Source organism: Doryrhamphus excisus, chromosome 17, assembly GCF_030265055.1.
Source record: "Doryrhamphus excisus isolate RoL2022-K1 chromosome 17, RoL_Dexc_1.0, whole genome shotgun sequence".
In the NCBI taxonomy this organism is placed as follows: domain Eukaryota; kingdom Metazoa; phylum Chordata; class Actinopteri; order Syngnathiformes; family Syngnathidae; genus Doryrhamphus; species Doryrhamphus excisus.
In genome coordinates, this window is record NC_080482.1 from 14,420,919 (window position 1) to 14,542,814 (window position 121,896).

General features: G+C 41.4%; 2 protein-coding genes and 1 long non-coding RNA gene across 3 annotated transcripts; 2 read left to right on the forward strand and 1 right to left on the reverse strand.

The window, feature by feature from the left end:
- Positions 1–32,514: 32,514 nt before the first annotated feature.
- On the forward strand, positions 32,515–78,361 carry LOC131105253 (low-density lipoprotein receptor class A domain-containing protein 4-like). Its single transcript, XM_058053183.1, has 4 exons — positions 32,515–32,886; positions 69,027–69,175; positions 69,676–69,726; positions 70,924–78,361. Exons 1-4 carry the CDS (start codon positions 32,793–32,795, stop codon positions 71,470–71,472), a joined length of 843 nt encoding a protein of 280 aa, XP_057909166.1. The 5' UTR covers positions 32,515–32,792; the 3' UTR covers positions 71,473–78,361.
- An 893-nt stretch (positions 78,362–79,254) lies between these two features.
- Positions 79,255–91,505, reverse strand: LOC131105618 (uncharacterized protein C18orf19 homolog B-like). Its single transcript, XM_058053954.1, has 4 exons — positions 91,384–91,505; positions 85,812–86,256; positions 85,615–85,726; positions 79,255–83,165 (listed from the first exon to the last, which is right to left on the reverse strand). Exons 2-4 carry the CDS (start codon positions 86,228–86,230, stop codon positions 82,854–82,856), a joined length of 843 nt encoding a protein of 280 aa, XP_057909937.1. The 5' UTR covers positions 86,231–86,256; positions 91,384–91,505; the 3' UTR covers positions 79,255–82,853.
- A 4,606-nt stretch (positions 91,506–96,111) lies between these two features.
- Positions 96,112–101,838, forward strand: LOC131105311 (uncharacterized). Its single transcript, XR_009119915.1, has 3 exons — positions 96,112–97,026; positions 98,805–98,870; positions 99,040–101,838. It is a non-coding gene; the product is annotated as an uncharacterized LOC131105311 (long non-coding RNA).
- Positions 101,839–121,896: the final 20,058 nt, after the last annotated feature.

The window sequence follows — 121,896 nt, forward strand, 5'->3', positions numbered from 1 at the left end:
TTCCACTTTTTAATCTCATAGTTACGTTTTTTAGCTCATATTTTGGAATTTTTTATTTAATTTCAACTTTTTAGCTAATAGTTATGATTTACCATTGGGATTTTTTTTTCTTTCAGTGGCTTCCACATAACACTTTGAAAGACATCAAATTGTGTCCTGTCAGTCATCTTTTCGTTAAAGTGAAAAGGGTGCACACAGTTACAAATAGTAATTAATCATGATTAATTAATTTGAAAACTGATTACTTTGCAATTTTTGATAATTTGACAGGACCCAGTTTTTTGTTAAAAAAACAAAAAAGACTTGGAAAGTTAATATAAATAAGCAAAACCCAACTAGGAAGAAAGAATAATGGTTACATAACTGGTTCTTGTCCTTGTAGAGCTACTTGGTTGTGTTCCTGCCCTTTTCAAAGTTATTCTGAGTGCCCCATTAGTATTCCGCTTAACACCGGCTCTTGTTTCAGGAAGAAATTGCCAAGCCTGAAGCGTAGATCTTGCAATAAGACGCAGCTTTACAGCCCAGACAAAATGCTGTGATTCTCTTGCTTGCCTTCTTTCTTTCTTTTCCACCCCCAGCACTTCCTTTTCTGTGGTTGCCGTTGGGAGCTGATTAAGTGGCGGTTTTTGCTGAGCTGAAATTTGGTTTTGGCCTACGCTTATTTGGTCATCAAGTTACAATGACATATTTCCCCCAATTCCTACTGTTCAGCCTTTGGAGGGTCACAGGGAGCTTGAGCCTACCCCGGAGGTGGGGTACACCCTGGAGAAGTTGACATTAGCCAACGGTACCATGTTTGGCTTCACTTTACACACGAAGTGCGCTACGTTGGACTTGTGTACAATATCACAGAGTCAGATCCATTTCTGCTGTTTTGGCAATTTTTCAGCAATTTCAACTTTGAAGCATATTTAAACAATTGTAAATAGATTGTCCATTCTATAACTACGGGAATATTCCATTTATAAATAAGGAATTCTACTTAGTGGAAATTCACTCGTCACAGTGGTTTCTGGAACCAGTTGTATTTTTCTTAATGGACATTTGAGTGTTTGGCAAATTTTCTGTGTTTTCTTTGGTGCAAACACGTAGAGGAGGTGGATGCACACCTGACTCAGTAGTAGTAGTAGGAGTAGTAGTAGTAGTAGAGACAGACCGGGCCAAAGACTCTTTATTCACGTACATCCTCACTGGCTTGTTTTGGAATTGTGGCCCACCGGTCAAAGAGTTTGCAGGCTGAATATACTCTGAATGGGATTGGAAGACGCTGAGTTTAAAACGCAGACAAGCACGGAAAGGCGGAAGATAAAGCTTTGAGAGGTTTATAGAGGCAGCCGGCCGAAGATGCTAAGATAAGTATTTCACAGAGGAAGCAGGACTGTCAAGATAAAGACCAACTCAGACAGAGCGAGAAAGAGCTTAGAGGACGGAAGCGGTAAGGAGACCGAACGGAGGACAGAAAGACTCGTAAAGAGCGAGATGCCAAACAGGAAGGAGGAAGCGCCAATGGCCATAACCACAGCAGCAGCACCGGTCGCTATGAGAACCAGTCCGGCCAAAAATAAAGAGCCTGGTCTACAAACCAACTTACTCTGCAATAATTGGAAAAAAGTGAACAGATTTGTAACATTTTGACAGAACACATTTTTTTCCTACCTGCATGCCATTTTGGACAAAAAGACCTTGGTAGAAAAAAAGAAAAGCCGTGAAGGACATCCTGTACAATACAACCTTATCAAAATCTTAAGACCAGTTGAAAAACAGCTAGAATTGACCATTTGCATATTTGGCTCTTAATGAGGTTTTACGTAGACCACAAGAAGGTGGTGTGTGACAAAAAGCACTTTGAAAAAGTCATTTGTTAAAAAACAACAATTAACATGAAATATGCCGTTTATCAGCTGATCTAAAGTTTGCGACTATTGCTCCAAAAATTACAGAAAAAACCAGAAGAAAAAAAAAACGTCCCAGTAGGACTCAGTAATGAGTAGCTCCACCGTTCTTGTTGATCATGTTAATCCATTAATCAAGTGGCATCAACTGTCTGCAACTGATGGCCATTTTTATAAACTTCCCCAAATGTTCTCTATGGGATTTAAATCAGGGGAACGTGCGGGATGGTCCAAAAGACGGATGTTATTCTCCCTGAAGTAGTACTCGGCCAAGCCACCATTGTGAACTGCAGCGTAATCCTGTTGAAGAACCCAGCTGTTACCATTTGACGACCATGCACCACCTGAAGCGCCGGTGTTCCACTGAATGAAAAAGCACCCTGGATCACGATGGACCCCCCTCCACTATGCCAGGATCTCCTTGTCATGCCAGTAACGTTGGAACGTTGGAAGCCATCTGGACTGCCAAGGTAAAAAAATGTTCTCATCAGAGAATGAAACTTTTTTCCACCTTTCAATGTCCCGTGTTCGATGCTCCCTGGCAAAGTCAAAACGGCAGTTTTGTGGTGTTGAAGGAGACCAGGTCTTTGAATTCCTTTTTCAGTTTTTGAAGCCCTTTCCCAACAGATTCCCGTCTGATGGTTATTGCGCTGCAGTCGGCACCAGTAAGGGCCTTCATTTGGTTCAAGGATCACCCTGTGTCTTGACGGACAGCTCATTGGATCCTCCAGCAGGTGTCATTTTTGGGGGTCTACCACTTGACTTTTTTGTTCCATAGTGCTCAGGATCTTTCCAAAAATGTAGAATGACTTATGACTAATGTCTGACTAATGTCTTCCTGCGTCCAACCTCAGGCCTTCTTATGCAGCTCCACCATCCGACCACGTTCAAGAAGAGGAAGCTTATTAGCTTTAGCCATCAGGAGGGCATGACCGTGTCAATGCCTGACAGAAAATGAGAATTTTGAGCAGATTTTAGCTTTGATAGCTTGTGGTCTTGAACTTTTGATCAGGTCAACAACAACCTAATTCACTTTATTATTACTATTTTTTTTCCATACTTCATGGAATCATGTAAATCTCATTCATCCCTTCCAGAAAGTAAAAAATATTCCGTCTCCATGGTATCCCCCTCAGTGTGGTTTCTGCAACAGGTCTGTAATTCTTCTCTGTCACCTGGAGGGCATTCTGTAAGGATCTGGTGGCTACAAAATCTTCAGATTACCATCCCCAGTCTAACGAAACGGATCAATGAGGACCTGGAGTCCTTGACCTTGACCCATTTGCCACTCCTTTCAAGGTGGAGTGGAGGGTGACGTGTCCTCCCTCCCTGAAGTCCCATCTGGTGTTTCATGTATCCCGTGTTAAGCCAGTACATTCCTTCAATCCTAGTTCTACGCCATCTTAGACACTAGGAGCCTGCGTAGGTGTGTATAGTATCTCATCGACTTCCTCCTGAAGCAAGCCTGAAATGCTTCTCTTTGACTGCTTGCCTGTTTTTGACATTGAAACACTTGTGGGTTGAATTGTCTTCTGTTTTTCAAAGATTTTGTATAGTTGAGCTTTCAGCTGATGGATACAAGGATGTGCATATAAATACAACAACGCTGCCACCTGTACCAGATTGAGGTGGTTGATCAGTTTGGTGATGGTAATGGTTTTATTTCATTTGAACATGCATCAGATTACAATTGAATGCATCCCATAATCAGTTCACAGTTCCACATATCCAAAAGGAGTAGGAAGAAGCAAAGCTTATTAAATCCTATCCCTCCATCTGGTACTTTTACAATCACTAACTGTTACATTTGTTCACTTCCTGCTTTCCATAATACAGTTTAAGTTTTTTTTTTAAATATATATTTTTTAATAATGTACCTCGTACCGAAGTACAAGGTGATATGAGCATCCAATGCCATAATGTGTACCATAGTGCGTGTCAATATAGTGATATATATAGCACATCATGACTGGTTCAAGACTCTTCATCCTTGTATTTAGCAAACATCAACTGCTTGTATTGTTTCTTGAATTGGCTCATCGTTGTGCATTGTTTGAGGTCCTTACTAAATTTTGATAATCATTGTTGAAGTGAGGTGTGATTTACAAACACACTTTCAGTTGGCAGTGTGACAGGTTGCATAACTTAATGTATGCATGTGTGTGTTGGGGCATGTAAGTAGATGGAGGTAACGAACAATGACAAGATAAGTACCAGAGCTTGAATGCTGTGACTTGTCCTACCCAAATCCAGGAAGCTGTCAGGGACTGTGTAGCCTTCCAGCAGTGCAGCATGACACAGCTACTAACTCAACTAACACACACCCACACACACACACACACAAAGCTCACTTCTTGCTCACTGCCTTCTAGCTGGAAGTACGACCAATGACAAAGCGTGCTAAATGACACAAAACGTAGAGAACACAAAGGCCTGACAGGATTGACAATGTTAGAAGAAAAGAGGGAGTGAAACAAAGAATCGATGACAAACATCCATCCATCCATTTTATATCCCACTTAGCCTCACTAGGGTCACAGGTATGCTGGTATCCTGGTGGCCAGCCAATCACAGGGCACATATAGACAAACAACCATTCACACTCACATTCATACCTATGGACAATTTGGAGTGGCCAATTAACCTAGCATGTTTTTGGAATGTGGGAGGAAACCGGAGTACCCGGAGAAAACCCACGCATGCACGGGGAGAACATGCAAACTCCACACAGAGATGACCAAGCAAAGAATCGAACTCAGGTCTTCCTGATCTCCTGACTGTGTGGCCAACATACTCGGGTTGCTAAGTGTTTTATGGAAACTATCGTAGGTCATTGTTCTTCTTGCTCAGTCTGTCCGACACATACCTTTCTTCTATGTTGTTTTTTTTTTGGAAGCACCTCACTCTTCTCACTCTTGTTTTGTTGGTTGGGGCGAAACCAAGACTAAAAGGCGACTGTTGAAAGCACTGTTACAGTACAGTGGCGGTCCCCAGGACAGAGGGCAACGTTGTTCCATTTTGTATCAATATAAACACGCTATACATACACGTAGCCGCAACAATGCCAGCTAAAGCTCAACCAAACCATTTTAGAAAACAGAAAATTCTAACTACTAGCACTTCAATGGACAAATGTAAAAAAACAAAAACAAACAGGAAACAGCATATTGTGGATAATGGGCGAGGGGAGGAGAGGAGAGGAGCGGAGCAGAGAGGAGGTGATTGGCTGGAGAGGAGATTAGAGGAGAGGAGGTGAATGGCTGGAGAGGAGTTTAGAGGAGAGGAGATTAGAGGAGAGGAGAGGAGGTGAATGGTTGGAAAGGAGAGGAGAGGAGAGGAGAGGGGAGGGGAGGGGAGGGGAGTGTTTCGTCTTATGCAGAGCTTTATTTGTCAACGGCTCAAAAACAACAGCATCACAAAGATGGAACATCTCTTGTATAGCGCTAACATTTATGCTTCAAAAAACCAGGAACAAAAACCACGCCGCCAACCCGCCTGCCGACTGGGTGAGAGACCTGCCCCCAGTGGACTCTTAGGGGTGTGGTTGTGAAGTAAAGCTCTCAGGTAAAAACTCGCCCTGGATGCGAAGCAGCTGTCCGAGTACCAATTCAGCAGGCCGACCCTCCAGGTCCTCCTTGGGAGCTGACTGCAACCCCAGCATGACCCAAGGCAAACGGTCCACCCAGTTTCCTCTGAGAGCGCGGCACGCAACGCAGCCTTGAGAGACCAGTGAAAGCGTTCCCACAAACCGTTAGCCTGAGGGTGGTAAGCTGCAGTGCACTTGCACTCCGATACGAATTGGGGCCCCCTATCTGAGGTGATATCGGACGGTGTGCCAAAACATGCAACCAGGCTGACAGAAATGAGCAAGCCACATCAGCAGAGGCAGTGGCAAACAACGGGACCGCCTTGGGCCATCTGGTGGTCCGATCCACCATAGTGAGCAGGTGCGTATACCCTTGCAAGTTTAGTAGAGGGTCCACATGCACGTGGTTAAACCGCCTGTCTGGGATTGGGAATGGCTCTAGGGTGGCCTTCGTAAGCCGGTGGACATTGACACGCTGACACGCCACGTCTTGAATTCCAAAATGCGCAAGTGGCGCTGCTGGCGGGCCGACCATGGCTCAGTCACTTTGGACATAGCAAAGGTAAGCGGCTTATGGTCAACATAAGCTGTGAAATGGCGGCCTTCTAACAAAAAAACGGAAATGGCGACAGGCTAGTTAAAGCGAAAATAACTCCTGGTCCAAAACACCATATTTCCGCTCGTTGTCACGCAGCTTGCAGCTGAAAAAAGCAAGTGGTTGCCAAACGCCTGCCACCCACTGCTCGACTACCGCACCAATGGCAATGTCAGACGTGTCTGTTGTCAAAGCCACCGGCGCCACAGCAATGGGGTGATCGAGAAGCACAGCACCAGTGAGGGCGGACTTCAGAGCGTCCAGAGGTCCAGTCAAGAGGGTTGTTAGCCTTCTTCTGCCGCAAGGCAGCAGTGTTTGCAGGAGGTGGGCAGCGCGAGGAAGGAAACGGTTGTCAAAAATTAACACTACCCAGAAATTTGCGCTTAAACTGAAGCTGGGCGGGGAAATTCAGCCACTGCCTGTTCCTTGGAAAGCAAAGGAATTGCACCCAGTGATGAAATGCGGTGGCCTAAAAAAATCTATCACTGGCAGCCCAAACTGGCATTGGGCCAATGAGGCCATGCTCATCGAGGTGGCGAAAAACCTGCGACAGGAGTTCCTCAGCCAAAGGACTGGCCACCAATATGTCGTCTCGATAGACGAACACAAAAATGAGGTCACGCATCACCAAATCCATCAACGTCTGAAAGGTCTGCGCCGCCCCCTTGAGGCTAAAAGGCATGTGCAAAAATTCAAAAAGCCTGAACGGTGTAATTACTGCAGTCTTGGGCACGTCCTCGGCGTGCACGTTTGACCTTGGAGTGGAATGGGGTAGCGATCGTGCATGGTGGCGGCGGAAATCACCACACGTCCGTCTTAGGCACCATGTGCAGGGGTGAGGCCCATGGGCTATTAGACCGCCTCACAATGCTCAAGCGCTCCATCATAGCGAACTCCTCCTTAGCCGTGGCCAATTTAGTTGTGTCAAGGCACGGAGCGCGCGCAAAAAACGGTAGTCCCATCGTGGGAATGAAATGTACAACACCATGTACATTATCCGTGGTAGAAAAAGATGGTGTGATCAAAGCCGGAAATTCCACCAGGAGACGCAGAAAAACGTCACCCAACGTCAAAAAGTTAGCTTGTGTTAAGGGCCCAAGTCCCCCTTGTCTCATACGGAAATGGCAAATGAATCAAGTGGTCCATCAGCACACAAAAAGTCAGCGCCGATAATAAGAGCAGTTATTGAGCCAAAATCCCACTCGAAATCACGGCCGTGGAAAACAAACACTTACCAACCTTGTGCCAAAAGTGTTGATGGATGAGCCATTTGCGGCCCACTGCCCTTGGCCGCCTCCGCAAACTGACTTGCGGAGTCCACCAAGAAACGCCTTTCCGACAGTGAGTCGGTAATGAAGAGCAGATCACTCCGTTTAGCGGCGCCCACAGCTGCAACTGGACGTCTGCTACTGAAAGTGCAGGGGGGAGTACAACGCCGAGCCTTCGCACCGAACCGCTGGTGAAAGAAGCACAGGTCCTTCACGCACTTCACCAGCCACTACCGCCGGATCTGCATCCTCTGTCGCCATCTGCTGAGCATCCACCTTCTCACCGTGCACCGCAAACCGCTTCTTAGCAAGGAGGACCCTATCAGCGTCCTCAGCCAACCCCCGGTAATCGCCAGCGGCCAAACAGGGGGAGTTAGCCAACACCGCTCGTGCCGTAGGCGGAAGTTGGCTCAGGAAAATGTCTGGGAAAAGGAACCCGCCGTCATCCGAGCCTAACAACGACAGCATATTGTCCATATGCCATGTGCCATCGCCCAAGCCAGGCAACGAAAGCAGTCTATCAGCCCTCTCCACGGGCGACAGACAGTACCGCCTGAGCAGAAGTTGCTTGAGCACGTCGAATTTTCCAATATGCGGAGGTGCGAGCAACAGCTGCATGACACGGTGAGTGGTCGTCTGATCGAGAGCAGCAACAACCAGGTAGTACTTAGAGTCATCTGTCGTGATTCCCCTTAAGTGGAACAGCGCCTCGATATGCTGGAACCACGAAGCCGGACCGCTCTGCCAGAACTTCGAGAGCTTCGCAGCAGCTCCGACAACTGGAGCTGGGAGTTGGGGCGACATGGCCAAATCGGAATCCCACTCTTCCGCTTCTTGAAGCATGTTCAACGGAGTCACCAATGTGGCTGTTGCAGGAAAGACTCAGTGTTTCGTCTTATGCAGAGCTTTATTTGTCAACGGCTCAAAAACCACAGCACCACAAAGATGGAACATCTCTTGTATAGCGCTAACATTTACGCACCAAAAAAACGGGGATCAAACCACGCCCTCAACCTGTTTGTCGAGTCTTCTCAGAACTCTGCCTGCATACTGTTGCCTGCAACTTTGACTGCAAAAAGAAGGATTTCGTTCCAAGCAGGCAGCAGTAGGCCGGTGGTGTACCCCTTCCTTGTGGGGACACTCTGGGTCACAATTATCCAGCTTGGGTTCCACTCCAGCTCCAGAGCTGGCCAAAATTCACTGACCTCCGGTTCCCACTCCACAACAGCCAAGGACCCCAATTCTGACCCAATGGCAACCAGATGCTGATTCCAGCTGGATGACCAGTGTGGAAGGGACCTCAGAACCCCTTCCAAACCACACTGATGCTGTTGGCCAAGCTGAGCCTGCCGGTCCTGGGTTCCACCTCAATTCCTTCCTCTCTGGTGTGCGTGGTGGACGTCTTTCCAGCTCTGGAATGAGCAGATTGTTGGAATGGTTTGAATTAGTTTTCAATAGTATTGTTGTTGCGGGAAATGTGGATTTATGGAAAATGTGGGATTTTTCTGGTGTCAATATATATAGTCATGGTCTCAAGTGAGCTGATTGACAAATTATTTGAGAAATGTGAAAGCAGTTGAGCGTCAAAAATGGGTGGCATTAAGATAATAGAAGAATTTCTGTTGACAAAATGTTGCAAAAGAGAAAATGGAGAAGAACTGCACCATAGATGCCATACACAAGCCCACTATACAAGCGCTCGCTAATCTGTCAAGCCAACAAAGGAGGCAAGTCAGGGCTGCATTTGCATGACAAGCTGGCCCCGTTAGCTTGATTGAAGACAAAACTATTTTAGAAGACAGGCTGGCTGTGTGGTATGGTGCCGACCACCTCTGGATGGGCCTCAGGACCCACAGTATGATTGTTGTGCATGCATGTGTGTGTGTCTGGTTGTTTTGAATGTGACTGTATATACTTGAGATTTAGATCGTGGGGAGAAGCAGCCGAAATGAGTTTTCTCTGGGCTCTCCATTTCAGATGACAAGCACTCTCATCCAGGAGAAACTTGGAGTAGAACCGCTGCTTCTCTGCATTGAGAGGAGCCAGATGAGGTGGCTCAGGCATCGGGTCAGGATACCTCCCGGATGCCTCCCTTGGAAGGTGTGTGGTAGGAAGCCTTGGGGAAGACTCAGGACACGTTGGAGAGTTCTGTTTTTCACCTAGCCTAAGAATGCCTCGGGATCTGCCGGGAGGAGCTGGTCAAAGACTGCTGCCCCCACAACCCAACCTCGAAAAAGGAGAAGAAGATGGATGGATGTATGTATGGATGGATGTTTTTGGAGTTGGTGTATCATAATACCCTGCGAAAACATGTAAAAAGCATTCCATCCATCTGCATCCCACAGCCCAATTTTAGAACCTTGTGTGTCGCACCCGACAGTTTGCCCAGCCATGACCTGTATGGATAATAAAATACATACTAATACATACAAATGTATGCAATGAAATCCAAGTACTTTCTTCGGAGAAGACCCACTGGCAGTGTTCTTTAGTAAAAGTACACATACAAGAGATGGACCGAACCATTTCATATGCTGGTAGTGGTGGAATTCTACTAGGTTTGTGTGTCTCACTCATTACCACAAGGTTAAGGGGGGTTAGTCATGACATGTTTTTTATATCTCAAGGCCCACTGTGGATTCACTGCAGACACGGCAGGGTGGGAAACCCCTACTGTCATTTAATGAATGTGCCTCTTAATGCCATGTTACCTCCGTGAAGAACGTGTATGTGTGCAACCTGCATGCTTGTCACTATGTGTATGTGTATGTTGTGTGTGTGTGTGTGTGTGGAGACAAGGAGCCGTGACTGGGGTGAGCCCCCCTATGGATTGATTAATGAGCACTGAAGACAGTGATTGAAGCTGAAAGCTGACATTCTTTCCAAAGGATTCCTTTCATAATTAATAGTAAACATGTTTACCTCATCCAGAAATAAATGATATTTAAGGCGTGAAAGATGGTTTAGTAGTTGGTGTAGAAAGTCTTGTTGGCAAACACAGAGGTCAGACGTTTTGTCGTTGCTCACCAGGGCTGCACCCATCTTGGGAGGGATTTTGGTGAAAGAAAGATGCCCAAAGCAGAATGTTTGACAGTAGGGATGCTGTGGTTGGACTCATATTCGCCATTTCTCTGCTGAATCCACTTGATGCAAGCAAAGAGCTCAATTTTGCTGTGATATGAGCACATCACATTCTTCCAAGCCTTGTGTGAGTCATTCAGGTGTTTTTATGTCAAAGGTTCAGGCGGGTCTGTACATGCGTCTTCCTGAGCAGAGGGACCTTATGGTCCCAAGCATCTTACTAATGCTTTTTTTGTTGACTGTGCTCCCAACTCCCTTGATATCATCAATCTTGAGGTCAGCTCTTTGGTCAAGTACAAGTTTGAAGTCCTACAGGATTCTCAGAACATAGAAGATCACTGGAGCATGTTCACAAAAGCTGTACTATGCGGAAAAAGAGGTTCATGAAGAGAGAGATGGATAAGAACTGAGACTTGGATATTTGTCGACAGCCAAAAGGAACTAAAACTTTACTAAAAAAGGATGGGCCAAGCAGATACTGTGGAATCCTACCCCACTGCACAATATCCATCCACAGATGTAGGAAGCAAATGAAGCAAAAGATCGGAAATTCTACTTTCGGAATGCCGGTGAAGAACAAAACCAGAAAAATGCCAAAACAGATAAGGATAAAAATGTCTGCTAAATTGCTAAATAGAATTTCCCAGAAATGTTAAACCAGCCTGAACCTACACAAACATTCTCTTTTAATATTAGGCCAGAACAGGAGCTTCTGAAGACCCGATCTCGGAAGATAAGTCCGTGCAGCTTTCTGGCACATTTGGCTTATTTGAGAATACAGTGATACCTCGAGATACAAAATTTATTTGTTTCTGTGTTTCGGTAATTTGTCTTGAAATTTTCATATTATGAGACAAGATTTACCCTATAAAGTCGTTGCAGCCCAACAGTCATCCACGCATCCATCCATCCATTTTCTATGCCACTTATCCTCACTAGGGTCACAGGTAGGGTTGGGCATCATTTTGAATTTGAACCGATTCCTCATTTTGATTCAGGTTTCTAACGATTGTCGATTCCGATTCATGTCAGAGGGAGGGTCATAAAAAGTTTGCATGGTTGAAATGAGGGTGCTAACCAAAGTTCTTGGATGAAATGTCTGTCTCCATGTTTGTTGTTTAAATAATATGAATGACTTTTTCTCCCATGGCTCTTAATAACCAGTATATAAGTATCAAACCATTGAACATGAACATAAATATTGAGAAGACTCTTTGCGGTATATAGGAGGAGTACACGCTGACAAATAACTAGTATTTTTAAAAAGCGTGTAAAAAGACAATGGCACATATCCTATTGTTTATGTGTTGGGGAATGTCTTATGATTCAGAATAGACAAAGTGTTAGTTCCTACTAAACTTCCTGGAGGAAGTCAATGGTTTCATTTAGAATATATCGCTTTTTTAAAACCAATTGTCTTCAATGTGGGCTGCACGGCGGTCAAGCGGTTAGCGTGCAGGCCTTACAGCTAGGAGACCCTAGTTCAATTCCACCCTTGGCCATCTCTGTGTGGAGTTTGCATGTTTGTGTGGGTTTTCTGCGGGGACTCCAAATTGTCCACAGGTATGAATGTGAGTGTGAATGGTTGTTTCTCTATATGTGCCCTGTGATTGGCTGGCCACCAGTCCAGGGTGTACCCTGCCTCTCGCCCGAAGACAGCTGGGATAGGCTCCAGCAACCCCATGACGCTCGTGAGGATAAGCGGTAGAAAATGAATGAATGAATGTCTTCTTGTCTAGAGTGAATAGAGTAACGTGTAATCAGGCTAGCATTAACTTCAGGTAAAGTACTCAGCATTAGTTAGCTGGATATTTGAATTAGCCACCGTATTCACAGTATAAAGTATCATTTGTTGGCTGCTTCAATGCTGGCATAAGATCCATATTATTTATTATTTTGCTTACCTGATTGGTTGAAAAAAGCCCGGCGTAGCCCATCAAAAACGGGGTGGAAAGTCTGGTGTAGCGCATCATAAACGGAGCAGTAAACCACGAATACGGGGGTGTTTAATCCTGTGAGTGGTGCATCCTTCTAATTTATTGCACAATTTCAGCCCAACTAGCAAGTGCTGTTGCACACTGTCCATGGCCGCCTCTTTCCGTTTGATGTTATGCCGTTGGCCAATCACCGAACGTTGGCACCGCAAGTAAAAAATAAACGGTTCTGGGAGAATTGGAGTGTTATAACTAGTTCCAATCGATGCTCAATGCCCAACAGTGGGCAACCGACTAACTGTAGTCATGGGTAGGCTGGAGCCTATCCCAGCTGTTTCCCAGAGGCGGGGGTACACCCAGGACTGATCGCCAGCCAATTGTAAGGCACATTTTGACAACCAACCAGTCACACTCACATTCAAATTCATACCTATGGACAATTTGGAGTCACCAATTAACCTAACATGCATGTTTTTCCAATGTGGGAGGAAACTGGAGGACCCAGACAAAACCCAGGTCTTCCTGATCTGATTGTGTGACCAATTTGCAGTCATACAAAGTGTAAATACTGTTACCACAGTATATACTGAAATATTTATGTATTTAATGACGTAATCATAATCATTTATTATGATGCTGAAAGTGCATGTCTCTGAAATGCCTGATACAAACTATGAATGTCACACAACAAAAGGTACTACTTCAATGTCATTGTAAAGACTATTTGAATGTCATTGTTAAGATCATAGGTAGGTAACAAATAGTAATGTTCTAGGTTACAACAGTGTTTATTCTCGACAACTCAATGAACCACAGCTAATAAACCATAGCTCCCCCAGTGCTAGCAGCACCTGTGCAGCCCAAGACTGTAATAAAGACACCATTATCTTGCTAAAAGACAAGAAAAAGTCGCTACTTTTATTATCCTTGAGCATTTATTTTTGGAACAAAATGTGCTTGATGTGCAGGAAGACCGTGCATGATATGCTGCATATGGTTTAGCGGCACCACAATGTTGCAGTCCCTTTTGGAATGCATTTTTCCCCTCAATGAACCACAGCTCTACCAGTGTCGGCGACACTCATGCATACCAACACCAAATTTCTTGGCGATAAAAGGGACAATTCCCTTTCGACTCACTTTTATGGGAAATTATGCTGCCATTTAATAAACCACAGCTCCCCCAGTGCTAGCAGCACCCGTGCAGCCCAAGACTGTAATAAAGACACCATTATCTTGCTAAAAGACGAGAAAAAGTTGCTACTTTTATTATCCTTGAGCATTTATTTTTGGAACAAAATGTGCTTGATATGCAGGAAGACAATGCATGATATTCTGCATATGATTTTGCAGCATAACAAGGAGGGGGTCATGCTGCGCTTCACAATGTGTGGCAATGGAACCTTCCCGTCAATGAACCGCAGCTCTACCAGTGTCGGCGACACTCATGCATACTAACACCAAATTCCCTTTCAACTCACTTTTGTGGGAAATCATGTTTCCACCATGTCTAATGTCTAATTTTTTATATCTGACTGCTGTGCCCCGCCCCGCTTTTACTGATGTTTTAACTGTGTATTAACGAATGAATGCTGTATTTTAATGTATCTTTTACTCTGTTTACTTGCTTTATTCAACTCCATTATTCTGTGTCTTTGAGTATTTTGAAAAGCGCTATACAAATAAAATGTATTATTATTATTATTATTATTAAGTAGTTGGATGCTATTCCTCTCGATTCAAAGTTGATCAATCTTACCTGACAAGCTCCTTTAAAAAGTGTGAAATAATACTCAAGAAAACCGACTGGAGTGAAGTTGATAAAGTGTCCTCAACGATCTTCTCAGACGTTTCAAGTGCAGGCTGGCTTTAGCTGAAAGAATTTGACAATGATTCCAGTAGAACTCTTGAAGCAAGGTGGGTGCCCCTTGGAGAAGGAGATGAAAAAGTTATGCAATCTATGCTAGAAAGCAAAGAAAGTGCCAACCGACTGGACCAATGGTGTAATTTCCACACGAGCAAAAAGGAAAACCTAAGCGAGTGTAGCAATTGGAAGAGGTGCTTTTCATCCCGTATGGAGCTAATCCAGCATTATTGTTGTATTTCTTTTAGTAAGTGATATGGTCTCATGTCATTATGTGGTGGTTTGATGGTCTTGCGTGAAACTGTAGAGGACACTCCACATGCAGCAGAGACCTTCTCTGGCATGACATGCTGTCTGGTCTCTGCTTGTCCTGTGGAGCTGTACGATGCAGAGATGAGCCGGAATGGAACCATGCTGTGTGTAAACTCTATGCTGAGCGAGCCACTCAGCGAGCTAACAATAGCATGTACATCTTTGGGATGCACCCTTCCCAGGATGCACCCTTCCCAGTCAGGAGTCCAAAGGAAGCAGCTGTGCTGGTGCTAACCTGAATGTTCTGTCTCTGGCAGGGTGGTAGCAGATCTGGTCTACTGTTCCCGCTAACATCCATCTGTCAATCTGAGCTCCAAGCCCATCATCTCTCACCTAATGTTTTCATCATATTCCTCAATATGGCCGCTATAGCATTTTGTGCAGCATGGCTTAAGCTGGGCGAAAGGAGGAGAGCTTCGGGTGCGACCTGTTCATTAGAGCATCCATCTGCTGCAAACCTGCAGCCCTCTCAGTATGGAACTTGACTGCACGGCGCACGCTTTAAATGTGCTAAAATATGTCGTGGAACATACAGTGGGTTACAAAAGTATTCATACCCAGAAGCAACACTGGATTTCTTGGCACAGAACAAAGGAAAGGTTTGGTTTCTCCTTTTTACATGAAAGGAAATAGCACAAATATGACAATGGATCACTGATTTCATTGCTGCAAAAGTATTCACACCGAGGCATCAGTCATAGTCAGCACTTGGTTGCAGCTCCTCTGCCAGCAATACCAGCTTCCAATCGCTTTGGATAGCCAGCAATGAGTTTTTGCGCCCTGTTGTTTGACAATTTTGCCCACTCCTCTTTGCAGTACCGCTCCAGCTGAGTCAGGTTCCTTGGTGATCTTCGGTGGACGGCAATCTTCACATCCTGACACAGGTTTTCTATTTGTTTGAGATCCAGGCTCATACTCGGCCAGTCTAGAAGCTTCACTTTCTTCTTCCTGAGCCATTCCTGTGTCCCTCCAGCTGTATGTTTTGGATCATTATCCTGCTGAAAGATAAACCTCCTTTCAAGGTTCAGGCTTCTTCTCCGGGATGTCAATGTATTTGGCACTATTAATCGTCCTTTGTACATGGACAAGCTCACCAGGATCAGGGGAAGAGAAACAGCCTAAAAAGTAATTCAGAGTATCTGTTGACACCACTTGATTTAATACCTACGTAAATGCAATGTAAAAAATGTAATTAATTGATTTAGATAAACTTTCTAAGTTGCTAACTTTATTTTTTTAAGTTATGTTCAAATAATAATGTTGGCGATTACATGAACTTAATTTAGCATGTCATATACACTCCAATTTTATTGTTGGTAAGCTTAAAACAAAATTCAAGTTGCCATCACTTAATAAAATTAAAACACACACACACATATATATATATATATATATTAAGTTACTGCTACTTAAAAAGCTGTGTGCATTGTTATTATAATTAAGTAGACAACAAATTAAACTACTTTGAATAAAATGATTAAGTCAGTTGACTTAACATATTTCTTTGAGTCACAAACTTAAAAACTTGTCCCTATGACAACAATTATTCAGTAAGCATTACTTAAAATAAGCTTTGAGTGAAGAGAAAAAGCTCATTTGTGCAATGCAATATTGCATGTTGGTTCAAAGCAATTTCAAATTAAGTTTCATAACTAAGAAAGACTAATGGAAACTGTTGCGTTGATTTTTTTTGTTGAGGCTAAACGTTTATTTTTTGAGTGGACTGTTATGTTCTCACCTCCATGTTAGGGATGGTATGAGCCGTATCATCAGCTGTGTTGGCTTTGCACTGAACATACTTCCTGAAAATCACGTTGTACTTTTTCATGAGACCCACACAGAGCAACTCTACAGTGGAAAGTGTGGCCACACTTGCTTCTGTAATTGAATAAGAAGGTGTGTTTAAACTTTTGGGCAGGTTCTGTCCTTGTGAGTGAAAGTTGTGTTGCTAATGAATAAAAGAGGGTTTAACCGGGTTTCACATTCCCATTTTGACTTGTCGCAGCAGGAAAAAACACCAGTCCAATCCGTTGAAGGCTTGTTGCTATGTGGGAATTATGGCTGTCTGTGGTTTCAATGACTCAGAAGGGTAGGTATGTTTTTTGTCATTTATTTGAAGGGCCTGCGGTAGCACGGCGGCCCAGTGGTTAGCGTGCAGACCTCACAGCTAGGAGACCAGGGTTCAATTCCACCCTGGACCATCTCTGTGTGGAGTTTGCATGTTCTCAATGTGCATGCGTGGGTTTTCTCCGGGTACTCCGGTTTCCTCCCACATTCCAAAAACATGCTAGGTTAATTGGTGACTCCAAATTGTCCATAGGTATGAATGTGAGTGTGAATGGTTGTTTGTCTATATGTGCCCTGTGATTGGTTCCAGCACCCCTATATATACTCTCTGCCCTCCCCCAAGCACTGCTCCGCTGTGTACTTGCTAGCAAAGCCTGCCAGGGGAAAGCATCAATTGTTTACAATTCCTAAAGACGCCACCATCAGGCACAAGTGGTTGGAGTTCCTGATTCCCTACCAGCAAAAGAAAATATTTTAATCTGTCAACTGCGTTTCACACTAGACTGTTTTGTGAACATTAGCCGGTATGCAGCTGGACTAGCCCACAAACTTGCTGAAGCCCCACGCTTTTCCAACGTTACTTGGTCGTGTGGAAGAGTCAGAAGGTCAACCAGGAAATAATAATTTATCAGTGTCCTAACTGTGTTTATTTTGTGTAAGTCATGAAAAAAGGTGCTTGTCTGTGTAGCATTATAGCATAGAAGAAGCGGGGTTGCTAATACTACTCAAGTTTTTTACACACTGGCAGTCCTGCAAAAACACATTACACGTTAACGCTAAAATGCTAAAGCTACTTACCACTGAGACACACCTTGGAATAACCTCTTTTCTTGAGAAACTTCAGACACTTCCGGATCGGATTCGGGATCCAACACATATGACTGTATGTGAAAAGCGGACATTTTGAAAAGATACATCGCCGTTCATCAACTACTATAAAGTTTGTGACACAACCTGGAAGACTTTATATGCACTGTCAGTGGGCAAAACATTGTTTATTATCAGCTCTCATACTTTTTATTAACTCTTAAATAGTTAGCGACACAAACCGAAAGTGTTTCTATGCCCCCTGCCTTGTGCCCAACCACAGCAGAGTGGGCGTTCCTGGAGGCGGGCTGTGGGTGGAATACATTAAAACAGACTGTTTTTGTGGGAACCATGAAATCCAAAGAAATACAGCTGAATATCTGCAGCCGCTTTGTGTGCTGGTTATTGTGTGTAGCTGCTCTATAGGAGTCCACAACTCAATACAAAGGGCAGAAAAATGAGCACAAATCTGAAATTGACATGGATTGATCAGAAGTTGCTATATGTACTGCCCCACTTTGAGCTTTGTGTGGTGAACAAAAGAGCAAGATTGCGGATTCATGTGGCTGAAATTCCTTTGTAGGGTGGTTAGACTCACAATGAGAGCTTAGGGTAAGGAGGAGCTCAGAGTAGACCCATTGCTCCATCGAGAGGAGCCAGTTGTGGTGGCTTGGGCATCTATAGTCCGATGCCTCCCGGGTGACCTCCCTGTTAAGGTGTTGTGGGCATGCCCGGCCGGGAGGAGGCCTTGCGGTAAACCTAACTAACACTGGAGGATTCATGTCTCACAGCTGGCCTGGAAAGGCTGGAAGAGGTGGCTGGAGAGGACCACAAAGTCTGGCCTTTCCTGATGAGAATGCCACCAAGGATGGATGGTTGATTAGGAATCCATTGATTGAGTGATTGGTCACTAAGCGACCATATGATTGGAGGGTTTTTTTCAACTGAATTTTACCTTTATTCTGTATTTTCTGGAGACGCATTTCAAAGCAATAAAGCCCCAACAAATACTTTACCTTGACAGACTCTTAAAAGCAGGATACTGTTTCCTTGTTACCTGCACTATCCAAACATTGTGATCACTACTGTTTATGGCTGCATAAAACAACACACACACACACACACACACACACACTTGTGCCCTCTCTTTTTCCCTCAGTGTCAAACCCACTTACACATTTATAGCTGCCTGCCTTAGAGGCTGTGTCAGCATTGCCATCTGGTCGGCTCTCTTATCTACTGCTGATACTGAGCATGTTGGTATGGATCCGATACCAAGTGTATCCAGGACCAGCAATGCTGATACCAATACATTTTACTTGAAAGTTTACAGGATGATTAAATGAATGTGATTTTGCATCTCCCTCGCCATTGTGGTCACTAGACTCTTGACAGATAACGGATTCATTGTAGGGGACCAGTAAACACACTTTTCAAAGCGGAATGCCACATAGTACGGCACAGCCTAGATCTGTTGGCAAATTATCGTCAGCCATCTGTCCTGCATCCATGGTTTGGGTTTAGGTTCATTTGGTCTGTCGGGTGGGGGTCTGTCTGTGACCTTAAATGACCAATTCTAATCAAAAGCTCACTTTGACTGTTTGGTCATCCCTTCACGACATACAGTATGTACATCATGTCAATCTGTGAAGCTGATGGGAGGTTAGGGGGCATAAAGTGAATATGGTTCCCATGTTGGAGACCACCAAAATATGGTAATGTTCATTTGAACATGCATCAGATTACAATTGAGTGCATCCCATAATCAGTTCCCAGTTCCACATGTCCAAAAGGAGTAGGAAGAAGCAAAGCTTATTAAATCCTACCCCTCCATCTGGTACTTTTACAATCACTAACCGTTACATTTGTTCACTTCCTGCTTTCCATAATACAGTTTAAGGGTTTTTTTTTGTTTGTTTTTTTTTTAAATAATGTACCTCGTACCGAAGTACAAGGTGATATGAGCATCCAATGCCATAATGTGTACCATAGTGCGTGTCAATATAGTGATATATATAGCACATCATGACTGGTTCAAGACTCTTCATCCTTGTATTTAGCAAACATCAACTGCTTGTATTGTTTCTTGAATTGGCTCATCGTTGTGCATTGTTTGAGGTCCTTACTCAATCCATTCCATAGTTTGATTCCACATACTGAAATGCTATGGCTAGCATAACGTAGTCCTAGCATAGAAGTGTTTCAAATGTACTTCTTCCCTGAGATCATATTTCTCCTCTCTTGTAGAGAAGTATTGGATGACATTTTTAGCTAATTGGTTGTTTTTAGCCTTATGCATTATTTTAGCTGTTTGAAGATGAACTATATCAGCAAATATCAACATTCATTCCAGTTCTGATGCACATGCAAAATTTACAAAGTTTTCGTACCACAGCGAACAATATTTAACAAGAGATACAAAAAACGCTCTGTCCACAGGAGAAAGATTTTAAGCAATGAGAGAACAAGTGAACAATGTATAAATACAACAATATATAACAATGTTCATTCCATGCAATTGTTTGAGCATGATAAAGTCACAATTGTAAAACAATGGATATAATAAGACCTTTATGGTGCTCAGGCCCTAATAAGTAAAAAAAAAGTTCAAAACCACTATAAATGTGTAAGACACACGGCTGTTTAAGCTGCACTCACGACATATATAGAGAAAAACAGATTTGAACACATATAAGCCGCACCGGACTATAAAATGGCATACTGTGGGGTTATTACTCAATGTAACACTCTTGACTCACTGTGTCAGCTTAACGCAAAACTCATCACACTGCAACTCAACACTCAAAAGGTAGTTAAGAAATACACCAAAACGAGCTTAAAATCAAAAATATATATTATAACTTCTTGCAATTACAAATTTCACTCCAGCAAAGCATTTCAAAGCTGATACATTTAGCTGTTTCTGTCCACCAGAGGGAGCCAGAGGAGGCTCCGGCCAATAGCACTTAGCGCTTGTAATTGAAAAATTGTATGTATTTTCAGGCTAGATGAAGCATTTTCAAGCATAACAATGGATAAATGGAGGGAAATACAAATGCAAAAAGACGCACACAGACATGTGATGATATGTAGGATTCTACACTGGTCACTAGGGGTCAGTATTGTTACATTGATGAGACAACAGCCACTGCAGAAAAAGTACTATGCAGAAAAAGGAAGTAAAAAAAGGAAACACAAGGAAGTCACCCAATGCTAACATGTGTGAGTCTATATTATGTTTTATATGTCTCATATTTTTTTTATTAAGACTGCTATAGGTGACATAAATATAAAATTTGTACGGACACAGTGATAAAAAAGTGAAAGTGAAAAATCCTCTTTCCTGATTTTATTTTTTTTGCATGTTTGTCACAAACAAATCTAAATATTAGTCAATGACAACACAACTGAACACAAAATGCAGTTTTTCAATGAAACTTGTGATCAGAGCAGATAACTAAAGCTAAAGGCTGCACGGCGGTCGTGTGGTTAGCGTGCAGACCTCACAGCTAGGAGACCCGGGTCAATTCCACCCTAGGCCATCTCTGTGTGGAGTTTGCATTTTCTCCCCGTGCATGCGTGGGCAGTCCATAGGTATGAAGGTGAGTGTGAATGGTTGTTTGTCTATATGTGCCCTGTGATTGGCTGGCGACCAGTCCAGGGTGTAACCCGCCTCTCGCCCGAAGACAGCTAGGATAGGCTCCAGCACCCCGGCGACCCTTGTGACGATAAGCAGTAGAAAATGAATGAATGAATGAACTAAAGCTAAACTGAAGTTAATAAGTGGTTAGGCCACCCTTAGCAGCAACAACTGCAATCAAGCGTTTGTGATAACTTGCAATGAGTCTCTTACAGTGCTGTGTAGGAATGTTGGCCCACTCATCTTTGCAGAATTGTTGTCGGCCACATTGGAGGCTTTTCCAGCATGAAGCCTTTTTAAGGTCCTGCCACAGCATCTCAATAAGATTCAGGTCAGGACTTGGACTAGGCCACTCCAAAGCCATTCAGAGGTGGACTTGCTGGTGTGTTTTGGATCATTGTCCTGCTGCAGTTGCTTTCAGCTTGAGGTCACCAACAGATGGCCGGACATTCTCCTTCAGGAGAATTCATGCTTCCATTTATGACAGCAAGTCTTCCAGGTCCTGAAGCAGCAAAACAGCCTCATACCAGCCCCAGACCATCATACTACCACCATCTTTTTTTGAAATGCAACTTTTGTCTGGTAAGAGTATTTTCCTAAAGGTTTTGGGGATCATGAAGGTGTTTTCTTTGAAATTGAGTAAGCCTTGATGTCCTTTTTGTTCACCAGTGGTGTTGGTCTTGGAACTCTGCCATGCAAGTTGTTTTTGCCTGTGTGTCTTTCTTATGGTGGAGTCATGATCACTGGCCTAAACTGAGACAAGTGAGGCCTACAGTTCTTAGGATGTTGTTGTGGGTAACTTGTTGCTATACTCTTGGGGTCATTTTGCTTGGCCCGCCACTCCTGCAAAGGTTCACCACTGTATGAAAATGGCTATGACTGTGGTTGGCTGGAGTCCCAAAGCTTTGGAAATGTCATTCTAACCTTTTCCACACTGATAGTTTGCTTGTTTTAACCCTTAGATGCATAAGTGGGTCAAAAATGACCCGGTCAGGTTGTTTTCTTGAAATATCTTAGTAATGAAAATTTTTATCATTTCATATTCCAGGTATTCCTCAAAAAACATATTTTTGATATCATGCCATTCACATTTTTAACTTATCTTTTATACATTTTAAGAATTTTTTGTTTTTGTGTTACTACCCCAACCTTCCATAAGTGGGTCAAAAATGACCCGGTCAGGTTGTTTTCTTGAAATATCTTTGTAATGAAAATTTTTTTTATCATTTCATATTCCAGGTATTCCTCAAAAAACATGTTTTTGATATCATGCCATTTACATTTTTAACTTACCTTTATGTAACACACAATGGATCCTCACATTTTCTATTGTTGTATGGCGTCATTTTCTTTTTCAAAGATGTAAAAAAGTGAAAAATGAAGATGTTTCTAACATGAAATCATTCTTGTGTTGTCCTAAATATAATACTAAATATCATACAAGTGATTATTCCGAACCAAAATGGCAAAATAGGCATAAAATGCATTGATTCTACTATGGGTCATTTTTGACCCACTTATGGAAGAGTGTAGGGTCCAGTCACACCAGGGTTAATGGGGGGCAATTACTTTTTCACACAGGAGCATGTAGATTTGGATTTTTTTTCTCCCTCAATAATAAAGTTTCATTTAAAAACTGCATTTTGACTAATATTTACACTTGTTTGATGATCTGAAACATTTAAGTGTGGAAAACATGCAGAAAAATCAGGAAGGGGGCAACACTTTTTCACACCGCTTTATTCATACACCGTTTTGTACAGCTTTCATCATGATTTGACTCTTGCGGTCGTGTCCTGGTCTTGATATGAGGGCGGTAGTTGAAGTGCTGCCAATTTAGGACTTTGGCATTGAAGCCAGACATGATCTCATCAGTCCAGCTGGGCACTCAGCCCATTCTAATGCTCAGCTACCAGGACACATACATGTTGATGATCTACTTTCTATTTGTCTCTTCCTCTTAAAGTGTACTTTCACACATGCTGCATTCTTGCCATAAATAAGCCTTTCCTTCCTTCTCCCACACTTTTCTTTCAGTGGGAACTGTGGTGTCTGCCTGTGGCAATAAATGATGGCGGGAGGGGTGTCACGCCCTGTGTAGGCTCCTGCGTGGCAGTTTGCTTAAGTTACCTTCTTGGGCTTTAGTTTCTGTTTTTGACACCCTTATTTTTTGTATGGTACTTCCTGCTTTGCCTTGTTTTCCTTCATTGCCCCAATCATCCACACCCGTCCCTAACTTCTGTTTGTATCTAGTTCAGTTGTGTGCTTCTCCCTGCGTGGGATCATTATTGTTTGTCCGCCTGCTTCTTGAGTTGCTTTGCTGCAATTTTCGCAAAAAATAAATATTTTTAAACTGCATTTGGTCCTGTTCTCTGCATCCTGGGGTCGAACCTTAAAGCAATCAAGCCCGACCGTGACAAGGGGGAGTTTTTTTCCCTTTCTTTTTTTATGAAGAGGGTGGATACAAGGTGTGTCTGTGTGTGTATTTAATTCCTGGTTTTCTGCAGAGCAAAATCTGTAATACACATTGGAATGTGCTTCCCTTTCGGGAGAAACAAAGTTCACAGGACTGAAAAAAACATTACATTGTGGGTGCAGCTTACTGAGTGTGTGTAAAACACACACACACACACACACACACACACACCTGTAGAGACAGGATATGACAGCCCCTGAGCCAGACAGGGCGAGACACAGCAAATGATGATCTGTCTGGAGAGGCGTTCCACAAAGAAGTGGAGAAAACCGTTAATGCTTAAGCAAACATTTGTCATACAGTAGCTTTTCCAGCTTTGTCAGCAAGGAGCTGCCTGGTGGTTCACTCAAGAATATCACAGGGAGCATTGAGCATCTTCTACTAAACACTTTGTTCTCAATCAGAAATCACTCCACACTCTTTATTGCTCTCTGGTTCTACCATATCTTACTTATTGTGTGGAAATATGGGCTAATAACTATAAAAGCAATCTTCACTCGCTAAATGTACTGCAAAAAAGGTCAGTAAGGATAATTCATAATGCCGCCTACAGAGAACATACTAACTCCTTATTTCTAAAATCACAAATACTTCAACTTGCTGATATAGTTCATCTTCAAACAGCTAAAATAATGCATAAGGCTAAAAACAACCAATTAGCTAAAAATGTCATCCAATACTTCTCTACAAGAGAGGAGAAATATGATCTCAGGGAAGAAGTACATTTGAAACACTTCTATGCTAGGACTACGTTATGCTAGCCATAGCATTTCAGTATGTGGAATCGTATATACGAATATACCTCGTACTTCGGTACGAGGTATATTAATTAAAAAAACAACAACAAAAAAACCTTAAACTGTATTATGGAAAGCAGGAAGTGAACAAATGTAACAGTTAGTGATTGTAAAAGTACCAGATGGAGGGGTAGGATTTAATAAGCTTTGCTTCTTCCTACTCCTTTTGGACATGTGGAACTGTGAACTGATTATGGGATGCACTCAATTGTAATCTGATGCATGTTCAAATGAAATAAAACCATTACCATTACCATTACCATTACCATTCCTACAATCACTTTACATTTCAGCATATTTCCACAGCATTTCAGTTGAGCTTCAGCTCATAAGCTTCCAAAATACTCCTGCATTCATTCTGCTTTTCAGCATTCATAATCTTTAACAGCCTTTCAGTTTTGCTTCATCTCTTTAGCAATCACACACAGTGTTTACTGATGTTAATACAATTCTGAGTTATATATAATAACTAAAGATAAAGCTTTCTTTTATTAGTTATTGACACCAACATTTCAGCTTTTTGTCTTTGCTCTGTTTTTCCTTTTGTTCTATTTTTCTCAATTTTGCTGTTTTTTAGTTTAATTTTATCTCTACAATAAAACCATCACCATTACCATTACTTGCTACTACAGGGAAGATTCCCGCGGTCCTGGGCCCCCTTCTAACCTAAAGCATTTCCCCTCTATTGTCACAAATGGAAGAGGTTGACTGCGGTATGGCATGAATGTGTACACCAGCACATTACCAGGACATTACTATAACCTGGCATAAAATAGTACAAAAGTCAAGAGTCAAGAGGTTGGGTAGCAGCCTAGGTAGTGAAGCCCAGACTTCACTCTCCTCCACTACTTTACCCAGCTGGGTCTTCCCCGAGGCCTCCGCTGGTCCAACCTGCCCTGAACACCTCCAAAGGGAGGCATCCTGACTGGATTCCTGACCCTCCTCTCCATGCTGAGGAGAAGCATCTCTCCTCTGTGTTTCTCCTGGATGACGGTGCTTGGCACCTTCTTTCTAAGGGACAGCCCAGGCAACCGGACAAAGAAAACTAATTTTGGCCGATCTTGTCCTTTCGGTCACTAGCCAAGAAACACTACTGGTAAATTGAGACCTTTGCCTTTTGGCTCAACTCTCTCTTCACCACAACGGACTGATGCAGAGTCTGCATCACTGCTGATCCTGCACCAATCTGCCTGTCGATCTCGCGTTCCATCCTTCCCTCACTTGTGAACAAGACCCAGGGTACTCCACCACGTGGTTAGCATATTGGCCACACAGTCGGGAAAATGGAGAGATGTGGGTTCGAGTCTCTGTTTGGGCATCTCTGTGTGGAGTTTGCATGTCCTGCATGCCCACTCCGGCTTCCTCCCACATTCCAAAAACATGCATGTTAGGTTAATTGTAGACTCTAAATAATATGTCAAACATACGGCCCGCGGGCCAGATCAATCCCACAGATGGGTTTAATCTGGCCCACATTTTACAAAGTATAAAAATAAGATGCATTTTCACTAAAATTAACTGCTGTTTGAATTACAGCCACTGAATGCTGCTCTAGTAATTGTGTTAAACAATATATCATATATAAACTTGTATATGTATATAACTCATCAATATATCAGTGTAGAGCAAGTGCAGCCAGCTAACTTATGTTTTACCTGCGTCATCTATTACGGTGGCTAGCATGCAGGCCACACAGCTAGGAGACCCAGGTTCCATTCCCTGCTCGAACATCTCAGTTTGCATGTTCTCCCCATGCCTGGTACTCCAGGTATTGCGGTTTCCTCCCACATTCCAAAAACATGTTAGGTGACTCCAAATTGTCCATAGGTATGAATGTGAGTGTGAATGGTTGTTTGTCTATATGTGCCCTGTGATTGGCTGGCCACCAGTCCAGGGTGTACCCCGCCTTTCGCCCTAAGACCGCTGGGATTGGCTCCAGCATGCCGGTGACCCTCGTGAGGATACAGAAGATGGATGGATCTATTACGGTGGTGTGTTCACAGCATGTTGCAGTGTTGTCGCATGTCGCCATCATCTGAGTTGACAAATATGACAACTTTCATTGACAGCAGAGAAGAGAGAAGGTGGATGAACTGTTGGCAAATCTGAAGAAATGGCCACAACTGAACAACTGAGAGATCAGAGCCTGAGGTGGAAGCTAGCACGGTTAGCTGGTGTGGTTGTGTGTGCGCTCGATTAGTATATTTTACCACTGTGTATTTTGGGATAGGCTCCAGCATACCCCTTTATGAGACTTACATCAAGTGCCCAAGACGACATCTCGCGATACTTGTCTTGCAGGTACACATCATCACACACCTTACTCGCCAGCGCACTTTTTTTTCTCGCTTTCTATATTAAATGTGCATGTTTACAGGTTATAGATGTTGATATTTGAATGTCTGGAACAGATCAATTGCATTAACATTATTTTCTATAAGAAAATGTGCTTTGGTTAGAGTCCATTTTGGTTTAAGTCGGACCCCCTTGAGCAAATAATGACATTAAGCAAGACACAACTGTATTTGAGAAGTTTGAGTCCTCAATTTAGGTCACCACATGTCAATGTGGGGTGATGATGGACACCACAGCCAAACCTGTTGAGAACCACTGCATTAAAGCAGTGCAGTGTATATTGTACATGTACAATATACATTCATTCATTCATTCATTTTCTACCGCTTATCCTCACGAGGGTCGCCGGGGTGCTGGAGCCTATCCCAGCTGTCTTCAGGCGAAAGGTGGGGTACACCCCGGACTGGTCACGGTCCTTATGAGAGACACACATAATATATAACATACGATTTAACAACAGCTATCAAGACGTAGTTAAGAATGCATGTTTTTTTATTGTGTCTATAAGACCATATTACAAAAACTCCAAATTCCGTTACATTTTCTAGCGCTTTTTCCTGACGAGGGTCACAGGGGGTGCTGGAGCCTATCCCAGCTGTCTTTTTGCGAGAGGCGTGACTGGTCGCCAGCCAACCACAGGGCACATATAGACAAACAACCATTCACACTCACATTCATACCTATGGACAATTTGGAGTGGCCAATTAACCTAGCATGTTTTTGGAATGTGGGAGGAAACCGGAGTACCCGGAGAAAACCCACGCATGCACGGGGAGAACATGCAAACTCCACACAGAGATGGCCGAGGGTGGGATTGAACTCGGGTCTCCGAGCTGTGAGGTCTGTGCGCTAACCACTCGCCCGCCGTACAGCTTGTACAATATACAATATGTTTTTATTTTCAGAAAGTACATATAATGCTATTTTTTCATATAACGCCATTTTGCTTTGTTTCTTTATGGTAATTTTATTTCATTTGAACATGCATCAGATTGAGTGCATCCCATAATCAGTTCACAGTTCCACATGTCCAAAAGGAGTAGGGAGAAGCAAAGCTTATTAAATCCTACCCCTCCATCTGGTACTTTTACAATCACTAACTGTTACATTTGTTCACTTCCTGCTTTCTATAATACAGTTTAAGGTTGTTTTTTTTAATAATGTACCTCGTACCAAAGTACGAGGTGATATGAGCATCCAATGCCATAATGTGTACCATAGTGCGTGTCAATATAGTGATATATATAGCACATCATGACTGGTTCAAGACTCTTCATCCTTGTATTTAGCAAACATCAACTGCTTGTATTGTTTCTTGAATTGGCTCATCGTTGTGCATTGTTTGAGGTCCTTACTCAATCCATTCCATAGTTTGATTCCACATACTCGTTTCATTTTCAGTTGCTGCTATGAATTGGACTGGTGAGCATCGTGCTTTTATTGTGGAAAAATAAATAAATCTGTAACTGCAACACAACGAGCATTCTGTTTTGCACTTCTATCTTGGTAGACATGATCCTGTACCAGCTCGAAACACGATCTTATGGTGGGTTACCAACTTTAACTTTATTTGCCTTTTATTTAACCTACAAATGTGTCGGATCATTTTGCCTGACCGTGTATATGCCATGTAAATTTATGTAACATCGTATTCATGCTTGATTTAAATTAAGAAGAAAGAAAGAACAAGATGATGTGGGTGATACTGCAAATGTTGGCATGGATCCCATACCGAGTAAATAGGAGCCAGAATATCCATGGAGGGTTGTCCATTTTCCCAGATGGATTACCCTTCTCAGGAAGGACCACAGTTCACTTAGTAGCATCCTCTTCACTGCCTCAGTCTGCCTGTGTCTGGGCTCTATCAAAGATCACATGTCCTCGGAAGGTCAGCCTCGACTATGACAGGTTGCACTTGTCAACGTTTAGCGTCGTATGCACCTTCTGGACCTTCCCAAGCATGGCATGCAGGTGAGCATCTTGTTCCTTTTGCAGGCACCTTCACACCAGCACATTGTCCATGCACCACATCACACTGTCCAGCCCATCTGTGACCTCCGTCATCATTCTGTCCTGAAAGTGTTTGGACGTGTTGTGTTGTATGCCAAAGGGTAGCTGTCTAAAGTAATAGCACCCCAAGGACATGAAGGAAGTTAAAACCCCATATGTGCATCCAGCTTGCTGAGTCTTCTGGTTCCATCCAGCACCTCGAGTGTTTCTTCCACTAGACCGTATGAAGGTCTCCAAACACAGAGACTTGTCCAGTTTGGTGTACATTCTCACACAACAACTGTCTTCCTCTACTCTTCGTAAGACACCCATCCACACTTGCTTGGATTTGTCCATCAGTGACAATGGGATTCTCCTTTGCATTTACAGTGAGCATGAACCCCTATTTCAGCTTCATGGCACCTCCAGCATCACTGTCCAAACGAGCAATGAGCCCTAACCGACCATTGGCCGTCCCGGGAGTTTCCCCCGTAGTCAGCCCGAGGCTCTGTCACCAATTACAGAATAAAATGGCAGAATTCACCCATTCTCCTCTCACTCCATGTTAGTGTAATGGTACACACTTCTCCCTCCCAGCACCGCTGGCAATTGAGGAAGGGGGGGGGGGGGGGGTCTGAGCCACCCCTACAGACCTCACAGAGTCAGGTTGGGTGAGTAGGGAGGTTGGAACTGTTGGATACTCGGGTCAGTACTTCCCTTGCACTGAAAGATGCTAAATCTGTTTGTTGATGCGTTAGCTGACCGCAGTGGACGATGCGTCTCACATGGACGTATATCATCAACATGAACAGTCCTGGAACTTTTCTGACACACGTAGTACACCTTTAATCTTGTCCTTTTTAGAGCTGCGGACATGATGCTGGCAGGCCAAGCAGCTGCTATAATGAATGGAACCAGCATTTTCTGCAACCCGTCTGAATTTACAGATATTGAGAGATACAACACTAAAGGGAATAACCAACACTGATTATTTCATTGTCAATAACACACACACACACACACACACACACACACACGACTGGCTTACAAGTGTGCAACCAAAGTGGATACATAAGTGTGTGTGTGTGTGTGCACAGACTGCAGCCATGGAGGAGGGTAGGGGAGGTAGACTGGAGTTCATTTGGTATTCAGCCTGCCTGGTATTTAGCTGTCTGCTGTCTGGTCTGGCCTGTTAGTGGTGTCGCACTGCTCGCTCCCTGGGGACTAAATTGACGCTCCAGACAGACTGCGTCTGTCTGAGTGTGTTGTTTGGTGGTGTTGGGGTGTTTGTCATCATGGAGGTGACAATGGCTCACCATGTTTCCGTGCTCAAAGTATCTCGGTTAAGGTTTGCACTTCACATTGACAAGCTTAGCAATCAGAATATTCACAAGATGCTCGTCTTTATGTCACATTTTATTGCAGCATAAGCAACAATTGTTTGTAAAAAAAAAAAGCGTCTTTTGTTGAAGTATTTGACTGTATAACTGACACTGTTGTTCTCGACTTTCTACCGCTATGGGTTGTTAGCGGCTAGGCAGCTCCTATACCTTCGTAGCCAATACTCACCATTTTGAGCGTGTTGAGTACAACATATTGGTACTGACTTCTGTGAAAGTTTTTAGGCAAGATTCAGAGGGTACAAGTAGAGGTCAAGGGGGCATGGTAAGAAGGGCATTGAGGGCCGGCAGGCCTCAATCTCAAGACTGGTGCAGGGGTCAAATCAAGGTTAGCCTCCTCCATTGGCGGAGTGAAACTTGAAGCGTCCCCCCCCCCTCCCGCCCCAGGAAAGCCCTCTTGTGTCTCCTCCCCTGGGGTCTTCTGTCCCACCGCCATTGTCAACCACAACCTGGACATCTGCTACCACGCACACATTACTCACTTATTCCTGGCTGGCAGATGCTTGATTTGTTTGGAAAAAAATACCAGAACTTTGAAAAATAAAGTACAAGTACGCATCAAAGGCGTACATTTTTCAGCTTGATTTACAAGCAATGCCTTCATGAAGGGGTGTCATTTTTGTATGCTCTTTGCATATTGTAAAACTAAAATGGATCAATAATAGATATTACACTAATGTGCTACAATGTTTTTTTTTTCAGAGTGCTGAATACATATTGACCTACATTGTAGTATATTTAATGTACAAGATACATATTTTCATTCTTATGTATTATTTGGACACCCTCGTTTTAATGTTTTTATCATTGAATTGGTGTTTGGGGAAGTGTTAAAGGTTTTGATGTTTGCATTTCTTGTAATAAAATTTGACCTTTTTCATGATGAAACTGTTGATTTATTCCTATTGCTACAAACTATTCCTAGTATTTCCATATATGAGTACATTTCCGTTGTCTTATTGTTACATCTGTCAATATTTATTAAAATGTATTTTCATATTTCACATTTTATATATTAAAATATACAGTTACATATAGATCTTACCACAATACAAATACAAATCCTATATTTTTATTCATGTCAAAATGATATATGTTTATATATTTCACAAATAAAATATCATGATATACATATATATATATATATATATATATATATATATATATATATATAAAATAAAAATTAACTAAAATGTTTAAAAAAGAGCAAAAATGTGTAATGTAAGGAAACAAAATAGAAATGCTGATGTCGAAAATGTGAAAAATTTTATCACTGAATTGGTCTTTGTGGTTAAATGTTGATTATCTTTGCTATCAAATCATTTATCATGTTGTTTTAGAAATAAGTTATGCTAATATTTCCACCTGTGTGTGCAGTAATTTTCTTTCATCTGTGTATTTTTATACTGCACATATTACACACATATTAATCCATTCCAGAAGGTCTGACTCAAACAAAAACAAACTCTAATTAAAGCAAATGTTCCCATACAAAATAATGTGAACCCAACCAATCTGTTCCCCACTCCCAAAAATATGGCACGTAAAAGTGGAAAATACGGCACACCATGCTACAGTAAGTTGGAATGTTTGTGTTTTATTGTTGGAACCACAAATGAGTGTTCTGGATGAGAAATGGGACGCAGTTGTCTTCAAATGGCGCCTGCGATCCACAATGCATTGCGTGGATGACCATTGCGTGGATCACATGCAAGTATCACAAGATTTCGTCAGTGCATGATCCAAGATGGTGGCGTAAACAAGCCAGACACGCTAAAGAAGTGGGCGAACGCAAGCCGAGGCAAAATTTTACAAAAAAATCTAGTTGTTAACCAAAAAACACACTAACCGGGAGGACATTAACCGAGGCACCATTGTATACTAAAATATACTATTAAATACTATTACAATAAAAAAAAGTAATATATGTGTTTTATACATAAAAATAATACATATTAATAATAATATTACATATTTTTACACATTTTATAATAAAATATATTAAAATATATACAATGAAAAAATAAACTAAAAAGATAAAAAACTGTGAAAGACATGATATAAGGAAAAAAAATAAAAAAGTAGAAAATGACATTCTCCAATCAACCAAAGATGCATGTTTTTGGAATTTGAGAGGGAACCACTGGTCCACCTGGAGAAGACCACTCACCACCATGGTGAAACACAAAAATCAATTGAGTTAGTAAAGTAAAATTGTATAAATAAAAACATCTGTTCTCACATTTTGTAAGCTTTTAGATTTGTATTTCATATTGTGGATAATATTGATTTTTAGTGATATATCATAAAGTAAGTGACTTTGGACACCGTGCTTGTAAAAAAAAAGACTTGACATCATGCATACTGAGGCTCCGCCTTTCGAGTCCTCTGGTTGGTTGCCATGTCTGTCAGTGACGCGGTGGGCGGGGTTTGAGCCCACCCACTCTGTGTTGGAGGACAGCTGCACTCGCAAGAGCAAAAAGGAAAAACTGCACAATGCAAGAACCGCACAAAACCTCCCAACCTCGAAGCAGCAAATAATTCACTTTCCGAACCGAACCCGAGCCGGACCATGGCCTGAAGACCACCGTGGAAAATACGTGCCAAAGTGTCGGACTCTGCTGCCGCTGCCTGGAAGTTTTTTGCTTGTTTTCCCGTTGGGGGGGCCGACGGTGGCGGCGGCGGAGGCTCCTCTCCCCCCGGAGCGGTGTCCCGGTCTACCGAGCCCCATGCAAAATCTAACGGCCCTTGCTGGTTCCGACAAGTCCAATGTCACCTGCTCCTGCAACTGTACCTCTTCCCAGCCTCAGGGAATGGACATATGTAAGTACACACTTTTATTTCATGGACACTTTATGGTTCAATGCTACCACGGCACGTAGTCTTCATGCCACAGCAACCTACTGTATGTGCTATTACAATAATCCCAATAATAATAATAATAGTAATGATATACTTCTTCAGTATTACATGTGTCTTACAGTAGCAACTTACTAGAGGTTCCATTGTGCGTGCTGGTATGTATACTGTAATGTCATGTATGTGTACAGAGTGTATTGGTATTTTTAGGTCAGACGCATGTATTTACACTGACTAGTCACAATAGCCCATGAGGAAATGTGCTACAACTGGACTTAGGTTAGACTTTTAAGTCGATGTAATTCCTGCATTTTTTTTCTCATTCTATAATAGTCATATACCTAAAGTCAATGCAAGCATTTGGAATAGAGGCATGGTTTTGGGTACATTTTGTGTCTCAGTGCAACTGACAGTGACCTGAGTGTGTGTGAATACACTGAAAATAATATTGGGTGGAGTGAGGTTTCAGTCAAAAGTTCAAAGTTAGTTTTGGTAGCATGGTGTGGCTAGCGCGTCCATGGTAACGGAATTGATGATCAATAATAACATTGTTGTCTGCTGTTGGAATACGGTGACTGGTCTGACAGTTATGCTTGTATGCTGGAATATCAGATGCCGAATCAGTCCAATCTAAACAAGCTGAGTATAAGTATAAATGCTTCATTGGGGGCCAAGGTGGGACTATTACTCACATCGGGATAGCAATAAGTTGATACCTGAATTGTCAACATGGCAAGTGGGGTGGCCGTAGAGTGTCGTCTGGTGGCCACCCCGTAGCTCTGCCATTGCTTTTGGACCGTCTATTAGAGCAATTAGTAGCTGAGCAGTGTGCCAAGGACATTGGTTCAGTGCATAGTTTCTGGATTCTGCTGACCATCATAGCGACCAAACCCCCACAGTGGATGCCGATAGGCCCTCCTGTTTTAACTCTAGACTCCATGGTTGATATGCCCACTCATGCTTCTACAGAGCTTCCAATATTGACAGATTTATGTGCTGAATCACGTTTCAGAATTTAAGGCAAAGTCAACAAAGTGCAAAAACTTGACTGGAATTGACCATAGTAATCATGGAAAACTTACCTACCGCTTGCTGTGCATGCAAGATAAGGTTTTATTGACAGCTGCTCCACAAAGTAGGCAGCTCTCTTCTGCTCTCCCATGGAAAGTTGTGTGCTGCAGTGAAATACATCCAAGTGGAAATGGTGGTAAGGCTGAACTAATATTCTGCGTTCCAGAGCCGCGGTTCTCAAAACTATCCCTCAGCCGTGGGAGTAGCTATTGGGGCCACCCCTGGCCACCCTCGGCACTGTGTATAACACCTCGATACGCACATATGGAGGCGACGTAAATGACTGAAAATAATTGACACTGCTCTAAGCTTGTTGTTCTAGATGGTTTTACTTCTTCATTATCACCTCTATCTGATGGTGTGCCCCAAGGGAGTGTACTTGGTCCATTGCTCTTCCTACTTTTTATTGATGACCTAGCTTCACACTAAGAGAACGACCTCCACCTGTTTGCAGACCATTCAACTCTTCATGTCGCTATTAAAAATCCAAAGCTCAGTGACATATCAGCAGAAAGCCTGCAGCAAGACTTGGATGCCGTTGATAAATGGGCTTCTGACTGGTGCAATACTTCCAATGCCAGCAAAACTGAGTAGATAATCATCAGCAGGAAACGAGAGCCTAATCACCCTCCTCTCTTCTTCATGAAAATGAAGCTGATGCCAACGAAAAGCATTACTCTCCTTGGGGTCATCATTACCAACATGTGCTCCTGGTATCAAAACTGCTCGGAGATTATACAGCCTGGGACGTACAAGGGCATGAATCAAATACAAATCGTCTTTTTGTGTTGTGGCTATTTACAAAATTTACAGCAGTCCTAAAATATAATTTGTAAATAACATTTTAGGACTTTTCATTTATTTGATGGCACCACCAGGCAACAAATCAGGGAAGTCAAACAATAAATGATGTCTGTCTCTTGTCAACGTAAGCTAGAGGGCTTCAGGATGCTAGCTGATGTGGAAGTTACACACCTTGCGTTATGTAAATACGCAAGGTTTTATTAAAATATAAACGATCTTAGAGAAAACCAGCCTCTGAAATAAAATAGCATATTGTCTTTTTTTAAATAACCACAGAAAAAGTTGACTATAATGTTGAATCTTCAGTGTAATCATGCTGCAGTCATGGTAGTCTCTCTGCTGCCTTCTCACGTTCCCATGACGACAGATAGTAAACATAGTCGACACTGTCTTTATCTAACAACCTTATATCGTCTTTTTGGCTGTTCACTCCCGCTATGCAGCCTCTCCTCCTCTTTATCGCTGCAGGGATCCTATATCCAGTGGCTCGGAGTAGCTAAGGGGTGTCCAAAGCTAACAGTTGCTCCCGAGTGAAAACAATGGTAAACTCCAAACGTAATAAATAGCTGCACACTTGCTTAAGGACCACAACATGAGCTCTTCTGTTGTGGAGTTGCATCATTACCTATTTTTGCCTCTAGCACAACAAAAACGTAATATACATCTCTGGGAGTAATCGGTCAGGTTGAAAAGAAAAACGTATAAATACGTCTTTGGTAGCGGATGAGTTAAAAAATTCATGGAGAAATTCAGACATTTCATCCAAAAAGAAGCCCGGGGTAGTGCCCCCATTTAAACCATGCACACTTTTATGACTTTGCCTTTTAGAAGAATCAGAATCAAAAATAGTTAGGAATCAGAATAGGAACCAGAATCGTTCATTCATTCATTCATTTTCTACCACTTATCCTCACAAGGGTCGCGGGGAGTGCAGGAGCCTATCCCAGCTGTCTTCGGGCGAGAGGCGGGGTACACCCTGGACTGGTCGCCAGGCAATCACAGGGCATAACCAGAAACGTTCAAATTCAATTGATGCCCAAACACTACATCACAGAGCACATGTACAAAAATTTGCAAGTGCGCAGCTAGTTAAAGTCAAACTGGTGTTGTCATCTGCGAGTCAGTGAAACTTGAGTCTTTGTCAAGCACCTGTGAGTCAGTGACATTCGAGTCTTTGTGGAGCATCTGCAAGTCGGGGAAATTCAAGGCTTTGTGAAGCGCCTATGAGTCAGTGAAACTTGAATCTTTGTCGAACAATTTTGAGTCAGTGAATCTTGAGTCTTTGTCGAGCATTCGTGAGTCAGTGAAACTTGAGTTGTTTTCGATTACATCCAAATACAGTTGGAATTAAAGTTACAAAGTTATGTAGGACATGTTGCCAGCTTGCAGAGATTGAGGCAAGCACCCATCAGTCCTGAAAAGTGGCGAGTTTTCGATATGATAGTGTATGACAGGGGTCTCAAACTCAATTTACCTGGGGGCCACTGGAGCTAGGGTCTGGGTGAGGCTGGGCCGCATCAGGTTTTCCAAAAAAACCCCCAACAAAAACCGCATTTATTAAAAACAGAAAAATTGGTTCCGATTTTCTACTAGAAAAGCTCTGATAAAACATTCCACTGTTCTCAAATATCTTAATTTTTATTTTTCCACACAAAATAAGATGAAAAATAAATAAACAAATCAAGAATAAAGAAAATCAATCAATCAGTAATAAATAAATATAATAATAATAATAATAAAACGGCAAATAATAAAAACTTAAGAAACCACATATAGTTGGTGGGTAGACAAATTATTTTTTTCAGATTAAAATGAATAAAGCATTATTAGAGCCCTGTAGACATGACAAAACACGACTATAGTCACATTTATACTTTTTTTATTTACAACATATTGCGCAACTGCAGGGTCTTGAGACACATGCTAACTCGCAAACTAGAGAGCTAGCGACCTAAACGGTAGCCTTCAAGTTATTTCCTTTAAACTTAAATAGCCAAAAACTTACCACTTCCACACGGATAGGGAGGATAACTATTAACAGTTCTTTAACCTTTAACATGAACATGAATCAAACGTAATAATTTTTCTGGGTACATGATACCATACAGCATCCATATCAAACTTGCGCGGGCCGCACTAACATTAAACTTTCATATCAAGGCGGGGGCCTCAAACTAGTGTCCTGCGGGCCACGTGTTTGAGACCCCTGGTGTATGATATGCTGTCTGAGCAGCACACAGAGAAGGTGTCATGAAGAGGTCTCAGCTGTAATGCTGCCTGCCGGATGCACTGCAGATGTTTCTCTTTATTGACTTTGGAAATCGCAACCATGAGAGCTGCGTATTGAAAACTGTAGGTCTCCCTTTACCGTAAGGTACACAAAAATACAGCAGTTGCTGATGAACTAATGAAAAACTAATGAGGAACTCGTGGATAAGACACATCAATTTAGAGTAGTTACTGAGGAACTAATGAAGAACTAATGAGGAACTAACTGCTATTGTGACTCGACACTTTGTTTTCCAAATCACACAATGCCACACAAGCCCCAAATGGTCAGCGTGGCAAACAAACACACACTCCTTGGTTCCAAATCCAATCACATTGGTTGGGCCTGGCCTCTGCCCCGATGGACATGACACATGACCGGAACTCAGACATGTCTGAACCCTTGCTCTCTATGTCTGCATGTTTATCCTGGGCGTGCACGTACACATGTATGTTTGTTTCTTTTGGGGAATTTACTGTCTGTGTGTGTGTGTGTGTGTGTGTGCGCGCGCGCGCCTTTGTCCTGTTTGTTTGTCTTTGTCTGCACTCTCCAAGGAACCTCTGTGTTTGTGCTTGTCTGCTCTGCCTCCGTCATAAAGACGAACATCTGCAGTGCATCCGGCAGGCAGCGTTGCAGCTGAGAGCTCCTCCTGACACTTTATCTGTTTGCTGCTCAGACAGCATATAATACACTATCATACCAATCCAGTGCTTTTTCACGACTGATGGGTACTTGTCTCCATCTCTGCAAGCTAAATTAATACAGGAAAGCAGGTAACGTGGATAGATTGTGCAACTTTAACTGTGTTTGTAAGAAAAAAATGTAGTATGACTCAACTGGCAGCTTGACAAAGATTAGACTATGGCCGATTCAAGGGTGCTCGACAAAGACTTGAGTTTCATGGACTCGCGGGTGCTTGAAGAAGATTTGAGTTTCACTGACTTGCAGGTGCTCGACAAAGACTTGAGTTTCATGGACTCGCGGGTGCTCGAAGAAGATTTGAGTTTCACTGACTTGCAGGTGCTCGACAAAGACTCGAGTTTCACTCACCAACTGATGTTGACAAGGACTTGACTTTCACTGATTTGTGCTTGAACAAAATTCAAATTTCACTGACTTGTGAGTGCTTGACAAATGCTCGCGATTCTTTGACTCACAGGTGCTCGACAAAGACTCAAGTTTCATTAACTCTTGCGTGCTCGACAAAAACTCAAGTTTAACTGATGTGCGGGTGTTTGACGACAAGAAGACAAAATATTTGAGTTTCATTGACTCGCCGATGACCAGTCCAGGGTGTACCCCGCCTCTCGCCCGAAGACAGCTGGGATAGGCTCCAGCACCCCCCGCGACCCTCGTGAGGAAAAAGCGGTAGAAAATGAATGAATGAATGAATGACTCGCCGATGCTTGTGGAAGAATCGAGTATCACCAACATACGGGTGCTTGACGAACACTTGAGTTTCACTGACTGGTGGGTGCTCGAGGAGGATTTGAGTTTCATTGACTTGCGGAGTTTTGACTAAGACAAAAGATTCGAATTTCATTGACACACTGGTGCTCGACCAAGACTTGAGTTTCACTGAGGTGCAGGTCTTTGACAAAGATATTTTGACAAAGATAAAGTTTTATTTCGAGGTTCGAGGAACCCAAGTTTCACTGACTCATGGGTGCTCAACAAAGCAAATTTGGTCAGTTAGGTAACGTTTGTCAGACTGTGGAGTGTCTGAATGTGTACATGTGTTTGATGTACTCTGTGTGTACAATTGATGTTGGTGTGTAGGACATCATTCACACGCATGTCACCACTTGGAAATGCACAATGAAGCACACACAGACCTGCACTGGGGCTCCATCCTGGTAAATAAATGCTCACATTTTGCAACTAAAATATGAGACATTGCGACTGAATTCTTCTTCTACTTGCGCATGTGCAACAAGATAAAAGGACATTTTCCATCTTGAGTTCACTGGGGACCTCCCTTATTGCAGTGAGGATGAAAAATAATCAGTCAAATGTGTAGTCAGTGACAACACCTATGCTTATGGGTGCCATCGTGTGTTATTATGCTAACTTTTTGGCCCTTTGTATTGGGTCGTGGACTCCTATAGAGCAGCAACACGCGATAACCAGCACAGAAAGCTTGATACTGTAGTTCTTCCAGAATCTGCACCTATTCAGCTGTATTTCTTTGGATTTCGTGGTTCCCGCAAAAAAGGTTTTACCACGCCTTTTGAAACATTTTGAGCCATCCCAAACTTCTTTTAGGAGTCACTTCCAAATGGGCAAACCTCATTATCTGAAACTTTGGCATCATTTAACACAAGAATACAACATTCTAACTACAGCTTCAAACAGCCAAAATAATGCATAAGGCTAAAAATAACCAATTAGCTAAAAATGTCATCCAATACTTCTCTACAAGAGAGGAGAAATATGATCTCAGGGAAGAAGTACATTTGAAACACTTCTATGCTAGGACTACGTTATGCTAGCCATAGCATTTCAGTATGTGGAATCAAACTATGGAATGGATTGAGTAAGGACCTCAAACAATGCACAACGATGAGCCAATTCAAGAAACAATACAAGCAGTTGATGTTTGCTAAATACAAGGATGAAGAGTCTTGAACCAGTCATGATGTGCTATATATATCACTACATTGACTATAATGTTACTATGGTACCCATTATGTCATTGTATGGTCATATCACCTCGTACTTCAGTATGTGACAAAAAAACAAACGAAAAACAAAAAAAACACAACAAACAAACAAAAAATACTTAAACTATGTTAGGAAAGCAGGAAGTGAACAAATGTAACAGGTAGTGATTGTAAAAGTGCTTCTTCCTACTCCTTTTGGACATGTGGAACTGTGAACTGATTATGGGATGCACTCAATTGTAATCTGATGCATGTTCAAATGAAATAAAACCATTACCATTACCATTACCATTACCATTACATTTGTTGGTCAGAAAAGTGGAAAAAGCACAATAGGTCCCCTTTAAGTGCATTGCAGTTGAACTAGTATAACATGTTTGTTTACACGTTTGGCTCCACTGTCTCTCTGGCAGGACCTAACTAGCTAGCTATAGATATCCACCTAGTCCGCAGACTCCAAATGTGATTTATTTGGGGGGGTGGATATTTTGTATTGAAAACAAACTAGCAGTGCTCTTCGTTCAGAGCTCGTTTTTGTTGCACAGGGAAGCTACGATGGTTCATTGGGTACATGCTAACTTTTTTTTTTTTAAGTGTCACCGAGCCACCTTGGTCTCTTGTCACCATTATCATAAAATACTAGATGTGTGTCTTAGATGTCCAACATCAACAGTGGCGCTGTCAAAGGATCTTAAGAGGTATAAGATATTTACATTGTTACATTATGTTTTTACAAAAACATTTTATTAAACAATGAACTTCCCATGTATTATTATTACTCTGAAACTGATTAAATCACAGGCGGCATGGCGGTCGAGTGGTTAGCGCGCAGACCTCACGGCTAGGAGACTAGGGTTCAATTCCACCCTCGGCCATCTCTGTGTGGAGTTTGCATGTTCTCCCTGTGCATGCGTGGGTTTTCTCCGGGTACTCCGGCTTCCTCCCACATTCCAAAAACATGCTAGGTTAATTGGCCACTCCAAATTGTCCATAGGTATGAATGTGAGTGTGAATGGTTGTTTGTCTATATGTGCCCTGTGATTGGCTGGTGACCAGTCCGGGTGCATCCCGCCTCTCGCCCAAAGACAGCTGGGATAGGCTCCAGCACCCCCGCGACCCTTGTGAGGAAAAGCGGCAGAAAATGAATGAATGATTAAATCACACTATTAAAGGCAATAAGCAACAAATAATTTTTCAGGAAGTTAATTATTTGATTATTATGGAGTATTTGATTATTACTTTATTTGATTATTATGGAGCTCTACTCTTCAGGCCAGTAGTTGACAACAACACACAAATGTGGTTGTTTGCCAAGCCAGATGAACTCCTAAAGAGGAAGGAAGGAGACAAACACCAAAGAAGGAGAGAGGGTGACATTGGAGTTATACCACCAATCAGTGGTATCAATGATCAGTTATCAGTGAAATTGAGCGAAAACATGAATATTTTTATAATATTCCTTGTGAAATAAAGTGAGTCTGGAATCCTGTGCAGTCACATTTACATCTCCGTAGACGTACGCTGACACCCACTTAATATTTACCCAAGCTGGACAAGCTGGCACTCAGTCCAGGTTTGCACTGGTCGGTCTCTTTGAGCTTTTTTGCTTCTTTTTTGTAGCCTTGTAGTTGTTCATTAATACTTGGTTCGTCTTTCAAGCAAGCTTTTCCTGTAAATCAGATTTCATTCAGAGTCTGATGCCCTTTTATACCTTTATTTATACCTGAACACATCAACAGCAGTGCAATTCCAACTAAGCTTTATTTCCCTATTGGGTTCATCCAAGTAATCGATTAGGCCCTACATGAAGCAAATCAATATGAAGCAAACACAGTTAGTGGTCACAGTTTCCCACGTCAAAGCTGTGTGTCAATGTCGTGTTTTGATTAAAACACACAGAGAATACGTCTGCTTTCATAGGTGGCGTCTTAAATCTGTACATTAGTTTAAATCTGAAATTGACATGGATTGATCAGAAGTTGCTATATGTATTGTTTATCATCCAGCTATATGTGTATTTGTGTGTAAGTGATTCTTGAGACTGTATTCTTTAGTTAATTTTTAATGACAATTGTGAAGTTGGTGCCATGCAAACATGACAAAAAGAGAAATGATCTGTCAGCCTTGTTGACTGTACTACAAGCAGTTTTCCAACTGACTTTATATCACCAGCAAGCAAGGAGATGAAGAAAAACAAATACCATCAGTGACTGATGCACGATCGTGCCCACTGTCATGTTAAAAACACAGTTATGAAGCAAGTTTAAGATTGCAAAGTCCGTACTGCAACGTATTGAGAGAGGGGTAATATTTTATGCCAGCCGTAAATGCAGAATGCTTGATGCCGCCAAGTGACTTTAGATATAAAGCAAAATAGAGGCGAGCCGTTTTAAACTTCCCAATTGCACCTTGTACATGAATGAGGCACCGCTGGGGTCTGCCGCTTATAGAGTTGGTCTCGGGAGAGGTAGTCTCTGTGTGTGACCAATCACAGAGCATGAAGAGCGAATGCATAATGAACATTGTCTTTACACATGAATATGGATAATGACCGAATGTACTAGTTTCATACTGGTATCCGGTAAAAATGCATAATGTGTAACGGATACTCATTTATATCCAACTCATCCCTAGTCATTACAGGTTTTTTGCGGGACTACCGGTGACTACTCAGTTAGAGACAATAATTGGGGTGGGAAACGGCTATTAGCAACCCTGCTCGTTGTATGCACACTCTGCAGATCAGTCTGGCACATCGATCAGGACTAATCTTGGCCCATTCTTCTTCATAAAACTGCTTGATCGCAGGTCTTCAGACAGCTCTTTTGAGAACCATGGTGCACATCAGACAATGCTTCTCACCAAGACAATTCTTACCAGGTGTGTGTTTTATAGCGGGCAGGGCAGCTTTAAGCCACTCATCAGTGATTGGGCACACACCTGACTTAAATTGTTTGGTAAAAATTGGTATCAATTGCTCTTTAAGTCTCTTTAGGCAGAGAGTTCAGTTATTTATTCCTCCCCCTTCTGTCATTGTTTGCATGCTATCGTCATTAAAATACAAAAACCTATAAATGTTGGGGTGGTTTTAGTTAAAGCAGACACTGTTTTTTCATCTGTGTGATTTTGTCAAAGATCAGATCACATTTGATGGTGATTTTATGCAGAAATGTGAGAAATTCCAAAAGGTTCAGACACTTTTTCATACCACTGTATATAGCAACGACAACAACAAAAAATTAAGCAGATTCGCTGCCGTTGGACCACTGCACAGGAGAATGCAGTACAGACAGGTTTGTCATTTTAGTGTTTGGATCCTGAAACAGTAGATAACAATCATCACAATATTCCTAAATTAATCCTGTAGTCGATGGATGGAAGTGGAAACATGCAAGAACAAATGGTTGACAGTGACATGGTCTGCGTGTGTTAATCCAACGTTGAAAGACTCCGACACAAACACTTGAACATGTAAAAAAGCTGCTTTCCATCATTTTAATGCAGGGTTTCCAAAGTGTGGCTAGGGGGGCACTTGCAGCCTGCAGCAGTTTTTCCAGCACATATACATAAATACAATACATAATCCATGCTCAATACATAATTGAACAAGACAAGTAAAAAAAACAAAAACAGAACAACAGCACAAACAAGAATACGCACATCCGGGCGAGTGTTGGCCACATGGCTGCGTTAGCTGCCATTTGACTGATGATCACACCATGAGCCTTGAACCCCCTATACTCCCTCAAGTGTTTGCTCTTCAAATGTATTCATGTTTTTTAAGGTGCCACCCCTACAAGATAGGTTTTACACGGCAGACGCTGTGTCACTGTGAAGGAAAGTGGGAGGATGGCACTGTCCGAGAAGTTAGTGTAAGACACTAAGTAACAAGGGAGAGGGAAGTCTGGGCTTCCCTGCTTAGGCTGATGCCCCTGCGACCCGACCTTGGATCAGCGGAAGAAGATGGATGGATGGATTTGTATGTGGTCTTTGACTACCTACTCACTTGGAATTCCCCCGGAAGCTGCCAACTGCTTGCTTGTGTCGCTAATTAGGATTAGCACTCCTGCTCTGCGCAGCATGATGATCCTGTGTGAATTATTGATATAGGTCATGGTGTCCCACTACTGTGTACCCCTGCTGACCCCTGAACACCCCCACCCCCCCCATCTGTCTGCCAGATTAACCCAGCAGCAGATCAGCTGGACCCAGGCTGCACAGAGAGGCCCTACTGCCAAAACAGTCGAAATTCATTCCATGCCGTGGCTGCTTGTTGTTTTTTCAACTTCAAATCCCAGCCATTAAGAATTCTGCGTTTTTGTGCATTTGCTGCTTTTTTATTGTGACGGGTTTTCATCTGTACATCCGAATTGTCAGAATGTACTATAACCAAGGGGAACTTGGTGGCTTTTGGACTTTCCAACGGTTTCAACCTGGGCATTATGATAAAGAAATGGAAATAATAGCAATGCTGATACGACGTGCCTCTTTAGACAGTTGCTAAAGTGCTAAACTTGGAGATGATATGCTAAAACTAGGACCTAGCAAGATCAGTCAGGTGACCGAGCTGACTTCCACTTTCTGTTTCCATGTGTTAGCAAGCTAATATGATGTTAACAAGGACGTTGTGTAATAAAAATGCATAGTTGGACTCAAGCAATCTATTAACTCATTCAATAACAAATACGTATTTATAAGTTTTCATAAACCCAAACGCCCAATCCCAACAACATATTTATAATTTTTTTGTGCGAGAATCAAACAGAGGTGATAATGCAAATGTGCATTAGTGCAGAAGGAGGACGTGAGAGAGCGTGGAGGAAATTTGAACACATGCACATATAAGCCGGCGATTGCCAACATGCACACACACAGTGTGAAAATTGTAAGTAGTTGATGATGTGAAACAACCCTTTTTGTGTTGTTTATGTTGGTGTAGGTTGGTTTAGCGATTTGAGCTGTCACAAAAGCACAAACAAAATATTTGTGTGAAAGTGAAAGTTAAGCTTGAAATGTATCTGGTTTTCTTTTTAGTCAGGAACTGATATTTTCCCGAAACTTACCTATGTAGTACTGCTGGTTACTGAAAACAGAAAGGTACAAACAAACGTTTTTTTTCTTATGTAAGATGGAAGTAACATTTTTCTTTTGGTAGGTTCCATGTTTCTATAGCCTTAGAACAATGCCTTGAAAGATTGGTCAAAATCATGTAAAATGGCCGGCATTGAAGGGGTTGTGTTTTGAAAAAATATCTGGGATTGAATTAGTTCATAACACAACAAGACATGCGGCAGATTGTACGCCAACCTGAGAATACACAAATTGGTGTCAATGGTCAACATTAACTAACAGACACGCAGAACGTGGCGTACACTAGCTGCGGTTCTACTGTATAGTTACAATTCAAAATTAAAATAGGTAGCGGTCAGTCAGGACATTTTGGTCTTTTTGGAACGAATGAAATGAATATACAAAATGATTCAGGTAACGTACATTCTGCTTAGAGTTAGACCTCTACAACAAATTGAAGACGCTAACAAAGGTTCCACTGTATTCACAATGCTAATAGCCAGCATGCTAACAGCTACCATGGCCATATTTGTGTATACTCCACATGAACTAGCCTGGCGCTATGGTTACCTAATATTTTGGGATTAGTTGGCTGAGCTTTTCTATTGTAGACAGAATTTTTTGTAATCGCGAAAAAAAAGATCATCTATGAAGAATAACTTTGAGCAGGATAAGCAGATAAGCTTAGACAGGCCTATACTTACCATCAAGCGTGACTTGTCTCACAAGCCATCACCATCACCTAATCTTCACAAATTGAATTGCTGAAAAAATATGTGCGTGTGTGGGAATGCACAGTCTTGCTTGTGTTGTGTACGTCTCAGACTCCATTCTGTGTGTGTTGGACCGCAGTTTAGCACAGCCAAGTCACTTGCTTCTTTTCATGCTACACTCTTCACCTTGAGTTGAACTCCCTCAGTGATGCTAGCGCATACTGTATCAGACAGCAGATGAAGAAAGATGGAGGTGTGGGCGGAAGGGAGCAGTGTAGAGTGTGAGAAAGGCACAGAAGTCTGTAACAATAGAAACATGGCAGGAGAAAAAATGGCTGTATTGATTAATTTCATGATCACTTAACCACATACTGTAGTAATGCAAGGATAGGCCTGCCACGATAATGGATAAACAGGTGGACAATTATGACGTCCTCGCTAAATTGATATGCATGTACGTATGAGTGTTTGCGTGTCCGCTCTCTCCCAGAGACCGTGGGCTCACTCTAAATGTGAATGACAACTCTCATGACGGGGCTGCATGGTGGTCAAGTGGTTAGCGCGCAGACCTCACAGCTAGGAGACCAGGGTTCAATTCCACCCTCGGCCATCTCTGTGTGGAGTTTGCATGTTCTCCCCGTGCATGTATGGGTTTTCTCCGGGTACTCCGGTTTCCTCCCACATTCCAAAAACATGCTAGGTTAATTAACGACTCCAAATTGTCCATAGGTATGAATGTGAGTGTGAATGGTTGTTTGTTTATATGTGCCCTGTGATTGGCTGGCGACCTGTCCAGGGTGTACCCCGCCAGACAGCTGGGATAGGCTCCAGCAGCCCCGCGACCCTCGTGAGGATAAGCGGTAGAAAATGAATGAACTCTCATGACTAAAATGAATGAAAAAAAATGTCCCCAAAAAATGTTGCAATAACATCGACTATCAACAATATTTTGAAGCACAATTATCAACCAGCAAAATTTGATATTGTGACAGGCCTATGCCTGAATCCAAATCTTTACGGCAATCTAAAAGACTGCGCCACAGCAGCTCCAAGAAGACAAGGCTGTGCTACAAAGCAGAGTGGGGGTTTTGATTACGAAGGAGACAGAACCTGTGCTATGAAGGAGGATGGTTTACAATTTCTTTTCGTGGTTTGCCGTGTCGTCACATTTTTTGTTGTGTTTCTGTTGGATTTTAAACGGTGAGAGATAAATTGCAAAAAGGAATGCAGAACAATGTGAAATAAGTATTTGCTTCTCTACCAGCACGCAAGTACAGTGGTGCCTCGGTTATCATATCATTAATCATTAATCTATTCCAGAAGTCCGACTGAAACCAAAATGGACTCTAACCAAAGCAAAATATCGCATAGAAAATAATGTAAATCCAATTAATCTGTTTTCCAGAGACCCGAAATGTTAACACAAAACACATTTGATCCACAATCATTACATTTTTACGTGCAGAAAATGATGCAAAAACAAGTCCAAATGACAGAATGAATGGACAATTGAACATTAAACATCACTTTTACCTATTTTTGACCCCCCCCCCCAAAAAAAAATCCCATAAAAACATCAGTTAACAAAATAACATAAAATAAACACATTATTCTGCTGCAACCACAACTAAATATCAACGTCCTCGAATCAATAAACATGCACCTGCCCATTTAGTATAGAAAATAAAATAAAAAATGCTGTGATGTTGTGCAAGTGGGGCGTAGTTGGAACCACCAGAAGTCAGTGTTATGGATGTAAAAGGAGACAGGCAGAAACACAGCGTCACCTTTGATGCGCCGCCTGATTGATTGACTGTTATGCAAGAACCGGAGTAGATGTACTGTATATGCATGGACAGGTTGTGTGTGCACCGCAACTCATGACAGATAGACGAACAGACCTCCATGCAGGATTTCACCTGCCAGGGTAAGGATGATTGTGAGAAAGGTGAGGGAGCAGCCCACAATGTGACATGAAAACACCTGAACGACTCATAAAAAGCTTGGAGGTCTTTACATGCATCAGGTTCACTCGGCAGAGGAATGGTAAATAGAAGTCCATCAGCATCCTTGCTGTCGAACATGGAGGTGTAAACATTCTGCTTTTGGGATCAAATACTTCTTTACCGCCATCAAATCATACATGACTGCTTGCGTCTTCATATTCACCTGCAGCTTTTGCTGTGCACCATAGCAAGTTCAGCCTGTGGCCATGGCCTCGTGTTCTAAGACGGAAGAAAAGAGCCAGACAAACATACTTTATCTAACATTTCTTTTTTATTTGCCCCCTTCCTGCTGATATTGACTCCCCGTGTCTTACGTCTGTTTGTTCATGTCTCCCTTTCCCTGGCTTCAACCTTCCCTTCTGGTCTGGTCCTGCCCCTCTTGTCTGGCTGGGTCTCTTGCTCTTGCCTAATCTTGCTTGCCAGGCATTGGCTTTGTTGCTCTTCAGTACCAAAGAAAATAAAACCTTTATGGAGAGAAATTTCTAGAGTGTTGAAGGGATCCATTTGGGTGGCCGGCCACTGGGCTGCTTTTCTGCCTTTTGCAGATGATGAGGTCTGTGATCTTCGGCTCTCTGCATCAGTTTGTACAAAGAGGTCAGAGTGACAATCAGTACTTCTGAGTCCAAATCTGTAGTTCTCGCCTAGATGAGGGTAGTGTTCCATCTTTGGGTCGGAGAGGATCCTGCCCCAAGTGGGCATAGTTTAAGTACCTTGGGGTCTTGTTGACGAGTGATGGAAGGATGGTAATGGTTTAAAGGATTTCCAACATGCATGCAAATGTTTTTGGTCAGCTTGAATGTGGCCATTGCTCGGTCCAGGGTTTGCAGCAGATGGTGCTTGGTGGGAGGTGTAGCTACTGTGGAGCACAGTGCTAGCCGCTATGAGTCGTAGGCTCTCTGAAGCCCAGCCACAGCCAGTCCTGGTGCAATAAGGCGTAGCTTTTCCGCAGTTACAGCACAAATCCAGTCTATATCGATATGAACGATGTTTGTTTTTGAAGAAATATCAATATTTTAGTAATACTGACATAGCTCTACCATCTAATGTGAAATCCTTCTCATCCGACAGCCAGTATTTTTGATTTTGGACCTGGATTTTCAGGGCTGGTATCATTTTGCTTTTTGTTTGGCATTGTTGCGAGGCAACGTTTATGTCAAAAAATCTGTATTTCTGCCTATTGGAGTTCAAGTTGAAGCTTTCAGCAAGCTGTTCTGATCTCGTCACCAAAATAGTTCTACACTCTAGTATTGATAGAACATCTCCTACCATGTCCGTCCTTTCCAGTCAACAAAAAAGGATGGAATGTGAGATGGACAGGGGGATACGTGCGGCTTCTACAGTGATGTGTCTGTTGTGGTGAGCCAAAAGGTAAAGCTCGGGGGCCGAAATGAGTTTCCACCGTAGGGTGGCTGGGCTGTCCCTTAGAGATAAGGTGAAAAGCACTGTCATCCGGGACAAACTCGGAGTAGAACCGCTGCTCCTCTGCATTGAGAGGAGCCAGATGAGGTGGCTTAGGCATCTGGTCAGGATACCTCCCAGATGCCTCCCTGGGGAAATATTCATATTCAGGAGGTTTCTACAGTATATTGAATTTTTTATTAGACAATATTCTATGAGTTTCCTGTGTACTCCTCCAACATTTAAATGAAAAGTGCACTTTCCTGGAATTTTGCCCATCACCCACGATCCTTATGTGAGACACACATCTTGCGATATAACAACAGCTATCAAGACGTAGTTAAGAATGCATGTTTTTTTATTGTGGCTATAAGACCATATTACAAAAACTCCAAATTCCGTTACATTTTCTAGCGCTTTTTCCTGATGAGGGTCGCGGGGGGTGCTGGAGCCTATCCCAGCTGTCTTTGTCGAGAGGCGTGACTGGTCGCCAACCAATCAGAGGGCACATATAGACAAACAACCATTCACACTCACATTCATACCTATGGACAATTTGGAGTCGCCAATTAACCTAGCATGTTTTTGGAATGTGGGAGGAAACCGGAGTACCCGGAGAAAACCCACGCATGCACGGGGAGAACATGCAAACGCCACACAGAGATTGCCGAGGGTGGAATTGAACCCTGGTCTCCTAGCTGTGAGGTCTGCGCGCTAACCACTTGACCGCCGTGCTGCCGGCATTGTTATTATTATTAAAATTGTTACACCAGTCAAACTACATTACTGATGTATTGATACGTTGACATACCACACCGGCTAGCTATTAGCTGTCTAGCTATAAGCTGGCTCGCGACTAGCTGGCTTGCGACTAACTGGCTCGCGACTACCTGGCTCGCGACTACCTGGCTCGCGACTAGCTTCACCACAAGCTTGCTCACAATGTTTCAGGCGACGAGCGAAAGGCAACGCTACATGTTGGAGCTGCCGCTACTGCTGCTTCTGTTCCAGTAATGCTTAAAGCGGACCTATTATGCTCTGTTTTTAGGCCCCTCTTATTAAGTTGTGGACCCCGATAAAGCAGCTATATACGATAACCCCTACATAAAGCTTTATAGATCTTCCAGAATCTGCACCTATTCGAGCTGGATTTCCTTGGATTTCCAAAACGGCCTGTTTTAATTTATTCCATCCATGGCCTGCCTCCAGTCACGTCCACTCTGCTGTGATTGGTCACACCCCTGAGGACTCATTCATAGCTATGCTGTGTTGTTGCTGCAGTTCATCATACCATGAGTACCCAGCTGTTGATGTTGATTGTTTTATAAACCGCATGCTGCTCGTTACAGAATACTTTCTGTCTGTAAGTCATGTGCTATAGATAACCACAATGATAGGATACCTGTGTAGATTGAGAAATGTAGTATTTTAGTCAACAGTGTTGTTTCATTAGGATACCAATTATGTCTAGCTTGGCGATTGTAGCTGCGGCGCCAGCCACTGAATAACTAAATACGCACATATGATTTTGCGAATACAAAAATTAAGTTTTGGTGCATGACTGTTTGATACCAGTGTCCAGGCATTTTGTCAAAACTTGATTTATTGTAATTTTGGAAAAACATGCCCAGGTGTTTGTGTCTATTTATAGCTGAGACACTTTAGTGATAATTAATTAATGAATGCATGCGGCTTCTTGCAGCTACATGCCTGACTTGTCCATGAACACTGTCGGCATGTCTCAAGATTTGCTTTGCAGTATTGTTTAGGAATGGATGATTGTTACATAATATTTCATATTGGATGTCCTTTTGCGTTCTTGTCTTGTTTTGAAAGCAGTAGGAAGGATATCAGCTAACAGGACATGAAAAAGCACACAATGTCCAAAGTCCTGCCGGTGTTGTTGCTTGGGGAGTGGATGAGGAAAACACTCATTGGCAGTCGACTGTTGGTGTTTGAAGTACAACGCTGCATACTACCATGTACTACCTTACTAAGAATGCAACTTTGCCACTTTTATATTTTTTAAAGCAACGCATGTAGATAGGGATGTTCCCATCGGTGTTTTATGCTGCACCCCTACTAAGAATATTTCATCTCAGCTTTGTCGTTTTGGTGAAAAAGCATATTATATTATTATCAACTTTGGTCTGCACTTTTTTCCGCATTTTTGCTTTTAAAAAAAAAAAATAAATTTGAATGAGCTAATGCAGTAAACAATACAAGCAGTTGATATTTGCTAAATACAGGGAAGAATAGTCTTATTTTTGTTATTATATTATACAACCATTTTCATGGTTGTATTTATGATCATTACTTATTATGGTTATATCACTATATGGTTACATCACTTTACACTTCGTTATGTATTAAAGGGGACCTATTACGCTCATTTTTCGACCCTTTGTATTGAGTTGTGTTCTCCTATAGACCAGCTACACACAATAACCCGCACAGAAAACGTTTTAGATTTTCCAGAATCTGCACCTATTCCAGTTGTATTTCCATTGATTTGTGCTTCCTGTCAAAACAATCTGTTTTGATTTATTCCACCCACTGCCCGCCCCCGGGCATGCCCACTCTGCTGTAATTGGTCACACGGCCAATGTGCTGCCTAATAACGAACCCTTTAAGGAAGTCAGTCCCTCTGTGACATCACAAAGGGGCAGTCTTACCATGCCTTTTGAAACCAAGCGTTTTGAGTCATCCTAAACTGAACTCAGAAAAGTGGAAAAAGCGCAATAGGTTTAAAAAAAAAATCACATCTGGAATACAGGAAGTGAATAAATATAATAAACCTATTGTAATAGTAAGAGATTCTTTATTCATTATTTTGTTTTTCATAATATTACAGCTTCCAAAAAAAATAAATCTTTCTTTAATGTAACAACGTTATACTACTAAAATAACGTTATTTTCCCCTCATAATATTACAAGCATTATTCTGGTAAAATTGCAACTTTTCTTGTTTGAACATGTTTTTTTTTAAATACATATTTTCACTTTCATAAAATTGCAGCTGTTTTGCCCATTTCTGTTTTTTCTATCACTCTGATTTTAGTACCATAATATTTTGACTTTATTCTGTCAACATGGTTTTCCAGAAATGACAACTCTACACAAACAACGTATTTAATATTTCTGTCATTAGACCTTTTCCCCTTTTGTTTTTCTTGTCATTATTCTTATAAAATTATTGCAAATGTTTCAGTTTTTTTCATTTAATATTTGTTGTATGATATGCTGCCGGCCAAAGAAAAAACAGCCCAGGGCTGCAAATGGCTGTGGGGCTGCAATTTGGGGATACCCCTGGTTAGCACCCCTGGTTAGCACATCGCAACCAGCAAGTACAGTGGTGCCTTTGTTAACCTCATGACGCAGCAACAAATCTGGACGTATTCTAACCAAATCAATAATTCCCATAAGAAATAATGTAAATCCAATGAATCTGTTCCAGATACCCACAAATGTTAACGTTGGTTTTAAAGGTCTTCAAACCTTCACACTGCTCTTTGGGAGTCTTGGACTCCATGTTTCAAACGTGTCAGACATTGTTGAATGTGTAAGTAAGGACTGTGAGTTGAACATACAAAATGTATGAAGTCAAGCCCAGGCACACACACGCACACACACACACACACACGCACACACACACTGACCCAGGTTGAACCCGGTCAACATGTACAGACACACTCTTTCTAACCCTGACATTAGTCTGACCCTTCCAGTCTGGTTCAGTCGCTCAGTCAACGGGGGAGGGGTGTCTAGACACAATCCTGCCTGTCTCGTTCTGATAATCCACACACACACACACGCACACACACACACACACACACACACACACACCTGGGAGACTGGCTGTGCATGTGCAGGAGTGTTTGTCTGCTCTGCAGGAGCCAAGCGTCACCTCACTGACAAGATGAATACACAACCCCCAACCCCCCTACTTTTACTTTCTACTGCTTATTACAACCCTGGAGTATTGATGACAGTAATATTGTAATATCCTCATTTATTCACCTCTGCTCATGTTCTATTTATGCAAATGGTGAAGATGATGAGGATATTTCGCCAGCTCAGCACTGGGACTTCATGATGTCAGACTACTTCAGTGAAAGCTGTAGTGTACGTGTGTCTCGGTTGTCGGTCCTAGAGGTGATCTGCAAAGGTGGAATGGACACTAAACATCGACCGATACATATATTTGCGTTCTTTACTTGAATCGGTATCGGCCGATACGCGGGTGGGTTCGCCGATGTATTTTTCCGCCGCATGATTTACAGACAGGTATCCGCTGAACCTCTAACAGTTAAACTTAGTTGAAATATTGCCGTCTGCTTTGAAATAGGAATTATGAACGCTGAATTCTTTTTGAACACGCTGAATTGTGTTCAGTGTTTACATTTCAATAAATATTTGTTTTAACTTGATACCTGTAATATTTGTTATCATTGTCATTTTTTCATGTAAATTGAGGGAGCAAAAGCCACAAATATCGGCCCAAGCAAAATCGGCCATCGGCTAAGGGTGATGCAAAAAATCGGTATCGGCATCGGCCTGAAAAAAAACATATTGGTCGATCCCTAATGGAGACTCTTCTTGTTTCTTGACAAGCAGCTTTGTGTTGCCGGAGGACCCTGAAACACGCGCAGTAGCGGTGCCCCTCCCCCACTGCAAGAGTGGTGAATCACAACAAGGGTACGTTTTCAAGTTTGTGGGTCTGAAAACCAGGAATGCTGCTGGATGATTCATATTTAAAAGTGCCTACCGTTGGAATTAGGGAGATGTTGATGTAGTTGGAGGCTAATATGTACAGCTGTTACCAACACCGCTTTAATGGAAATGTTGGCAATTCAGTCCCATGGTGTTTGTTGGAGTTTCATTCAGACAACGCCGGGCTGAGGATAAATGCGTGTCGTGTTATGTGTGTGTGCTCTCTCCGAACATGCATGCACACGCACACACAGAACGAATCGGAGCGGCCGTGTCTGCTATCAGAGGTCTTTAGCATGCACAACACGAACTTTATGGTGAGAAAAGTGTTTTATATATCGTACTAAATCGTCACTGTGTTTGTGTGTGTGGAGGCGTGGGAGGGGGGGTGTGTCTCACTGCGGAGGAGCAGTCATCACATCGATGCTAGATAAAACTTAAACTACGACAGAAATGTTTTGCACATGGTTGAATATTTATTCCTTTTAAAGTTGATAATGTCGTAAGAAAGCTGAATTATTTTTGTGTTCAGTGTTTACATTTCAATAAATATTTGTTTAAACTTGAGACCTGTAATATTTGTTATCATTGTCATTTTTTCATGTAAATTGAGGGAGCAAAAGCCACAAATATCGGCCCCAAGCAAAATCGGCCAAGGGTGATGCAAAAAATCGGTATCGGCATCAGCCTGAAAAAAAACACATCGGTTGATCCCTAATGGAGACTCTTCTTGTTTCTTGACAACCTAGCATCCTAGTACCCAGAAAAAACCCAAGCACACACAGGAAGAACATAAAAATTCCACACAGAGATGCCCACACGGAGACCCAGATCTCCTTACCACTCGACCACCATCCCTACATTGCTCTTATATTGATCATTGACTACTTCTTTGATGGCATTCTAGAAAAGCTAAGGATAAGAAAGGTATTCTCATGACAGAAGCAGATGGGGAAAAAAGAGGGTTAGGGTTATTGAAATTGACCCAAAATGTACAAGAATATGAACTTTAAAACATGAACATCAAACATTATATCAACTTTGGGCCAGTATTTTTTTGGGGGGAAAGAGTACTTCCTACTGATCTTCTCCCTCCTTAAATAAGCTGTGTATCAATAGCCTTGTTTACATGAGGAGTTTTTTTTGTCTTTCTGAATGGAATGTTTCTGAATGACCTTTCCGAAAACAGTGGTATCTATGGAAAGGAATATTCCAATCTCTTGTCTACATGCACTGCATACATAATCAAACAGAATAGTCAATGGGCCATACGCAATAAAACGTAAACATCATCATCACGTGATACCGACTTCCCCAAGTTTTTCTTTCACTTGTTGGAATAACTCCATATTGGGAGTTTTTTGTCCGTCCAGTCTTGAAATTAATTTGAATCAAAACAAACTTTCCGCAGCAGTCCAGTTCTGATTGCTCGTCTCCATTTTTAAAACTGAAGAACGTTTCGAGCTGCGTGTTACGTCATATCTGAGCATGCGCTTAATATTTATTTACTAATATTTTGTAATTAAACCCAGGACATGTTTTATATATTTTCTTATTAAAACAAAACTGGACTTGTGAATAAAGTATAGAAGGTTTAGATTCTGTTTCACAAATGGCGGTGATGCACACCAAAATCTGCTTGGCAACCGCCAATAAACAACAGAAGAAGAGCACGATGAAGAAGAACGCACCCTGACAACTTTCCGTATGAGTGGGTACCTCAAGATACCTCAATGGGTTTGGGGAAAGGAATATTCCACCCCTGTGAATCCGATTATATGTTCATTGGGATTGGCACTTTTCTTTCAGAATGAGGTGTATACAAAGGTTACATTCTTTCCGTTTGAACAAATACACAGAATGCAATTGGAATATTTGGGTCCATGTATACGTGGCTAATGTCCGCAATCAAAGAAAAACACATGGAAATGAACTTTGCCATATAGACCTTGCTTCTCCGTAGTTCATCGTCACAATCACAACCCCCCCACCCTGCTTTTTATCAAATACTTTTTTCTCAGGTGGTTGGCGTTGGTTTCAATAAATTTTAGAAGAGTTATTTAGAAGAGTTGGGCCAAGTCCATGGTTCTTTCCCGGGAAAGGGTAGAGTGCCAACTCTGGGTCGGGGATGAGATCCTGCCCCATGCGGAGGGGGGCAGGATCTGGTTCACGTGTCAGGGAAGAATGGAACACCAGATGGACGGACAGATTGGTGTGGCGTCTGCCGTGATGCGGACTCTGCATCGGCTCGTCGAGGTGAAGGAGCTGAGCTGGAAGGCAAAACTCTGAATTTTCAATGTATGGTCCGACCCGCCGACCTTTGGGTAGTGACCAAACGAGCAAAATCGTGGGTACACGTGGGGAAGATGACTTTCCTCCGTACGGTGGCTGGACTCTCCCTTGGAGATGAGGTGGCAAGCACTGTCATCCCTTAGAAATGCAGAGTCGCACTGAGAAGAGCCAGATGAGGTGGCCTCCATGACCCCTCCCTGGTGAAGCGTTCAGGGCACATCTGACCAGTAGGAGGCCTCAGGATCCGCCAGGAGCAGCTGGATGAAGTAGCTGGGAAGAGGGAAGTCTGTTTCCCTGCTTAGGCCGCTGCCCCAAAGACCGACCTCAGACAATCGTAAGGGGATGGATGGATGGATTTATAGATGGATGGATGGATGGAAGAAAGAAACTTGGGCCGTATATGGACCATAGGATGTAGTTTGCCCATGCTCGCGGTCTGTCATGGTGATTAGCAATGCGTTCCTCTCATCAAGCAAAGCTCTACGGCAATCTGATTTGCCTGAGCTGAGTCTTCATGTCCTCAGTTGCGTTCACATGTCTGACACCTCCCTCTCCTCTTTCATATTCCATCTTCCTCTTTTAACACTCTCATTTCCTCTTCCTGTCAGTCCCTCACTCTCTGTAACTCTCTCCTGTCTTTTAAGCGTGGCTGCTTTTCACTTTAGCTCTCGTCCTGTTTTGTATTTTTCTGTGCCACCGTGCGAGTGTCTGTGCCAGCTAGGTCGCTGCCACGGCGGCCCGACAGCTCCAGGCCTTGTTGATCATGGCGCCATGCTGAAGTGTTACCATGGTGACTGCAGATAGGGTGGTGTGTACGAGTGTGTGTGGGGGGGCAGCAGGCTGTGAACTCAGCAGGCCTCTCGCTCAGCCGGCGCTCTCGGGAGAATTGAGTTTAAGCAAAAAAAAAAGCATCTTTATTTTTGCTGCGCTTCACTTTGGGCATGTTTTATAGCCCAGCTTGTTTGAGAAGGACTGAATTTAGGTTGAGCACCAAGAACCTGCAGACTAGGGATGGGGCCGATCCGATCCAGTAATTCTCGAAATTGCAGATACCACCTTCAGAGAAATCCGATCCAGATGGTATCCTTGCAAAATGCAATGGATTGCACTTTAGCTAGCCAGCTAGTTCTATTCAAGGTGTGCAGAGTGCAGAGCAGCGCCTATAAGTTACTAATCCTCGCCTGCATGGCGGCAAATAAACATTTCTTATTAGTATCAGGAGGAGGACAAGGAACCGCTAAGTAAGCCATGCTAGCTGCTAAGCTTGCGGTTTATGACCATTTAATGATTGCCTAAGGCCTATTATGAGTTTAAAATATGCATTATTAATTATATTTTACGTATATTTATATATTACGTATTTCTCAATGAAGCCTTTTCAATCCTAAAAATGGCTAAATGAAATAAAATACAAATATAAGGCATTCGGAAGATGCATTGAAAGATGATATAATGATGTGGTATTGTACACCGGCCACTAGGTGTCCGTACTGTTACATTGACGAGATAAAAGCCACTACAGGAAGTGTGCTGTCCAGATAACTCTTCCAATGCTAATGCATGTATTCATATTTCCTGTATGTCTGCTATGCTGGGTAACAGGAATGTAAAAGGGACTATGGGTGTTATTCCATGTCTACTGTAGAGGGCCTTAATAATATTAAAAAGCATATTTAGAAGGTCGTAAACATGTTTTCTATGCTGTCACTGCAAAAAAATCTATTTACAAATCAGGAATCCTATTTTTCCTGCTTTGGGTATGGAACCAGTAAATGCGGACTAGCTGTAATGTAGTGAAAACATCGGGAAATGGTCCAACAGTCAATCCAGCGGAGCTCCAAAATCACACAGGTCTGTTTTTGAGAAAATTAAAGGCTTTTAGTGTGAAAAATATGGTACATTTGTAAGAGTCTAGAGAGAGAATAATACAGCGTTTTGGGATGTAGATTAATCCCCTGGTTAGTTGGTTTCAAATCTAGTAAGATTCCTTATTTATAAATTTAATATTTTCGTAGTTACAGCTCAGAAAACCTGTTTACAACCTCCTATTTTTTTACCATTAGAGCATTCTAAACATGAAATAACACCCCTATAGTCACCGTTACACTTCCATTAGCTAATATAGTAGACATAATATGAGCATAATTGCCTTTGATGTTTGAACGTCAGGGTTGAGTTTCATCTTGGTGTGGGTTACGGCCGTGTTAGGGGTTATTGTGGGGGGTCATTCAAAGCTGCAATAAAAGCCTGTTTTTTCAGCTATCACATCCAAAATTACAGTGACATTACTGACACCAGTGTAGCGTACCGTACTATGTATCATCACAACCTCTTAGTGTGTGTCTTCTGAATGCCTTATACTTGTGTTGTACTTCATTTAGACTTTTTTATGTATGAAAATGCGTCATTTAGGCAGAACATACCTAAAATTTGCTGAAATATGTGTATTTTTGGACTAATAATAGGCTCGCAACAGCATATTTTTGAAGAACAGAAATTCATAGCAAGAGATGACTGTGCTACAATACTGCATTTCACAGTAATCACCGGTCTGGTAACATGTTGGGTGAAACACAGTTATTTTCTGCCATGGTAGCAGGAAACAGGATGCGTTTTTTCATGTTTGATGGCCACGTGTGTGTCTTGTGTACTGTTTGTGTGCTCTAAGTTTACTGTGTGGACCAGGGATAGTGATAAATGAATATACTGTGAACATACGTGAGCTAAATCCTGGATGGGTCAGGTGGAGAGACGGGACAAAGCACGGTATTTTCATCAACCAAAAGCTCAGATGATATGCCTTGTTCAGAGAGCAAAAAGTGTGCTTCCTCTAAAGATAGCTGTTAGCCTCGTTACGCTTTCAGGCCCAAAGTGGGCGAGGATGCCCTCATTAGTCATACAAAATATTTCATGTTGCCATCAGGAGTTCAGTATTTCACCGCAATGACTAACCCCCTCCAGGCAGCGTTATCCTAGTAGTCAACCAGATGAAGCAGTACCCGTAGAAATACCGTGGGAAAGCTCAAATGCTCTATTCACTGACAGAGGATCGAACCATCAACCAAAAAATGGTTTCACATGTTCCTTGAAAAATCTGTCAAAATCATCAAAATAGAAAAATGGCTGGGATTGAATGAGTTAATGACACAGGTGGTTTCACACATAGCAATTACACCAATGCTATATTGTATGCTAACCAGAAAATGCACCTTTTTTTAATTCATTCATTCATTCATTCATTTTCTACCACTTATCCTCACGAGGGTTGTGGATGTGCTGGAGCCTATCCCAGCTGTCACTGGTGGACTGGTCGCCACCAATGGCAGATTACATATAGACAAACAACCATTCACACTCACATTCATACCTATGGACAATTTGGAGTCACCAATTAACCTAGCATGTTTTTGGAATGTGGGAGGAAAACAGAGTCTCCGGAAAAAACCCATGCATGCACGGGGAGAACATGCAAACTCCCAGGGTGGAATCAAACTTCGATCTGCGAGCCTTGTGGCCTGTGCGCTACCCACTCGGCCATGCAGCCCATATTTTTCAATGTGAACCAAAAACATGCTAACCAGGGCATATGCTAACCGAGGTTACAGACAATTTTGGATTGTTTAGGCCAGTGGTTTTCAAACTGGGGGGTGCGGGGCTACCATGAACACGTTTTATTATTAACCCTTTACGCACCTGTTTTGCAAGAAAATCTTCAGTTTTGATATTACTATCTCAAAAGGTTTTATCTTAAATGAGAAAAATGATCAGTTTGTGATGGAAGTAAATTCACTTCTCTAATTTGTTATGACATCACAAGGCTCATAAATGGTGGGGAGTGTGGAGTTTGCATGTTCTCCCCGTGCATGTGTGGGTTTTCTCCGGGTACCCCGGCTTCCTCTCACATAATTGGTGACTCCAAATTGTCCATAGGTATGAATGCGAGTGTGAATGGTTGTTTGTCTATATGTACTCTGCCATTGGTGGGTGTGTAGGTGTACAGGGTGTACCCCGCCTCTCGCCCAAAGACAGCTGGGATAGGCTCCAGCATAGACACGTCACTTGTGAGGAGAAGCAGTATAGAAAATGGATGGACGAAAATAATTTCAGTTTGGGAACCACCTTTGGATCTTGGGTATGACGTACTCTGCAGGTAAGCCAGACAAGTACGAGTATTCTAACTTGATGGCAGTGGGGGGGGGGCTTGCAGCAGACAGCAGGCTGGTGTTTGGACAAGGTGTGGATTAGTCTTGCAATAACATCCCACTGCTGCTGCTTTATGGACGCTGTGTTCTTCAGTGTCGCTCTCATCCTCCTCACCCTTCCTTTGTTCTCAACCCCTCCTCCTGCTTCCTTGCTCACTAGGCATGGGCCGGTAGGAGATTTAACGTCATAAGAAATAAAGCTTTTTCAATCCTAAAAATGGCTACGTGAAGTCAAATACAAATGTAATGCACTTAGAAGACGCATTCTAAGATGTGATGATTATGATTATGACATAACACAGATGAATCAGCAGCGGTGAAAATATATATGAAGCCCAAATAGAACTTCATTTTTCTCCATGTCTCCGTGCCTGGCCCCTCCCACTCAGACTCAGCGCAACCTTCTCCCTCTCTGCAGGATGAAGAGACTGAAAGGCGCAAAGAAACGGTGTTTTTCTTACACTATGCTAAGCTGGGACTTTGTCAAACAATATAACTCTACACTTTAGTGGCACGCTGTCAAGGAGAACATTGTTGTTTTGATGCACGTATTACCGCTCTTTGAAAGGGAACTGCACTTTTTTGCCCATCATAATCCTTACCTGAAACATGAACACATATTTGATGATAATAGATTGTCCTTGAACCTAAATAAAACTAAAATCATGCTGTTTGGTAACAGCAGAAACGACACCAGCAAATACAAATAGACGATGTGGACATTGAAGGGATGAACGGAAATACATTTCTTGGGATCACAATAGATGAAAATATGAGCTGGAAACCTCATATTACAAATATACAACATAAGGTGGCCAGAAATATTTCAGTATTGAACAAAGCAAAATTTGTTCTCAATCAGAAATCACTCCACACTCTTTATTGCTCTCTGGTTCTACCATATCTTACTTATTGTGTGGAAATATGGGATAATAACTATAAAAGCAATCTTCACTCGCTAAATGTACTGCAAAAAAGGTCAGTAAGGATAATTCACAATGCCGCCTACAGAGAACATACTAACTCCTTATTTCTAAAATCACAAATACTTCAACTTGCTGATATAGTTCATCTTCAAACAGCTAAAATAATGCATAAGGCTAAAAATAACAATTTATTTAAAAATGTCATCCAATACTTCTCTACAAGAGAGGAGAAATATGATCTCAGGGAAGAAGTACATTTGAAACACTTCTATGCTAGGACTACGTTATGCTAGCCATAGCATTTCAGTATGTGGAATCAAACTATGGAATGGATTGAGTAAGGACCTCAAACAATGCACAACGATGAGCCAATTCAAGAAACAATACAAGCAGTTGATGTTTGCTAAATACAAGGATGAAGAGTCTTGAACCAGTCATGATGTGCTATATATATCACTATATTGACACGCACTATGGTACACATTATGGCATTGGATGCTCATATCATTATTCATTCATCATTATTAAAAAAGCAAACAAAAAAACCCTTAAACTGTATTATGGAAAGCAGGACGTGAACAAATGTAACAGTTAGTGATTGTAAAAGTACCAGATGGAGGGGTAGGATTTAATAAGCTTTGCTTCTTCCTACTCCTTTTGGACATGTGGAACTGGGAACTGATTATGGGATGCATTCAATTGTAATAGACATAGACATAGACTCCCTTTATTGTCATTGCACAAAAACACAGTAGTGAAATTGCCAACGAAATGTCGTCTGATGCATGTTGAAATGAAATAAAACCACATTTCTTTCCCATTTCTCTGTATTATAACACATCTACAATGTTTTATGGTTTGATATCCATGCTGTGATCATGTAAGAACCAAGTGCCATCCAGCCGGCGTGGATTACCCCTGCTGCACGCCCTGTAGCTCCGCTAGTCCTCTTTTGGTATTTACTTTTCCATACTTACACCCACGGCGTCTTTTGTTTACTTTAGTATGCCGTTGTCCTTGGTTTCCCCCTTGTTGTCAAGACTGAGCATTAAAAGACTCTAACAGCACCTACCACGGTGTCCTCTGCACCCTGGGGTCCGAAACTCGTTTCTAACGCAACCTCCTCACAGAAATAAAAATATATGCAGATATAGAGAGCATCCCATTTCACTTCATACGTCAATGCAGGATTTCCGTTGGCTCATCCATTGATAAGTTCATGTCTGAATATCTGTGTATCCATCCATCCGTCCATCCATTCGTCCATCCATCCATTTTGTATGTGCCAAGCTTTTTATTAACACATCATGTGTTTATAAAATGAAAAACATATGAAAATAGCCTATGTAGGATCATTTTCCACCCAATGCAGTCACTTCTTTTTATTTGAAAATGCTGGACTATAGTATCACAACTTAGACTCCTGAGCCAAATGCTAAACGTATATATTTTAAATATTTTTTAGGGGAAGAGTCAAGATGTGGAGGCGTTAGGTTCGATGCAACATGTTCAGTGTGCAAGTTAGCCAGCAAAGCAAACAACACTGCTCGTTTATGACAACACGTAAAAGTACATCACAGAGGCAGGTCCTTATGTCGACAGTCTTACGGGCGCCACAAATGAAGCCGATTGGCGAAACTCTTCACCCGATGTGTAGCAAAACATGCACACAGGAGGCAACGACAGATTGTGAGTATCTGCACCGCATTCAGCGATGCGTTCACATCCAGACAGAATTGTCCCAGTCGTCCTCGGTTTGGTTGGCTATCAGATGTGGAGGGCGGTTAAAGTAATTCAGAGGAGGAAGAGAGGCTGTTGATGGAGGACTCTGGTCAGTACCGGATCTTGCTAAACTTAAATAGATGTCAATCAGAATGAAAGCAAACATGCCAGATATGTTTGCCCATGCTTTTTTCTTTATATGGCAATATTCTTTTTTAGAAATGTCAAATAATTCGCAATGACACGCAAGTATAGAGTAATGATTAGTATCCTGTCTTCTCATTGGTCCATGAAAAGTTGAACATTTTTCAACTTTCTCGGATGGCGTCACATGAGACGCACGAGCACAAACTTTCACCCACATCAATTTGGCATGTCACTCGGCTGCACGGTGACACGCGTTAATCGCGCTGTAGAGGCGATGTCGGCTCCCATGTGTGGCGGCCATTACTAATTAAATGTTGTCGTTTTCATTTGGTAGTCTTCTGCTTCTTTGCGTGTGGATCTACACTGGTCACTCGTCAGTGATGCGAGGATGATGAGACAAGAGCCGATGCTAACCTGCCGGTCTGTTATGTCTTCTATAATAAGCTTATTATAGGTGTGTTATTTCATGTCCAGAGGGTTCTAACCATGTTAAAAAGTGTACAGAGAAGGTTGTTAATAGGCTGTCTATGCTATAACTACACTGTAAAAAAATCCAAGTTGGCTCAACTTGTAACCTTGCTGCCTTAAAATTTTGATTAAATCTAGCAAATTATTTCAGGTAATTTCAACTCACAAGTTTCTCACAAGTTTTTCCAACTTAAAAGATCAAGATCACGTGACTCATTGCTTTGTTTTGGGAACTTTCTTTATTAGGTCAAATAAATATTTTTGTTGTATCAACAATAGAACTCAAGTAATCTCAACTCACTTTTGATTTTTCATTTCATTCATTCATTTTCTACCGCTTTTCCTCACGAGGGTCGCGGGGGGTGCTGGAGCCTATCCCAGCTGTCTTCGGGCGAGAGGCGGGGTACACCCTGGACTGGTGGCCAGCCAATCACAGGGCACATATAGACAAACAACCATTCACACTCACATTCATACCTATGGACAATTTGGAGTCGCTAATTAACCTAGCATGTTTTTGGAATGTGGGAGGAAACCGGAGTACCCGGAGAAAACCCACACATGCACACATCTCCACACAGAGATGGCCGAGGGTGGAATTGAACCCTGGGCTCCTAGCTGTGAGGTCATCTCACAATTAAATTGAAATTAATTGATATATTTGTTAACCTGATTTGAAAATGAGTTGAGATGACTTGATTTACATTGTTGATACAACCAAAATATTTGGTTATTTGACCTAAAAAATGAAGTTCCCACAAAAAAATCAATAAGTCACGTCAACTTGGTCTTATAAGTTGAAGAAACTTAGTTGCGTGTTGAAATTATATGAAATAATTTGCTAGATTTAAACAAAATTTTAAGGCAGCGAGGTTACAAATTTTTTAAGTTGAGTCAACTTGGAATTTTTTACAGAATTTATCAGCCTCTTAAATGCAGTAGTCGGGGTTGAAATCTGACACAAATCATAACAACGAGAAACGCCACGTTAATTCAACTATTTTTTTACAAAACAATAGGCTACCAAACAGAAATTTGTATTGAAGTCAAAAAATGTCTGGAACAATTTATTTTGAAAACATTAAAACTTTAATGTTTTGTCTTTAAAACATGTTTTTAAAACATTAACTTAAGAACAATATAACAGACTGTTTCTTACCATCTGTGGGGTGATATTTGTGATTTCTACTAACATTTCTAGTTGTCTCAACTTTTTGTCAAAATTCAGTTGACCTGATGCACAAAAATAAGTTGACGGAGCAAAAAGCTAATTATTTTTTTTACAGTGTACCACATTTGCTCTGGAACCAACAAACTGCAAAAATGTCAAGCAAAAAAGCTGAAATGTTGAAATTGTATCCATGGCGACTGTTGACTCTCGCTCTCTAGCGACACATCACGACCGCATGACATCTGTCAGAGGTCAGACAAGGTCGTGTCCTGACACAACACCAGCGTCCCGCTGAACACAGACAAGAGGAAGAACTTGTTTGGCAGCTGGAAGTAAGGAGATGCACTCCATACATTTAGTGATGGCGTTTGACTTAGGCCGCCCCCTGCTGGTCAGTTCGGCTTCTAACCAGCAGGCTGATTTTCAATGATGACATGATAATGGAAGTATTATATATATCATGTTATTATTTTATGTCCATTATTATCATCATGAAAGCATTTTAGGATGGATTTATCTCTGTTATAATTAATATCAATTATATATAAATCTTATGTATCCATTATTATATATATATATATATATTTAATAATGTAATTTAATTTAATCAATATATTAGAATATATTCTACATGTATGCAGTATGAATAATTGTATTGCCACATTGACCCAAGCACAGAGTGTCCCTAAAGTCTGGAAGTGAAAATATAATATACATAAAATATACCCCAAGTTAAGTATACCCAAAGTTTAATTTCATTCATAATTTTTTACATAAAATTATTTAAAATAAACAATTCAAATAAAATAATGGTAAAACCATATTGGATACAATATAGTTTGCATGCAAATGCATTTTTAAAAAAAGCAAATATTTTCATTATTATACATATTAAATACAACACAGTATTTATACCTGTATTAATCAATTCAATTCAACTCAAAACTTTATTTATCCCCGAGGGCCAATTTAAAGGACATAAAGAGCAGCGTATGGAATGAAAATGTAAAAAGCAAGACAAGGACAAGTAAAACGGCAGACACTACTGAACACATACCTAGAAGAATAAATTATAATTAAATATTAAAGAACAAATAAAACAATCCAAATGGAGTGGTGCAAAATCTGGACAGGGAGGGGTCCAAGTTCAGAAGCTGGACTGCTGTAGAGACAAAGGTAACCCTCCTCCTTTGTGTTCTACATCGTGGGCATCTAGTTCTTCTAGGATCCTGTGAGCAGTGCAGGTTATTTGGTGATCACAATATAAAGAAAGCTCTCTAACAGGATGGACAATGATTTTGGAGCAAACTCTTGAAATGCTGAATAAGCGGTCCTTAGTCTGGTCCTGAAGATGCAGTGAATAAAACCATGAAACGAATCAATAAGGTTAATATGTTCTCCATAAAAGCGTGGTAGAAGCTCAGCAAAACTTTTTTGTCCACTCCAAAGGAACTCAGCTTCCTCAACATGTACTGTCTCTGATGGCACTTCTTGAGGATCTCCTCTGTTTTGGAGGAAAACCTCAGAAGGCCATTAGCTATAGTGCCCAGATACCTATGCTCCTCATGCCTGGAAATGGAATTAGGGGTCTCCAGATGTGCATGAATGGCCCCCAGTATAAATAATCTGGCATCATCCACTCCCCTGCCGGTCGTGTATGCAAACTGCAGTGGGTCCATAAAGGCTAGCAACAGACTTTTTAACTATCCAGCCCCTTGACGGAACCCTTCTTAGGAATGGAGATGATTGTGGAATGTTTCCACTTTTGGGAAACAGCGTTGCAGTTCATGGAGGTTTGGAACAGTTGCTGGAATACCTCTCCCAGCTGCTCAGCACAGTGCTTGAGGGTCCGTGGACAGATGTTGTCAGGTCCGTGGACAGATGTTGTCAGGTCCGTGGACAGATGTTGTCAGGTCCGTGGACAGATGTTGTCAGGTCCGTGGACAGATGTTGTCATGTCCGTGGACAGATGTTGTCAGGTCCACTGGCAGTGTTGAGCTTTGTCATCTAAAGTGCTCTCACCACCTCCTCCTTGCTGAAGGTAACAGCTGAATTCCTAGGGTGGAGTGAGGAAATGAAGGACTTTAGCTCGGAGCTTCTGTCCCTTTCAAACCTTGTGAAAAATAAGTTGAGGTCATTCGGTAGAGACATGGTGCCACGGCGTCAACCTGGATGGCGTGCACTTCACAGCTGCCATGTTCTTTAAGCGGAGGTTCCCCTGGGAAAAAATGAAGGAGACCGCCTTGTAAGCATTTGGAATCGAACCGCAGTATTTGTCCAGTGTTTAGCCAAGTCGTGTGGGGCAGTCAATGTATTGTTGAAATCCCTTCAGGGGTTCAATCAATCAATCAAAGGTTAAAATCACCCATCAAAAATGTTGGTGCATCTGGGGAGATCGATTCCAACCTGTTTAGCGTGTTCTTGACATGTTCAGAGGCAACAGCAGCATTTGCTTTGGGGTGGATATAAACCCAAATAATATAAGGTGTGGAAACTCCCGTGGGAAGTGGAATGGGCGAACAGAGATGACCAGCAGTTCAATGTCAGAGTTGCACAACTTTTCCCTGACCACAACAGATTTGCAATAGTATGGATTAACATGGATGCAGACCCCGCCCCATGATGTTTTTTAGTGAGTGAGGAGTCTCGATCAAGCTTTACAGGAAAGCCAAATCCGTCATTGCTATCTCCTTTATTTAAGTACGTCTCTGTAAATGCGAAAATCGATGCTGTCCGATATTCATACATATGGTTGACGTTAGCTTGCAGTTCATCAGTCTTGTTGCGGAGTGAGCGAATGATAGCAAGAATGACTGAAGGAAGAGTTCGATGTTTCACATTCCACTGCTTTAGTCTGGCTCTAACTCCCGCTTTTTTTCTTCCCCCTCCTTGTTACCTTTTTTTTTTTGGTGTGTGTCAGACCGGTGTGTGTCGTGTGTTTACGGAGCACCTCTTCCGGTAGCTCCTCTGTGAGGACAACTCGGTCGGTCGCAGCTGCAGAAGCGAATCCCTGGAATATGTAGTCCGTGACGTGTCCGGAAGACTATGTTCATTTATTTTGCAGAAATATGGTCCATAAAGCACAGTAGGAACACCGCGTTCCACAGGGTCCTAGTGTAATCGACCGGTGTCAATGGATAGCTTTTACAGTATGACAATGGTAATGGTAATGGTAATGGTAATGGTAATGGTAATGGTTTTATTTCATTTGAACATGCATCAGATTACAATTGAGTGCATCCCATAATCAGTTCACAGTTCTACACGTCCAAAAGGAGTAGGAAGAAGCAAAGCTTATTAAATCCTACCCCTCCATCTGGTACTTTTACAATCACTAACTGTTACATTTGTTCACTTCCTGCTTTCCATAATACAGTTTAAGGTTGCAAAAAAAAGCAAAGGTTAAAAAAAAGCAAAGATTGTTCAACATCATGGTCTAGGGCAGGGGTCGGCAACCTTTACTATGAAAAGAGCCATTTCACCCACTTGCCCACTAAAGAAAAATAGCCTGGAGCCGCAAAACGTTGTATGTTTAAAACAACATTGGAGGGAAAAAAAAAGACGAGTTGGAGTACTCTTGCTAGTACTGGAGATAAACTTTTGTTTTTAAATGAGCTCTCTAATTTATTTATTAGAATCGTCAAATAACTCATTAATAATAATTAATAACTCAAATAACTCAAAGTATTACTCATTTCCCTTCATGTTAACCTGTCAGAGAGAACTGGATAGCATCCTGTCTGCTCATTCAGTCACCAGTCAGAACTCAGTCAGGATGCATTCATGGTCTCACACAAAGTTGGATTTTTGTAAACTCATAACAAAGACGTGCATTTTCACCACACGGGTGCTAAAAAATATTCAAGCATTGCAAAGGGAGCCGCAACAAAGAGGCTGGAGAGCCACATGCGGCTCTGGAGCCGCGGGTTGCTGACCCCTGGTCTAGGGAAAGGATAGTTCAGGGATTTCAGCTGTCAGGTTCCACTCTGAGGAACATAGTGAGGAAATGGAAGACCACAAGTACAGTTCTAGTTAAGTTAATATCATAATTTATATCATAATATATTATATATATTATATATTATTAAGGAAATATATATCATATTATTATATAATATATATAATATTATTATATAATATAGAAATAATATAATATAATATTATAATTTATATTATATTATAATATTGAATATTATATGTTATATAATATTATAAAATATTTTATTTTTATTTTATTTATTTTACCACTGTACACTGTATACGTGTATATACATGTCATTTATCTATTTTTTTATATGTATAGCTTTCTTCTAAGAATTACTGTATTCAACACAGCACAGTGACTTGAGAAGTGAAATGAAGTTTTATAGGATTTACAGAATTTTATATATTGTATATATTTTATTTTATTTTATTTTACCACTGTATTATATAATCTCCCCTCTCTCTCCTGGTGTGTGTTTGTGCAGCTGAAGTGGAGTTTGTTCAGATTGTGGTGATCATCGTGGTAATGACGGTGATGGTGGTCGTCATCGTCTGCCTCCTCAACCACTACAAGCTCTCCACCTTCATCAGCAGGCAGAGTCAGGCCACCCGGCACCACCACGCCCTGCAGCAGGTCAGTACCCAGACCACCGGACCACGACGTCTACACGTTGTAACCACACCAAGTGTGAAGAAATATTTCACCATTCTTTTTAAATAGTCTTTGTAAATGTAGTATTATATATTCATGTAGTATTCAGACTTTTTCCCTTAACCTCATTTTCCAAGTTATTATATAATATTTAGACTTTTTGAAATGAAACGTTTTTTTCTATGAAAAAGAAAAACCTTAGTATTTAATATTTCAGCTTTATGCTACTAAAATGCTGTTATTCTACCTCCTTGTGTGATATTACCTTCTACATTCTTCTTGCTATTACGTATTTGCTCCAAATATTTTGACTTTATTCTTGGACAGTTGCATTTTTTTCCATTTCTGCACTTGTTCTTAAAACCTATTTCTACATTTTCTTCTCATAATTCTGACTTTCTTCATAACATGAAAGCCTTTTCTGCAAGCGTGCTGCTAAAATGACACCATGTGATCATCGAGTCTTTGTTTCTTTTGCGTAGGACGGATGTCTGTGGCCTTCAGACAGCGGCTGTGGACAAGGAGCCTCCGAGGTAAGACACTGAAACACGGACACTTTCATCTCCAACAGTCCGACTCCCAGAATACTTTGGCCCTTCCATGCTTTCACCTTTTGTTTGATGACACCTACTGGCCGCAGTCATTCATCGAGTAGAGTTTGCGATGAAACGCGTTGCTTCGTTCCCACGAGACAAAGCTGCTAAAAATATGAGTAAAAGACAACACCAATCACATTGTTTCTGACTTGTTGCTGTGAGAAGATCTTAATAGTGTTGCTGTTAAAGGGTCATGGAGAGACCTCCAGCCTGTGTGTGTGTATGTGTGTGTGTGTGTGTGTGTGTATGTGTGTGTTATTAATCAGCAGCGCCTCCCCAGACACCGTCTAGACAGCCGTCTCTCAGCTATGCTCTATCAGCTCTTACTGTTCTTTCTCTCCTTTGCTTCCTCATCTCATTAGCGTCCACAAGCTCCAAGTACTCCCCTCCTCCACTTCAGGGGTGTCCAACGTGAGGCCTCAGAGGCCATTTGTGGCCCATGGCTGTTTTTTAATTGTAAAAATATCATTTTACAAGAAACAGCAGCAAACAATGGAAGAATCAGCAGTCATTTTACAAGGATAAAGTCTAATATGAAACGAAAAATGAAATGAGATATTACATAAATATCAGATATTAGGTATATATAGGTAAAGTAAATAAATTTGAATAGCAAACAATAGCAAAAATTTCATGTCATTTTTTTTGAAAATTAGGTTGTGAGAAAATGTTATGTGGATTAATTCAAAATATTATGATTAGAAAATGAGTAGAAGAAAGTGAAGGTTGAAAGGCAGCTGTAATTTTCCAATAATAAAGTCAAAATATTGAGAGAAAAAATGTTGCAAAAACGGGAAAATAAACAGGAAAAATAAAAATAAATGATAAATAAGAATAATAAAAAAGCGACTTGAGAAAAATGTTTTATGAGAATAACATATTATAAGGTCAAAACATTTAATAAGTTATTTTTGGAAAAATATGTTGGAGAGAAGGTTATAATTATGGGAATAAAGACGGAAGTTGGCCGGCTTTTTCTTCAACATGCCCCCCCCCCCGTATGACTGGATACATACCCATGTATCACTCTCACTCACGATGCAACCAAAATTTTATCTTGCATGGTGAATATTTCATCTTTTTTTCTTCATCTCTCTGATGTTACACCCCTACCCCCCACCCCCCACCCCCCAGGCCAGAGATCGCTTCACCGCTCCTGCCTTCAGGCACCGAGACCGCTTCAGCCGCTTCCAGCCCACCTACCCATACCTGCAGCACCAGATCGACCTGCCACCCACCATTTCGCTGTCGGACGGCGAGGAGCCCCCGCCGTACCAGGGTCCCTGCACCTTGCAGCTTCGAGACCCCGAGCAGCAGATGGAACTCAACCGAGAATCGGTCAGGGCTCCGCCGAACCGGACCATTTACCACAGCGACTTGATCGACATCGGGGGTGGCGGGAGCTCGGGAGGCGGGGGTGGTCCGAGGCCACCGAGCAGTAACTCCGGCATTAGTGTAGCCAACTCCAGCAGCCACGGGCGCACGGAGGGGCCCCCGCCCGCATACAGCGAGGTGATTAGCCAATACCCCGGCTCAACCTTCTTTCTACACCAGCACAGCAATAACCTGAGAATGGGGGGCACCGGGGGGCCTGAGAGCAGGCCGATCCGGCAGCAGAAACAGTCCCAAAGCACAATTGTACCTGCCAAGACGAAGGGCGGCCAACCCAAGGATCTGGTGTGAGGAAAAGATCAAGTGGGACCACCCAAAGAACTCCTGTCCTTGGTCTCTCTCGTCCCTTGCCCCCCCGTGCACAAATTAGCAACAACAAAGCAAGGAAATTCAGTTTCTGATGTCCTGCAGGATGACGCCCTGCCTGAAGTGCGTGAAGATTGGGTCCTCATTGGGGGAGACATTGGACGGATGATGATCTGGTGATCTACTCTTTTTGGGACTGAGTCTGTGCACAAAGCCAGGACCTCAAAGACACCCTGACAACAAAACAAGTGACTGGCAAACACGCTCGCTGCCATGGGAAGAGGAAGCTAGAAGAAGTTATCTCAAAGTTGCACTATTACTACTTTTTATCGTACAAGAAAACAAGGGAACTCTTTCATTCACTTTTCTGCTCGGCCAATGAGAGCAAAGAACGAGTATTATAAGCTGAAGTCTTTGGAACGGTGACGAAATACTCGCACCCAGTCTACGATGCCACGGTCGTCCCCTGACCTGATGGTTGGATCCTGGTTGCTGTCTCACCAAACGGTTCTTTTGATTGGCCCACGGCATGATATATGAATTATGAATGCTATCTGCTTTTGACATACGTAGGTAATATACGTAGTAAGACACTGTGTTGCTCAAAGCTAAGATTTTCATGTCCAAAATGTGTCCTTTCATTGGTCTGCATGCCGTCACCCCGGCCTTACACACTTGGACTCACACGATCCTGATGTGGATCAGCCAGTTCTTATGGTGAGGATCCGTACACCATGAATACATCCATACATCTCTTAGGTTGTGCTCGGGCCTCGTCCGAAGGTCCACCACATTCGGGTGCTCTCGATCCGTGCCCAAGTTCGCTACGCTTCCCGTTCTTTGGAGTAGGCGGGCCGCCATAAAGTAGACATTCACACGCTCGCCATAGCTGACTGGATTGCAATCGCTCCTCCGCAGTAACTTTTCATAAACGCTCATCATAGAAAACGTCTCATCCCAAAAGCTTCACACAGCCTGATGAAGCCGGCAGTCTTCGGAATAAAGAATAGCCCAGATGAGATCTTAGGCCCCAAAACTGGACTCCTAGAAATCCTGTCCATGAATCGAACAGAATGAACAGAATCGCTGACATTCCAAACACACCAAAATGTATTTATTTGAGGAAAACAAAGCCATTTTGATCGCGCAGGGCCTCACAGCTAGGAGACCCGAGTTCAATTCCACCCTCGGCCATCTCTGTGTGGAGTTTGCATGTTCTCCCCGTGCATGCGTGGGTTTTCTCCGGGTACTCCGGTTTCCTCCCACATTCCAAAAACATGCTAGGTTAATTGGCGACCAAATTGTCCATAGGTATGAATGTGAGTGTGAATGGTTGTTTGTCTATATGTGCCCTGTGATTGGCTGGCCACCAGTCCAGGGTGTACCCCGCCTCTCGTTCGAAGACAGCTGGGATAGGCTCCAGCACCCCCGCGACCCTCGTGAGGATAAGCGGTAGAAAATGAATGAATGAATTATTTCATTTAAACGCCATTTTGTGCGTTTATGCTCCATGGATTTGATCAACATGGGCAAAACTCACCAACCTATCAAGTAGCTCATAATAAAATATTTTTTTTAGTACACACCCATCCCAAATGTAACTGTGGAGGAGCGATGGCATTTCTGTGGCGTGTTGGTCGACATGGAGTGAAAGTGAAAAAGAAATTGTTGCCTTCTCCTCCGTTGTGCTTCTTGCCAGCCTGGTCATACCGTGTACTGGATATCTCCCAGTAAGCCAAACCCCGAAATTCCAGCAGAGACTGGATCCGAGCCCTTTTAGCATTAAAACTGCAATATTCATACATACAACAAGTATTTCTCTTGGTGGTACTTTGATTGTCCACATGACACATGCAATGATAGCAACACTTTTCCAACCTAAGAAATGTTCAAATGTACAGTATGGGCTTGAACTCATCACGTGTTCCCTACACAGTGATGCCTCGTCAGTGAATTTCCGACAATTAGGAGTCCTTATTTATAAATGGAATATTTTTGTAGTGAGACATAAGACCTAACCATTAAATAACACCCTGGAGTCACTTTTACACTCCTAGTAGCCAACATAGGAGCCATCATAAGACATCGTCATCCATTACAGACACGTAATGCGACCAGCATAGAATACTACATATCACGCCTTTGAATGCGTCGTCTGAATGCCTTATATTTCTCTTCACTTCATCTAGCCAGTTCATTCATTTGGCAAAAATATGCCGTCTAATAGGATTAATAATACGCCGTAACCAACAATGAAAGTGTGATTTATTCATTCATATCTCGCCGGCATGCAGTGAAGCCAAGGAATTGGAAAGGATTAGTGTACTTCGCGGGCAGATGAAAAATCGAGCTGTGGGTGGAAGACGTACGCCCTCGGCTTGCATCCCCGTGTGGGTTGTGCGAATGCGGCCTCCTCCATCGTATGGACGGGATCGGCATGGAGGCCTTCGCCACTTATCAAGTAGTTAATGCTCACGTGTGGCTGGAACGGATTCATGACGTCTGTGTGTGTGTGTGTGTGTGTGTGTGTGTGTGTGTGTGTGTGTGTGTGTGTGCGTGTGTGTGCGTGTGTGTGCTACATTGCTGCTATTATTGGTGTTGCTGCTACCACTGATTTGATTGCTACTTGCTGCTTCCTGGTGCACATTTCTTTCTGATCTTTCCCCCCGCTTTTCTTCTGTTCGCTCAGTTAGCGTGTCTAGCTTCTACCAGGACTTTTGCATGTTACAATTATATGTTGTTTTTTTTCTTTATTTTTTTTTAAAGGTGCCTCGTTTTCACATTTGAGCAGATGACAGAGGAGAATTGTGGGCAATTGCGGTTTATAGCCTGAAGGGGGCAGTGTGACATGTCAGTTCTTGTCCAAGAGAGTCTGTACTCAACTCCTTCCCACAAATCAGACCACAGGCCAGTGTGTGTGTGTGTGTGTGTGTGTGTGTGTGTGTGTAGGTGTGTGTGTGGAGCAGACGTAGGAACCCACTTGCACTCAAAAGCTCCCACTTTCGTTGTGCCTCACTTCCAACGGTGCTTTTCTGTTTGTTTGTACGGTGCTGTATATAACTTGAATATAGATTATGCACATATCCTACCCAATGGGTAGAAATGTTGTGAATAATGTAATATATCATGTACAGACATTATAAGACTTCAAGAAGGCCGACCACTTTCAAATGTGTGTGTTTTGTTTGGTTTTGTTCAGAATTTGCTCACAATATTTTGCTTATTATAGGGTGTCCCACAAGTCTGGACATAAAGCATACGCTGAATTTTATTCATCAGGAATTAATATTTCATTCAAAATAATTCAAAGTAAATTAAAATGATGCTCATTTTTGGGCCCTATGTATTGAGTTGTGTTGGAGTTGAGGTTCTAGAGCAGCTACCCACATGCTTGGTGTTCTTCTTGCTGGACCGTAGAGATCCTGCAACGAGGCCACTGACCACATCGCCAAGCAGAAATATTCTCCAGACAACAACGTCACTTTAGACATTTCAAATGATATCAAAAATCCTCAGATTTGGCAACAGAGATCACAGGAAGATCTGACAAGCTTGGTCCCATCAGGGATGTTTGGTAGAAATGGGTGCAGCTCCTTCTGCTGACGTTCAAACTAGGCTAATGATGACAATGGAGGAACATCTTGTCCTTTTCCAAGGAAAATGCCTGTTCTCCTTTTTGATTTCACTTTATACTAAGTACTTTATACTTTATACTGCTGAAAACAATCACTTTTTCTACCTTTTCTTGACATGAATATATATGGGTCAAAATTCACCCCAACACCATAGATGTTTCTTTAGTGATTAAAAGTGATTAAAATGAGAAAATAAATCAAACTAATTGATTTAAGAGATATGTTCTATAGCCCTCAGTAATAGCCAGGTAACAAAAGAACCTTCAATTTATGAATATGATTCTTTTGAGGTTCATTTGACCATTTTTGGAAATAGAAATGGAGGGGTATAGTGACAAAAAAAGGCCTACATGCCCACACCAAAAGTATTAAAAGCAACATTTTCATGGATGAGGAAGCCTAAGAAGGTAACCAAGACATGAGAAGCAAATTTGATGGTAACTTATTGTTTTTAGTGTATTTTATAGCTGATTTAACCTTCCTCTTGTGTTAGCTTTCTGGTATCATCTCTTATGTTAACGGGTGGGTTTTGACCCATGTATTAAATCAGCTATAAAATACACTAAAAACAATAAGTTACCATCAAATTTGCTTCTCAAGGCCTGTTTTAACTTCTCACTCAGACCTCTATGACGCCACACCAGCTGTTCGGAGCATGTGCCCCAATACAGTGCACCTTGCTGGGCCACATCCCCCTCTATAGTCTGCTTCTCCTGATAGTCGTGATGTACGTACTATAGTCATTTTTTTTTAGGATAATTTATCAAATCATTCATCAAATTTGCTCCAGTCTTCACCTCTAGGTGTGGACAAACTACACTTAAATCTAAATTTTTAAAAAGTAAATATAAAATTTAGCGCTACCATGTGGCTTTTCAGAAGCAGAAAGTTCCTGAATGGGTTTGAAAAAAAAAACATGCATCTCTAATTTATAATTTATAATAAAGTAACACAACACAATAAATTCAATTGTGAAAAAAAACATCTTAATGTATTTATTTATTCATATTGCGTATAAAATTTGGCTTTTTACATTTTCCCCCCTGCCAGTCCAGACTTATCGGGACACCCTGCACAGCGATGTGTAAGTGGTAAGGATGGCGCTCTGATTCCAAACCACTTTTCCAACATCTTTTGCATTTAATAAAGCCACAAAAATGATTTTTAAAGGAAGCATTTCTCACAAGGCAGCCTCACCACAAGACGGGGGTGTCCAGGGTGCCATCTGTCACCCGTCAATAAACGCTAAACACTTCACACAAATGACGTGTTTTCACTCAGAATGATGACGTATTTTAAAAGTCAACACAATTTTTTTGGAGACAAAACGATTTTCACTGCGATTGGCTGGCCGCCAATCCAGGGTGGATCCCACCTCTCGCCCCCGCCACCCTAATGAAGATAAACAGCATAGAAAATGGAATGATGGATGGATGGACAAATGATTATGTCATTCATATTTTATTCAAAGTTTTCTATTTTAAATGTCAAAATTTAAGTCGTATCCTGCCATTTTTTTGTATATATGATTAATTTTATTGAAATTTCTCTTGAATATAAAATATAAATCCAGATGATTAACATTCTTCTAACTTTCCAATGCAGTAATCCCCCGTTCATGGCGGTTCATTGGATTCCTTATTTACAAATGGGATCTTGTTTTGGACCATCGAAAACCTGCCTACAACCTTCTACATTAGAGCTCTGTAGACTTCAAATAGCACCCCTATAGTCACATTTACACTCCTACGACCCAATATACTTGAAGACATAAGACATAATATGGACTCACACAACTTAGCATTAGGAGAGCTTACTTCCTGTTTCTGTACAGTACTTCCTGCAGTGGCTATTGTCTCATTCATGTAACATGACTGACAACTCGTGTGGAATACTACATTGTACACTACACTGGTATTTTACTTTATATGCCTGAAAATGATTCATTTAGGCAAAAAATATGTCAATATGTATTTATATTCAATCATAAAACTGCATGGTTTTTGAAAAAACGTAATCAGAGCAAAGCGGCGAGGGATTACTGTATTTTTTTTTTTGCGCTGCGCTAATCATCCATGGAAGTGTTCTGATTTTGCACATTTTTGATGTGTGTGTGGGTTTTTTAAAATAAACTGTGGACCCACAAAAAAAAAAAAACGAGCCAAAATGGCCCTCAGGCCGGTCTTTGGACACCCCTGGTCTAAGCGGAATGCCAGCCAAGGAAAAAGGAGTCATTCTCTTAATGGGTTTGTGTGTGAAAATCAATGTCCACCTTTCCTTCCTGTTTGGTTTATTTTCCACATCGTGGTGTCAAAGTGTCACGTTATCTTTGAGGTCCTTCACAGACAGCATTTCCTCTTCAAAGCACCGAATAAATGGCAGTTTGTCTACTTTTACGTTCTACCCACTTCTGTTGGCTCTCCTTGTTCTTTGAAACGCTGCAATCTTTGTTTCTTTCATGCATATTTCTCTTTGTACATTGTACGTTTATGGGAAAAGGTTCTGAAATTTCTGAGGATAAAAAGTGAATTTACAAGAATGAAGTTGGAAATTCACAATAATCGTCATACATTTACAAGAATAAAGTCGGACATTTATGAAAAAAGTTCACAATAGTCATACATTTAATTTAATACATTTACTAGAATAAAGTTGGAACTTTACAAGAAGCAAGTCCTAAATTTTTCCCCACTGTCGGGACAAAAACACACACACACACCCGTGGGTAACTGAAATATTTCAGTATTGAACAAAGCAAAATTTGTTCTCAATCATAAATCACTCCACACTCTTTATTGCTCTCTGGTTCTACCATATCTTACTTATTGTGTGGAAATATGGGATAATAACTATAAAAGCAATCTTCACTGGCTAAATGTACTGCAAAAAAGGTCAGTAAGGATAATTCATAATGCCGCCTACAGAGAACATACTAACTCCTTATTTCTAAAATCACAAATACTTCAACTTGCTGATATAGTTCATCTTCAAACAGCTAAAATAATGCATAAGGCTAAAAATAACCAATTAGCTAAAAATGTCATCCAATACTTCTCTACAAGAGAGGAGAAATATGATCTCAGGGAAGAAGTACATTTGAAACACTTCTATGCTAGGACTACGTTATGCTAGCCATAGCATTTCAGTATGTGGAATCAAACTATGGAATGGATTGAGTAAGGACCTCAAACAATGCACAACGATGAGCCAATTCAAGAAACAATACAAGCAGTTGATGTTTGCTAAATACAAGGATGAAGAGTCTTGAACCAGTCATGATGTGCTATATATATCACTATATTGACACGCACTATGGTACACATTATGGCATTGGATGCTCATATCACCGCATACTTTGGTACGTGACAAAATTTTAATTTTAATTTTAATTTTAATTTTAATTTTAATTTTAATTTAATTTAATTTAATTAATTTTAGTAGGAAGGAGTAGGAAGAAGCAAAGCTTATTAAATCCTACCCCTCCATCTGGAACTTTTACAATCACTGTTACATTTGTTCACTTCCTGCTTTCCTAATATAATTTCAGTTATTTTAAAATTTTAATTTAAATTTAAATCGGGAAGCAGGAAGTGAACAAATTTAAATGTAAATTTAAATAAAAAAATAACTGAAATTATATTAGGAAAGCAGGAAGTGAACAAATGTAACAGTTAGTGATTGTAAAAGTACCAGATGGAGGGGTAGGATTTAATAAGCTTTGCTTCTTCCTACTCCTTTTGGACATGTGGAACTGTGAACTGATTATGGGATGCACTCAATTGGAATCTGATGCATGTTCAAATGAAATAAAACCATTACCATTACCATTACCATTACCATTACCATTAACTCATAAGAACCTGCATGCCTTTGGAGGAAACCCCCAGACAAGACTCAAGTCCACCAGAGTGGTCCAGGTTGAAAATAAAACAAGTATTGTCCTTCGTAAAGAAACATAATAAACATGAGACACTTTCTAGTGACTTGCCTGTTTATTCATCTGTAGCTCCACTTCAACAGAACGTTTGCATCTATTTCAAGATGTTTGTTGATGGGGTTCTACACATCAGTCACAATTTGTGAATTAGGGATGAGATATGGCCTAAAATCTGTATTGCAATATTCATGCAACATAAAGGACAATTTATTACAAACAAGCATTAAAGTCAATTCAAAGATCAACGTTTAAAAAGAGGACCCGTTATGCTCATTTTCGACCCTTTCTATTGAGTTGTGGACTTTCTAGATCTTCCAGAGTTTGCACCTATTCCAGCTGAATTTCCTAAGTGGTCTCTTTTCATTTATTCCACCCACTGCCTGCCTCCCGGCACGCCCACTCCTCTGTGACCGGTGACACTCCGGAGTACTGCCAAATGTCCCTTGTGTTCCAGACATCGGTGAACTTGTAATTTGCATGCATGCACACTTTATAATGCTACACGAACAACCACTTACACAAAATAAAAATCTTCCACAAGAGTGCAGCAGATGGGCTGGCGTATCCTGGCACGCCCATATGAGGTCCGGCTCTCTGTGACATCACAGGCATCCATGGTTGGAAAAAACCTGCTGAAACGGAGCCATCCCAAACTTCTTTCAGGGCTCACTTCCAAAGGCACAAACCTCATTATCTGAAACGTTGGCATGGTTTAACACGAGAACATTCTAACTACATTTATAGGTCAGAAAATTGGAAAAAGCATCATAGATCCCCTTTAAGAACACTGCCTTTAAAATGCAAATTCCTGGCAAAAATGTGGACGGAAAGAGACTGACTTCACATTGACCCAAAAAATGTCAAAATCCCAGTGGCTGTTTTTCATGACACAGGACCGTCCTCAGTGCCGAGTGCAGTCCAGTAACCATCAGACACCATCTGCCATCAAAGCTTTGAAGAAGACAGGTGTCCGTCAGTGCCACAAAATTGGCTGTTTGGAATTTGCCAGGGAGCGCCAAACATTGCAAGTTTTATTCTCGAATGAGAAAAAGTGTAACCTTGATGGTCCTGATGTTTTCCACATCACACAGTAGAGTGGGCGCCTTCAATGGTACAATGGAACTTCTGGTTGTGCGTGGGCGTCAAATGGCACCCATCTAGTATGTGGAGATGTTGCAGGGGGCATCCCTTATGACTTATAATGACCGGCTTTTTCAACAGTCAACGCTGAACTTCACATAGGACTTCTTCCAGAGGAATAAGCTCACTCTTTTGGACCATCCTGGTCTTCCCCTCATGAAAATCCAATGGAGAACATTTGGGGATGGATGGCAAGAGAAGTTTACAAAAATAGACATCAGTTGCAGACAGTGGATGCCCTCCGTGAAGCCATCAACATTCCCACTAGCCTCCTGGAAACCTGGAAATCAGCCATTTTTCACCCGATTAACAAGAACGGCACATTAGGGCACCATTTCTCACTCCTTTTTTCAACATTTTATTTCTATTTTAGCAGGGTTTCAGAGGTTGGTCTCTAACTTTTGAGCCGATTTCATTTAATGCTTGTTTGCAATAAATCGTTTCCTGTAAACATTTTTTCTCTCACTCCCATTTCTTCTTTTTGCACTTTGTAGGCCTACATAGAACAGTCGTAAGATCCAACAGTGAAACATGTACATCTTGCAAATTTGGAACAGTATCAGGATTTAAATAATAATAATAAGCATCTCAGAAAGCTCCCAGGTTACACTGGTAACTGATAACTGGTGTCTGCTGAGGCATCTTCTTGGATCACGTCCGGTTTTCAGACATGTACGCTTGCAACAGTGACAGTAGTTGATTTATTATTCTTTTTCTAGACACTTGCTCATCTAACACGGCTCCAGGTAGACTTGTGTTAGTATGCCAAGCATACATTTTTTATTTCACCACTCTGCTATTCATAGGCCTCCCGTTTCTGTTCTCCGTCATAGCAATAGTCATTTAAGAGCAGCTCAGCACCGCAAAGAACATGATGTCGGTAGTCGGTCATCAAATTGAATTATCTCATTAGTGTGATAGAATGGAAACCAAATTTACATATTTACGTATACTGTTGATATTGCCCATTTCTAACATGAATGAGTGCTGCTTGACAAGACGATCATGATTAGATGATCTCCTTCTATTAACCCTTAGATGCATAAGTGGGTCAAAAATGACCCGGTCAGGTTGTTTTCTTGAAATATCTTAGTAATGAAAATTTTTTATCATTTCATATTCCAGGTATTCCTCAAAAAACAAGTTTTTGATATCATGCCATTCACATTTTTAACTTATCTTTTATACATTTTATGAAATTTTAGTTTTTGTGTTACTACCCCAACCTTCCATAAGTGGGTCAAAAATGACCCGGTCAGGTTGTTTTCTTGAAATATCTTCGTCATGAAATTTTTTCATCATTTCATATTCCAGGCATTCCTAAAAAAAACATGTTTTTGATATCATGCCATTCACATTTTTAACTTTTTTTTTTATACATTTTAAGAAATTTTGGTTTTTGTGTTACTAACCCAACCTTCCATAAGTGGGTCAAAAATGACCCGGTCAGGTTGTTTTCTTGAAATATCTTCGTAATGAAATTTTTTCATCATTTCATATTCCAGGTATTCCTCAAAAAACAAGTTTTTGATATCATGCCATTCACATTTTTAACTTATCTTTTATCAATTTTAAGAAATTTTAGTTTTTGTGTTACTACCCCAATCTTCCATAAGTGGGTCAAAAATGACCTGGTCAGGTTGTTTTCTTGAAATATCTTAGTAATGAAAATTTTTTATCATTTCATATTCCAGGTATTCCTCAAAAAACATGTTTTTGATATAATGCCGTTCACATTTTTAACTTTTTTTTTATACATTTTAAGAAATTTTGGTTTGTGTGTTACTAACCCAACCTTCCATAAGTGGGTCAAAAATGACCCGGTCAGGTTGTTTTCTTGAAATATATTTGTAATGAAAAATTAAATAATTAAAAAAAGTTATCATTTCATATGCCAGGTATTTCTCAAAAATCATATTTTTGATATCATGCTGTTTACATTTACCACATTTACACTTACCTTTATGCAATACACAATGGATCCTCACATTTTCTTTTTCAAAGATAAAAAAAAAGTGAAAAATGAAGATGTTTCTAACATGAAATCATTCTTGTGTTGTCCTAAATATAATACTAAATATCATACAAGTGATTACTCCTAACCAAAATGGCAAAATTGGCATAAAAACACATTGATTCTGGTATGGGTAATTTTTGAGCCACTTATGGAAGAGTGTAGGGTCCAGTCCCTTGGGCATCTAAGGGTTAAATACATTAGATGGTCGCCCCGCTGTCATAAATTAGCTTTGGCCAACAGATAAAAATACATTAGAAAAACTGATATTCTGATTTCTACAGTACAAAAAGACAGCAGGTGATAGCCAGCCTTTAGAAAGGCTTGATGTTGAGGAAGTACATGCTGTTGTATAATCATTAGCTTCACGTTGGACTAGCATCGTGTTGTGTTTCCTGAACTTCACCTAACTTTATACATTGTTCATTTAGCAAAGAGCTAAAGTCGGGGAGCTCCAGGGAAGCTGTGGTCTACAATTACAGTGTACTTTGCGTGGCACGACTGTGTGTGGATTAGCGCATAAATTGAATACAAAAGAGCCAGATGGCGGTGGAATTTCAGGACCAAGTTACATGCGCCTTAGAGGTGCTCCCAAATCACTCATCTTTTCATTTATTGAGGCATCGCCTGCAATATTTACTCATTTGTCCTTCCTAAAAAATGCCTTTCCCTCTGATACCCTGTCTTTGGTTTCCTGGAGCTTCTCAGACAGCTTGTCCTTAGTTTCTTCCATTTTCTCAGAGAAGCGCCCTTTGGTTTCTTCCATTTTCTCTGAAAGCCTCTCCTTTGTCTCCTCCATTTTTTCCGACAGTTTCTCCTTTGTCTCCTCCATCTTGTCCTGGATGTAGTCTTTGACCGGTGGCGGGGTGGATAGGTACCCGTGCTTCCGAAGGTACTGGACGGACAGAGATGTGCCGCCCAAAGTAACCGTATACCTGGCAGGCGTGGCAATCTGTAGGACAAAGACAGGCTGGTCAATGCATGAACACCAAATTGCTCATGATCACGAATCCACTTGAATCCACTTAGAAAGGTCATCCAAGTCCTGCATTACTTACAGACCCTGCAATGTTGCATTTTAGAAGTGCAAGCAGAAAATTTAGGTCTGTGCACTTACATCAACTTGCAAATTTGTAAAAAAAAAAAAAAAAAAAAAATTATATATATATATATATATATATATACACATATACACACACACACACACAGATTCATCTTCTGTATTGACCCCAGGGGTCAATACTGGGGCCAAAACTGTTCAACTTGTACATCAATGATATCTCCAAAGTTACGAAAAACTTAAAGCTGGTATTATTTGCGGATGATACCACTGCTTTTTGTTCCGGAGGGAGTACAGACCAAATCATTAGAAAGGTCAGAGAAGAAATGGTCACACTAAAAAGATGGTTTGATGATAATAGATTGTCCTTGAACCTAAATAAAACTAAAATCATGCTGTTTGGTAACAGCAGAAAGGACACGCACCAGCAAATACAAATAGACGGTGTGGACATTGAAAGGGTGAAGGAAAATACATTTCTGGGGATCACAATAGATGAAAATATGAGCTGGAAACCTCATATTACAAATATACAACATAAGGTGGCCAGAAATATTTCAGTATTGAACAAAGCAAAATTTGTTCTCAATCAGAATCCATCCATCAGGACCACATCATCTGCAAATAGAGACAGATCCTAAGTCCCCCAAACTGGCTTATTGATGGGTCCCAACGGGTCCCCAGTGTTGTCAACAAAACAAACCAGAAACACTCGTATATTCCCATAGCTGCTTTCTTTACTCGTATGGCTTCATTTCCTACACCACATACTAGTCTTCTTTTCAACAAACTATTCCTGTTTGAACATCATTTGGCTAAATAAGCAGCGCATGATGAAATGTACGTCACATCTGAATGAAGGGACAGAAAAAATAGTTACCGCCTGTCATAGGTAAAATATGATTATTATTTTAGTTATGCACGCCGGGTTGCCAACCTGAAAATAAACTGTATTAAAGTTCTCCAATGAGTCATTTCATTTTGTAAGAGTAGCTCCCACAAGGAAAAAAAACCTTGGTGAGCCCTAATATAGCAGCAGTACAGTTAAACATTTAGAATGCATCTACCCTATTTTCCGGACTATAAGTCGCTCCGCAGTATAAGTCGCACAAGGCCAGAAATGCATAATTAAGTGGAAAAAAACATACATAAGTCGCACTGGAGTATAAGTTGCATTTTTTGCAGGTAAATTATTTTCCAAACTACTTGACCAAAACAAACATTACGTCCTCTTGGACGGCAAGTTCTAACAATAAAAGAATAGAGAACAGGTTGAATCAGGGGTGGGCAAACTTTTTGACTGGCGGGCCGCATTCATTTAACAAAATTGACGGGGGGGCCAGACTCGATATTTTACACGTAACAGTCCAGCTGGAATTATTGTATCTGTAAAAGTGTCATGCAATCTGCTATATGTGCACTTTGAGATCATTTATTTGATGTAAAGTGCGTTATAAATTTATAATAATAAATGTATTATTATTTATATTGATATTATTTGTTATTATTATTATTATTATTATTATGTGCCTGTGTCCCTTTTTTCAGGAGCACTTTGTAAACAACAGACCACATCAAATAACGAAATTATTGTATCTGTAAAAGTGTTATGCAATCTGCTATATGTGCACTTTGAAATCATTTATTTGATGTAAAGTGCGTTATAAATTTATAATAATAAGAATAAATTTATTATTTAATATTATTAGTATTATTATTATTATTATTATTATTATTATTATTATGTGCTTGTGTCCCTTTTTTCACTTTGTAAACAACAGGCCGCATCAAATAACAAAATTGATAAAACCGCCAAACCATGAAAATGTCGTCTCAAGCCATGATGCCAGCTTGTATGTTGACTTTAAATGAAATACTTTGGAAAGAACGGGCGGGCCGTATTCAAACACTTGGCGGGCCGGATGTGGCCCCCGGCCCGTAGTTTGCCCACCCCTGGGTTGAATAGATGTAAGATATGCTAATGCTAATGCTAAATGCTTATTCAGCTACACAAAAAATAAATATGAACAGAAAAGGGGTCCGGTTGTAACATAAACAGTTTTTTTTTCGCTCTGGAGTATAAGTCGCAGGAACAGCCAACCTATGAAAAAAAGTGTGACTTATAGTCCGGAAAATACGGTATATGATCCCTATTGGTAGCAATATCAGCCGATTTCACTCGTACATAATCAGTATCTGCTGAATAAAACCCTGATCGGAACGTCCCTAATTTGTGGTTCCCAAATGTATTTATTTCATGTATTTTCTATGCTGTTTAGTAAGCGTAGATGGAAAACAAGGCCAATGCTAACTTGGTAGTGAAACGTGTGCATGAAATGACCTTGTACATGGCGTAAGCAGTCAGAGCGTAACCACTGGATGACTCTTTCAAAAGTCCAACAAGTGATTCTGGTACACCAATCATCTCCAGGAACGGCACCACATTTACGCCTCTGAGACGGGAAAAAAAAAAACACAAAAAAAAGGGAATTATTGTGAGTAGTTGTAATTGTGAGAAACAAAGTCGTGATGTCTTACTTCATTGCAGCATAGTAGAAGGTTCCAAACCAGACAGAGGATGTGAGGAGATGCACAGGGATCAACACCTTCCCGTACTGTTTGAAGGTCTTCTTAAATCTCTGAACAAGACCGATGGACTTGTCCTGCAATGGGTCCACCTCTTCCGCCGCCTCTCGTTGATCTGACGGCGTTTGAGGTGAAGAGCTGGAGTGCGTTTCCCCACCGGAAGGCTGGTGTTTGGGCTGATGCGCTGCCATGCTCAACGGCGACGTGGAGAACCGGTGCCAGACCACGTGACGTGGGGGAGGCAGGCGGACGAGGGGGCAGCCGCACCGTGGCTGCGGTGGGTCCTGGACAGCAACACTCGCCAGTAATCGCTGCATCACCGGCGCCCTTTGCAGGGTGCCACGGGTGAGGATGCACTGCATTAACGTCATCTTCTCCCTTGCCACCTTAGGCAACACTGTGGACGGAGAGCAAAAAAATAAAAAAATTATTTAGTAGTAATTACTGCCTTCCTGAGCAGGGGGGACCTGACGGGCACCGCAGGATGACAGCAAAGTGTCATAAAAAATGGTTTCTTGCTCCCAACTCCCTTGACATCATCAACCAGCTCCTCCTCCCTCACCTTTTTCAGCTCCATCCTTACCCCACCAGGTGCAACCCTGCATGGGGCTCAACTGTGACCCCTGAATGGAGCCACCAATGCCCTGGTTGTATCAGAACAAGTATTTATCATCACTTCATCATCTTCATCATCACTTTGACATCATGAGACCGGGGGGAAAAGGGTGTGCCATAGCAATGGGGGAATTTTTTTTTAATTTTTTTAAATATTCCGCAAAAAAAACTTACAATATATTGGCTAAGGCCAGGGGTGCCCAAAGTGAGGCCCGTGGCACATTCTAAATATATAATTTAACAAAAGAAGTAAACCTCAAAACAGCACAAATCCCAAGCTATTAATTTAAAAAATGAATTCAAAATATTACAAAAAACAATCCAGTGAGAAAAACTCACAAGAATTTTTTTTTATTATGTAATAATTATTTAATTAAGGTGGCAATATTCTAAGAAAAAATAACATCATTATAGTCCATGTCACTGGAACGCCACTCCTCACACCTTGTGAAAAAACGCTTCTTGGAATTGTATAACATCTCTAAACTTGGACCCATGGCCTAGGGCAGGGGTCTCAAACTCAATTTAACTGGGGGCCACTGGAGCTAGGGTCTGGGCGAGGCTGGGGTCAGGTTTTCCAAAAAAAAAAAAAAAAAAAATACGCATTTATTAAAAACAGAAAAATATACAAACTTTTTCAGTGCTTTGGTTCGGATTTTCTACAATAAAAGCTATTATAAAACATTCCACTGTTCTCAAATATCTTAATTTTTATTTTTCTACACAAAATAAGATGAAAAATAAATAAACAAATCAAGAATAAAGAAAATCAATCAGTAATAAATGAATAAATATAATAATAATAATAATAATAATAAAACGGCAAACAATAATAACTTGAGAAACCACATATAGTTGGTGGGTAGACAAATTATCTTTTTCAGATTAAAATGAATAAAGCATTATTAGAGCCCTGTAAACATGACAAAACACGACTATAGTCACATTTATACTCTTTTTATTTACAACATATTGCGCAACTGCAGGGTCTTGAGACACATGCTAACTCGCAAACTAGAGAGCTAGCGACCTAAACGGTAGCCTTCAAGTTATTTCCTTTAAACTTAAATAGCCAAAAACTTACCACTTCCACACGGATAGGGAGGATAACTATTAACAGTTATTTAACCTTGAACATGAACATTAATCAAACGTAATCATTTTTTCTGGGTACATGATACCATACAGCATCCATATCAAACCTGCGCGGGCCACACTAACATTAAACTTTCATATCAAGGCGGGGGCCTAAACTAGCGTCTTGCGGGCCATATTTGGCCCACGGGCCGCGTGTTTCAGACCCCTGGCCTAGGGTGTCCAACAAAGAACTCCAGATGATCATCCATGCATTAGCAGGCACCACTTTTGAAGTGGTATGCCGGCCACAACCTGCTGATGGTCCCTGGTGCGTTGCTTTGCAGGCGAGGTGACAAATCCTTGAAAGCAGTGGCACCACATCTTTGGAATGACCTCCACCTCAAAGCACACTTATCCAACATGGCCGTTCTTGACGCCTAACCTACTCACGGTGAGAAAGTGCACTGTGGGTTTCTACTGTACTTTACCTTTTATTAATTCTATTACACTTTGAATTATCTTTTTATTATTACTATCATGTTTTTATTTATGGTATCTTCTCTACTATTTTATTGTGTCATGCTTTAATTGTCTGTTGTATCTTTATTAGTTGCTAATCCTTGAGCTGAACTAATGATACCAATGAGACTCAGGGAACTTTCAACCTCCATGAAAGCATTATTTCGTTTTATTTTTCCAAAACCCCTAATACTCAACAGCTTAAGTAAAAGCTGTGGTTTTCTGTTAGTTAAATAATTGTTGTTTTTTTAAGCTGGCTGAAACTACCTTTTTTTTTTAAACTACCTTTTAAAAAACATTTATAATATATAATTTTATTTCAATTTCATCTTTGTTTGCCTGCTTTATTCACACCAGTTAAACTCCCTCTAGAAGTGTGCAGTCAGATTGCATAGAGCATATATAGCCACATAACCACCATTTACACTATGTACTATGTCCATTTAAGACATATAGTATATATAGCCCTAAACATAACCACCATTTACACTATGTACTATGTCCATTTAAGACATATAGTATATATAGCCCTAAACATAACCACCACTTACACTATTCACTGTGTCCATTTAAGAAACAAAACGCTTGATTATCTAAATAACTCAACCAATTGGTCCTGCATTATTTAGTTATATGTTTTATTTTTTCTTGTCTGTTATTTCTCTTTAAACAAGCAAAAATATGTTTTGCTTTGATTACTTGACAAAAATTTCACATGTGGCTCCTTTTATGGTGATCAGCCTTTGAACAAAGTTTAGATTAGATTTGATTAGATATCCCTTTATTCGTCCCTCAGTGGGGAAATTTACATTGCACAGCAGCAAAGAGGACAGAATTAGTTAAATAGTAAAAAAATAAACAATATAAACAACCTAAAAGTATTAACACATTTTACCCAGGTTTATATACAAATACAGTTTAGAGCATAATATGAAATATATGAATATATTGCTAGTAAATTAAATGTGAAATATGACGCATTAAGAATATTGCACTTAGAACCTTCAGACAAACATTACCTCAAATGACTTAAATATGGATTTAAAGCAGCGATTCTTAACCATAGGGCCGCGGCCCAAACTTGGGCCTCAAGCTCCACCTATAGGGCCGCAAAAAACTTTTGCACCAGTGGGCCACGAGGACCGTGGGACTGCGTAGTACAGGGGTGCACACACTTTTTCAGCCTGAGAGCTACTTAGGACATGACCGAGTCAAAATGATCTACCACCTACTAAAAATGCAATACACATTTCTTTGACACACGCATCACCGCGCATGCGCATACAACTGCGCTAAGTACTGCAAAATAGTGGTGGGCAAAACTGTTTGTTTCAGTGAACCGGATTATTCCGGTTCATTCAGTAAAAAGATCTGTTCATTTCGGTCGTGATCGCCCCCTGTGCATAGACCCGGTCAGCCGTGTTGAGTCGGTCCGTTCACTCATGTTCACGTTCGTTCCGACAACAGCGCAACAGCTACTGACCGACAACTCGTCGGTCATGAAAGAACGGCCAATGAGTGTCGGTCAATGTCTCGGTCTCAGTCTTTCAGTCAGCTAACCCCACCCACAGAGCTAGGCGCGACGATAGGATGAGACAGGCAAGCACGCAGATAGTTGCTAGCTGCTATGCTCCTGTATGTTATCCATGAGATGCTCAGTAACCGTGCAGCTTCCGACCAGATGGTGGCGGTAATGTGTCAGTCAGTTGTTTATCAAGCTCACAGAAGATCAGAAGAAGACATTCAACTACAACTAGCAATGGATACATTTTTAAAACGAAACAATGAAGACAAAAGTGGTGCCAGTCCCCCATAAAAGACTAATTTTTTACAAATGTATGGCTTTGTAAATGGAGGAAGCCAGGCAAAGCCACGAGCCCAGTATGTGGAGTGTGGTCTGACGCTATCTAACGAAGCATTAAAGCCCTCACAACTACAACGGCACCTTGAGACCAAGCATCTGACACTCGTGAGAAAGCCGGTGGAATATTAAAAAAAAAAAAACAGTTGTAGCTTATTAAACATGGACGGTTCAACGATTTGATTGTTGCTCAAAATATAAAGAGCAACATCTGGTTCTGCCATGCAAAAATGAAGACTGATGAAGCAATTGTTAATATATTAAATATGTAAATATTAATTTGCTGAGAAGGATAATGTCTTATCTGAATGTATTTATTTTATCACTACCTTTTTTTGATTGATTTTACTGTGATTGGCTGGCGACCAGTCCCGGGTGTACCCCGCCTCTCGCCCCAAGACAGCTGATATAGGCTCCAGCACTCCCTGCGACCCTTGTGAGGAAAAAACGGTAGAAAATGAATGAATGAATGATTGATTTTATTAATTTTTATTCCAACTACCTTTTTTGTTAAAAGTAAAATCTATTTTTGGTCTTTTTTTATTAACAAGTCTGACTTGAGCTTTTATATTTATTCTTGCTTTATTTGGTTCATTAACTCTTGATTAATTGATTTTATTAATTTTTATTCCAACTACCTTTTTTGTTAAAAGTAAAATCTACTATTAGTCTTTTTTATTAACAAGCCTGACTTTTATATTTATTCTTGCTTTATTTGTTTCATTAGCAAAAGTTAAGATAGGTTTAATAAAAAATTTTGTGATGATCTATTATGTTTTAGTTTGTTAAATTGCGAGTGGATTCGATTTAATACTGACAAAATTAAAACAAATTAATGAGATCAATTAAATCTATACAGTGTTAATATTTAATGGGCCAAGGGGCCACTCTGCACTGGAAAAAAACGGGCCTCAACGTCAAAAAGGTTAAGAACCCCCGATTTCAATTATGAAGAGCCGGTATAAGAAGTATCGATCATCACATCATAGGAAGCACCGCTAATGGTATTATAAATCCGATCTTACGAAGCCACATGCTTCCTGCCAGCCAACACAGCCCGATGACGTGATCACAACCACATCCAAGTCAAATATGATCACCGTTCTAGCTTCCTATTCACTGACTGGCCGGGCTTACTGAGCTGACATCAACTTCTCATGTATTCACATGGGCGCCATAACAAAGTTGACATTGGTCTGCTCGTCTTTGCAGAACGTGCGGCGTTCGGCTTCAGTTTAGCCATAAAGCTCGTCAACTGAAGTATTCCAAAGTCTTTACCGTCGCTGTCGTGTAATCGTATTTTACTAAGCCAAATGTCACACTGCTGCCAACTTTTGACTTTCGGCTCCTGGTTAGCTGCTAGCTAGCCGCTAACGTCCAGGTGACCGCAGCATGTTAACATGAATGTATCGCTAATAAAACGCACTTTATTCATAATTAGAGTTCACTTACGGTTGCTGTTAAGCGTTGAAGGACGTGAAACTGGCTAATATTGAGGCCTGGGTGCCATGTCGACCTGTATAGACACGATGTCGGTCAAGCAGCACATTTGTGTTGTACATACCCTACCGCAGTGCAGCTTGGGTATTGTAGTGCTATTCACGCCGTGCATGTTTTTTTTTATTCTACGTGCAAAGAAATAGGTTGTAATCAAGACAGGTTTATAAACTTCCTTACAGTAATTTCCTTACTGTAATTATTAGTATTAGTATTTTTTAATACTGTGCTTTACTATTCCTGCTAAGGACAATGTTTTCAAGCGAACACAGAGATACTTTTTCTCGGAAACATTTGCAGTGTGCATCGTCACTACTCGGTTCTTTTCGTTTTATTTCGGCAGTCAATGACTGCAAAAATTACGCTGATATAAACAGGAAGTTACGGCCTGACCTGCAGCATTTCCGGGTTGACATGCTGTTTAAAATAAATAAATAAAAACATTTTGGTCACGCCTTATAGAACTATAGATTATACAAACAAAATAAGGTAAATCCAGGCGGGTCAACAAAACAGATCATTAAATTACAATAATACAAATAAACATGTAAATATATGACCAGGAAGAATTTATACAAGGATGGTTATGAAAATCAGCGTTTGTAGACATCCTTGTTTAGTTGTGTTGTGATAGGCTGCACGAGTGGTTAGCACGCAGGCCTCATAGCTAGGAGACCCAAGTTCAATTCCACCCTTGTGGAATGCGTGCGTTAACTGTCAGTATTCTTCAACTCCAAACCGTAGTAAGGGGTGACCTGACCTCGGCAGAGAAGGAACACGTCACCTGCTGCTTCCAGTCAACTTTATTTCAACTCAGCATAGCAACGAGGCATAGCACACACCCAACCCAGCACTTCCTGGTTCACAGGTCATACACGATCCGCCCCACAGAGCTGGCCAAGCAAATGCCTGCAACACTACCCCCACTCCGGATGATGATTAGAACCTTAACATCGGTCCAGGACACTTTAACAATTCCCCGCAACGAGCCTCATAAGCTAGAATAACCATATCTTATCTATAATAGGGAGTGTAAAATATATCGCTTTTACATACATGGTAGTGCATCTTCAAAGGAAGAAACCAAACAATTCAAATACACTTTAAATGTTGTGACTTTACCACGCTTTTTTTTTTTTCGATCGGCCTACAGCCCTCCTCAGGCTACATCCTTCAGGTGGACCGGCGAACCCAGTCCCCAAGTCGGCTGGGCGACCTGCGGGCCCTCTGGCCCCTTCGTGGCGGCGTGGAGGTTGCACAAGGCTGTCCGGCCTGATGATTGAGAGGACGCTGGGTCCCCATCTCTTTCGTATGGACTGGAGATCGGCTGCCGTCCAGCACCGCCGGTGACGATGATTCCGGGTCGGAGCTTAGGGCAGCCCCCCTGCTAACGGTTCCTCGCAGTCTGAGTTTCCTACAGGTTGAGGGGACCATGATCAGGGGCTGTGGCGTTGGAGTCCGGCAAAGCGGGCGACACCTCCAACGGCGACCAGGCATCAGCGTCCTTATGCGCCCAGGTGTTGTCCAATGGTGTTCGGGAATTATAGGGCTTCAGCTTGTCGTGATGCACCACTTTGGCTGCCGTCTTTGGACATTTCTTGATCCAGTAGACCATGTCGTCTAGCACGCCCACCACAAAGTATGGGTCCTCATAGGAGGGTAAAAATTTCCCCACTTTATTTCTCACTCTCTTGGTCCCCTTTATCAGATACCAAACCGCATCAGCGATTTTGTATTGGGCTTGGCAGATTATCTTGTCGTACTGCCGTTTAGCTTGCTTGACAGATCTCCCAAGCGCTTCCCGAGCCAGTTGGTAAGCAAGCTCCAAGCGCTCCCTGAGTTGCACTACATACTTTGGAGGAGTGTTAACATTCTCGCTGTCTGAGGGCAATCCAACAACCAAATCAATTGGTTCAGTTATTTCTCTTCCAAGGAGCATCATTTTTGGGGTGAGGCCCGTGGAACTGTGGCGGGTGGCTCGGTATGCCATGACTGCATAGGGAATCATCAAGTCCCAGTCCCAATGGCAGCGCTCCGCAGTGGCGGTTGATGTTTTTTGAAACGCTCTACTTGACCATCTGACTGGGAATGAAACAACGTTGTGCGTGTCTTGTCAATTCCCAGCAGTTCACACATCTTCTGGAATACCGCTGACTCGAAGTTGGTTCCCTGGTCACTGTGCAGGCTGTGAGGAGCACTGTACCTACACACCCATTCAGCCGTGATACGCTCGGCAACAGTTATTGCTTGCTCATCAGGTAGAGGGTAGGCCTCCACCCACTTACTGAAGTAATCTTGTACTTACCAGTATGTAGCGGTTGTGGCGTTCTCTCTCAGCTGGCACAAGTACAGCTGGCACAAGTACAGCACCACACAGTGACATCGTCCTTCATGTTTTACCAGTAAAACCTGGCCTGGAGCCTGGCGAGTGTCTTCTCCACCCCAAAATGCCCTCCGACAGGTCCGTCATTTACTTGCCCCATTTGGCGTTGCCGAATGCGTGGGGTAACAGAATCTGGGGGTGGAACTCCCTCCCCTCGGGGGAATAATACTTCTGCATTACGACGCCTTCTTTCAGGTATAGTCTCTTCCATTGCGCCCAATAGGCCTTGGTGGGCGAGCTGAGGTGAGCTAATATCTCGACCGACGGTGGCCGCTCGCTTCCCCCTCCCAACCACTGTGTCACTGGGGCAACATGGAAGTCTGTCTTTTGTGCGTCTACCAAATTGCTCTGGGATCCAACCGCGAAACAGGGTGTCATCTTGCAGCTCACTCACATGGCGGACACTTGGGCCTGCCTGGTCATAATCGTTGTTGCAAGGAGGACGACACGGCGATGTGGTGTTTGTTTGGGGGGACTGTTGGTCATCGTTGTCTTCTACAACCCCCACTATAGGAACCACATCGTTAATAGCCACCCTTAAGCTAAACTGCATGGCCTTATCCTGATTTTTGTCAACGACACAGGGTTCACGGATGTTACAAGGACAAGACCCCTGGCAGGGCCTTCTCCAGAGAGCGTCTGCATTTTGGTGGTGCTTACCTGGGCGATGTAGCACCCGGAAGTCATACTCCACTAGCTTCTCTAACCACCGCGCAAGCTGGCCTTCAGGTTCTCTAAACATCGTTAGCCAACGCAAGCTGCTATTGTCCGTCCGGACCGTCAAGGGTCGCCCCAGCAAATATTGCCGGAAATGGGAAGTGAACTCCACTACAGCCAGAAGCTGACATCTAGTAGCGCAATAGTTCTGCTAGTGGGAGATAACCTTCTACTTCCGTAGGCTAAGACCCTCTCCTCGCCCCCCTGAACTTGGGAGAGGCCTGCCCCGATCCCCCAATCGCTAGCGTCAGTATCCAGGAGCATTTCGCCGTTGTCGAGGGGGTAGCCCAGAATTGGTGCTGAGACTAAACGCCCCTTGACAGTCAGTGGTCCAATTAAACTGTGCATACTTTTTGGTTACTTCGTGGAGTGGGTGAGCCACCGTTGCAAAATCCTCAACAAAACGCCGGTAGTATGATGCCAGACCAATAAACTGGTGCACCTCGGAGACATTTTGGGCGTGGGCCATTCCACCATCTTTTGGATTTTTTGAGGGTCTGTAGCAATGCCTTCAGCAGAAACGATGTGACCTAACTAAGCCACCTCCTGCCGGAAAAGGTAACATTTGAAAGGCTTCAGCTTAAAGTTAGCCTGGCGCAGCCTGATGAACACCTGACGCAACCGTTCCAACATTTCAGGGCAGTCCTTTCCCAGCACAATGACATCATCCAAGTAGACCAAACAGGTCTCCCACTGCAACCCGGCCAACACCCAGTCCATCAGTCGCTGGAATGTTGCAGGCGCATTGCAGGGGCTGAACGGCATCACATTCCATTCAAAGAGCCCACCCCTTGTGCAAAAAGCTACTGCTTTGTGAGCCCTCAGAGTCATCTCCTCCTGCCAATACCCAGATCTTAAATCAAGGGTACTAAAGTACTTGGCCGTGGACAGTGTGTCTAGGATGTCCTGAATGCGGGGTAAGGGATAGGCGTCCCTGGGGTCAGTCGTATATCGTGTTGCACCAAGTTAGCACGGCCTACATCATCTGGCCCTCCAGAAAACACGTCCCCATGGGTCAGCAACAAACGGTCGGGCTCGGACAGTGTTGCGCAACTCTCAGAGTACAAAGGTTTGTAGATGACGCTGTACTTTGGGAGTGCTGGCGTTACCAGACTCAGTACAGGTTCTCGACTCCTCGCCGGCTGAATGATTCCCGCCACCTCCCCTCTTCTTAAGCTGAGTGGCGCATTACCTGTGTTAAAAACCCTCATAGGTACGGTAGCAGAGTGTTGCGGCTGGACAACAACATCAGCAACCAAGACCCGATGTTTTTCAACAAAACTTTTAGTCGGACTTGACATCACGTCTTCCAGCATCTGCTGTTCTCTGTGTAACGGATGCACTTTATTATTTATTTTCTAAATGTGTGAATTTATTATTATTTAGTTATTGTGTGAATTTTATCTCAATGAGTTATTTAGATTTCTTATCTTGTTTACTCCATTTTCATTGCTGTCTTTGGATGTGTGTTTATTTTATCCTTTCACTTCTGCTCCTCCCGGGCTTCCGTAGTTGGCCCAGCTCTGGTAGCACTTCCTCTCTTTGCCACACAACATGGTTGGCATTGACGAGGGTAAGTTCAGTCAAAGAGCTGCAGACAAAATGTGTTGTTTAGTTTAAGATTTGGTCATCTGTGTTGTGTATATTGTTTTTATGTTTAATATATTTGTCATTTCAAGTGGTTTTATGTTATTTTGATCGTTGGTTTTAGTTAAAAGGGCTTCTTTTCATTTACACTTCTGGCGGGATTTGCGTTACATTAGGCCCGTGGGGTTTTTGTTACAATGTGTTATTTATGTTCCGTCTGTGTAGGGTGCAGAAGTGGAGGGAAAAGAACTTTATTTTCATTTTTTTTGTCCATCAGGTATGTGTTTTCCATTTTTGTAATCATAATACTTTTTCACGTCCACACTTTTTCACCAATCGCTCCTTCCGCTTCTCTCCCCCACTCCGTTACTTATGTTGGCCACTAGTCGGCAGTGTTGTGAAACATTGTAAATATAAAATCTGTGTTTTGTTTACCATTAAAACAAGTACTTCCTCTCTTTGCCACACAACGTGGTTGGCATTGACGAGGGGTGCAGAAGTGGAGGAAAAAGAACTTTATTTTCATTCTTTTGTCCATCAGAAACCTAACAAAGACCGTTACATCTGCAAAGCATAATTTGCGCAACTTGGTACTTTCATTCCATGTTCTACTGGAGACTGTGCAGTATCTCCATGAGGCCACCAGAGGAAGCGGAGAAAGTCAACATGCTTAACTGAGACACGAACTTGATGAAACATGGCTTGGATGTCTGCCATTACTGCCACAGGTTATTGCCGAAATCGAAGGAGGACTCCAATGAGAGACCTTGTAAGATCAGGACCCTGCAAGAGCTGGCTGTTTAAAGATGTTCCTTTAAGATGTTCCAGCAGTTTACCTTTTCTTGGATGATGGACACCGTGATGGGGGATGTACCAAAGCTTTCCATCACTTTGTCTCATTTGGTCATCAGGTACCCTTTCTGCATATCCTTCACTGATCATGTCATTCAGGAAAGTGACATATTCCTCCTTAACCCTTAGAATGAAAATGACCCGGTCAGGTTGTTTTCTTGAAATATCTTCGTAATGAAAAAATTTTATCATTTCATATTCCAGGTGTTCCTCAAAAAACATGTTTTGATATTATGCCATTCACATTTCTTAACTTATCTTTTATACATTTTAAGAAATTTTTGTTCTTGTGTTACTACCCCAACCTTCCATAAGTGGGTCAAAAATGACCCGGTCAGGTTGTTTTCTTGAAATATCTTTGTAATTAATTTTTTTTTATCATTTCATATTCCAGGTATTCCTCAAAAAATTGTTTTTGATATCATGCCATTCACATTTTTAACTTACCTTTTATACATTTTAAGAAAATGTTGTTTTTGTGTTACTACCCCAACCTTCCATTAGTGGGTCAAAAATGACCCGGTCAGGTTGTTTTTTTGAAATATCTTCATAATGAATTTTTTTTTATTGTTTCATATTCCAGGTATTTCTCAAAAAACATGTTTTTGATATCATGCAATTCACATTTTTAACTTACCTTTTATTCATTTTAAGAAATTTTAGTTTTTGTGTTACTACCCCAACCTTCCATAAGTGGGTCAAAAATGACCCGGTCAGGTTGTTTTCTTGAAATATCTTCGTAATGAATTTTTTAATCATTTCATATTCCAGGCATTCCTCAAAAAACATGTTTTTGATATCATGCCATTCACATTTTTAACTTTTCTTTTATTAATTTTAAGAAATTTTAGTTTTTGTGTTACTACCCCAACCTTCCATAAGTGGGTCAAAAATGACCCGGTCAGGTTGTTTTCTTGAAATATCTTAGTAATGATTTTTTTTTTCATTTCATATTGCAGGTATTCCTAAAAAAAACATGTTTTTGATATCATACCATTCACATTTTTAACTTACCTTTTATACATTTTAAGAAATTTGTGTTCCTACCCCAACCTTCCATAAGTGGGTCAAAAATGACCCCCATGTATTTTCTATGGAATCCAATAGGAACCTTTGATTCTTATCAACTTTAGCTGTCAGGAATAAATTAACTGTAGACCACACAGACTATATCAGAAGTGTCACCCCTCAGGAAGATTATTTTACACATAAAGTGCTAATACATGTAAGTATTATCTTCATATAATATTGTGTACATGTCTTTCATGACTGTTAGTATTATCAAGAAATGAGCCTACTTTATAACTAGCTGACACTAGCTGGCTAACATTACTATATGTATTGTTGGCCATTGCTCTTTTGTTTCCTCATCCATGCCTCGGCTGCTAGATACACAGCTGAAATGGTCCTACAGGTGCTGGATGATGGAGAGGCAGTAACGGGGTTGGACTCTGAGTCAGAAATGTCTGAAGACTTTTGTCCAGGTGGCAAACCAAGTATGGCCTAAAGATGTTCTGGGTGTGTGATGCACGCATCCCCTATGCAACACACAATGGATCCACACATTTTCTATTGTTGTATGGCGTCATTTTCTTTTTCACATATGTAAAAAAGTGAAAAATTAAGGTGTTTCTAACATGAAATCATTCTTGTGTGGTCCTAAATATAATACTAAATATCATACAAGTGATTATTCCTAACCAAAATGGCAAAATTAGCATAAAAACGCATTGATGCTAGTATGGGTCATTTTTGACCCACTTATGGAAGAGTTAGAGTCCAGTCACTCTGGCATCTAAGGGTTAAAATGTCCATTTTTATTGAACTTTCTTTTCAGGCTCTGGAGGCGCTGTTCTGCAACGTAGCGATTATTTGGCATCATGGGATTTTTCCTGTCTGAAAGGTAAGTTGATGCAATAGTGGTCTTCTATTGTTCATAAGATCCATGAACTTGATGTCTTCTCTGGATATTTCAATCCTCTCCTCTGATGATTTCTCATTAAAGTCATGGTTGTATTGTTTAACCAGCATTTCTTGAAGATGTTCAACAGAGATTCGGTTTGTTGTTCCAGTAGGACAGACACTTCTACTGTCAGATCCACCACGCAGTGGACCATTAACGACCCAACCAATCCTGGTCCTGACTGCATAGGGTCCTTCATCCTGGCTGTTTGTCAGCTCCCAAGGCTCCATTACCTTTGGGGCATCTGTACCTATAAGTATATCGACGTCTTCAGATAAAACCATTGATCCACATCCTTTTGTCGTGGGACATTTACTGCATAGTCCTTTGAGTTAGGGGCCATCCATAATTTTCAACATTTTCACGAGTGTACAAACCGTACGAGGGGGGGAGGGGGTTAAGACATCAACGTACGCTTTTTTGAAAACCAGAAAATGTCGATGTCTGTATGTTTGAACCGCGGGACGCAGTCAAATTTTAGCGTGAATAGACTGGTCCCCTTTCGTCGTATGCTAGCGCGAGAGCGTACCAGTCCACGCGATACTCCACATAGCTCTGCGTGCTTTGCATTCCAACACAACAATCAGACAATGGCCGACCCCGGTGATTTCGATTACCTATTTTCGTTCATCAAAAAGAGAATTACTGCCATTCATCGCTCACCGAGCAATGCATACGAACAATACATCAATGTTTACTGCTTTATGCGTTCGGAAAGAAAGCGGAAGGACGCTGTAGCGGCTGGCCAGGTGGCTTGGAAAGGTTCCAAATCGAAGGAATCGAGCAGGGCGGATTTGTTCCGATGTGCCGTTGCGAAAATGGAGAAGATCAAAACTAAACCGACCATCCTGAATCTATTCGCCAGCTCTGTGTTTATTTTCTATATTTGGGCATGGACCTGGCTGTGATTGCCATTTTCTGAATGACTCTGTGGTGGTGAATTTGACTTTGTGGACGGTGCAGTAACAATCAATGTGATTTTCACTTCCTGTGATACACTGACTAGACTATAGGTGTGATTTTAAGCCTTTTCAAAACAGTTGTGGCATCTTTATTGCATACTTCGCATAGAGTTGAGTTCAAGGGTTGTGTCCATCATTTCAAAGAAGATTTTATCTCCTCAGGCTTTTGGAAACCAGGGGCAACCTGCTACTTGAGTAATCATGTGTGTATACAAGAAGTATTCCCTTGTTTAAAAAATCCTGTGGAAAACGGTTGTTGCATCAGGACTTTTCTACATGTATCATTTGATAGAAAGAACAATACAAAAAGACCAAATTTGTAATACATTTGTATTTTCTTGAAAGAAAAATACAAAAAAGAGGCATTTGATATAATTTTTTATCTTGTTCGTGTTCAATACAATGTTGATGGGCAGTGACTGATTGACCAGAGTCCCAAAATACAGCCAGAGAACACTATTGGACATTCGAATTTCATGGCTGTATTGGGTCAGTTGGTCATGGACCTATCAACATTTTTCATTTGGGATTGTACTCTTTTTAGGGGGGGAGGGGGGTTGCTCAAAAGAGTACTCTTTGTACTCATGTGAAAATGTTGAAAATTATGGATGGCCCCTTAGAACATCAGGTAACTCAGTGAAATCATTCCTATCCATACCAGACACTTCAAGTCCTGACAAAACCTGAGTATTTACTATCTTACTTTGGCCCATTGTTGTCAGCAGAATACTTGCTCTTTTACCTCTCAAGTTCAATTTCCTTGCCAGAGTATCTGTGCAAAATGAGCCTGAGCTTCCTGGATCCAAAAGAGCATATATTTGCACACTTTTATTTTTTTTCTGCCTCTTGACCTTGACTGCAACAATAGAAAAGAAAGAATGATCTTCACAACCGGCCCCAATATGGCCACAGGTCTGAGACAGTTTAGCAGAAACCCTTGAGAGTTCACAGTATTTGGATTTTGTGGTGAGGATGTGCCTATATCCTGTCGCTGTATGTGAAGGACCCCCGGGTGCTTTTGGTGACAAACATTACAATCCAAACGACTCCTACAGTCTTTGCTTGTGTGGCCTGGCTTCAGGCAACCAAAACAAACACCCTTTTGTTTTAGAGAATTCATCTTATCCTGGTGTGCTTTCACTTTAAACTCTGGGCACTTGTCCAATGAATGACTGCTGACAATGCGCAAAAGGTACTTTGCCTTTAGTTATTGTATGTTGAGATGCACCTCCATCTTGTACTTCAGTGACATTAGTGGCAAAACTGCTTTCCTTTTTCCTTTGTTTTGTGTGATTAGCATTGGAAGCCTTGGAGTCTTGAATGTTACCCAAAAGTGGATCAGAGACTATTTTGACTTGTCTTTCAATAAAGGTAACAAGATCAGTGAATACTGCTCTTTGACCACGTCGCTCTAGCAAATCACAAGCAACATTCCATTCCATTTTTCCCGTAATTTGTATGGAAGTTTAAGAATGATGTTCCTCATGTTAGTCCTCATAAGTCCAGCTCTTTCATATGCACAATTTGTTCTGTCAGATTTGAGCATCCTCTAAGAAAAAGGGAGAATGACTGTAGTTCTTTAACATCCTCACTTTTAAAAGGTGTCCAGTTAAGAATCGTTTCCATATAAGCAGGAAAAGTGCTGACAACTTTTCACTAGGTCTCTTGGCTGCCCCCTGGTGTATTGTTCAAGGAAGTGCCAATGATCGTTCCAATTAGCTCAGGGGTCTCAAACTCAATTTACTTGGGGGCCACTGGAGCTAGGGTCTGGGCGAGACTGGGCCGCATCAGGTTTTCCAAATAAAAAAATAAAAAAAACAAACGCATTTATTAAAAACAGAAAACTGAATAAACTTAAATATAACTAAAGCTCTGATAAAACATTCCACTGTTCTCAAATTTCTTACTTTTTATTTTTCTACACAAAATAAGATGAAAAATAAATAAACAAATCAAGAATAAAGAAAATCAATCAATCAGTAATAAATAAATAAATAAATATAATAATAATAATAAAACGGTAAATAATAAAAACTTAAGAAACCACATATAGTTGGTGGGTAGACAAATTATTTTTTTCAGATTAAAATGAACAAAGCATTATTAGAGCCCTGTAGACATGACAAAACACGACTATAGTCACATTTATACTCTTTTTATTTACAACATATTGCGCAACTGCAGGGTCTTGAGACACATGCTAACTCGCAAACTAGAGAGCTAGCGACCTAAACGGTAGCCTTCAAGTTATTTCCTTTAAACTTAAATAGCCAAAAACTTACCACTTCCACACAGATAGGGAGGATAACTATTAAGTTATTTAACCTTTAACATGAACATGAATCAAACGTAATAATTATTTCTGGGTACATGATACCATACAGCATCCATATCAAACTTGCGCGGGCCGCACTAACATTAAACTTTCATATGTGGCCTCAAACTAGTGTCCTGCAGGCCACATTTGGGTCGCGGGCCGCGTGTTTGAGTCTTCTCCTCCACTCCATTTTCAAAGGCTCTAATAAAAGACTTGTATTGAAAAGGGTCTCCATCAAACACTGGGATATTTCTACATGGAAGGACAGAGGATAGATTTTCACAGGAGTGAAGTGATGTCATTTTGTGTTTGCATTATGGTGGTAATGTCAGTTGGATGATTTTCCATCCAGGCTTGAGTTTGAGTTTCATTCCTTCTTTGTGCAGCTTGAGTTGGAACCTCAGCATTAATTAACATTTCATTCATTTGTGTTTGTGACCTTTGATTGGATCTAACAACCTGTGGTTGAGATACAGAATAAGGCACCAAAACGTTGTCCATTGCATCCTTTTTATTTGTAAGGAATGTGTCGGCATCTGGGTTTAGTTTGCTTTTGCTTTGACGGTTCCTTTCAAAATAAGAGTTCATGCCATCGGATCGATTTGAACCAAGATTTCCAAGACCTGAAGCTTTGCACTTGTTGCTGCCAATTCCGTTTCCGTCCTTTTGCTTCCTTAACTGTTCCTCCTGAGCTTCAATTAGATGTTTCCTTTCCACGCTCCATTAGTACTGCTTCATCCGCTTCAGCTTTTATGTGTGCAGATGTTGTGGAAGAAATACATGATACCTGTGAATGCTTGGAAGACTTTCATAGACTTTGACTTTGATATGTTAGAAGCACTCCAAATTGTCCATAGGTATGAATGTGAGTGTGAATGGTTGTTTGTCTATATGTGCCCTGTGATTGGCTGGCCACCAGTCCAGGGTGTACCCCGCCTCTCGCCCGAAGTGGTAGAAAATGAATGAATGAATGAATGTTAGAAGCAATGTCTTCAGGACTTTGCAGCTTCATCTTCTGGTAAAGGTAAATCCATGAAAGATTCATGCACGTCATGGTCGCGCGTCTTGATAACAACCGATAAATTTACAAAGTTCAGAATGAACTGTTTTGACATTTTCGTTTGATTTTTACCATATACCTTTTGGCTTGTCTACATTTGACCCTCCTTTTGTTTTGACACATTTTTATGTAAAAGATGTCCACTTAATATTCTTTGTTGTTGGTATTTCAACATCGTTCTGAGACACGATATTAACATCAGACATCTTTAACCCTCCTCTTGTGTTAGGGTCGGCACCGACCCGTTTTACATTTTAATGCATAAAAAGAATCACATAACATTTGTTTATTGCATCAAGGCTTTTTGACTTTGTCAGGAAACTCTATTTCAACAAAATAAAACCCAAACAATCATTTTTACTACATTTTAAAATGGTCTGGTTGAAATTATGACCACTGTATTGTTAGGGTCGGTTTGGACCCGGTTATAATAATATGACTATAAAGCAATATTTTGAGCCAAAACTGAAATCATAAGTGTCCAATTAGCCAACACAATGACAACCAGCTCCTCTTCTCATCATGTAAGCTTCAGGGGATTCTCATTTTGACCGCTTTTCCAGTATACCAGCAGAAAAACAAGGTCCAGACATGTGAGGTGAATTCACTCATTTGACTGATGGCTGATTTCACATTTACAATTTGGATCATGGAAAGAATGGCAAGAAGTACAGTGAACCAAGATCTGGACCTGTTCTGCTTTTTCATTTCACTTTATACTAAAGTTCTGTTGCTGAAAACAATCACTTTTTCTACCTTTTCTTGACATGAATATATATGGGTCAAAATTCACCCCAACACCATAGATGTTTCTTTAGTCATTAATACTAAAATGAGAAAATAAATACAACTAATTGATTTAAGAGATATGTTCTATAGCCCTCAGTAATAGCCAGGTAACAAAAGAACCTTCAATTTATGAATATGATTCTTTTGAGGTTCATTTGACCATTTTTGGAAATAGAAATGGAGGGGTATAGTGACAAAAAAAGGCCTACATGCCCACACCAAAAGTATTAAAAGCAACATTTTCATGGATGAGGAAGCCTAAGAAGGTAACCAAGACATGAGAAGCAAATTTGATGGTAACTTATTGTTTTTAGTGTATTTTATAGCTGATTTAATACATGGGTCAAAACCCACCCGTTAACATAAGAGATGATACCAGAAAGCTAACACAAGAGGAAGGTTAATCATATAGTCCGTCCAACCATTGCATTTAATTTAAAAAGGGAGGGGGAAATAAGGACAAATATAATCCTCACTGGCAGCTCAGTTACTCTTGTAAGCACAGATGGAGTTGTAGATTTTATGAATGAAATACGCCAGCACTCTTGCGTAAAGTAGCGTTTGATAGCCGACTTTACTCCAAGTTATCACACTCCATGAAACTTGCATTTCAACACTGACTTTCAAATTCCAATCGTTATCCAAGTTTTCCAATACAGCTTTTGCAGTATTAACACATACCAGTTTCTGAGTGTGTCGCTGGACTAAGCGTAGTTTTAAGGCTGACGCGATATCACCAAGGCGATGAATAAAACAATCTGTGCACTTCATTCATCCAAAGCCCAAAAGAGTCCAACGAGTCCATTGTTGATGGGTTCTTTACTTTATCCAAGGGCTGGTTTTTGTACTTTTGTAGTGGCTATTTGTCCTTCAAAAATAAACTGAAGGCCACTGATGCACCACGGGTTGGCAAAAGAGTCATGGTCCATACAACCTTGTTCCGTTTCTTCTTATTTCTTTTTATTACCAAACAAGCAAACTAAAAGGCAACAAGGCATTGTCTTCTGTTGCCTCTCTTGCTCTGGTACAAAAACCGTAGGCCCACCCCGGTGCATGCTGGTCCTGTGAGCACTGCCTACATAAATAGATTGCAGGTGTCCAGGGTGTTATCCAATGAAATAAACCCACAAATAAACTACTAATTAACCCCAACAAAATATGATAAATAAACAAATAACTAACTAACAAGAAATATGGTAATGGTAATGGTTTTATTTCATTTGAACATGCATCAGATTACAATTGAATGCATCCCATAATCAGTTCCCAGTTCCACGTGTCCAAAAGGAGTAGGAAGAAGCAAAGCTTATTAAATCCTACCCCTCCATCTGGTACTTTTACAATCACTAACTTACATTTGTTCACTTCCTGCTTTCCATAATACAGTTTAAGTTTTTTGTTTGTTTGTTTTGTTTTGGGTTTTTTTTAATAATGCACCTCGTACCGAAGTACTTTCATACCGAAATATTATCACATAATCCAAGCAAAACAACAACAAAAAATAAATCAACAGATATTAGAAACCTAGGAACACACTACTAAATAGCTCCTACAGCCCCTTTCACCAAAAACAACTTAGCTTCGGTGCCGTTGGAGGTGTCTGCCACGATAAAGTTTACATTCAGCATTCTGCTGACCACCCCCACTGGCAAATCAGTCTCCCCCAAGACGGATATCCTAAATGGCCAATTCCCTGCAGAACCCGAAAAAACCGACGACCGCAACTGAGGTTTAAGCTCGGGGGGCATACAGTCAAACAAGCGAAGGGGTAGTACATTCCTCCTGGCGCCAGAATCTAACAAAGCCCGCATTCTCACCCCGTGGATAATTATGAAAGCACTCACCCCGCTGACATGACTTGCACGTGCCGACTGGGTTATGGCTCTAGCGGCCTCTCGTGATGACTCATAGCGGCGGGCCACCTCGAAAGCTCCCGCCAGGGAGCCTGGCCTTTCCTCCAGAAGTCGCTGCACCAGCGCATCTGTTAAAGCGTTGGTGAAGATCTCCACACTGACGGCCTCCTGTTCCGACTCTGTGTGGTCAGCATTCACAATGGACACATCCTCGTAGATGTCATCTCGGAGGCTGTGAAGCGCTTCGCCGGGTCCTCTGCACCTCTGTCGCAGTTCGATGCCCACAGCAGCTGGGTGTTGCGAGCGTGGCCCATATGCGGCTTCTACCTCGTCTACAATCTGGTTGTAGTTCAACCTGGCTGACCGGGGATTCTTGTGGACAATAGCGCCAGCCGGTCCCCTCAAACTTGTGCAGGAAGTGTCTCCAAGATCCGGCGCCGTCGAAGTGGCCTGGTCGCATAGTGGGCATTCTCTCCCGCGGCTCATAAAGCTCATCATCGCTACTGTCGTACATGTGGGTCGGAACATGGGTAGCAACTCTAGCCCCCCTGATATTGGGCTAGTTGGGCTCTCTGCATGGCAATGTGGGGTAGAACTGCAGTGTCTGGCTCCGGACCGTGCCATCTTCGAAACCCTTAAGTGTTGAGGTGCTAGCCAGTCCCTTTTCGCCCCCGAACGTACCGGCATCCACGGTGTCCACGCCTGCACCAGCACTCCTCATTAGGTCCACCAGGAACAGGTTAGTGCTGGAGAAATCCTCGCGCCGATCACTTCCCTCACCGCTAGCACTGGCGCTCTCACCTCGTGTTGCCATCTCTACTCCTCCACGTTCAGCGAACAATTCTTTTGATTGTTTTTTTTATAAATCCCGGACGAGCCCCGAGTGTTAACTGTCAGTATTCTTCAACTCCAAACCGTAGTAAGGGGTGACCTGACCTCGGCAGAGAAGGAACATGTCACCTGCTGCTTCCAGTCAACTTTATTTTCTGAGACCAATTCAGCAACGATGCATAGCACACACCAAACCCAGCACTTCCTGGTTCACAGGTCATACCCAACCTGCCCCACATAGCTGGCCAAGCAAATGCCTGCAACGCGTGGGTTTTCTCCAGGTACTCCGGTTTCCTCCCACATTCCAAAAACATGCTAGGTTAATTAGCGACTCCAAATTGTCCATAGGTATGAATGTGAGTGTGAATGGTTGTTTGTCTATATGTGCCCTGTGATTGGCTGGCCACCAGTCCAGGGTGTACCCCGCCTCTCGCCCGAAGGCAGTTGGGATTGGCTCCAGCACGCCCGCGACCCTAGTAAGGATAAGCGGTAGAAAATGAATGAATGAATGAATAGTTGTGTTGTGTTCCACAAAGATGCATTTATTTTAGGGCTGTCAAAAATAACGCGTTAACGGCGGTAACTAATTTATTTAAATAATTACGTTGATTTTTTGGGGCGTAATTAACGCGTGCGCACCAGAGCAAGCGCGCCTCGAGTCCGATGGGTGTGTCCTCATAACACAATGGAGCACAGTGGAGCGTCCTCACAGTCACTGAGAGCCCGCCACTGTTTTAGAACTTCATTCTAGGCGGAGAGGTGTTCAAGACCCACTGTAAATGATTGATAATGATGATGATGATGGCTGTGTTGGGTGAGAGATGAGAAAGACAAGATGAGCTAAATGGTGGAGTCCTCCCATTACTAACTTTGTGTCCAACTGATGATTTCCTCTCATTTACAGTATGCCTTCATCTCTAAACATTTTCAACATACGACTATTTCAAATGCTAATATCAAAACTGAATATTTTATTTTAAAAGAAACTTGGCGTGTAAAGGGTTAATTCAGATGTTTGCTACATTTTAAGTATGCTGAAATTACACTGAAAAATGACATTTACTTTAAACTATGTGATGTCTGTGAACACAATCCCTCATTGCTCATAATAAGAGTTTAAAGTGGGATTCAAATGTTCTACTACAATTCAAGAGACTAGTATTAGACAAATGGATAGTCAATTCATTTGGAGCTCTTAATACGTAATGATACATATCATCATTTATCTTTCTATTCATTAAATACAATAAAAATGGGCATATTTCAGAATTGGTTGTTAATGGTGATTAACCATGATTAATGCGTTAAAAATCTGTGATTAATCTTAATAACAGCCCTAATGACAGCCATGATTTATTTATGTAGGAGATATATTTTGTTAATAAAGTTAGTAAATGAAATTTAAAAAATTAAAAGAAATTTAAATTGTTTTTAAAAGTTCAGTCAGTCAAGTTCTACTTAGTAGTTTTATTCTTTACTTGTACATTCCATGATTGTACTGAAGTACATTTTTACTTTTCATACTTTAAGACTTTTACTAATATCGTTTTTCTTGAAGATGTCTTTCATTTATATACATATATATATAAATATATATATATGTATTATATATATTATATATTTGAAATATATATTATATATCATATATATATATATACGTATATATAGTTATGTTATCATATGTACTTATTCCTCAAGTGGCCTGTAAGGAAAGTGGTAAGGGATAGTAGTGGGTGGATGGATCCAAACATTGAAAACATCGATACCAAGGTCAGTATCGACATCATCAATACCAAGGTCGGTATCGACATCATCGATACAAATGTCGATATCATCGATACAAATGTCGATTATATCAATTCCAAGGTCAGTATCGACGTCATCAATACAAATGTCGATAACATCAATACCAAGGTCGGTATCGACATCATTGATACAAATGTCGATATCATTGATACAATGTTAATATCGATACAAATGTCGATATAATCGATACAAATGTCGATTATATCAATACCAAGGTCAGTATCGACATCATCTATACAAATGTCGATTACATTGATACCAAGGTCGGTATCGATATCATGATATCACCAATCCAAATGTCAATAATATCGATCAAGGTCGGTATCATCGATGCAAATGACGATAATATTGATACCAAAGTTGGTGTCAACATCATCAATCCAAATATGAATATAAATATTTGTTAAAGGTGCTGAATCTGGGCGCTAGCGTTCCAAAGTACGATATCCTGCCCTCTTCCTGTCCCTCAAAAAACAAACACGAGCATCAGACAGTCAAACATTTAGTTAAGGCTTGCGGTTCTACTGCCAGAATTTTGGCAGACTGGCCTCATCAACTGGTTTACACGCCAGGCCAGTCTCTTCGTGCAGCACATTCTGTTTCTGCAAAGTGCTCAACAAGCAGATGGCTATTTTTACTTCAACGCTTTAGCCTGGGGTCCAAACTACACAAACACCCTGGTTAACAACAAAAACAAAGACACATTTATTCAGGCCACACATGGTCCCGGGGACACCCCTGGAATATGACCTTCCGGAACATGTGTGCCATGTTCTGGAAGGCACTAGGTGCTGTAGTGGGGCAGATTGCTGAAACCATCTTTCACTTGGTGATACAAGCACCAAAATTGGCACACTTGTGCAATAGAACCTCCTTTTTCAAAAAGAGTACGACATCCAACTTCAAATACAAAATGGCCGCCATTTTTCAAGATGGCCGCCATTCATAGTCGTTCGAAATCGTATTTGCACTAAAATAATGACAAAATAATGTCATTGTGATAATCTGTACATCAAAATATATGTTTTTGGACACGAGGAAGCCAATTATGTATTCACAATTTCAATATCATCAATTATTATAGCCATATAATGACAATTATGTGACTTTTACATGCATAAATGTCTTAGTGAAGTGACCAATATGGTATCACAATTCTTCATGACAGAAGTGCAATAGATTGAACGGAATTTAGCCTGAGTCATTGTTTTACTCTTTACATTTGCAGGAACACAGTTGTGTGCAGTTCAGAGTGTAGCGATAACATTGCATGGGCCCCGACATTCACCAGTGCAGCGGCATTTGGTCAGCTGCTGGCAGGACTGGGCAATGGGTGGAAGAGTTGACCACAAAACTTCCCAGGATTCCCCTTAGGGTTAGGCTTTCTGATAAAAACACCAATTTATAGTAATGTATCAGGCTCCATATTGAAAAATGGTGTCCATATTGGAATTTGGAATTCATTATTGGATTTATTCTTCATTCATTCATTTTCTACCGCTTTTCCTCACGAGGGTCGCGGGGGTGCTGGAGCCTATCCCAGCTGTCTTTGGGCGAGAGGCGGGGTACACCCTGGACTGGTGGCCAGCCAATCACAGGGCACATATAGACAAACAACCATTCACACTCACATTCATACCTATGGACAATTTGGAGTCGCCAATTAACCTAGCATGTTTTTGGAATGTGGGAGGAAACCGGAGTACCCGGAGAAAACCCACGCATGCACGGGGAGAACATGCAAACTCCACACAGAGATGGCCGAGGGTGGAATTGAACCCTGGTCTCCTAGCTGTGAAGTCTGTTCGCTAACCACTCGACCGCCGTGTCGCCATTATTGGACTTAATAAATTATAATACATTCATTTGGTATTCTGACCATAAAAATATTGTGTTTATTTGAGTTCTACTTCAACAAGTACATTTTTTTTCAAATTTGCTCTGGCGGCCATCTTGAAAATTGGCAGCCATATTACATTTTATGTTGGATATTGTTCTTTTCATAAAATATGTATCCTAAACGTCATCTGTGCCAATTTTGGTGCTTGTATCACCAAGTGAAAGATTCTTATGAAATGTTTGGATAATCTGCCCCACTCCTGGTTGAGCTAGCAGACTTTTGCATGAATGGGTCTTTTTGTCTTCTAACACAAAGATCCAACAGTCTGCATTTGCACAAGATTGATTTTGGAGGTATGAAACAGGAGTTTCACACATTCATTGGACATGGATGTCCACATCTTCACCCCAGGAAGAATATCTGGTAGCTGCTGGAGACAACTTTAGAAGAAATCAAACAAAGTCTGAGCAACGAAATGACAGCAATTATTCCAAATAAACATTGTGACCTTTGCGGGATGTTGACATGATGCCGAGGCAAGTGTGTGCAATGATAATCATGGAAATGTGAGAATGTGTGACCTTTGAGTGTGGTTTGTTCAACTCAAATGTCTGAATGAAAACTTCAAATGTTAAACGTTTACATGAGGAGTATTTCAGAAAGCACACTGCCGTTTATATTAGCTTACCATTATGTCAGGATATGTTTTTATACCAGGGGTGTCAAAGTTAACACGTTAATAACGCGTCAACATTAATGGTAATGGTAATGGTAATGGTAATGGTTTAATTTCATTTGAACATGCATCAGATTACAATTGAGTGCATCCCATAATCAGTTCACAGTTCCACATGTCCAAAAGGAGTAGGAAGAAGCAAAGCTTATTAAATCCTACCCCTCCATCTGGTACTTTTACAATCACTAACTGTTACATTTGTTCACTTCCTGCTTTCCATAATACAGTTTAAGTTTTTTTTTGTTTTTTTTTTATTTATTTTTTTTGTCCCGTACCGAAGTACGAGGTGATATTGACCATACAATGACATATTCAAATGTACTTCTTCCCTGAGATCATATTTCTCCTCTCTTGTAGAGAAGTATTGGATGACATTTTTAGCTAATTGGTTATTTTTAGCCATATGCATTATTTTAGCTGTTTGAAGATGAACTATATCAGCAAGTTGAAGTATTTGTGATTTTAGAAATAAGGAGTTAGTATGTTCTCTGTAGGCGGCATTATGAATTATCCTTACTGACCATTTTTGCAGTACACTTAGCAAGTGAAGATTGCTTTTATAGTTATTAGCCCATATTTCCACACTTAACAAACACACATCCGTATTTAATGCAAACATATGTGTGTCTGTCCATTCGCATACACACTTCATGTAAACATCGGTCATAAGGTCCATCACTCAAGTATCATTGACTGATCATTCACTTCCAAATGTACGTCTCACTATCTGGCACTTTGTCATCGCTTAACACAAAAAGACAACATTCTAACTACATTTATTGGTCAGAAAAGTGGAAAAGGCTTAAGAAGAAGGGTCAAATTATTAGTATATTATACAGTAAACCTCGGATATATCGGACTCGGATATATCGGAAATTCGCTCACAACGGACAGATAAAAAAGAAGCGATTTTTCTGTAATGCATTTCCAATAAAAATTCATTGCATATATCGGATTTTTTATAACGAATTTCGCCTATTTCAGACAAAATCTCCAGTCCCGTTCCAATGCATTTCCATTAAATTCCATTAAATTCGCATATATCGGATGGCCGCATCGTGGCGCTCCGATTCGCCGAATCGTGACAGGCCGCTATACGACGTCATTTGCAGCGTTTGCAGCGTTGCCAGGTACATTGGAAACATAGTCAAGGAAGTGCCTTTTTATAACGGATAAAATCCGATTTACGCATATACCGGATATAAATCCGATATATGCGTAAAACGGACATTTTCCGGTATACGCATATAACGGATTTCGCTTATATCGGCCAAAACCAGTGGGAACAATTGAATCCGATATATCCGAGGTTTACTGTAAAACTACCTTTTGTCTTAAAGATTTTAGAGAAAAGCATCCTTGCTTTGGACGGGCCGCACGGTGGTTAGCATGTTGGCCACACAGTCAGGAGATCGGGAAGACCTTGTTTCGAATCTCTGCTTGGCCATCTCTGTGTGGAGTTTGCATGTTCTCCCCGTGCATGCGTGGGTTTTCTCCGGGTACTCCGGTTTCCTCCCACATTCCAAAAACATGCTAGGTTAATTGGCCACTCCAAATTGTCCATAGGTATGAATGTGAGTGTGAATGGTTGTTTGTCTATATGTGCCATGTGATTGGCTGGCGACCAGTCCAGGGTGAACCCCCGCCCCTCGCCCAAAGACAGCTGAGATAGGCTCCAGCATTCCCCTGCGAGCCTCATAAGGATATGTTGCATACAAAGTGGGTGGATGGATGGATGGATGGGTTTGAGACAACTTCCAGTCAGGTTACAGGACCCTCTGTAACACCGAGTCTGCACTTTTAAAATTTTATTTAAAATTACTTTTAAATTATTTATTTTAAAGCTTGATTGTGTTTATTTTGTGTAAGTGTAAGGAAGTAGTTGTCCGTGTAGCATTACAGAGTGTGCATAAATGAAGTAGTGTTACCTGCATGCATGCAAACTACAAGCTAACCGATGTCTGGAGTTGCTTTTATGCTTTTTCCACCACAATCGGTGGGTAGACGAAGTTTTATTAAACACGGTTAGACCCACAAAAAAATGTGTAAATACCACATTCCCCCTCCCGATGTTGTGTCAAAATTTTCTGCACTCAGTAAACACGGACCTATGTTACCACTCTTAGAGTTTCTACACAGTAAGCCAAGGTTATCCAGTATCTCATGACGTACTAGTAGCTCCTAATCTCTGGGAGACAGCTGGGATTGGCTCCAGCATACCTGTGACCCTAGTGAGGATAACTGGCATAGAAAATGGATAGATGGATGGATGGGTAAAACACAAAGGTACAAGGGTACAATCCAAAATATATGACAATATATTGCAAGCCATGGTACTCTGTTCATGCTGTTGTCAACGGAAGAAACACACCAAGGTGCCGAGACCAAGACACATAGTGAACTCGCTTCATACACACACACATGACAATTTATTGATAGTGCAAAATTATCATTTTATCAATATTTTCATTTGCTGTGTGATGAATGAATTAATTTATTATTGCCCCAGGACCCATTCCCATGAGACTGTGTGTTGACTTTGGGTGACTGTTTGCGGGTGTTTTTGTTTTTCATGCAAAATATTTCTTAGTAAGAGTCCATGGAGATTAACCTCAATGAACAAGTTCTTTTAGAACTTGGACAAAACACTCTTGTGCTCTGGAGTTGATGCTCAATCTCAGAGTTGAAAGGAACAACAAAGGGGGGGGGGGGTGGATGGTGTCCAGAAACAGACAACAACTTAACAGGACGTAACAGGGAGTCGTTGTTTCACTGCCTTTTACGGTTACGACGTACTCCCATAAATTATGGTAAAATATACATCTTGCGGGACAATCATGACCAGGGTTACATCAGTGATGTAACCCTGGTCTTTGGGTGGGGTGTTTCGGATCTTTCAACACCAGACACCCTCGCCCATCAGACCCTCACCCAGGGGTGGGCAAACTACGGCCCGGGGGCCACATCTGGCCCGCAAAGTATTTGAATATGGCCCGCCTGTTCTTTCCAAAATATTTCATTTAAACTCAACATACAACCTGGTATCATGGCTTGAGCCAACCTTTTCATGGTCGAAGTAGCTGTTTTATCAATTTCGTAATAATAATAATAATAATACATTCATTTTCTACCGCTTACCCTCACGAGGGTCGCGGGGGTGCTGGAGCCTATCCCAGCTGTCTTGGGGCGAGAGGCGGGGTACACCCTGGACTGGTCGTAATAATAATAATAATAATAATAATAATAATAATAATAATAATAATTATTATTATTATTATTATTATTATTATTATTCATTTTCTACCATTTATCCTCCGAGGGTTGCGGGGGTGCTGAGCCTAGCCCGTGTCCCTGTAGCGTTTGTCCACGGGTCTACCCTGTTGATCCAAGCCTTGTGGCTTTGTCTGCAGCTTCAGTTGCAGGCCCAATGGTCTTCCTCTTTGCCTTCCCAGTAAGGCCCAGCAAATCCTTGGCAGCCCACCTCCAGAGGTTCAAAGTGAGTTTTCCAGCCTTATCTCCTTCTCTCGTCTGTCAGGTGCTGGTGCACGGCACAACCATGCAGTCTTCTTGGGGTTCTGTGAGCTCTAGAATGACCAACGGCTGGGTGGAGTCTTGTGTAGGTGTCATCCTTTCGGAGAACTTCCAGATCCACTTCCAGTTGCCAAGTGGGTAGTGGAGGTGAAGACACGTCACCACACTTCGCCTGCGTTTGAGCTTCTCTCCAGCTCTGTGGAACCTGATGGTCTCTAGCTTCTGGTAGCTCTCAATGGCCTTGGCCATGCTGTCAACGACCTGGTCATGGAGCCTGTGATGGCACCTTAAGGACTTTTGGGCAACTACTGAGGAGGTGTTCCAGGTGTTCTGTCCTGGACCTCAGGGGACAAGAAGGTGTGTTGATTGTGGTAGGCTGTTATGACCGAGGCTGGTAACTTGGATCGTACACTTTTACAGAAGGACACCTGTGATCTTGGTCATGTAGGCCTAGGCCTAGGTTACAACATACTTAGGCCTAGGTTACAACATACTTAGGCCTCGGTTACAACATACTTAGGCCTAGGTTACAACATACTTGGGCCGAGGTTACAACATACTTGGGCCGAGGTTACAACATACTTGGGCCGAGGTTACAACATACTTAGACCTAGGTTACAACATACTTAGGCCTAGGTTACAACATACTTAGGCCTAGGTTACAACATACTTAGGCCTAGGTTACAACATACTTAGGCCTAGGTTACAACATACTTAGGCCTAGGTTACAACATACTTAGGCCTAGGTTACAACATACATAGGCCTAGGTTACAACATACTTAGGCCTAGGTTACAACATACTCAGGCCTAGGTTACAACATACTTAGGCCTAGGTTACAACATACTACTTAGGCCTAGGTTACAACATACTTATAGGCCTAGGTTACAACATACTTGGGCCTAGGTTACAACATACTTGGGCCTAGGTTACAACATACTTGGGCCTAGGTTACAACATACTTAGGCCTAGGTTACAACATACTACTTAGGCCTAGGTTACAACATACTACTTAGGCCTAGGTTACAACATACTACTTAGGCCTAGGTTACAACATACTTAGGCCTAGGTTACAACATACTTAGGCCTAGGTTACAACATACTTAGGCCTCGGTTACAACATACTTAGGCCTAGGTTACAACATACTTGGGCCGAGGTTACAACATACTTGGGCCGAGGTTACAACATACTTGGGCCGAGGTTACAACATACTTAGACCTAGGTTACAACATACTTAGGCCTAGGTTACAACATACTTAGGCCTAGGTTACAACATACTTAGGCCTAGGTTACAACATACTTAGGCCTAGGTTACAACATACTTAGGCCTAGGTTACAACATACATAGGCCTAGGTTACAACATACTTAGGCCTAGGTTACAACATACTTAGGCCTAGGTTACAACATACTTAGGCCTAGGTTACAACATACTACTTAGGCCTAGGTTACAACATACTTATAGGCCTAGGTTACAACATACTTGGGCCTAGGTTACAACATACTTGGGCCTAGGTTACAACATACTTGGGCCTAGGTTACAACATACTTAGGCCTAGGTTACAACATACTACTTAGGCCTAGGTTACAACATACTACTTAGGCCTAGGTTACAACATACTTAGGCCTAGGTTACAACATACTTGGGCCGAGGTTACAACATACTTGGGCCGAGGTTACAACATACTTAGGCCTAGGTTACAACATACTTAGGCCTAGGTTAGAACATACTTAGGCCTAGGTTACAACATACTTAGGCCTAGGTTACAACATACATAGGCCTAGGTTACAACATACTTAGGCCTAGGTTACAACATACTTAGGCCTAGGTTACAACATACTACTTAGGCCTAGGTTACAACATACTTATAGGCCTAGGTTACAACATACTTGGGCCTAGGTTACAACATACTTGGGCCTAGGTTACAACATACTTATGCCTAGGTTACAACATACTACTTAGGCCTAGGTTACAACATACTACTTAGGCCTAGGTTACAACATACTTAGGCCTAGGTTACAACATACTTAGGCCTAGGTTACAACATACTTAGGCCTAGGTTACAACATACTACTTAGGCCTAGGTTACAACATACTTATAGGCCTAGGTTACAACATACTTGGGCCTAGGTTACAACATACTTGGGCCTAGGTTACAACATACTTATGCCTAGGTTACAACATACTACTTAGGCCTAGGTTACAACATACTACTTAGGCCTAGGTTACAACATACTACTTAGGCCTAGGTTACAACATACTTAGGCCTAGGTTACAACATACTACTTAGGCCTAGGTTACAACATACTTATAGGCCTAGGTTACAACATACTTAGGCCTAGGTTACAACATACTTGGGCCTAGGTTACAACATACTACTTAGGCCTAGGTTACAACATACTACTTAGGCCTAGGTTACAACATACTTAGGCCTAGGTTACAACATACTTAGGCCTAGGTTACAACATACTACTTAGGCCTAGGTTACAACATACTTAGGCCTAGGTTACAACATACTACTTAGGCCTAGGTTACAACATACTACTTAGGCCTAGGTTACAACATACTACTTAGGCCTAGGTTACAACATACTTAGGCCTCGGTTACAACATACTTAGGCCTAGGTTACAACATACTACTTAGGCCTAGGTTACAACATACTTATAGGCCTAGGTTACAACATACTTAGGCCTAGGTTACAACATACTTAGGCCTAGGTTACAACATACATAGGCCTAGGTTACAACATACTTAGGCCTAGGTTACAACATACTTAGGCCTAGGTTACAACATACTACTTAGGCCTAGGTTACAACATACTTATAGGCCTAGGTTACAACATACTTGGGCCTAGGTTACAACATACTTGGGCCTAGGTTACAACATACTTATGCCTAGGTTACAACATACTACTTAGGCCTAGGTTACAACATACTACTTAGGCCTAGGTTACAACATACTTAGGCCTAGGTTACAACATACTTAGGCCTAGGTTACAACATACTTAGGCCTAGGTTACAACATACTACTTAGGCCTAGGTTACAACATACTTATAGGCCTAGGTTACAACATACTTGGGCCTAGGTTACAACATACTTGGGCCTAGGTTACAACATACTTATGCCTAGGTTACAACATACTACTTAGGCCTAGGTTACAACATACTACTTAGGCCTAGGTTACAACATACTACTTAGGCCTAGGTTACAACATACTTAGGCCTAGGTTACAACATACTACTTAGGCCTAGGTTACAACATACTTATAGGCCTAGGTTACAACATACTTAGGCCTAGGTTACAACATACTTGGGCCTAGGTTACAACATACTACTTAGGCCTAGGTTACAACATACTACTTAGGCCTAGGTTACAACATACTTAGGCCTAGGTTACAACATACTTAGGCCTAGGTTACAACATACTTAGGCCTAGGTTACAACATACTACTTAGGCCTAGGTTACAACATACTTAGGCCTAGGTTACAACATACTACTTAGGCCTAGGTTACAACATACTACTTAGGCCTAGGTTACAACATACTACTTAGGCCTAGGTTACAACATACTTAGGCCTCGGTTACAACATACTTAGGCCTAGGTTACAACATACTACTTAGGCCTAGGTTACAACATACTTATAGGCCTAGGTTACAACATACTTAGGCCTAGGTTACAACATACTTGGGCCTAGGTTACAACATACTTGGGCCTAGGTTACAACATACTTAGGCCTAGGTTACAACATACTACTTAGGCCTAGGTTACAACATACTTATAGGCCTAGGTTACAACATACTTAGGCCTAGGTTACAACATACTTGGGCCTAGGTTACAACATACTTGGGCCTAGGTTACAACATACTTAGGCCTAGGTTACAACATACTACTTAGGCCTAGGTTACAACATACTTAGGCCTAGGTTACAACATACTACTTAGGCCTAGGTTACAACATACTACTTAGGCCTAGGTTACAACATACTTGGGCCTAGGTTACAACATACTTGGGCCGAGGTTACAACATACTTGGGCCGAGGTTACAACATACTTGGGCCGAGGTTACAACATACTTGGGCCGAGGTTACAACATACTTGGGCCGAGGTTACAACATACTTAGGCCTAGGTTACAACATACTTAGGCCTAGGTTACAACATACTTAGGCCTAGGTTACAACATACTTAGGCCTAGGTTACAACCGGACGTGCAATATTTTTGCCCATGCAATTTGCGGCGTTCTGCACAAGCGCGAGACCTACAGCACTTCCTCCAATTGCAATTTTTTACAATAGAGCTTCTGCGACGCCACATGCCATGAAATGTATTTGTTTCTATTCACGAACATAAAAGGTCAATAACCATAGTTAATATGCGTCATATGTCGGGGACTCTTTTCCTTAATGATGCTCATGAAAAGACTTTGCCAGCATGTATTGTCTTTAGTCGCTAACTGTGAGCTCATGCAGCGCATGCACATACGCATACACCATAAGAATATACTGCACATCATATTCTGTCCCGTAAATCACAATATGCATTACAACAGGAATCAAATATCAATGTTTATATTTACATATATATTACAATAGAGCAAACTGAGGAAAAAACAAATATACACTGATACAAATACTGATAGAATAAAGCATAAAACAAAGCCATCAACCCCCTTGCAGCTTAATATACCCAGGTTTTTGTACGATTGTACCATTTTACATACAGGTAACACATTGTAATGGTAATGGTAATGGTAATGGTAATGGTAATGGTTTTATTTCATTTGAACATGCATCAGATTACAATTGAGTGCATCCCATAATCAGTTCACAGTTCCACATGTCCAAAAGGAGTAGGAAGAAGCAAAGCTTATTAAATCCTACCCCTCCATCTGGTACTTTTACAATCACAATTACATTTGTTCACTTCCTGCTTTCCATAATACAGTTTAAGGTTTTTTGTTTTTTTAATAATGTATGAGCATAATAATGTATGAGCATCCAATGCCATAATGTGTACCATAGTGCGTGTCAATATAGTGATATATATAGCACATCATGACTGGTTCAAGACTCTTCATCCTTGTATTTAGCAAACATCAACTGCTTGTATTGTTTCACATGACCGACTTACTCGACGCGCATGGGCAACATAGAAATATCTGAATGTGTGTTGACTGCACTAATTACGTATAATCGTTATTAACGAGAAATGTGCTTCATTTTGTAATTGTCTTATAATTGCTTCTTGAAAACAAAGAAAGCGTTAACGCAACAAAAATAGAAAATTCATTAAGAACTATTTACCTGTTAACTTTTACCAGGAAAAAAGTATTCACAGAGCGGACTGATTGATACACTATATGACCAAAAGTATTTGCTCACCTGCCGTGACTCCCATATGAACTTAAGCGCCATCCCATTCCTAACCCATAGGTTTCAGTATGATGTCGGTTTGCCTTTTGCAGCTATTACAGCTTCAAGTCTTCTGGGAATGCTGTCCACAAGGTTGAGGAGTGTTTTAATGGGAATTGGTGAGGTCACACACTAGCCACGTTTACATGGACCCAAATATTCCAATTCCATTCGGGTTATTTGCTATTTGAACAGAAAGAATGTAACCTTTGTATACACCTCATTCTGAAAGGAACGTGCCAATCCCAATGAATATATAATCGGATTCACAGGGATGGAATATTCCTTTCCCCAATCCGATTGAGGTATCTTGTAACCGCTCCATCGGAAAGTTGTCAGGGTGCGTTCTTCTTCGTGGTGTTTTTTTTCTTCTGTTGTTTATTGGCGGTTGGCAAGCAGCTTTCATGTGCATTACTGCCATCTGTGGAACAGAATCTAAAACCTTCTATACTTTATTCACAAGTCCAGTTTTATTAAAAAAGAAAATATATAAAACATGTGCCAAGCTTAATTATAAAATATTAGCAAGATTGAACTTTATCTTTTCCTGTTCCGGGGTGCGTTCTTTCTGCGAATGCTGAGTTAGACGTAACACGCAGCTCGAGACGTTCTTTAATTTAAAAAAATGGAGGCGAGAAATCGGCACTGGACTGCTTGCGGAAAGTTTGTTTTTGATTCAAACTAAATTTAAAGACTGGATGAACGGAAAACTTGCAATACGGAGTTATTCCAACAAGTGAAAGAAAACTCGAGGAAGTCGGTATCACGTGATGTTGATGTTTACGTTTTACTGGGCATGCCCTATTGACTATTCTGGTTGATTATAGCGGCGCATGTAGACATGCGATTGGGATATTCCTTTCCATGTATACCATTGCTTTCAGAAAGGTCATTCGGAAAGAGAACAACTCCTCATGTAAACGTGGCTACTGATGTTGGTGGAGAAGGCCAGGCTCCAATTCATCCCAAAGGTGTTCTATCAGTTTTAGATCAGGACTCTGTGCAGGCCAGTGAAATTCATCCACACCAGACTCTGTCATCCATGTCTTTAGGGACCTCGCTTTGTGCCCTGGTGCATAGTCATGTTGGAAGAGGAAGGGGCAGTTGACAGTTGACTGTGAAATATGTAGGAGCGAGGAAATTTCACGACTGGATTTGTTGCACAGGTGGCAACCGATGACGGTTCCATGTTGGAATTGACTGAGCTCCTGAGAGCGGCCCATTCTTTCACAATGTTTGTAGAAACAGTCTGCATGCCTCGGTGCTTGGTTTTATACGCCCGTGGCCAGGCCAAGTCATTAGGATACCTGATTCTCATCATTTGGATGGCTGGGCAAATACTTTTGGGGATATAGTGTAATCCAGGGCTCTACATTAAAAACAAAAATGACTTGCCCATGCGGAATCCTTAAGGTGAGAACTACTTGCCCCAACTTGCCCCATGTAAAATGAAAAGACTGCCATAATGATATCATATATCAATATATGCTGATAATTCATCAGATAATAGTACTGATGCATTGTATTTGGAGGAATGTCTGAAACGTATGTTAACATGGCATGCCATACTACCTTACACATGGTAGTCGTAGTAACCAGTGATATTTATAAGTTGTGCACCACAATGAAACATTATTGAATAGACACATTTGTGTACTAGTAAAGTGTTTTGAATCCAGAAAAAAATGCTCAATTTGTCAAACAATAATTTGTGAAGCAAAGGTGAGAAAAATCCACAGAGAAATGGAAGCGCTAGATTTTGTAGCTTGTGCAAAATCAGCACTTGGTATTGGATCTAATGGGTGGTGTTTCATTGTGACCACTTCAAATTGT

Coding starts and splice junctions, on each gene's coding strand:
- LOC131105618 (XM_058053954.1), bottom strand. CDS start 86,230: ATGACGTTAATGCAGTGCATCCTCACCCGTGGCACCCTGCAAAGGGCG. Junction 85,727..85,811: donor TTCTACTATGCTGCAATGAA/GTAAGACATCAC, acceptor TTCCCGTCTCAG/AGGCGTAAATGTGGTGCCGT. Junction 83,166..85,614: donor CTGCTTACGCCATGTACAAG/GTCATTTCATGC, acceptor TTTGTCCTACAG/ATTGCCACGCCTGCCAGGTA.
- LOC131105253 (XM_058053183.1), top strand. CDS start 32,793: ATGCAAAATCTAACGGCCCTTGCTGGTTCCGACAAGTCCAATGTCACC. Junction 69,176..69,675: donor ACCACCACGCCCTGCAGCAG/GTCAGTACCCAG, acceptor TCTTTTGCGTAG/GACGGATGTCTGTGGCCTTC. Junction 69,727..70,923: donor GTGGACAAGGAGCCTCCGAG/GTAAGACACTGA, acceptor CCCACCCCCCAG/GCCAGAGATCGCTTCACCGC.